This window comes from Nematostella vectensis, chromosome 4 (genome assembly GCF_932526225.1).
Source record: "Nematostella vectensis chromosome 4, jaNemVect1.1, whole genome shotgun sequence".
Classification (NCBI taxonomy): domain Eukaryota; kingdom Metazoa; phylum Cnidaria; class Anthozoa; order Actiniaria; family Edwardsiidae; genus Nematostella; species Nematostella vectensis.
The window spans coordinates 8,319,789-8,436,001 of NC_064037.1; the positions used below are offsets into that span (position 1 = coordinate 8,319,789).

At 44.9% G+C, this 116,213-nt stretch overlaps 6 protein-coding genes and 1 long non-coding RNA gene across 17 annotated transcripts; 4 read left to right on the top strand and 3 right to left on the bottom strand.

Annotated features, from left to right (window-relative positions):
• The first annotated feature begins 959 nt into the window (after positions 1–959).
• On the top strand, positions 960–36,962 carry LOC116611301 (sacsin-like). The gene is made up of 14 exons (XM_048726173.1): positions 960–1,082; positions 1,483–1,562; positions 3,563–3,663; positions 10,059–10,169; positions 10,722–10,869; positions 11,185–12,801; positions 13,259–15,523; positions 16,383–25,159; positions 25,646–25,920; positions 29,271–29,534; positions 29,674–31,254; positions 31,310–33,779; positions 34,272–34,553; positions 36,025–36,962. Exons 2-14 carry the CDS (start codon positions 1,559–1,561, stop codon positions 36,112–36,114), a joined length of 17,985 nt encoding a protein of 5,994 aa, XP_048582130.1. The 5' UTR covers positions 960–1,082; positions 1,483–1,558; the 3' UTR covers positions 36,115–36,962.
• Positions 36,963–38,628: 1,666 nt separating this feature from the next.
• On the top strand, positions 38,629–39,801 carry LOC116611750. Its single transcript, XM_032372267.2, has 2 exons — positions 38,629–39,291; positions 39,438–39,801. Exons 1-2 carry the CDS (start codon positions 38,986–38,988, stop codon positions 39,714–39,716), a joined length of 585 nt encoding a protein of 194 aa, XP_032228158.2. The 5' UTR covers positions 38,629–38,985; the 3' UTR covers positions 39,717–39,801.
• A 9,620-nt stretch (positions 39,802–49,421) lies between these two features.
• LOC125561989 lies at positions 49,422–51,728 on the bottom strand. Its single transcript, XR_007307694.1, has 2 exons — positions 50,691–51,728; positions 49,422–49,730 (listed from the first exon to the last, which is right to left on the bottom strand). It is a non-coding gene; the product is annotated as an uncharacterized LOC125561989 (long non-coding RNA).
• A 6-nt stretch (positions 51,729–51,734) lies between these two features.
• LOC5504014 lies at positions 51,735–55,783 on the bottom strand. 11 transcript variants are annotated; one of them, XM_048727173.1, is made up of 8 exons: positions 55,338–55,783; positions 54,935–55,053; positions 54,447–54,580; positions 54,282–54,405; positions 53,080–53,258; positions 52,702–52,925; positions 52,229–52,399; positions 51,735–51,850 (listed from the first exon to the last, which is right to left on the bottom strand). In XM_048727173.1, exons 4-8 carry the CDS (start codon positions 54,393–54,395, stop codon positions 51,834–51,836), a joined length of 705 nt encoding a protein of 234 aa, XP_048583130.1. In that variant the 5' UTR covers positions 54,396–54,405; positions 54,447–54,580; positions 54,935–55,053; positions 55,338–55,783; the 3' UTR covers positions 51,735–51,833. The 11 variants fall into 11 exon arrangements, 7 of the variants coding, with proteins under 7 accessions (XP_048583130.1, XP_048583132.1, XP_048583131.1 ...); XR_007307691.1 differs by lacking the exons at positions 51,735–51,850; positions 52,229–52,399 and adding exons at positions 53,491–53,580; positions 53,619–53,779 and having other exon boundaries at positions 52,839–52,925; positions 54,216–54,405; positions 54,935–54,982; XR_007307693.1 differs by lacking the exons at positions 51,735–51,850; positions 52,229–52,399 and adding an exon at positions 53,684–53,779 and having other exon boundaries at positions 52,839–52,925; positions 54,935–54,982.
• Positions 55,784–57,154: 1,371 nt separating this feature from the next.
• On the top strand, positions 57,155–61,198 carry LOC125561787 (uncharacterized protein K02A2.6-like). Its single transcript, XM_048726180.1, has one exon. It carries the CDS (start codon positions 57,155–57,157, stop codon positions 61,196–61,198), a length of 4,044 nt encoding a protein of 1,347 aa, XP_048582137.1.
• A 1,690-nt stretch (positions 61,199–62,888) lies between these two features.
• On the bottom strand, positions 62,889–65,876 carry LOC116603391 (retrovirus-related Pol polyprotein from transposon opus). The gene is made up of 2 exons (XM_048726949.1): positions 65,664–65,876; positions 62,889–64,696 (listed from the first exon to the last, which is right to left on the bottom strand). Exon 2 carries the CDS (start codon positions 64,236–64,238, stop codon positions 63,300–63,302), a length of 939 nt encoding a protein of 312 aa, XP_048582906.1. The 5' UTR covers positions 64,239–64,696; positions 65,664–65,876; the 3' UTR covers positions 62,889–63,299.
• Positions 65,877–66,022: 146 nt separating this feature from the next.
• Positions 66,023–109,154, top strand: LOC116603400 (sacsin). The gene is made up of 11 exons (XM_048726950.1): positions 66,023–66,317; positions 66,717–66,796; positions 69,432–69,532; positions 81,908–82,018; positions 82,570–82,717; positions 83,231–84,838; positions 85,297–87,561; positions 88,453–93,734; positions 102,380–105,856; positions 106,349–106,630; positions 108,207–109,154. The coding sequence occupies exons 2-11, from the start codon at positions 66,793–66,795 to the stop codon at positions 108,294–108,296; spliced, it is 13,368 nt and encodes a 4,455-aa protein (XP_048582907.1). The 5' UTR covers positions 66,023–66,317; positions 66,717–66,792; the 3' UTR covers positions 108,297–109,154.
• Positions 109,155–116,213: the final 7,059 nt, after the last annotated feature.

Consider the following 116,213-nt stretch of genomic DNA (forward strand, 5'->3'; position numbering starts at 1 on the left):
ATTACACTTATGGCAGGTGTCATTCTTTGCTGGGCAAAGCTGATGGTCATGCTTCTGTTTGCCACAGAACATGCACTTGGATTTTCCCTGGGCACTCCCCTGGGGACCCCCCTTGGGCTGGGATTTCTTAGGCTTAGGGGTTTTCGGATGAACTTTCTTGACAAAATCTACGTTCTGACTTCTTGTCTCCCCCCTAACCCCATCTCTATTTTCCTTCCTCATCTCCGTAAGCCTGCACATTTCAATAGCTTGTTAAGAGTCAAGTCAGATTTGATTTGGAGACGATCTGATAGGGTTTCATCTTCGACTCCGACAATTATTCGGTCTCTAATTAATTCTTCCCTTAGAGAACCATAACTACAATCGTCCGCTAGCCGGTAAAGGTCTTGTAAAAACTGGTCAAAGGACTCACCGGGCTTCTGCACGCGACGATTGAAGCGAGCTATATATATGAAGCGAGCTCTGTCAACGATGACGTTTTTTCGGGCACCAAAATAGGTATTCAGCGCTGTTGTCATCTCTTCGAAGGTTGCCTTCGCTCCGTCGATCTTTAGTGTTGCGAGAATGTCGTCAGCACACGATCCCATGGAGTAGAGCAGTATGCTCACTTGCTCGTTGTCGGGTTTTGATTTGAGGCCAGAGGCAATGCGGTACCTTTCGAAACGTCTCAGCCATTTTCGCCAGTTGTCAGCTTGCTGCAAGCCGTTCACTGCGGAGTTGAAACTTTCAGGGAGAGGAAAGTGTAGCTGAGCACGTTCGTCTTTATCTGTATCGCCCATAGTTCGGTTTAAGCCACTGCCACCATGTTATATTATGATCGATTGAGTTGAGAGAAGTACACTGATGAACAGTCAACAACAACGTTTTAATCCAAGATGGCGGACTCACCCCCAAGTCCCGGATGTACAAACATAACACAGGGTTCCCAAATATGCCTAAGCTATAGCATAATACTACAGTTCTCGCGCACCCTGGGCCCCCAAGGATGCTGGGGACGTGACGAGGATATGGAATCCTGTGCCTTATTTCTTGGAAGTGGCGTGGCTTGAGCATAGTCCATTTGAGCAGCTGAAGTCTGAGAGGTAAGTTGAGAGTTTGGTTATTCCCGTATTTTAGGGAAATTCTCTCTTTAAGAATTGCTAGAAAAGAATCGAAGCCTAATTCACTTACATATCAAATTGTATGCGTCCCTTACGGGCAAATTTCTGCTTAAATAAGGATCTCCATCGTGATGCACGCTTTTATTTCTTATTCATAGAGTGTTGTTGCGTGCGAAAACTCAAATTTTACTTTATGTCTGTTCTTTTGATGGCAGTTATATTGTGCATTTATAAGATAATCAGAGAGACAGTTTTGTTAATGGTTTGAATCATTTTATTTTAATTATGCTGGTATTTTACTTATATTTCTTTCTTACTTATCAATATGCACTAAGCTTTTTAATCGATGACCATAAGAAGAAAAAAAACATTATTTTTGCAGTGTTTGTGAAACATGAATTTCTAGAATCTCAAGACCACTGGAATGGACTAAACCTGGCTAAACAAACGTATTCGCGATGGGTGAGTTTGTAAATTGTATGCAAAGAATGCCGTCAGCAGTTTCTAAGAAATTTTTCAAGCGCGTCTAAACAGGTTTTTCCGGTTTTGAAAATGGCGATAGCGCACAAGTTCTTCATTTCATGGCGATATAAATAGAGTGCAAACAATATTACTGCGAAACATTAGCAAAAACTTGCACTGTGTTGATTTTAATAGTGTGATCGCTGCTGAACCGTAATTACGTGAATGCGTTTATTTGCGTATATTGTAGTTATCGTGCTTTGCGCCATGCACAGGTAGCCCCGGCTCACGGCGAGTGTAGGTTTATTATAGCCTGAGTATCAGGCGATTTTATTTTTCAAAAGTTGGAGAGGAAAAATAAAAGTACGCCTGGCACAAATACTTGACGCGACGCCTGCCGCCCCTTTTTAGGCCGCTGTCAAAATAGTCGGCTGTCCATTTTCCAATGACTCGCGTGGTGACACAATCAAATGCCCAAATCAATTTATAAACAGCATTTATGTAAAAATAAAACTACATTTGTTTTATATGCAAGGGTAATAATTTTAGTAACGACGAACCCCGGTGAAGGTAACTTTATGCTAAATGATTTGAAACGCAAGGATAATTCACGGCTCAGGAGACTTTACGATTTAAGTATATGACTGCAGATCCACACATTTCTACAGGATATTGACATCACCAATTTACTACAGGCTCTTTCTTCTAAATAGACAAACCTCTGCTTGAACACAAATGCCATTATTTGATAAGCTAACTCGGTCAATAACTCGCGGGAATTGTACCGCAAACAATCCCAAGCTTTTTTCGTGCTTTTTTTTATGCCTAGAATATTTGGCGCCTGGCCTGTCTAAAAATTTGATAGCTACTATGATGTCTGTAGTATCAAACAGCTTCTATGACATCAATATTTCCAGCGCCTTTGGTAAAACTAGTAGATCGATCTTCGCTTCGAAAAACGATACCAATGAGAAATAAACACACGCAATGACCTGCCTGGGCAAGACATTTGAACATCAGAGTATCAGGTGGAATTTTAATTTTTCCGAAGATAATGAGGGGAGTAGAATATATTTTTTAATGTTATAGAATACGATTATCTGATTCTGCTAACGCAAGGTCAAAAGCAGTTTTGGAGTCCGCCATTACTCAACGAGCAGTCGACGGGTTAGGGTACTATATAGCTGAACCAATCAGCGGGCCCCATTCAAGTGCCTTTGGTTTTTTTGACCAATCAGGAGCCATGCCGAAATTCGGCATAAGAACATACGATTTGAACAGTACTTGTATCAGGCCCTTGTCTTGTTTCTCGCCGGCGCGATAGAAACATAGGAGGGCCTGATACAAGTACTGTCGTGTTCAATAGGTTGTGGAGGATTTTCATAAAAATAAGGGCTGAAATACCCCCCCCCCCCCCTTCAGGAGGAACAATTTTCCGCTTCCCCCATATTTTCGGTACCACCAAAAAAAAAGAAAGAAGGGGGAAAGTATGAAGGCAACAACAAACATCAAAGAAACACAAGCAAAAAAAGTGGAAGGAAGGAATTGGTTGAAAACATTAATTCAGAAAAAGTGAAGTTATTCAATGTACATAATGTATGTATATATAGGGTACACCAAAAACTAGAAATTCGACTCTGCCAAATTTTCGAATTCCAGTTTTTGGTGTATTGTATTCATTCTTCTGGGATTTGAGTTTGGGAGTGGGATTTGACACTTGGTCATATTTTAAAGAAGAGAATTAACACTCAAAGAAATCAGTGCCCCCTCTTTCAAAATCAATAAAGTTCAAAATCAGGTTTGTGAAGCAACGAATCAACTAACAGTTTGGTAAAAGTCCATAAACACATTTTAAAAGCTGTCAACTCATCACTTGTATTATAAGTTTCAATGAAAGTGTGATGTTTCCTGCCACATAGGAGCTCCACTAATATTACTAGAATATGCAATTGTAATTAAAATACACAACTAAAGAGGACTATTGATAATTTCCTTATCAGATGAAGACTCAGATGAAGATTGTGATCTCATCCAGCCTAGCTTGATTCAACAGATCAAGAAAATTCTGGACCAGTACCCAGATGATGGGCAAATTCTCAAGGTGAGATGTTGGATACACCCTGTCCCCCCTTCTCTTCAAGAGATGCTGGATACACCCCTGTCCCCCCTTCCCTTTGTAGAGATGCTGGATACACCCTGTCCCCCCTTCTCTTCAAGAGATGCTGGATACACCCCTGTCCCCCTTCCCTTTCTAGAGATGCTGGATACACCCATGTCCCCCCTTCCCTTTGTAGAGATGCTAGATACACCCCTGCCCCCCTTTCCCTTTGTAGAGATGCTGGATACACCCATGTCCCCCCTTCCCTTTCTAGAGATGCTGGATACATCCCTGTCCCCCCTACCCTTTGTAGAGATGCTAGATACACCCCTGTCCCCCCCTTCCCTTTGTAGAGATGCTAGATACACCCCTTTTCCCCCTTCCCTTTGTAGAGATGCTGGATACACCCCTGTCCCCCCTTCCCTTTGTAGAGATGCTGGATACACCCCTGTCCCCCCCTTCCCTTTGTAGAGATGCTGGATACACCCCTGTCCCCCCCTTCCCTTTGTAGAGATGCTGGCTACACCCCTGTCCCCCCTTCCCTTTGTAGAGATGCTGGATACACCCCTGTCCCCCCCCTTCCCTTTGTAGAGATGCTGGATACACCCCTGTCCCCCCTTCCCTTTGTAGAGATGCTGGATACACCCATGTCCCCCCTTCCCTTTGTAGAGATGCTGGATACACCCATGTCTCCCCTTCCCTTTGTAGAGATGCTGGATACACCCCTGTCCCCCCTTCCCTTTGTAGAGATGCTGGATACACCCCTGTCCCCCCCCCTTCCCTTTGTAGAGATGCTAGATACACCCCTGCCCCCCTTTCCCTTTGTAGAGATGCTGGATACACCCATGTCCCCCCTTCCCTTTCTAGAGATGCTGGATACATCCCTGTCCCCCCTTCCCTTTGTAGAGATGCTGGCTACACCCCTGTCCCCCCCCTTCCCTTTGTAGAAATGCTAGATACACCCCTGTTCCCCCTTCCCTTTGTAGAGATGCTGGATACACCCCTGTCCCCCCTTCCCTTTGTAGAGATGCTGGATACACCCCTGTCCCCCCTTCCCTTTGTAGAGATGGTGGATACACCCCTGTCTCCCCTTCCCTTTGTAGAGATGCTGGATACACACCTGTCCCTCCTTCCCTTTGTAGAGATGCTGGATACACCCCTGTCCCCCCTTCCCTTTGTAGAGATGCTGGATACACCCCTGTCCCCCCTTCCCTTTGTAGAGATGCTGGATACACCCATGTCCCCCCTTCCCTTTGTAGAGATGCTGGATACACCCCTGTCCCCCCTTCCCTTCAAGAGATGTTGGATACACCCATGTCCCCCCTTCCCTTTGTAGAGATGCTGCATACACCCCTGTCCCCCCTTCCCTTTGTAGAGATGCTGGATACACCCCTGTCCCCCCTTCCCTTCAAGAGTTGCTGGATACACCCCTGTCCCACCTTCCCTTTGTAGAGATGCTGGATACACCCCTGTCCCCCCTTCCCTTTGTAGAGATGCTGGATACAACCCTGTCCCCCCTTCCCTTTGTAGAGATGCTGGATACACACCTGTCCCTCCTTCCCTTTGTAGAGATGCTAGATACACCCCTGTCCCTCCTTCCCTTTGTAGAGATGCTGGATACACCCCTGTCCCCCCTTCCCTTTGTAGAGATGCTGGATACACCCCTGTCCCCCCTTGCCTTTGTAGAGATGCTCGATACACCCCTGTCCCCCCTTCCCTTCAAGAGATGCTGGATCATCCCATGTGGAGGGGTTCTTCTCATGTCAACCTGATAGGGGTGCTCCTCATATTTTTAGGGGTCATATTCGGGCCTTATTTATTTTTTTAGGAGAATCTTAAGGAAAATTGGCTTTTCCTTTCATATTTTTAGGCGTTCTCAGAAAGAGCCACTACAACCTAACATTTTCTAGATGATTTGATACTTCGACTTCTTAACCAAGTGTGACAATTTGCATTCAAGACTGTTATAAAATGGGATACTATTTTCTAGGGTTAATTTTTATTTCTAGGATCTTTTTAAAATGCTGTGCAGGAGATTTTAAGGGGTATTTTTTCGAATTTTCAGATCCACTTCCCTATCATAAAATCACTTTTACCCTGAACAACCCCCCTGGGTAATTCACCCATGTGCCGCACCCCTTTCAAGAGTTGCTGGATACGCCCCTGTGCCCCCTCAAAGAAATGCTAAATACGCCCCTGTGCCCCCTCAAATAGATGCTGAATACGCCCCTGTGCCCCCTCAAAGAGATGCTAAATACGCCCCTGTGCCCCCTCAAAGAGATGCTAAATACGCCCCTGTGCCCCCTCAAAGAAATGCTAAATACGTCCCTGTGCCCCCTCAAAGAGATGTTGGATACGCCCCTCTGCCCCCTCAAAGAGGTGCTAAATACGCCCCTGTGACCCCTCAAAGATATGCTGAATACGCCCCTGTGCCCCCTCAAAGAGATGCTAAATATGCCCATGTGACCCATCAAAGAGATGTTAAATACGCCCCTGTGCCCCCTCAAAGAGATGCTAAATACGCCCCTGTGCCCCCTCAAAGAGATGCTGGATACGCCACTGTGCCCCCTCAAAGAGATGCTGGATACGTCCTTGTGCCCCCTCAAAGAGATGCTAAATACGCCCCTGTGCTCCCTCAAAGAGATGCTAAATATTCCCCTGTGCCCCCTCAAAGAGATGCTTAATACACCCCTGTGCCCCCTCAAAGAGATGCTAAATACGCCCCTGTGCCCCCTCAAAGAGATGCTAAATACGTCCCTGTGCCCCCTCAAAGAGATGCTAAATACTCCCCTGTGCCCCCCCAAAGAGATGCTAAATATGCCCCTGTGCCCCCTCAAAGAGATGCTAAATACGCCCCTGTGCCCCCTCAAAGAGATACTGGATACGCCCCTGTGCCCCCTCAAAGAGATGCTAGATACGCCCCTTTGTCCCTTTAAAGAGATGCTAAATACGCCCCTGTGCCCCCTCAAAGAGATGCTGGATACGCCCCTGTGCCCCCTAAAAAAGATGCTAAATACGCCCCTGTGCCCCCTCAAAGAGATGCTAAATACACCCCTGTGCCCCCTCAAGGAGATGCTAAATACGCCCCTGTGCCCCCTCAAAGAGATGCTAAATACGCCCCTGTGCCCCTCAAAGAAATGCTGGATACGCCCCTGTGCCCCCTCAAAGAGATGCTGGATACGTCCTTGTGCCCCCTCAAAGAGATGCTGAATACGCCCCTGTGCCTCCTCAAAGAGATGCTGGATACGCCCCTGTGCCCCCTCAAAGAGATTCTTAATACGCCCCTGTGCCCCCTCAAAGAGATGCTTGATACGCCCCTGTGCCCCCTCAAAGAGATGCTAAATACGCCCCTGTGCCCCCTCAAAGAAATGCTAAATGCACCCCTGTGCCTTCTCAAAGAGATGCTAAATACGCCCCTGTGCCCCTTCAAAGAAAAGCTTGATACGCCCGTGTGCCCCCTCAAAGAGATGCTAAATACGCCCCTGTGCCCCCTCAAAGAGATGCTGGATACGCCCCTGTGCCTCCTCAAAGAGATGCTGGATACGCCCCTGTGCCCCCTCAAAGAGATGCTAAATACGCCCCTGTGCCCCCTCAAAGAGATGCTAAATACGCCCTTGTCCCCCCTCAAAGAGATGTTGGATACGCCCCTGTGCCCCCTCAAAGAGATGCTAAATACACCCCTGTGCCCCCTCAAAGAGATTCTTAATACGCCCATGTGCCCCCTTAAAGAGATGCTGGATACGCCCCTGTGCCTCCTCAAAGAGATGCTGGATACGCCCCTGTGCCCCCTCAAAGAGATGCTAAATTCGCCCCTGTGCCCCCTCAAAGAGATGCTAAATGCACCCCTGTGCCCCCTCAAAGAGATGTTGGATACGCCCCTGTGCCCCCGCAAAGAGATGCTAAATACGGCGGTGCCCCCTCAAAGAGATGTTGGATACGCCCCTGTGCCCCCTCAAAGAGATGCTAAATATGCCCCTGTGCCCCATCAAAGAGATGTTAAATACGCCCCTGTGCCCCCTCAAAGAGATGATAAATACGTCACTGTGCCCCCTCAAAGAGATGCTAAATACGCCCCTGTGCCCCCTAAAAGAGATGCTAAATACTTCCCTGTGCCCCCTCAAAGAGATGCTAAATACACGCCTGTGCCCCCTCAAAGAGATGCCAAATACGCCCGTGTGCCCCCTCAAAGAGATTCTAAATATGCCCCTGTGCCCCCTCAAAGAGATGCTAAATACGCCCCTTTGCCCCCTCAAAGGGATGCTAAATACGTCCCTGTGCCCCCTTAAAGAGATGCTAAATACGCCCCTGTGCCCCCTCAAAGAGATGCTAAATACGCCCCTATGCCCCCTCAAAGAGATGCTAAATACGCCCCTGTGCCCCCTCAAAAAGATGCTGGATACGCCCCTGTGCCCCCTCAAAGAGATGCTAAATACGCCCCTGTGCCCCTTCAAAGAGAAGCTGGATACGCCCGTGTGCCCCCTCAAAGAGATGCTAAATACGCCCCTGTGCCCCCTCAAAGTGATGCTGGATACGCCCCTGTGCCTCCTCAAAGAGATGCTGGATACGCCCCTGTGCCCCCTCAAAGAGATGCTAAATACGCCCCTGTGCCCCTCAAAGAGATGCTAAATACGCCCCTGTCCCCCCTCAAAGAGATGTTGGATACGCCCCTGTGCCCCCTCAAAGAGATGCTGGATACGTCCCTGTGCCCCCTCAAAGAGATGCTAAATACGCCCCTGTGCCCCCTCAAAGAGATGCTAAATACGCCCCTGTGCCCCCTCAAAGAGATGCTGGATACGCCCCTGTGCCCCCTCAAAGTGATGCTAAATACGCCCCTGTGCCCCCTCAAAGTGATGCTGGATACGCCCCTGTGCCTCCTCAAAGAGATGCTGGATACGCCCCTGTGCCCCCTCAAAGAGATGCTAAATACGCCCCTCTGCCCCTTCAAAAAGATGCTAAATACGCCCCTGTGCCCCCTCAAAGAGATGCTGGATAAGCCCCTGTGCCCCCTCAAAGAGATGCTAAATACGCCCCTGTGTCCCCTAAAAGAGATGCTAAATACGCCCCTGTGCCCCCTCAAAGAGATGCTAAATACGCCCCTGTGCCCCCTCAAAGAGATGCTAAATACGCCCCTGTGCCCCCTCAAAGAGATGCTGGATACGCCCCTGTGATCCCTCAAAGAGATGCTGGATACGCCCCTGTGCCCCCTCAAAGAGATGCTAAATACGCCCCTGTGCCCCCTCAAAGAGATGCTAAATACACCCCTGTGCCCCTTCAAGGAGATGCTAAATACGCCCCTGTGCCCCCTCAAAGAGATGCTGGATACGCCCCTGTGCCCCTCAAAGAAATGCTGGATAAGCCCCTGTGCTTCCTCAAAGAGATGCTAAATACGCCCCTGTGCCCCCTCAAAGAGATGCTAAATACTTCCCTGTGCCCCCTCAAAGAGATGCTAAATACGCCCCTGTGCCCCCTCAAAGAGATGCTAAATACGCCCCTGTGCCTTCTCAAAGAGATGCTGAATACGCCCCTGTGCCCCCTCAAAGAGATGCTAAATACGCCCCTGTGCCCCCTCAAAGAGATGCTAGATACGCCCCTTTGTCCCTTTAAAGAGATGCTAAATACGCCCCTGTGCCCCCTCAAAGAGATGCTAAATACGCCCCTGTGTCTCCTCAAAGAGATGCTAAATACGCTCCTGTGCCCCCTCAAAGAGATGCTAAATACGCCCCTGTGCCTTCTCAAAGAGATGCTGAATACGCCCCTGTGCCCCCTCAAAGAGATGCTAAATACGCCCCTGTGCCCCCTCAAAGAGATGCTAGATACGGCCCTTTGTCCCTTTAAAGAGATGCTAAATACGCCCCTGTGCCCCCTCAAAGAGATGCTAAATACGCCTCTGTTCCGCCATCAAAGAGATGCTGAATACGCTCCTGTGCCCCCTCAAAGAGATGCTGGATACTCCCCTGTGCCCCCTCAAAGAGATGCTAAATACGCCACTGTGCCCCCTCAAAGAGATGCTGCATACGCCCCTGTGCCCCCTCAAAGAGATGCTGGATACTCCCCTGTGCCCCCTCAAAGAGATGCTAAATACGCCCCTGTGCCCCTCAAAGAGATGCTAAATACGACCCTGTGCCCCCTCAAAGAGATGCTGGATACGCCCCTGTGCCCCCTCGAAGAGATGCTGGATATGCCCCTTTGCCCCCTCAAAGAGATCCTGGATACGCCTCTGTGCCTCTTCTAAGAGATGCTAAATACGCCCCTGTGCACCTTCTATGAGATACATCCTTTGTCCCTCTCCTTCAAGAGATAATGAATGCACCATCGTGCCCCTGTGTCACACCCTGTCCCCCATCCCCAGTGTCTAAATGAGTAGACATGGTGTAAATACACAATGTCATTGTGTTCAGGAACTTATTCAGAATGCAGAAGATGCTGAAGCAAGAGAAGTGAAGGTCTTGTATGATGAACACTCCTATGGGACTCACAGTCTCTTTAAACCAGAGCTGGCAAAATTTCAGGTGAGGAATTAATCTTGATTCTAATCTCATCTCATCTCTACGCGCATGAGGGTACAAGGCTATCCAAGATTTTTTTCTTATTACGCAAATCTCCAAATATTAGACATATTTTACACCGTGTATCCCCTTTAGCGGGTCAGTACACAGCTTTTACAAGCTGCAATTTGATTTGGCAAATGAACAATATACGCACCTCGACACAAAGAACAAGAAGAATAGAGACAAAAGAACTCCTTTGTAGAACAAAGATAATAGGAGACAAAGCAGCTGCGTACTTACTCCCTTCAGCACATCTTTGCATGTATGCATGTCAAGTGCTATAGCCGGACCAAGCAGTTACATTGGTCCCGATTAAGCAACTTGCCTAAACTTGTTTCACTTAATAGACTTCAGAGACAAAAATGACAGTACTACCGACAAAAAAAAATTTAATTGAAAGCTTTTTTTAAATTATGGTTTATTATGGTAGGATTTTTACCCCCTGTACATTAAAATGTATTTCTTGTGATGTTAAATGCCTATGTAAATGCCATTCATGCCATTGTCTTTCAGGGCCCTGCCTTGTATGCATACAATAACGCCAGGTTTAAACGAGATGACTGGAATGGCCTCCGTATGCTATGCGATAGCATCAAAGTCAAGGACCCCATGAAAGTCGGCCGCTTTGGGTTGGGCTTTAAGTCCGTCTTTCACATAACAGGTAATACTTATGTCTATATGTATCATACGAGACACCAAAAACTGGAAATCGACTCTGCCAAATTTTCGTCTTTAATAAGACTTCTTCAGGGCAGACGAGGGTGGTTCAAATAAAAAAAAACTGAACCAGAGTTCTCCAAGCCCTCAGTTTTCTGCCTCGAGGGGCAGGCGTTGTTTTCTTTAAAAGGTTAAAAGGGTAATTGAACCCAAAGGACCTCATTCCTTGATCCGCCATTGGAATAAACTTATATGCAACACCCTTCATCAGAGTTTGGTGTCATTCCTAACGTAATGAAGTGCATTGCTTGTGACGTAGATCTGCCAAGTGTGATAAGCAACGATCGCCTTCGTATGATTGATCCACAAGAGACGTTCGTCAGCACCCCAGAGAGAAGGCGAACTGGAAGAGGGTGGCACCTGAAGAAGGACGCTGCGTCAATACGCAGAACTCCTGACCAGTTTGCTCCTTACAAGGGAATTTTCAACTGTTCCCAGGAAGCTTTCGCTAATGGAGAATACGACGGAACACTGTTTCGCTTCCCTTTAAGGCAAGAAGCATCAAGAGTGTCGGAGAACGTTTATTCTTGCAAGAAGATCCATGGTCTGTACGAGTGTTTCAAGGCCGAGGCGCACCTGACACTCCTGTTCATGAAGAGCCTGGAGAGCATCGAGCTGTATGAGCGAGGAGTTGACGACAAGGAGCCCAAGAAGTGTTTCCAGGTGAAGATATCAGACTCATGCCTCGAGCATGTGAGAGAAGGGAGGCTCAACTTCGCCGATCGTGTGCGCCAGATTAGGGCCTTAGGTGGAAACGAAAGCGCAGTGTCAGAAACCTATGTCATGACGGTAGAAGCAACTTCTTATCCCTTATCCGGCATACCTTCAACACAACAACACACTTTTGTTGTGACGCAATACTACAGCGGTAATGAGGCATCATCTGAGCTGAGGGAACTTATTAATGAAGAGTCCCTTAGTTACATGCCGTGGGTAGGGGTGGCTGCCCCCCTTGATCTAGCAAGCAGCAGTTCATGGCTGGCTGCCGTAGACGCCCAGCAGCCGAAAGGGCATATCTTCTGCTTCCTGCCGCTGCCTCTAGAGCAGAAGAGTCTGACAGGTCTACCAGTCCATGTGAACGGATTCTTCGCCCTGAGCCAGAACCGCCGCCACCTAAAGTGGCCAAGTGCCGACCAGCAACAGACGGACCAGCGCATCACAGACAAGAGCCTTCTGTGGAATCGTTGTCTGCTTAAAGAAGTACTTCCTGCAGCCTATGCCACGTTACTGCTAAAAATGCCACGGAAGAATGATGCCAGGCTACTTACCGCTGCTTACTGCGCATGGCCAGATGAACAGAAAGTAGATGTTAAGTGGAAGGTTATACTAGAGCCATTGTTTGAAAGGTTTCTTATCCATAAAGTCGCCTTCAGCGAAGTTAACGGTGGTAAGTGGTTGGGATTCGATAGCGTTATATTGGACAAGTTGGATGCCACTTACGCTCCCGTTATCACTGCCTTGCTGGATGCTGGACAGAACATCGCAAGACTTCCCCGTCGCGTTCACCAAGCACTAGACAGGTACTATACCTATTATACCTATTGCAAGGTCAAGGTGATCACGCCCAAATTCGTGCGGGACACTCTGCGCAGTTACCCCCAGTGCTACAAGGGATTGAAACGCAAGGACAGCATTGTACTACTACGTTACATACTTCAAGACTCCAACTTTGAAGATCTAGCAGGTCTGGCCTTGCTTCCCCTTGCTAACAACACGTTTGAAGTGTTCCAAAGAAATGGTTTTGGGTTTCAGAAGAAGGTTTACATGCCGTCCGATCAACATCCTGGTTCTCTGCTGCGAGGATTGAAGAGTATACTCCTAGACACGTCGATAGAAGTGTCTGTTGTTGCGAGGTTACATGAGGTCACACGGTCAGGTGAGTCACGGGGCTGCTCATTGACCTTCATCATTTAGTTCTGAGGTTATATAGAGCCCTGTGCAAACAGCGCCATTGCTATTTTAGTAAACCTAAGCTCTTCATAAACGGGAAAGGGACACTCATTACGCCAGAAGTTGTATCGATAACATGTATTATACGTTCATTGACATCACACGAAACATTATTAGCGCGAATCGTCTTTCCATAACAAATGAATTTGCGTGAACATTCATTAGCATCAACGAAATTGGGCATTCATTCGAATGGAATGAACATTCTTTGTACGCTTTTGGAATCCATTTACACGTTTTGACAATCAGTAGCGCCTATTGACAATCCGTTATCCAAAAGATAAAAATCATTATTGCTATTAATTAAACAACGACAATCAATGAACCTTTTAGACGTGAATAGTAAAACGTTGCTATACTGGTTTTCAATGTTTTTGTTTCAGGCAAAACTCAGCTGCGATCTTTGGACGCTGAGGCTGTCGCCACACACCTTAAGGATGCGCTGCCTTCTGATTGGTTCAACAACACTTCCGTGCTGTGGTATCCTGAACGCTTTGACCACCCTTCTGTTGAATGGTTCAAACAGCTTTGGCGATATTTTGTGGATCACTTCCCATTTCATCTTAATCGTTTCGGTGGTCTCCCCCTCATCCCTGTCACCCCTCTGACATCATCTCCAGTTAAGATGGCTCCCATGAACACAACGCCTGTAACGCTTGCCCTATCCTACAAGGGTGATTCATTGCCTACAAAAGTCAAAGAAGTTTTGACTGAGTGTGGAATAACAGTGGTTGAGGAACTTCCACAATGCATCGAAAGTCACCCGGGCGTCGTCCCTCAGTTTGTGAGACGCCCAGACTCCCAAGGTGTAGTAGAAGCACTAGTCCAGGTGTTGCGAAGCTTTCCGCAAGCATTCCCCCGCAATCTCAGTCTTGAGCATGTAAGACACTTAAAGGCTTTTCTTTCCGGCGCTAAACTTTCAGAGCCTCAAAAACAGGTGCTAAGAAAACTCCCTGTTTTCGAAACTGTTGGAGGTGTAAAAGGAATGGCGAAGCATGTATCAATAGAAAATGTTCCAGTAGGCTTGGAATCGAGTGATTTGCCCCCTGTACCCCTGGATAGGGAAGTCATCAACCTCCAAGACCTAATTAGCCGTAACCTAGGTCAGTTGCTTGGAGTCGTGGTACTTCAACCCATGGACCTCGTCCATGACCTGCTTTACAAGATCTCAAGAAGCGAGATGGAGGAGTCTCAAGTCGATGCCCTCATGGACTATGTCCTCAGCCGTCTGCAACAATACAACAAGAAGAATAATCTGAAAACCGTCCTGATGAACATAACATTCGTGCCTGTCAAAGGCTGTCGACGTGCCATGCCGAAAGACCTGTTTGACCCGAGCAAGCAGTCTCTCAAGCACATTTTTTACGGTGAAAAGGGCAGGTTTCCTCTCGAGGGGACTTACACTGAACGTTACCTTTATGAAATGCGGGAGCTTGGTCTGAAGGGAGAGGAGCAAATCACAGCCGACGATATCCTGCAGAGCGTCAAAGTGGTCTCCAGTATCAGCGAGGCACCGCAAGCCAATAAGAAAGCAAGTACTATCCTCGAATTCCTTTCCACTCGTGAGAACCTCCTGTGGCATCTTTGCTCGCCGGGTGGCACTCTGATGCAGCTCTTGATGAACATTTCCTGGGTACCTGTACTTAAGGACAAACCAGAAGCTTATCCAAGCTGTCTCCCGCTAAAGGCTTCGGGTCTCCTTGAAAAGCCCATGAATGTAAAGACACAGAAGTTTGCCTTCCTTATTGGATCGACTAAACCACTCATTGCATTTTCGAGATTAGATGCAAAATTGACAGATGCATTTGGCTGGAATACAAATCCCAAAGTTCAAGAAGTTCTGGAGCACTTGAAGAACGTCGTCGCATGCTACGACGTCGGGGAGAAGGCAGCAATTATTTCTGTTGTGAAGAAAATCTACGATTTTCTTTCAGGAACCAGTAATGTTGAGGTTGTTAATGGGTTGAAGCTGCTTGGGATGTCCAGCTGGGTGTGGAATGGAGAAGGATTCTGCGCACCTGAAGATATCGTGGCCGAGAAGCCATCACTTGACTTGTCACCTTATTTATGCACCTTACCCTCAGAGACACAAGGGCACAGGCAGCTGTTCCTTGGCCATGGAATGATAGTAAAATGTGGCGACGAAGTTCTTCTGAAGGTGCTTGCCAAGATCAGAGATAAGCACGAGGCACAGACGCACCCCCATGCCAACGACACAAGACGAGACCTGCAAATGTCCATTGACATTTTGAATGAGCTCAAGCCCAACGCAGGCTCACATCTGAGTGAAGAGTTCCGGCAACAGCTACTAATCCCATTAGATAACGATGATAGTAATGAGTTGCAGTTTGCGCCTGTGGATGACTGTACCTACTGTGACGTGGAGTGGCTGAAGCATGGCAACGAGGCATCCGATGTCGATGACGAGTTAAACATCAAGTTCATTCATCGAAATATCTCCCCTCAAACCGCGGAGGATCTGCAAGTGCCAACCCTGATGAGTCGAATGCTGGATGCGGAGGAGCTTGAATTTGGGGAGAGCTTTGGCCAGTACGAGCCTCTCACTCGCCGGCTGCAGAGACTGCTTGAGGAGTACACCGACGGCTTCTCCGTCCCAAAGGAACTTATTCAGAACGCCGATGACGCAGGTTTGTTCTTGTTTCATTTAGTCCCTTAGATTTATAAGATATATCTGATTTTTATAACAATGTTAGTGCATTATTGACACGCCTATTTGACAAGTACAGATGTACGTATTTTCTTCTAATCTGTATTATATTTTATACGCTAAGGAATGGACTGTTGACCAAAACTCCGAAACCACGCCATTTCCACACATTGCTAGAGAGGAGGTGTGCAAAATGGATTTTATTTCAAGATTTTACCGGATGGAAAAACTTTAATTCATGCGTTTTTGCAAGGAGAGGATCGCAGTCGCAAAGGCGCCATTTTCAAGATTTCACAAAAGCACAAAAATAATGTATTTCCCGCAGCAAAAATGACTAATGACCTTCAGACCTCCGTGTGTCTCAAGAAAAACACACTAAAAGTATACAGTAATAAGTCTCCAAAAATATCATGGTAGAGAAGAAATCTTATTCTAGACAATTCGGAAGATGTGTAAACAAACCTTCGAGGGGGCGGAAAATCAGATCTGAAAAAGAATATGAATACTTGCCGTAGCTTCATTGCATAGATAGATTAATTGTAGCTGAAAACACAACCGTCTTTTTATCGTTAATTAGAAAGGCATTATTCCTACCTCGTTTTATACAACCTTTGGTTAATATTTCACGGGTAACCACTAGTTTGATTTTTTTAAAATCTTTTTTTACTCTTAGCCTTCCAAACGATGTTGGTATTTTATTGGCACAACAAAACTGCATTAAAAAAAAACCTTTAGACTAAACACAGCTGACTTTCAACAACTGCTATTGACAATTACTCACGTCATACAAACTTTTTTCTTAAATAAAGTAAACAAGTATCAAACTCTGTGTGTTTTAGGTGCAACCGAAGTGAGGTTCCTGTACGATGAACGAGCGAACGAGGACGCTATGACTTGTCTTATTAGCGAAGGAATGAAGGAATGCCAGGGTCCTGCTCTCTGGGTTTACAACAATGCAGTCTTTACTGATGCAGATTTTCAGAATATCACCAAGTTGAACGGCGCCACCAAAGAAGAGGATTCTGGGAAGATTGGAAGATTCGGACTTGGTTTCAATGCTGTTTATAACATAACCGACGTACCAAGTCTGTTGAGCAGAAACAACCTGGTCATATTTGATCCACATACAACTCATCTCGGTAGAGCTATACGCGATAAGAGCCGACCAGGAATCAAGATAGACGTGACGAGGAGTCGACAGAAACGAAACAAGTTAGCTAACCAGCTGAAGCCGTACAATGACATCTTCGGGTGCAACCTTAGACCTGACTCCGATCATGTGTCTTTCAATGGGACTTTGTTTCGATTTCCGCTGCGTACCAAGGAGCAAGCTAGACGAAGTGAAATCAAGAATCTGCAGTATGACCACGGGGAAGTTGTTAAGCTGCTGCAGATGTTTGTCAGTGGAGCGGAGTCCTTGCTGCTTTTCACCCAGAATGTCTGCAAGGTCAGTGTCTACCATCTGCCTAAATGTAGCTATGATGCTTCTGAGCCTGTCGAATTGATGACAGTTCTCAAATCAGGAGTCAAGTTTATCCGGGAGCTAGACGCCAACGTCTCGTTATCAGAACCTGCAAAAGAATTACCAACCAAAGACCAGAAGCTCATCAAGCAGTGCAACATTCTAAAAGCTGCCACTGAAGCATTGAAGCACAGCGAAGATCGGCAGGTCCAGTCCTCGGTGCTTTTAAGGACAAGTTGCACTGTTTCAGAAAGTGGTCGCCAGCTGTTTGATAGTAACCCCTCTCACGTCACCCATTGGCTTGTTACATCTACTTTGGTAGGAGATACTGCGTGGCAGCTAGCGAAACGAAACGGGAAGCTTCTACCAGTTGCAGGTGCAGCAGCAAAGCTGAAGCAGATGCCTGATGGCGGATTTGTACCCGAACCATTCACGCCGCGTTCTATTCAGCCTGTGAGTGTTGGGCACGTGTATTGTTTCCTCCCGCTGCCCATCCAGAGCGGACTTCCGGTTCACATAAATGGCAGCTTTGCGACTGACTCAAGCAGACGGCATCTTCGAGAGATGACCGAGGATGACAAGCGAGATTTCGGATCTGAGTGGAACAACGTTCTCATGAAAGAGGCGGTTTGCCACGCGTACTTGACACTTCTCGAAGACGTGAAGACTGTTCTTCCCCAAGAGGAGTCTGCCTATCCGTTCCACTGCCTCTGGCCTTGTCCTGGGACTGCAGCCTCCTGCCTTATCATACAGCATCAGTTCTACAAGTCACTATGCTCTCCTAATGACCCTCCAACATTGTTCTCTGACAACGCCAGTTGGTGTGGCTTACCTGAAGTAGTCTTTCTTCACCCAGAGTTCCGCCACGATTGTAAAATTGGCGAAGATGCATTCCAAGTCTTCTCAATTCTTCAAAAAGGCAAGGGTGTTGTGGTGGATGTTCCCGGAGATGTCTTTAACTCATTTGTTGAAAGTGGATGCAAAAGAGAGATACTAAAAAGATGCTTCAACATGTACCGAGCCTACAAAGAGGTCTTTCTTCCTGCAATCGAGTCGCCTCATATCTCTGACGAGCTAAAAGATAAACTGATCCTGTATGCACTTACAAACAACGAGCACGGAAGCGAGGAGGTGAAATGTCTGATAAGATTCACCAAGTGCATCCCGACAACTCCAGACGGCAATACCAGAAAATGTCCCTCGGATCTTATCCATCCGGAGCGTGAGGCATCAAAGCTATTCGGCGAAGAAGATGGAAGATTTCCGACTAGGACATACAGAGAGCATTCAACTCTTCGAGCGTTGGTACAGCTGGGAATGCGCAGAGATGATCTCAGATGGGACGAGATTATTGACCGAGCACAAAGTGTGCAGACCCTGAACGAGAGGTGTACCCCGAAGGCTTATCCTGAAGCACTCTCCCGTGCCAAGGCTGTTCTTACGTTTATTGGCGACAAATTGGCAAACAACAACAATCTTCCCAGCGAAAGCGAGATTAAGGAATTACAGCAAGTTCAGTTTCTACCATACCTTCCAAAACCAGAAAACACGCCATTCAAGTGGAAAGCTGATGAAATCCGTCCACACACATTCCTGGCAGCTAGTTCTCTTTACTCAGGGCAAGATGAAAAACTGATATCTACGACTGCACCAATACTCGATGACACAAACGAGGGTTGTGGTCGCTTCACAAGTGCATTGGTCAAGCTATTAGGTATCAGAAAGAGTGTGACAATGGATCAGGTGAAAAGCCAGTTGCAAACGGTCATGAAGGTGAAGTTGAGCTGTCTGGACAATGACAGACTCGATGATGTGCGCAAGGTATGTGCTGCCATCTACGCGTACCTAGAGAGGAGCCTCGAGGGTGGCGAAACAGATTTGAAGCAGTATCTGCAATCTATGGAGTTCATTCTCCAGGACCAACGTTTTTTGAAGATAGACCAGGTGGCCTTTAGATGCCCTCCAGGGCTGGCACCGTACCTTCATAACCTTCAGAAGGAGTACGTCAAGAGGTTCTACTCGCTTTTCAAGGGGCTGGGGATACGGGATGAATTTGGGGTTGATGACTACATTCGCACTCTGAGCCTGATGAATACGAAGTTTGCCAATGCTGCGCTAGACCCAGATTCCCTTCGAGCAGCAGTTGAGATTGCCCAGCTACTAGGCAAACTTGATGGAATTGATAAACGCCAAGCGATTTACCTCCCTGATTCCAAGTCCGTACTTAGAGTCGCCAAAGAGCTGTCAGTCAAGGATTGTCCTTGGATGCCGAACGAGCCTGGGATAAACTATGCCAACGAGAAAATTCCTTTTTCGACCTGTTTTGAGCTCGGAGTCAATACACGGAGAGAAGATTTTCTTCGAAGACGCTCTCACGGGATTCCTTTTGGACAGAAAGAGAAGCTGACCACTCGGCTGAAGAGGATCTTAGAAGGTTATCCTTGTGATGGTGCGATTCTGAAAGAGCTGCTTCAAAACGCAGACGACGCTAAAGCTTCAAAAATCTGCTTTATCAAGGACCTTCGTCGCCATCCAAGCGAGAGAATTTTTGAACGTTCATGGAAACCCCTTCAGGGTCCAGCACTTTGCGTTTATAACGACAGCCCTTTCACAACACCAGACATCGAAGGTATCCAACGTCTCGGAGAAGGTAGCAAGGGCGATGATCCAAACAAGACCGGCCAGTATGGGGTAGGCTTCAACGCTGTCTACCACATGACAGACTGTCCGTCATTTGTCTCCAAGGGGCAAGAAGCAGGCGAGATCATGTGTGTGTTCGATCCGAACTTGACGTTCGTGCCTGGGGCCACTGATGAAGCCCCTGGAAGGCAGTACAAGGAGCTGGATCATCTTAGGAATGTCTTCAGTGATGTTTTCCCTTGTTATCTAGGCGAGCACTTTCCCGTAGAGAATGCCACAATGTTCCGATTCCCTTTGCGTGATGTTCACATGGCTTCCAGTTCTAAGATAAGCAACAAGCCATTTGATATCGAACAACTCAACAAACTGGTGCGAACGTTCAAGGCAGAAATGTTCCACTCCTTGCTATTCGTCAACAACGTTAGGGAAATCTCTCTTTGCGAAATAAGTGAAGTTTCTGGACAGCCATTCGACGAGTACAAAGTCACGGCGACCTTGTCACCTGAAGACGAAAAAAGTCTAGAAGAATTTGCAGGCTACGTTAAAGAAACTTCTAGAATTCTCCGCAAGGGAAGTGTTTCTTTGGAGGACGTTGAAAAGAGAGAAGTCTCCTACGTAGTAAGCCTTGAAGATAACCAAGGCAAGAAACAGAGATGGCTCGTTGTTCAGCGATGTGGATTTGAACGTGATGCCGAGGTGCCGTCTTGTGTTAACTCTGCTGTGAAGAAACAGGAACTCGGTCTGTTACCACGAGGAGGGGTCGCTACCTTGCTGGACTCCCCTTCGGCTGCTGACAAGAAAGCATTCTGCTTCCTTCCATTACCTTTCACAACTGGCCTTCCTGTCCACGTTAATGGCCATTTTGCCCTTGATCACGAGGCAAGACGCAACCTATGGCGCTCAGAAAGTGAAGGAGATCACCGGGGCGCGTGGAATACAATGCTTCTTAAGTCCGTGGTGGCGCCGTGTTATGTGACCCTCTTGAGTGAGATGAGGCAACACCTAGGAATCCAAGACACTGACGCTGTTATTGGAAGGAGAAAAGCGCTCCAACAAACAGGGCAGTACTTGCGTCTGTTCCCGAATCTACACAATAACGAACCATATTGGGACGAACTAGCGAAGGAAGTGTACCGCTACATTGGAAACAAGGAACTGCCCCTCCTGCCTGTCCATCGCCCAGTGGAAGATGAGTCTGCGAGTGAAAAGAAGGAACAGGATGAACAAGCTTCACGTGTGAAGATCGAGTGGTTTGCCCCAAAAGAAGAGGGTGGTCGTAAGCTGTTTTTCAATGATTTAAGTACCGTGACAGCCGAACAGTTCAAGAAAGATGATGCCTCCACAAAGCAACCTGCAAAAAGTGTTAGCTTTACCAGTCATCGTACCTCGTTGTATTCCGATCGGGAAGCTGTTCTTTTAACCGACACGCTTCTGCGCAGCGGCCTGAACCTAGCCGAGGCTCCACTTAACCTTTTCAACAACTTCAAAAAATCAGATGTAGATGTAGCATGCGTTAATCCAGAAGACGTCCTCTCCTTTTACCACACAGGCAGCAACATCGAGTGCCTTCCCCAATGTCTAGAAGACACTGGGATAAAGAACGTGGAAAACCTGTTACTTGTGTTGGCGTACTGCAAACATTCCAATAAGTTTCTTAAAAGTCTTCACGGGCTGCCCTTGTTGCTAACACAAGATGGAATGCTCAAAATGTTTGACCGGGAAAACCCGGTCTTTCTAACGACACACCACACCCTTACCCCAAGAAATGCCTCACTGTTTGTGCACCGTAACCTCTTCAACAGTGTCTTTTATGAGGCCCTGTCTAAATCAAATGTCTTCAAGCGGTTCGATATTGCCGCTTTTGCAAAGCTACTACCTAACAACCTCGAACGGAAGTACAATGTTAGCGATGATTTTATCGAATGGGATCCTATTTCAGACAAAGGGAATGACCTGCCCTCGAGGGGATGGCTGTTCGGCGTCTGGAAGCTCATAACAAGTGAGATGAAAGATGCGATAAAGAACTGTGTCAAGAAGAACCAAAAGGAGATAACATTGGAGCACACATTGAGACTGGTTCAAAACGTAGTAGCTCCTCTTCAAAATTGGTGCTTATTACCTGTCGAAGAGACCGAGTGCTCGTCGCTGGCTTCAAGTGGAACACGTCATCGGCAACTGTTGGCACCTTTTTCTATGTCAGAACTTGTTGTGTCGCTTCCATCTCAAGTTGTGCCTTTCCGTTTCGATTCTATTTGTGGCGTACTACGAAAGCTGGCACTTCCAGAGATCAACACGCGGGTTATAGTATCACCCAGCAACACAAGCAGCATATTTGAAAGCAATGCTGACTCCTTGGCTCGCCTGCTTGTCGCCAATGTTGGCAATCCAAGACTGATCCTCTCAGCGCTTTCCCACAAGCTAAATAAAGTCGAACTCCCTTCTACCATCACCTCGAAGGATTGCAAAGATGTGCTCACATACTTCAACGGCAACGTGACATCACTTTCGCCTGACGACTCTTACAGTTTGAAGACACTACCATTTCACGAAACAGTGAATGGCAAACACACCAGTATCGCTGAAATGAAAGGATATGTTCTACCATCTGAAATACCCAAGGCTGGATTAAACATCTGGGAAAGAAGTGGGCTAGTGTTTTTGAAAGGGGACCAAAGCCTTGAGGCTTTGTATCAATTCCTGGATTGCCTGTGCGAGAATTCCGTGGATATATATTGTGAAGTTATTTTGCCTCGTTTCCAAGATATGACACAGCAAGCTCACATTGACCATTTGGAATTTCTGAACGGAAAACTTGGTACACCTCAGCTGCAGCAGGGCGGCAAGCCAGACAGAAATAGACTCATTTCTTCATTGAGCAGCCTTAAGTTTCTCCCTGGCGTTGTACATGGCCAGCTGAAGCCCGCCTCTTCCTTCTACGATCCACGCAACGATGTTTTCAAAATTATGCTTGAAAGCAAGGCAGGGTCATTTCCTCCAACGCCGTTTAACTCTGACTATTGGCTATCATTCTTGTGTAAGATCGGGCTTATCCACATCGTTAGCAACCAGAAGTTCGTAGAATTTGCTAAAGAAGTGGCAAATGAAGCCAAATGTTCTAGAACCGATGCCACCTTCAAGAAGTCGCTGACTCTTATCGAGCATCTTTTCAACCGAGAAGACATAACAACTAGCCCCTTGTTAGCAGATATCAAGAACACAAAGTTCGTCCCTCCCCACAAGGTCAGCGAGGCTCTGTCTCGGCTTTGCCCTCCATTTGGAAGCAACGTGAATGGTGAGCTCTCGTACATCCCCTTCAATGGGTCAGTCCTACCCAAACACGAGACAATCTCATGGACGAGTGCGAATATTCTACCCCGGCAAGCATGTCCTTGTCCTTGGGACATTAAACAAATGCTTGGAATCTACAAAAAGCCACCTGTGGAAGTAGTCGTTGCACACTGTTTGACGATTTCCAAACGTTTTGCCAAGACGCTTAACGAGGACATGAAGAATCTGACGGAACCTTGCAAGATAAAGGATGTTATGGAAGCTCTTTATGATTTTCTATCGACTTGCGCTGACGATGTTTCAGTAGATCGCCTAAAAAACGCACAGTGCATTCTCGTCGCGAACGGAAGGCGCGTCGTTCTTCCACGCCAGATTGTTGTCCAATTCCCCATAGAGATCCCTCCGTATCTGTACAAGATCCCGCTCGAGCTCGGTAAGTTCCACGAACTGTTCAAGCGGCTCGGTGCCACTGGCACTGTAACAGTACAGCAGTATGTATCAGTCCTTGACATGATCCATAAAGAGTGTGGCAACAAATGCATGGATCCTAATGAGATGAAAAGCTCTCTAATGGCAACCAAAGGGATATTTGATCTGCTTTCACAGAGCAAACAAACCCCTGATGAAATGGAGCATCTGTTCTTACCAGGTGCGAGAAAAAGTGAAAAAGACCGGGTGTATTTAGTCCCCTCCCACCAGCTTATTTGTGATGATGCGCCGCACTTTCGCGATAGAATCGACGGATTTGAAGAGGTTTTGTTGATTAGGCTAAAAGACTGCGGGCTGGAAAACGCCAGTGATGACACGCTTGTCTGTAAGCTACCAGAGAAGGTCCGTCCTCAAATGATGACTCAGGTAGTGGAAGAGAGGCTACTTAATAATGATAGTAAAGCATGTGATGACGACGACCAATCAAATGTGGCAGCAAGACAACTCAGACAGGTTATCAATTCGGATGAATTCTGCCTAGGATTCGCCCGCCTCGTCAAGCACGAAGACTACGAGAACCAAAACGAAACAAGGCCAGATATTCTGAGCGACATCAAGAGTAAGCTTGCTAGTCTTCGAGTTGTCAGTGGTCCAGAACTGCGCACACAGCTTTTCTACAAAGAGCATGCAATTCCTGGTAGTGAGTCCAAAGTTGACTGCTTCGATGAACACAGCAATACCGATAACATCGTGACACTCTACGTCAACACAGACATTCAATCAATTCAGCCAAAGATTGCTGAGGTCGTCAATAGAATTGCTGGTAAGGTTCTTACAAATCTGGTGTACCTAGCACCACTTCTTAGCATGCCTCCTTGGGAAATAAGCTTGTACCTGGACAAGAATAAGATCCGTGAGGACAACAGTGTGGAGACGTCGTATCTGCCCGAGCCTGGTTCCTATGTTCACCTGGATCATCATTTTCTCCTGGATAACTCCTTTGATCACTTCCACGCAGGCGAGTATGTGGGCTACGAGATGGACGACCCAAGCCTGCGGGATGAGGATGGTCCTCCTACTTACATCTACGCGATCGTGGTGGAGGAAATCCCAGGAGAGGAGAGCACTGCGCTCTTTCTAACTCGGAAGTACAAGATCAACATCGGTGACGACCGGGAGGTAATCGCAGATGGAATTGATCTGTATAAGTTCAGACGACCACCAGACGCACAACGTGATGGCACTGGCATGGAACTTGTCAAACGTGCTAGTGAGAGTGAAGTACCTCCTCCCAAGCACACTGGGGTTCTTAAGGATGCCCTTGGCGAAGTGACAAGAGTTCTCGAAGAGGCATGGAAACTGCCCTTGGAAACACGCAGGAAGATCATCAAACGACTCTTCCTCAAGTGGCACCCAGACAAGAACCCGGACGATGTTGAGTTCTGCACTAAGGTGTTTCAGCACCTTCAGAATGAGATTCAAAGGCTGGAGAGCGGAAAAGCCAGTGTCTTTCACTCTTCTGGCTTCTCTGATTTCCATGGCTTTTCTCAGAGGTGGGGTAGACGAGCCCGCAGCTACGGACAAAGCTGGAGTAGCTATGGAACTAGTCGCGGGTATAGCGGGGGATGGTCTAGTTACCGTTCCTCTTATGTGCCGAGGAGCTCTGGGCGCAGGAACCCTCAGCCCACAGAATCGCGACGATGGTTTCGCCAAGCTGAGGCGGATCTCGCGGCGGTTGCGAATGATCTGGGTGTTCTGAACATGTACTACGAATGGGGATGCTTCAAGTCTCATCAGGTCAGTGACAAAGTAACAGTCGTGCCTTTATTTAGCGGCCCTTTCTAATGTCTCGAGACATCGATTATTCAAATCACTGCATACAGTGTTTTTATTTTGGTATGAGGGAAATTGCTCTATAGGGAGGGGATCTTATGATAATTCTAAGCGTACGACTCTTCTTGTCTCTTACAAACAAAGCTTCTATATGTGAAGTGATTTGACATATTCATCGGACAGAATGGCTGGACATTTCCGTATGCCATAAATTAAAAGACAGAAATCACTGGCGCGTTACCTCATTAACTAGCCGGCGGTAGATTCAAATACAGAGAAAACGGCGAAATGGCGAAATTTAGTGAGTCATAACTCACTAAATTTTTAGTTTTGAAATCAGTTTCACGGGAATTATGTTAAGCAAGGGTAGATCTTCAAATTAATACAGACTGAAAGTTGTTTGCTTGAAATAACCCTACGATGCTATAATGTGTTCTCCTTGACCTTAAGGCTGCTGAAAAGGCACTAAAGGCTGCCCAGTTCTCATTGGACGCGACCAACGTTCGCATACACGACCTACACATGATCGCCAGGTGTTTAGACGATTCCACACTCAGCAGCCTCGCCGTGCAGCTTGAAGGCCTGGTTGGTAACTCTATGCGCATGCGCTACCCAGACTGCATGGTTTCTCCCAGAATCCCTCACGATGTGTACACAAGACAGCAAAGTCAAGAGGCGTATTGTCTGGCCAAAGAGATCTTGAATCGAGTCAGGGAGAGATTTTTCTAGAGTAACAGGTAGGAGACTATTTAAGTAATGACTTGGAATCACACATAAAATTGTGTCAATGAGAGATACAGCAACAGGAAGGAGTCTATAAGTAATGACTGGGCATCGCACAAGTTAACTATAATGCTTGGTGCAAACTAGTGACATAACGACATGGGCGCGCGCACTCTTATGTTCGTATGTACATAAAGACATGAGCTAAACAGAGTGCGCGCCCATGTCGTTATGTCGTTATGTCACTAGTGTGCACCAGGCATTAAAATCACACAGCTCTAGCCCTAGTTTATGCTGGCAGTTTACTTGCTTGATCCATCACGGGGCTAACGCTCAAAACGTAAGCGAAATTACCATATTTTAATAGTGTAAGTCCTAAAATATATTTGGTACGCTGGCGCTACAATTGGTTTGATCAAAGGGGCTAACGCTCCTATTATCAGTGACCTTTTCCTGTTTCAAGATGTAAAACCCCAAAACTACCCATGGTGCACTGGTAGTATGCTTTCTTGATTCATGAAGAGTCGAACGCTCAAAACATCAGTGACATCTTTTAATTTTATGCAGGAGTAAAACCTTCCCAGGTAGATCACGTTGTATGTTGTCTCGCTAGCCATCCTAAAGTTATTTTTTATGGTTCACAGGGCGACATCCCTGTATGAAATGACTTGGAAAGTGTTGTACAGAAAGACGGGAAGCACTTGAGAGTCCGACCTTTCACTTCACTTTCAATGTAGTTTCACACATTTGTTATAGTTATATTGTTACTGTTTACGAAAGCAGTTTTCGCTATCGTTATAGTTTCCGTTTCCATTTCGTTATGTTTTTTTATTTTTTATTAGCAGATAATTTTAAGGCACGAACATTAGTTAGTCGCGTTAGATCTAGTTTAGAAACAGAGGATAAGCGTTGAATTTCATTGACTGACAATTGATTAAAGTAGGTTCCATTTAGTAAGCGTGAAGTAAATCCACAACGGGAGCCGGATTTTAGATTGCAAAGTAAATGTTTTTTTGAAAACCATCATATAGTACGTCTGAACACTTAAAAAAATAGTTGTAAGGTAAATCACCAATAAATCTTATTAAACGAGCTTTGTGTTGGAATTCAAGCGGTTGACGAAATACCACGAATTATTTTAATTTATTTTAGTTTATTTTAATTACATGGTGTACAGTCAAATTTTAAGTAACTGCTCATTGTTTCATGCTTGTCTCATAGTCTGCGAATCGACATTTTTGGTGGATGACTTTGCCACAACTCCATTCATGTGTCTCTGTAGCCAATAACGTGCGTCTTTGAGCTGTAACTGGGAAACAAGGCCATGCGTTTGGAGTTAGGTCTAGTAGTGAACGAGTAAGGATAATGGGATACTTGCACTGAGAAAGCACGCAGCGGCCGTCACGCCAGAGTGCGGAGGAAATCTAAATTATTTCAATAAAAATCAGCCCTTTCTGACAAAGAAACTTTCTGGCTGATTTGTAAGTGCTAGATAAATTATTTGTTGTTTTTATTTTGCCACAAAAAGTCTGAGCGCGCGCGTTTTGCCAAAACGTCGTGTGATTTCTTAAGCAAGTCGCCTATTAATGGTAGACCCCCGCATACCCCTCTTCTTGAGCTAGACGTCTAGCACGTACATGTAGAGATTAGTCCAGGGCGACCTCTAGCTCTCGCATCCCGCCTGGCCGCACCCCTACCAAGGTACTTCTACCCTTAGCCATACCTATTGAAAGGTTGCCCTTAGCCCCCAGCCTGGCCCTGGTGCCACGCCTTTTTACCGTACCTGCAGGGATGAATCGTGGTCGGTCTCGTCCACCTGGAACTCCCCCTCGCTGTTCACGTAGTTGATGAACGCCGTTTTGCTCCAGTCGTTAAAGTACCGGATAATCGGGTCGGCGTTCTTGCCATTTAATTGCTCTTTAAAGGTAATCCTTTTGTCAATCAACCCTTTTCCATGACTGCTCTGTAAAATCGAAGCGGGCTTTGTGACAATCCCACTCGCCAGGTTGCCTGTCTTGACACGTGGTCGTTTCATTGGTAGCCACGAGTAAAGTTTACCCCTGCAAGTCTTTGTGTAGTTCTTCTGCGCGTGCGTATTATCCGGGGTCTTGTTGAGCTGAAGGGTGGTTGCCTTCACGCTGTATTTTGTATAAATGTCATCTAGATAATGCTCGATTAGAGCCACTCGTTCGGTGTCCTGTAGCTCACGCTCCACCCTCTTTTGTTCACGATCAACTTCTTCCGCTAATTCTCGGTGCTTTTGACGCTTCAGTGACTCCTCTTGCTTTGTTGTGAGTTTTTCTTGCTTCTTACTCATTCCCCCAGAGCACCCAGTCCCTTCCTCAGAGCCCTTGGTCGCCTTGCCCTCGCTCTCTACATACTGATGAAAAACATAGTTTTCACGGTTCGATAAAAAAGATGCGACAGTTTTCATGGTGAGGTTACATCCAAAGTCAATGACCTAGCTGTCATGTGGAAGACAACAGTTTCACCTACTTGTCAGTTATCTTGCCCTTGTCTTCAGACCACTTGATCACCTCGCACAAGTCCTTCTCGCTTTTTCCGCCATTTCTCGTGACGTCACCAAGCTTGCGAGGTCTGTTATCTAAGCGAGCACTTTCCCGTAGAGAATGCCACAATGTTCCGATTCCCTTTGCGTGATGTTCACATGGCTTCCAGTTCTAAGATAAGCAACAAGCCATTTGATATCGAACAACTCAACAAACTGGTGCGAACGTTCAAGGCAGAAATGTTCCACTCCTTGCTATTCGTCAACAACGTTAGGGAAATCTCTCTCTGCGAAATAAGTGAAGTTTCTGGACAGCCATTCGACGAGTACAAAGTCACGGCGACCTTGTCACCTGAAGACGAAAAAAATCTAGAATAATTTGCTGGCTACGTTAACGAAACAACGAAACTTCGAGAAGTCTCCGCAAGGGAGTGTTTCTTTGGAGGACGTTGAAAAGAGAGAAGTCTCCTACGTGGTAAGCCTTGAAGATAACCAAGGCAAGAAACAGAGATTTCTCGTTGTTCAGCGATGTGGATTTGAACGTGATGCCGAGGTGCCGTTTTGTGTTAACTCTGCTGTGAAGAAACAGGAACTCGGTCTGCTACCACGAGGAGGGGTTGCTACCTTTCTGGACTCCCCTTCGACTATTGTCAAGAACGCATTCTGCTTCCTTCCATTACCTTTCACAACTGGCCTTCCTGTCCACGTTAATGGCCATTTTGCCCTTGATCACGAGGCAAGACGCAACCTATGGCGCTAAGAAAGTACAGGAGATCACCGGCGCGCGTGGAATACAATGCTTCTCAAGTCCGTGGTGGCGCCTTGTTATGTGACCCTCTTAAGTGAGATGAGGCAACACCTAAGAATCCAAGACACTGACGCTGTTATTGGAAGGAATGAAGCGCTCCAGCAAACGGAACAGTACTTGCAATTGTTCCCGAATCTACACAATAGGAAACAATATTGGGACGAACTAGCGAAGGAAGTGTACCGCTACATTGGAGACAAGGAAGTCCCCCTTCTGCCTGTCCATCGCCCAGTGGAAGATGAGTCTGCGAGTGAAAAGAAGGAAAAGGATGAACAAGCGTCACGTGTGAAGATCGAGTGGTTTGCCTCAAAAGAAGAGGGTGGTCGTGAGCTGTTTTTCAATGATTTAAGTACCGTGACAGCCGAACAGTTCAAGAAAGATGATGCCTGCAAATAGTGTTAGCTTTACCAGTTATCGTACCTCGTTGTATTCCGATAGGGAAGCTGTTCTTTTAACCGACACGCTTCTGCGCAGCGGCCTGAACCTAGCCGAGGCTCCACTTAACCTTTTCAACAACTTCAAAAAATCAGATGTAGATGTAGCATGCGTTAATCCAGAAGACGTCCTCTCCTTTTACCACACAGGCAGCAACATCGAGTGCCTTCCCCAATGTCTAAAAGACACTGGGATAAAGAACGTGGAAAACCTGTTACTTGTGTTGGCGTACTGCAAACATTCCGATAAGTTTCTTAAAAGTCTTCACGGGCTGCCCTTGTTGCTAACACAAGATGGAATGCTGAGAATGTTTGACGAGGAAAACCCGGTCTTTCTAACGACACACCACACCCTTACCCCAAGAAATGCCTCACTCTTTGTGCACCGTAACCTCTTCAACATTGTCTTTTATGAGGCCCTGTCTAAATCAAATGTCTTCAAGCGGTTCGATATTGCCGCTTTTGCAAAGCTACTACCTAACAACCTCGAACGGAAGTACAATGTTAGCGATGAATTTATCGAATGGGATCCTATTTCAGACAACAAGAATGACCTGCCCTCGGGGGGATGGCTGTTCGACGTCTGGAAGCTCATGAAAAGTGAGATAAAAGATGCGATAAAGAACTGTGTCAAGCAGAACCATAATGAGGTAACATTGGAGTACAAATCGAGAATAGCTCAAAATGTAGTAGCTCCTCTTCAAAATTGGTGTCTATTACCTGTCGAAGAGACCGAGTGCTCGTCGCTGGCTTCAAGTGGAACACGTCATCGGCAACTGTTGGCACCTTTTTCTATGTCAAAACTTGTTGTGTCGCTTCCATCTCAAGTTGTGCCTTTCCGTTTCGATTCTATTTGTGGCGTACTACGAAAGCTGGCACTTCCAGAGATCAACACGCGGGTTATAGTATCACCCAGCAACACAAGCAGCATATTTGAAAGCAATGCTGACTCCTTGGCTCGCCTGCTTGTCGCCAATGTTGGCAATCCAAGACTGATCCTCTCAGCGCTTTCCCACAAGCTAAATAAAGTCGAACTCCCTTCTACCATCACCTCGAAGGATTGCAAAGATGTGCTCACATACTTCAACGGCAACGTGACATCACTTTGGCCTGACGACTCTTACAGTTTGAAGACACTACCATTTCACGAAACAGTGAATGGCGAACACACCAGTATCGCTGAAAAGAAAGTCTATGTTCTACCATCTGAAATACCCAAGGCTGGATTAAACATCTGGGAAAGAAGTGGGCTAGTGTTTTTGAAAGGGGACCAAAGCCTTGAGGCTTTGTATCAATTCCTGGATTTCCCGTGCAAGAATTCCGTGGATATATATTGTGAAGTTATTTTGCCTCGTTTCCAAGATATGACACAGCAAGCTCACATTGACCATTTGCAATTTCTGGACGGAAAACGTTTTACACTTCAGCTGCAGCAGGGCGGCACGCTAGACAGAAATAGACTCATTTCTTCATTGAGCAGCCTTAAGTTTCTCCCTGGCGTTGTACATGGCCAGCTGAAGCCCGCCTCTTCCTTCTACGATCCACGCAACGATGTTTTCAAAATTATGCTTGAAAGCAAGGCAGGGTCATTTCCTCCAACGCCGTTTAACTCTGACTATTGGCTATCATTCTTGTGTAAGATCGTTTTGCCACATCGTTAGCAACCAGAAGTTCGTAGAATTTGCTGAAGAGGTGGCGGATGAAGCAATATATTCTAGAACTGATGCCATCTTCAAAAAGTCGCTGACTCTTATCAAACAACTTTTCAAGCGAAAAGACATAACAACTAGCTCCATCTTAGTAGATATCAAGAACACGAAGTTCGTCCCTCCCCACAAGGTCAGCGAGGCTCTGTCTCGGCTCTGCCCTCCATTTGGAAGCAACGTGAATAGTGAGCTCTCGTACATCCCCTTCAATGGGTCAGTCCTACCCAACCACGAGACAATCTCATGGACGAGTGCGAATATTCTACCCCGGCAAGCATGTCCGCCTTGGCCCTTAAGGGGCATTGAACAAATGCTTGGAATCTACGAAAAGCCACCTGTGGAAGTAGTCGTTGCACACTGTTTGACGATTTCCAAACGTTTTGCCAAGACGATCAACGGGGACACGAAGAATCTGACGGAACCTTGCAAGATAAAGGATGTTATGGAAGATCTTTATGATTTTCTATCGACTTGCGCTGACGATGTTTCAGTAGATCGCCTAAAAAACGCACAGTGCATTTTCGTCGCGGACGGAAGGCGCGTCGTTCTTCCACGCCAGATTGTTGTCCAATTCCCCATAGAGATCCCTCCGTATCTGTACAAGATCCCGCTCGAGCTCGGTAAGTTCCACGAACTGTTCAAGCGGCTCGGTGCCACTGGCACTGTAACAGTACAGCAGTATGTATCAGTCCTTGACATGATCCATAAAGAGTGTGGCAACAAATGCATGGATCCTAATGAGATGAAAAGCTCTCTAATGGCAACCAAAGGGATATTTGATCTGCTTTCACAGAGCAAACAAACCCCTGATGAAATGGAGCATCTGTTCTTACCAGGTGCGAGAAAAAGTGAAAAAGACCGGGTGTATTTAGTCCCCTCCCACCAGCTTATTTGTGATGATGCGCCGCACTTTCGCGATAGAATCGACGGATTTAAAGAGGTTTTGTTGATTAGGCTAAAAGACTGCGGGCTGGAAAACGCCAGTGATGACACGCTTGTCTGTAAGCTACCAGAGAAGGTCCGTCCTCAAATGATGACTCAGATAGTGGAAGAGAGGCTACTTAATAATGATAGTAAAGCATGTGATGACGACGACCAATCAAATGTGGCAGCAAGACAACTCAGACAGGTTATCAATTCGGATGAATTCTGCCTAGGATTCGCCCGCCTCGTCAAGCACGAAGACTACGAAAACCAAAACGAAACAAGGCCAGATATTCTGAGCGACATCAAGAGTAAGCTTGCTAGTCTTCGAGTTGTCAGTGGTCCAGAACTGCGCACACAGCTTTTCTACAAAGAGCATGCAATTCCTGGTAGTGAGTCCAAAGTTGACTGCTTCGATGAACACAGCAATACCGATAACATCGTGACACTCTACGTCAACACAGACATTCAATCATATCAGCCAAAGATTGCTGAGGTCGTCAATAGAATTGCTGGTAAGGTTCTTACAAATCTGTTGTACCTAGCACCACTTCTTAGCATGCCTCCTTGGGGAATTAGCTTGTACCTGGACAAGAATAATATCCGTGAGGACAACAGTGTGGAGACGTCGTATCTGCCCGAGCCTGGTTCCTATGTTCACCTGGATCATCATTTTCTCCTGGATAACTCCTTTGATCACTTCCACGCAGGCGAGTATGTGGGCTACGAGATGGACGACCCAAGCGTGCGGGATGAGGATGGTCCTCCTACTTACATCTACGCGATCGTGGTGGAGGAAATCACAGGAGAGGAGAGCACTGCGCTCCTTCTAACTCGCAAGTACAAGATCAACATCGGTGACTACCGGGAGGTAATTGCAGATGGAATTGATCTGTATAAGTTCAGACGACCACCAGACGCACAACGTGATGGCACTGGCATGGAACTTGTCAAACGCGCTAGTGAGAGTGAAGTACCTCCTCCCAAGCACACTGGGGTTCTTAAGGATGCCCTTGACGAAGTGACAAGAGTTCTCGAAGAGGCATGGAAACTGATCTTGGAAACACGCAGGAAGATCATCAAACGACTCTTCCTCAAGTGGCACCCAGACAAGAACCCGGACGATGTTGAGTTCTGCACTAAGGTGTTTCAGCACCTTCAGAATGAGATTCAAAGGCTGGAGAGCGGAAAAGCCAGTGTCTTTCACTCTTCTGGCTTCTCTGATTTCCATGGCTTTTCTCAGAGGTGGGGTAGACGAGCCCGCAGTTACGGACAAAGCTGGAGTAGCTATGGAACTAGTCGCGGGTATAGCGGGGGATGGTCTAGTTACCGTTCCTCTTATGTGCCGAGGAGCTCTGGGCGCAGGAACCCTCAGCCCACAGAATCGCGACGATGGTTTCGCCAAGCTGAGGCGGATCTCGCGGCGGTTGCGAATGATCTGAACATGTACTACGAATGGGGATGCTTCAAGTCTCATCAGGTCAGTGACAAAGTAACAGTCGTGCATTTATTTAGCGGCCCTTTCTAATGTCTCGAGACATCGATTATTCAAATCACTGTATACAGTGTTTTATTTTGGTATGAGGGAAATTGCTCATTAGGGAGGGGATCTTATAATTCTAAGCGTACGACTCTTCTTGTCTCTTACAAACAAAGCTTCTATATGTGAAGTGATTTGACATATTCATCGGACATAATGGCTGGACATTTCCGTATGCCATAAATTAAAAGACAGAAATCACTGGCGCGTTACCTCTTAACTAGCCGGCGGTAGATTCAAATACAGAGAAAACGGCGAAATGGCCGTCATTGCGCGCGACTAAAACTGTCATAACTCACTAAATTTTTAGTTTTGAAATCAGTTTCACGGGAATTATGTTAAGCAAGGGTGGATCTTCAAATTAATACAGACTGAAAGTCGTTTGCTTGAAATAACCCTACGATGCTATAATGTGTTCTCCTCGACCTTAAGGCTGCTGAAAAGGCACTAAAGGCTGCCCAGTTCTCATTGGACGCGACCAACGTTCGCATACACGACCTACACAGGATCGCCAGCTGTTTAGACGATTCCACACTCAGCAGCCTCGCCGTGCAGCTTGAAGGCCTGGTTGGTAACTCTATGCGCATGCGCTACCCAGACTGCATGTCTTCTCCCAGAATCCCTCACGATTTTTACACGAGACATCAAAGTCGAGAGGCGTATCGTCTGGCCGAGGCGATCTTGAATCGAGTCAAGGAGAGATTTGTCGATCAGGTAGGACGCTATCTAGTATGGGCATTTATACAATCACATAGAACCGAGTCAAGGAGAGATGCAGCAGCAGCAGCTAGGAAGCTATGTAAGTTATGACTTGGTATCACACATGTGGTCTCAAAAAGTTTTCTAGATCAAAGGTAGGAAGTTATGTGAGTTATTGCTTGTTATGACACATCTGAGGAGAGAGATTTAGAGTATCAATAGGTTGGAAGCATTGTAAGTAATGACTGGGTATCACATATGTGGTGAGAGAGATTTGATTAGTGAAACAGGTAGGAAACTTCTGTAAGTTATGACCGGGAAACATACATATCCATATTACAAAGCACCATTAAGCCACCATAATCATACGCTAGCCCTAGTTTATGCTGGCAGTTCACTTGCCTGTTCCAACAACGGGGCTAACGCTCAAAACGTCAGCGACATATACTCTGTTTCAATGTGTAAGGCCTAAAAGTACATTTGGTACGCTGGCGGTATGCTTGCTTCTTCCATAAAGAAGTGATCACTCAAAGCATTTGTGAGATTTTATTTCATCTAGGGGTAAAAGCTACCTAGTTAGACTTCACTGTCTGTAGACTAGCTGTACCTCTTGAAATTACTTTTTTATGAACCACAGGGCGACACCCCTGCACGTAACACCAACACAAAAATACAGGAGCACACGAGAAACCAACCTTTCACTTTACTTTCCATGTAGTTTCACACTATTTGATAGAGTGATTTTGTTGTTATTTGCGAAAGCAATTTTAGCTTAACATTTTTGACTGGAAACCAAAAAAAAAAAAAAGACAGACGGACGGACGGACAGGCAGACAGGTTTATTTGGCATCGAGTACACACAAATGTACATTGCGGGTTTCATACCGTGAGTGACTTAGGCGAATCCTAAACAAAAATTCATAATTTGGTATTAATCGGGTCAATAGTTATCAAGAAACAGCAATCCCATTTTACAAGGATTTGTTTAAAAAAAGTATTCTACGAAAATCCGGACTCTTGGCGTCAAGTCTTACAAAATTCTGGCATCTTTGAATGACTGTATCTAGAAAAAAATATAGGAAATATTTATTATCTTCAATGGCGTCCCTTAACGAACCTTCTTTTTACATGCAGATAAAGTTTTTCCCTGGAACTTCTTTGATTTATACGTATGATTTTTAGAAAAGCTAAAGCACTGTGGTTAGAATATCGTTAGTGTTTGTTTTTACAAATTCAAAAAATTATTTTGTTTTATTTCCGTATGCTGGGCACACACGTTTTTGCATATTTGGCATGTCGGCCGGTTTCGATGTAAAGGGGATGCGTAGCTGTGGAATAGCTGTATACACAATAGCAAAGTTTAAACAAAAGAAATAATATACGTACAAAAATGTAGCGCTATAACGGCTTTTCGAGAGCGTTTTTCGTTTCGAAGGCTAAAAATAAAGTGACTTATTGTTTTAATAACTGTCTTTTCACTTTCTAGGGCCAAATGGAATTACGAAAAGGTCGAAAAAGAGAAGCGGCAAAGGCAACAAAGGAAAAAAGAGTAAAAAAAAGGAAAATGAAAGATTAAGAAAGAAAGAGTAGAAAAGTTCTAATTTTGCTCGACTGTAAGTAGTAATGGCAACGCTTACGACAGTTTATTAGTGAAATAGCCAATAATCGTTTTCATCATATAGCGGATTTCAGATGAGTGTAGAAAGTAAGTCTTGCGACTTGAATTTTGTCAAACTTTCTATAGGTAGAGGGCAAAGTCTTTTGTGAAATTGAAAACTAAATCAAAACGCGCCAATACCCACGTCATGACTACAAAGGCCTGACTCCATTTCCTGATTGGTTTGTTGTTGAATGGCTTCGACCTCTGATCTGCATCTGCGTTTAGTTTTCGACACTCATCTGAAATCCGCTCTATCCATCTTTAAACTTTTAGAAGTTCCGTTTCCATCAAAATTGTTACATTCGCATTTACGTTCTTTTTATACTTTAGAACTAAGTAGTTTCACGAAGTAGTTTCACTCAGAAGAAAACATCAGAAATAAACTTGAATCTGTATTCGTTTGTCAAACGCATTTTAAAGCCACGCCCCGTGTTGAGGACCATTGTGGGGGTACCCACAGAACAGCGTGGAAACGGAACAAAAAGAAAACGGTAGAAAACAACTTAATTGATTTCAAAATGCAACATTGATCAAGGAAAATTTTCAAATATATCCGTCAAGAAGGGATGTGTTGGTGAATATGTCAGGGGGAACATTTAGTGAATACATTTCCCTTGTAATAAACTTTGATTATACTATATTACCTGGATTTATATTTGAAAATTACAATAATAATTGGTGACAGTGAGTGAGTTTTTTTTTTTGTTATTTACCAGATGTAACTATTACTCTTGTTTTCGTGCAAATAAATATATTATTTTGTAGTCTGTTTATGGTGTTGCTAGAAGAAGAAGGGCATCGGGTATTGCAGAAATATTAATCCGGCGTATTAACGTAAACGTTGCGCGCTTTGGGCCATAGACTTAAAACTTTGTTGGCCAATTTGTCATTGTCAGTTAATTTCAAGATGATTGAAACAAGTGAAGCGTTGGTGGTATAGTGGTAAGCATAGCTGCCTTCCAAGCAGTTGACCCGGGTTCTATTCTTGTCCAACGCAATTTCATTTTTACTTGTCAATGAATCATGGTTGTCATTGTCAATTAAATGCAGGAGTATGATAAGAAGTGAAGCGTTGGTCGTACAGTGGTTTGCATAGCTGCCTTCCAAGCAGTTGACCCTGGTTCGATTCCCGACCAACAAAATTTAATTTTTACTTGTTAATGATTCATGCTTTCCTTGTCAATTAATTTGTCATTTAATGTTGTGTCACGTTCGCTGCCCTACAGCATGGACACTAGCCCTGTCGGGCAAGGCAGGTGACAGGGGCGCTGCGTACTCCCCTTGCGTGCAGGCCCCCAGCAGCGTTGTAATTACCGTACGCAAAAAAGACGAGCATGATTGCTTTAAATAAAATCTCCCATCCTGAGACATGAATTTAGTCATTTATTGATTTGATTGTAACATGTTTCTAAAATACATTTTCCCTCGTGGAGTCAAGAACTTACAAAGCTTATCTAAATCATGGTGCTTTTTGTCAGAGAGCGGCAACTGACCCTCGTGAAATCTCGGTACATTGTTTATGTTCATATCTTGATGTAGTCCTCTTTTTGTAAAGGATACCTCTTCAAACGGGTCTAGCGTTTTTCTCATCCAAACAACTCCTGGGTGTCTGAAAGTTTTGATAATATTGTCTCTAGCAGGATCTGCGCGCTCACCTATTCCATAATTCAAATGCATTATATCACTAAAAAGGTACGAAGCTCGGTAGTTATCTTTCCGGCTATCCACATATCTCTCCCTTAGCCACACAGAGTAATTCTTGAAGTTCGACTGATCTAACTCGATCCAGTGTGTTTTGGGGTGAAGAGAGCTTTCGTTTATCAGTTCGACGTAATCAGCTGGGCATTCAAGGACCTCTTCTCTGCGTATAAGCTTTTCGCACCTGCCGGCGTCACGATCGACCGCGCCATATGAGTGTCCGGCAACAAAAAAATTATAGTCAATTCGTCGTCTGAAGCCACTTTCCACTAGATGCTCTAGGAATAGCGCGACAGTATAGTTCTTGTTTTGCGAACGAGCGTTGTCCGCCCAGAAAATGTTCCATCCCATATTGTCTTGTTCTACTCGTGTTAAGTGATAATATATACAACTCAGAAGACTATCAGGAATCTTTGGAGCGACGCTTTCTGGCCAAATGTAAGTAGTTGTTAGTCCAGTGGCTCCGCTGTGAATTCCAAAAGCGTAAGTAGCCAGTTTGCTTGCGTAGTAGCTATCTTGAGTTGTAATCTTAGGGCACATGATGTTTTTGTGGAAATCAAAATGGAAGCCTGAAACGCCATCTCTTGGTGCCTCGACCAACATGACACGGAAAAATGTCTCAAATAAGTGCATACACGCAGGTTTTTTCCGTCATATCGCCTCAACCATGTGCGCACCTTTTCACCAGTAGAAGCAATATATAAAAACAACAACAACAAACAGACAGACAATGAGCGCGCAAATTCGAAATTCGAAAGCAAACACATCAAGACCTATCTAGGAAGCGCGCGCGCCATTTCCATCAACTGTTTGCTGTCGAGTGCGCGCGTTGTTTTGCCTTCGTGATTTTGAATATACGGATATAAGAGTTTAGTAGGGCGTTTCTCCAATCATTTTAGTATGGATAGCAATATTGGTTTTGGGTACAATGTTGACAAGATTGCCGACACACGCCGCCCAGCAATTCAATACGAAGCGAGAAATGACGCGGGCAGCCAATTGCCTAGAAGTAGGGTCAAAACGATCAAGAGCGTCCGTTCGAAAAAACTGAAGCCAAGAAAGAATCGACCCTTCAAGGACGTTTAATTTATGAGCTTAGAATGCTGCCCTCGAAACAATTGCCTGCTAGCCCACGATAAGGGACAACTACGACAGAATGGCATACATGTCTCTTGTGACGGAAAGAGGAATATTATAAGCTACCATATGAAGGACAACACGGGGCTAAAAAAAGTAAAAAAATGGAAAGTGGCCTTCATGAGAGTCTTCGGCATAGGAAAGAAGAAGATATCGGTGCTCTTGAAAAAGGTCCAGCCATTTTCTGGGTATGTTCTCGAAGACCAGAGGCGTTTCACACAAAACCAGAGAAAAATCCCACTTCGAATCAAAGCAGAGGTATCGTTTCACGAAACTTGAATTGACTGAATGACTGACTGTTTGATTGATTGATTTACTGACTCACTGTTTGAATGATTGATTGATTGACTCATTGATTAAGTGACTGATTATTGTGCGTGTTTCTTTTTTCTTCACTTTTCCAGGTCGTTGAGCATTTCAGAAGCTATGACCGTTCACAGTCCCATTACGCGCGCGCATTTACAAAGGAGAAGCAATACTTGTCATCTAATCTGAGTCTTTCACAATTATGGCGGGATTTCTTAGCCAAGAAAGGCATTGGAAGGGTCGACATCGCTCCCTTGAGTTTTACTTCTTTTAGGAGAATATTCAAAACGTTTAGCCTCTCGTTTCGTAAGCCTCACGTGGACACCTGCCCTAATTGCGACAGTTTCCAGATTATTATCAGGCATGGCAACGCCTAAAAAAAGCAGATATACATTATGACAGACAGACAGACAGACAGACAGACAGACAGACAGACAGACAGACAGACAGACAGACAGACAGGCAGGCAGGCAGGCAGGCAGGCAGGCAGGCAGGCAGGCAGGCAGGCAGGCAGGCAGGCAGGCAGGCAGGCAGGCAGGCAGGCAGGCAGGCAGGCAGGCAGGCAGGCAGGCAGGCAGGCAGGCAGGCAGGCAGGCAGGCAGGCAGGCAGGCAGGCAGGCAGGCAGGCAGGCAGGCAGGCAGGCAGGCAGGCAGGCAGGCAGGCAGGCAGGCAGGCAGGCAGGCAGGCAGGCAGGCAGGCAGGCAGGCAGGCAGGCAGGCAGGCAGGCAGGCAGGCAGGCAGGCAGGCAGGCAGGCAGGCAGGCAGGCAGGCAGGCAGGCAGGCAGGCAGGCAGGCAGGCAGGCAGGCAGGCAGGCAGACAGACAGACATAGAAAGCATTAGATGGCAGGTTATAACTGCCAGTATTCTGCTGTGGTCTTGGTATAATGTTCTTGAGGGAAGGAAGGAGACGGGCCCGCACAATTAATTTCTTGCATGCAGCGTCTCTCCTATCACTAAGGGACTTGAGACCAGGCATGTCCAACCCTCCCTTCCCCCCCTCTCCCCGAACCCCAACCCTAACTTCAACCCACCCCTCCCTCCTGGCCGCAAAAAAGTTGGTCATTTCTTATTGAAAGACTAGATAGACAGTTGGTACAGAATAGAAGCTATTATATTAGCATGGTCTCATGTGAAAATATCCGCACTGAGCAAGGTACAGTACAGTAAAGTACAGACTTTCAGATTTAACAATAATATAACAATAATAATGATAAGGTTGCAACGAAAAAAAAATGCCTTTGTAAAGCTCCATGTAAGAGCTACACAACTAAAAGGACTGCCTAATGGCATGTAAACTAGAAATTCGGTTGGCCAAGACTCAAAATCATAGCCTAACTGTTCTTGAATATTTTTGTTTTAGGGTTTATGAGTTTGTGTAACATGGCTTATTAGATATATGTGACGTGGGGTATATAAAATCAAAGTCTGCGAGTATTGACTACCTATATCAAGGCATTGTGTAATAATACTTGTCAAGAAGCCAGCTTACAACAGCAGATCACATCTTCAAGAGCTCTGACAAAATTGATTCATCAAGTCTGCTTGATGTTATTGATGCTAAGAGTTGCTCAAAAATGTCTCTCCTAAACACTATTTATGTGCACACATCAGTTACAAGCTTCCCCCTGTTGCCAGTGTCCGATCTCTCGGATTCCACAATCCGTTCAGCAGCTGACTTCTTAGGCGATGTCCAGGACATTCCCCCTTCTGTTAGTAAGGCTTACAACAACTGTTGTCACCCATCGTAACTGATGCAACACAAATCAATCCAGAACATTTGTCACCAGCAGTCCAGAGCCATATGATGATTCCAAATGATGGTAACATTTTGAAGGATGATCCAGACAAACTGCACAATGAAACATTCCACTGTCCTTTTGTAATCGATGCTCCAGAACTTTACGCAGTCCACTTCAAGTGGACCAATCCTGTATTGAAATAAGGAAAAACAAGATAAACGTTCAACCCACTGCAAAAACACATCCTTGATTGGCCCCTCTCCAATACTGTACGTTTCCCTTCTCGAGATAAAAATGAGCCCCTATACTCATGCACACTAACTCTCTTCCCAATAGGGACTCACCCTATTTCCAAGAGTACACCAGATTCTGGTTTGGCTTCTAAACAACATTTAAAAACGCTCCAAGAGCTCGACTCAGTCACAAACAACCCCAGTCCCACAAAAGGATGCAAGGCAAAAATATAAACAGCGACATCAAAACTTTGCTAAACTATTGTATTTTCTTGTACAATAATCGATTTTCAAGTTTATTCCAGAAAAGACAAGCCATTACAGTGCTCATTGCAGACCGGTTTAGCTTTACCGAAAAGTTGAAGGTGGGTATTTTGCTAAAGCCCCTTTTGTAAAAAAATCAGTCGTATACTTACTTACACTGATTGATGCTGACCTCTCATCGATCCGCTGCTCTGTGATCTATACTAGGATCCTTAGTATTAGAATTAATGGCCTATTCCTGTATCAACTAAAAATTAAATGATAAATCACGGGTAGAGATGTTACAGAGTGAAGCACGGCCCTACATTTTGAAATGACAGTTCAATAGTAGTTTTGGAAATTCAGATTATCAATAGTAGTTCAAAAGCTTTTAACAACCCGGTTTGCTCCATCGATGAAAATCAATATCGAAAAGCCAATCGATTTATCGAAATAAATCAATACTTGCATGATCCTTCTCATAATAAATGAATACTTGCACTGTCTGCTGGTCACATTAAAAATATCATTTGTCTTTTCTGGTCGCTGCCTGTTTCCGGAATATGTGCTGCATGCAACTTTTTTTAGTTTTCTCTGTAAAGCTTCTAGAGATCCATCTTCAACAAGAGTTTGCAAAAGATAGACTTCTTAATGTGCATTCATGATTTTATACATACAGTGAAAACATTGCCTGCTAGTCACAAAGTGATTACTGCTAGTAGTAAGTAAATCGTACAGGTATTTTCACCTATCTCATGGTGTTTGTAGTCTTATCTAAAAATGCTTAATTCTTTTGCTGTCAAGATTACTAATCTAAGATGTGATTAAGGTTGCTACTCATAGGTTGTTTGTTCCAATGTCACGACAGGCAATTGAATTTTTTTAGCTATTAAGAGACTGCCAGCTGTTTCACCAGGTTCAGACAATCAGAAAAGCTCTTTCAGCCTTTCCATTGTTCACTATTTTCAGACAATTTTCTAAGGCAGGGAGTCAATAAGCTAGAGACAGTGTTGTTTGATTCACCTATTTCTGAAGGATAATAAGTCTTTCATTGCCATAATGCCCTGAGATGCCTGTAAAATATAGGCCCAACTCCAAAACGTCAGAAATGCAAACTAAACATCACCAGACCCGGATACTAATAGATCCCTCCAAGGCGTAGACGAACTTTAAAAGCGCATCTAAGCAATGTTATAGAATAGACTCTTTTGTCACAATATCAACCTTGATTTCTGAACAATTCATAAACAAATGCTTAAACTCAGAAACATTTCTAACCAAAAAAGACACAAAATTCCGAACTACAAATAGAGACAAGCAAACACAGATCAAGTCACAAATATATACATTTATTGCGCACCGTCAGGTCCCATTTTACATTAATCAGACACAATAATCAATGCTAGAACCTCCATTAGAAGCGAGTCACCATGTTTAGCCTATTCTGCATGCCTGCACTGCATCATGGGAGTCTTGGAAACACCTTGACAGACAGGCGGGCAATCTCCCCCCCCCCCCCCAGAATCATAACAGTTTTTTAAGTCTCTTTGCCCCGAAGCCAAACAAAACATATCCAGGTCCAAGGATCCCAGAATAAGCCTGAAAACAATTTTTGAATAAGGTTGGGTAGCAAAGATGGTCCACATTGGAGAGTATGAGGCCATTCACTAGAAAATTCCTTTCTCACTTGGTGAAGCCCAGACAAGGAATTATCCCATTGAATCAACCTCCATAAGCACAGCATTAATTATGCCCAAAAAGACTTCATGATGTCCTAAGGCACTCTCCAGATGTGAAAAAGCTGTAATTTTTAAGCAAATTACAAGCAAAACTGTTGTAAGCAACAGGCTGTAGCAGTGCCGTCGCTAGAAAGAAAAGGCACCGCAGTGCATTGTTGGAAACTTTAAGGCAAACTTTCTCGGGTCAGCGGTAGCTTTGCTTAACTGGTAGTGTTGGACTTGAAATAGGGGGGGGAAGTTTCTGTTTTCAGTCTGTTATTCTTACAATTTTGCTTAAAAGTACCCAGGAGTGAAAGGGATAAATACAAAAATTAATAAATTGAAGTAGCTGATCACTCTCATCGCAGCTAGAAGCCGAATTATGAGAGTTCAGATTCAGACATGGTTGAGTTGAAGGCATGGGATTTCACCCCAGGTGGCGGCCATACAACTCATGTCTGACCACGGATCACAGCTGAGATAGAAGATGTTGGTTTTGTGGAGGGAGTAAAACCACAGAAAAACTCTCTGAGAAAGGCGAGGCCAACTAACTCAACTCATGTCGGAACTGGGAATCAAACCCAGTGGTGAGAGGCACTACAGAGCAACACTCTGCCAAATTGCGCCACCTAGGCTCCCCCTTAAAAAACCTAGCTTAATATTTATGCTAAATTAGTACAGGGATGTGTTGTCAAAGAAGCTGAGATTTGCAAAAAAATATCTCATTAGTTAGTTGAAGATCTTTTGAAATTACAATATCTTATAATTCTAGTATCCTTTGTTGTTGGCACGAACATATAAAGTTAATTTTCAAGTGGTAAATGTTAGCAGATAAGTGTTTTAGTTTGGCACATTATTATGGCAAACTCCCTTTGTGTTGTTTTTTTTAGTTGTAAATTACCCATAACAGACTCTCTGTTTATTTTCAAAATGTTGTTACTTTATAATGCACAATTGTTCTACTTCTTCTCTTTCTATGTGTGAGAGGATAGCTGATTGCAACTGTTCTGTTTATTTTTTTTAACAATTGATTTTAGCTGTTTGGTTTTTTTTCTTGAGGATGTCTTTAACCCCACTGAACACTTTGTTATTTAGAGAGACCAAAGGTATCAATGTTTATCAAGAGATAGTGGTCTGCGCTTTGTAAAATATCTTGTTTTAGGAAATGCGATTTGTTTTGTTCACAATGCCAAGAACAAACTTTGACTGCGAGAACCAGTTATTTGTTCAGGGGAATTGCATGAACCCGGGGGGGACTTTGATAAAAACAGACGGGGGTGATCTATTATTGGATAACATAATCAAAAAAAAAAAAAAAAATAGAAACACCCCCCCTTAGGGTAAGAAATTTTATACCCTAAGAGAAAGCAAAATCGGAAAATCCCCCCTTATGGATGGCAGTTGGTCAAAATTTGATACCCTAAAAGATGCGATGATTACCCTTTTACTTTTCTGGAGAGTTCCCCCCTCCCCTGAGCATGAATCTGTCGGTTTTACTGTTCACTTTGGAGAAATTTGTATACACAATGCACCCTTTGCTGTTACTTTTTTTCAGCAGTAGCCTTTAATTTGAAAATGACTATTGCATTTTTCTCATTCTGAATTAATTATTATTATAATTTATTATTTTTTAACTCACAGAAAGACCTAGAAGATTTGGTTAATCCTAGAAAAAGGATAAGTAAGAAAAATAAGCTTAATATCCTATGTGTTTTGAATAGTACTTAGAATATATATTACAAAATCAACTTGAATTTATGGCTGCAACATCGTCTTAAGGTACACTGAATAAAATCTGAAATCATGCCTTATTATTAATAATAATACTATTTTTTTTTCATGACATGAATAAATGTGCCCCTTGTTCCACATTTATTATTATTTTTTTTTATTTTCAGCACACCAACAAAATGTGATGGACCTGTTCAATCTAAGTTTCCATTTATAACAATATGCAATATCATCTTTCAGCGGAAATTAACAGAAGAAGAAAGAGAAAACAAGGATGCTGATTATTGGAATGACATCAATGCGAAAAAGATGACAAATGTCACCAAACAGAAGAAAGCCCTTATTTACAGGGTATGGACGTTATTTCTGTGCATATAATAACCTGTTGTCAACAAGCAGATTTAAATCCAACAGGTAATCTAAACTTGTGAGGCATATAGGACCCTATAACGTACCATGATATACAGCAATGAACAGCGATAAATTTAAAACCAAAACACAAAGAAGCAAAACAGAAGGACCTAAGAACTAAACCAACAACCAACCCCAACCATACAAAGTAAAAAAATAAACCATTGATTTAATCAGGACAAAATATTAAAGTGTTATTGTTTGTTTATATTTCAGGCTGATATAATGTTTGCCCAACATGACTATGATATTATAGTCTTATTCCACTCCAACAAAAACAAAGCAAGGCATATATTTGACATGTATGCAACTCCAGGATTAGCGTTGGATTTCCTAAACAAGAATGCAGGGAATGGTTCAACCCATAAGGTCATTATAGAGGGTGTTTGGAAGAAGTTTTTTAAAGGTTTGTTTACAGTTAGTGAATCTCTCTATGCTGATAGCCATATAAGAGAGTTAAAAGGCGAGCTTTATTAAGAAACTTCATCATAAAAAAAACATTGTCTTCCAGTCTTTTAACATCTCCTCATGTTTATTAGAGGAGTACACTACATGATTGAACAGGCGCATACCCAGGGTTGGCAGGGGGAGGGGGTGGTGTGCAGGCATAGGTATCATATGGAAAAAGTATTTGAAGATTCCTTAATAAGAAATGACCAACTTTTTTGCTGCCAAGGGGGTGTGTGCACGCATCCTGCACACACCCTGTGTATGCGCCTGATGAAAAATAGTATTAAGTGGAATAATATTTAACATTTAAGATTAATTTTCAAGTTTTTTTGTTTGGTAAATACATTTTTTTATGCATTATCCCAGTGAGTGAGTAAAATGATATTTTCTTTAGCAAGATCAGTACAACTGTTAAACATAAAGCATCCTTTTTAATAGGGGATAAAGATCAAGTAAATTAATGATGAACATACAAAGGTCATTTTTACTTTCACGTCTATAGTGTTAAAATACCATTTATAACTTTGTACCTTCATATCATTTAAAACTACCTTAAAAATTGAATTTAACAGACAACTCAACATCTGCATCACCCGTAACAGCAACAGCAGCACCACCTCTATCAGCATCACCCATCCCGGCATCGACAGGACAACCTCTATCAGCATCACCCATCCCGGCAACGACAAAACGTGCTCTATCAGCATCACCCATCCCGGCAACGACAGAACCACCTCTATCAGCATCACCCATCCCGGCAACGACAGGACGACCTCTATCAGCATCACCCATCCCAGCAACGGCAGGACGACCTCTATCAGCATCACCCATCCTGGGAACGACAGGACGACCTCTATCAGCACTTTCCATCCCGGCAACGACAGGACGACCTCTGTCAGCATCACCCATCCCAGCAACGACTGCACCACCTCTATAAGCATCACCCATCCCGGCAACGACAGGACGACCTCTATCAGCATCACCCATCCCGGCAACAACAGGACGACCTCTATCAGCATCACCCATCCCAGCAACGACAGGACGACCTCTATCAGCATCACCCATCCCGGCAACAACAGGACGACCTCTATCAGCATCACCCATCCCAGCAACGATAGGACGACCTCTATCAGCATCACCCATCCCAGCAACGATAGGACGACCTCTATCAGCATCACCCATCCCAGCAACGATAGGACCACCTCTATCAGCATCACCCATCCCAGCAACGATAGGACCACCTCTATCAGCATCACCCATCCCAGCAACGACTGCACCACCTCTATAAGCATCACCAATCCCAGCAACGACAGGACGAACAGTCCTTTCTGGAGTTTTAAAGGACGGCAAAATATGTTTTTTAGAAAAGAAATTGTAATAAACTTAAAGCATGAAACAATATTTCCGTAGTGTTATTTGATAAAGAAAGACATACCTTTTATCAGTAATAGAATTAGCTTGAAACGACTTTACCGGTTTCGACAGGCGAATTGTTCTTGCGCTACGTTGCTAAAACAAATCGCGCGTACAAATTAGCAAGTTTACAAGTTACAAGTTTACAAGTTTATTTTTATGATCCAGACCTAAACAGCTAAAACAAACAAAAACAAAATAAGATGTCGCTGGCCTTAAAATTGTTACTCGCACGTGGATAGTGACTTATTTCTGGATCGGGTGACCCTCCCCTGACCAACCCTGTAAAAATAAGGTTAATCAGTTCGAACCCAGAGAGTTTCTGGCTAGTTCGACAAGAAATTGATTGAAATCAAAAAGCAGTGCGCTCGTTCGAAACGACGCTATTCTATAGCGCGCGCATGGAAATAACGATTTTTTTTTATATGATCATGCCATTCAGCACCTGCAAATACCACTCTGACCCTCTTTGGATGACACTCCATATACCTATGACAAGTTTCCAACATGCGCCTTTTTCAAGAGCAGATCACCATAACAAGAAAAAAAAATAGGATCAAGTGCCTGAAACATCAACAGTGCAAAAATAACTAAATTTTCTATCTTCTCTGAATACAAGACAGATGAGGTGCTGACTCGGATGGGGATGGTAATTATAGTAGAATGTGCGAACATAACATAGGCGAGTCCTTCCCGAACTTAGCGAGGCAATTTTGCCGTTTAATGCACGACTTTAGTGTGCTGGCCATCCAAAGCTTATCATTAGCATGAACGCCTGATGCTTTAAGCGGGAGGAACAGATCAACCGCGTTTGAAAAAGTGTAAGACAACATTCATATTTCTCGATGAGATTGTCATATTTCAGAGCGCATGAAAGTCAACTTAGCTAGGCGAGTGCCTTTCTACCTGGAAAACACCTCTCCATATAAACGGGCCTTAAAGTGCATCTATTTACAACCATAAACGTAACACACGGCGGATTGTTTCTTTTTCTGCCTGAAGTAACCAACTGTTTCTTTTTTTTTTAATCAAAAAGTGTCAGGGTGATGAACCAATTCCATCAGAAAATCCATCGGGTCCTTCAAGCTCCTCGGCGTGTATATCTCGTGACATGGCGTGGGAAAACCCATTGCAACTACTTGCTGAAGATGTGTCTATGGTCTGAGGAAACTAAGAGCATGCCGCGTGCCTCCCAGACCTTATCAATGTGTATTACTTTCGTCAGCTGTGCCGCTTTTTCAAATCCCCTGAAGTACCTCAGAAGCAGGCTATAGTCATAGTGTACCATTTTATATCGGCTGGCTCTTACTATGGAAAAATATCAGGAAATCCACGGAAGAACTATGAATCCGGCACCACCTTTCTTAATATCCTTGCTTCGGCCCCCCCCCCTTTTTGGAACTCCTGGATCCGCCCCCGTCTGAAATCACGTAGAACTAGATATCGAATATATACAGACCGATTCTTCCACTAACATGGAAGTATCAATATTATTTTAATTGTATCTGTTGCTTTAACAATGCATCGCTTACTGACTCTTGAAATTCAGTCCATTGGTTGCAATACGTACTGGTTGTAGCAAGGTGATGGCTGCAGTGAATCATATTTAGTAAAATGAGACATTTTCGTAACAGGATTTATTGTCGTGTATCGTTAGGGGGTGTTAGGCCCTTCCAGGGGCGGATCTAGGGGTGGCTGAGCGGGCCCCTCCTATTTTCAGATATTTGGCTTAAAAATAAAACAAGAAATTATAAGGAAATCCATGGAAGACCAATGAATCCGCCCCCTTCTTTGAAACCTTGCTTCGACCCCTTTTCTGGAACTCCTGGATCCGCATGGGAGGGGAGGGGGAGGGGGGGCTGTGTCGATTTTTCCAAAACCTGCCCTATCAGATACCAAAAATCCTTTTATACACTCTACGCGAGACCTACAAATGAAATTACATCTACGACCAGCAGAACGGTCCAATAAGTCAAAATTATGTCCATCATGGAAAGGTATGTTTAGGCACCCGCAGAACCCTATACAGGTCGGTACATACCCGTTAATGGGCACGCCCTCCCCCCTAAAAGCCCCCAAATGGCAGGACGAGCATTTCTCTTATATGTACGTTTTTTAACTGAGGAGAGGCAAACAACCACCTATGAGAGAATTTAAATTTAATTCAAAAGGCTTTTATCAAAAAGGGAAAACAACCGACAATATTTTGTTGTGCGCAGAACAGTGTTCTCTAGAGGAATTCTCAATATATGACTAGCGATACCTTTGGTCACGCCAAACTTCCATCGTAAAAACTAAAGCCGCCTTTCATGCGAGGACAGCTATATTTTTCTACCGATAAAATGTCAGAAGTTCACAACTAGGAGTGCCATTCTCGGTACTGAGGTTTAAAAATATTGTGTCCTTGCTGTGAAGGATGGACCATATTTTGGACCAAGTGAGCGGGGTGGGCTGGAAGTGAAAAAAAAAAGAAAAACAAATGTAAGATCGTTGAATCAATAACGTTGGCCTCGCTTCGATGCAAAGGCAAGCAAAATGTTGAGTGCACACGTCCAGCCTGAGATATCTTCAATTTTCTTTTAACCTGAGAACATATGCCGTGGCTCAGATAGCAGCAAAATATTGTTTTGTTACTCTGATGCGTGCTAGAATTGTGTTATTATTGCTATTGAGCATCTTAGGAAGAACATTCTCTTTCTAAGGGAGTGATCATTAAATACACCGAGGTGGGGTGTGGGGGGGTTAGGGAAGATATTGAGGGGGGGCTCAGAAAATTTTAGACCAACAAAAGGGGGACTCCGAAAAAAATGTCCTCTAAGAGGGCCCAAGAATGGTCTTTTGCGAGCACCCCGTTTTTTTTATGCGAGACCGAGCATTTTTAGGCGGAAAAGTTTGCGTGAGCATGCAAGCACGGCGAAATAAATGCGCGAGCATTAGCCGAAAACGGCGAGCACATCGAAATTTCGGGTGACCATTCGGGAGCCCTTCTAAGAGAAAGAGAAAGAACATTTTGGGGTTATATAAGGGGGCTTTAAAATTTTAAGGTGTCTTGAGTAAAAATCTTCCTTCCCCCGCTGAAGACTCCTTAATAATTCGTTGGGTATTATTTTTTACACACACTAAAATTTATGATCATCGTTCACATGGGAGGCGGAAGCCCAAAAATATTGGGGGGGGGGGGCTTACCCAAATTTTCAAATTGTTTGATCTCCAGCCCCCCCCCCACATCCTTCCCCTATATATTTTGTCCACCCCCCCAATCCTCCCCTATATATTTTGTCCACCCCCCACATCCTTCCCCTATATATTTTGTCTACCTAGAGTGATAAATAACATATTCTTTATCTTTAAATTTTTCAAAATGAATTTTCTAGGTTTCTACATAGCATCAGGTAACGCTGCCTGCGATACCTTTCCGAGCAGCGGTAGTTTGACGTGTACGCCTGCGCGTAGGCCAGTGCCCAGGTTGCTAGGACACGTGAGGATGTAACCGAGGTGCTCATTCCACATGTACTCATGATTTTTCTTCGTTATCGAAGCCACCACCTGAACATGTAATGACAAGTGTTAGAATTCCCCTTTTAGCTTGCCGTTATATAGCTGATATCGTCAAAGCAGAACACTTGCACAACTATTTCAACCTGTCACCGTTTCACTTTACTAACTTCGAGCTACGATAGTATCGCAGGGGTATGGATGGGAACGAAATTACCATAATTTTGGTTATGAAAATTCTGAGTTTCCCATACTGAACGACAAAAGTTTTCCAAACTATCGCGGTGACCTTTGAGGACAATAACGCCATGATCAGTTCCATGAGCATGAGTGTCAATAAACATAATGTCATGATGGCGGACAACGAAGAGAGACGTATTCCCATTTATGATTAGGGCTGCTAACTTTGTCACGCCGGGCGTAACGAGTTGTTCAATCTGCCATGCTATGGTCGAGGGCCGATGTGAGTCTTGGAGTCGAACAGGCAATGGCCTCTCTGATTTAATAGTATAACACCGAGAAAAGATATCGCAAGCTTCCTCCACAGATAGATAACTCGACTTTAGAGAATCTTCGAACCTATCATACACGTTATTCCCCTACACCATGGACTGATGCAATAACGTTATCCATAGTGGAGAAATAGAACTGTCGTTGGCCGGAAAGGACAGGTCTTCTCTTATCAAATTATATCCTATCACAAGAGCTATCACGGTGCACGCGTTACTACCATTTCATCCGTCGATGCTGCCCTGACTAAACTGTTTAGGATATTTCCAGATGTAAGTCCCATTTAAGTCCGACATAGATTGCGGGGAGCATTCGTTAATGACGGGGGCTACATCCACATCATTGGTCTCATCGTCGCTATCTTCGCCTTCAAACCACAAGTCATCATCACTTCCGTCATCATCTACGTTATCGTCATCGTCGCTGGAGGCGTTAACGTAAATGAACTTCTTGAATGCAGCAGTACCACAAGCCAATTGACAAAGAGCGAAGTCGATCCCCATCTGTGTGACAGACCATTTTCCTCTGATGACAATGTCTTTCTCGGAATCAGTAGCATATCTTTCCTACAATGTCAACGTAACAGTGTATTAATTAAAATTAATTGCTATCATCGGATAAGCAAAGGATGTTACTTGGCCTATCTTAATTACCAAGCAACATATACTTTTCCAATTATTATAAAAGCCACAATTGATTCATTAAGTTAGGATCGCGTGCACAGCCACACAGAGAGCTACATGTTGTAAATGTTATTTTCAAGTACTACGACGTAACCATTCTTAGTGTTTTTTTATAGATCTTTATAACAAAATTACTCTTTCGTTAGTTTCTCCTGACGTAGTAGCGTCATCTGGTTTGCTGGACTGTATTCATGCGATTCACTGTTGCCCAAATTGGTTATCAAAAGGTGAATATCTCTACTTCTATTGCTGATTGTGTACCTGATCTGTTGGTTATTTCATATTCGAAAAGAAAAGGAAATAGCCCGGCTTTGACGTCTTCTATCGAGATATGGTTTTCCACCAGCAGATTATACGAACTAACTAGCTCCTTCAGTCCCCGTTTCTCTTGGGAAATCTTTTTTCTCAGGCGAGATCGTTGTTTAGAAGAATCTATAAAGATTGACAATCATGTTATGATAAATATACCACTTTATTTTAAAAGCAACCCATCAACTTCTAAAACTATTTTTGCAGCATATCCCGTTGGGTTTAAAAGCTTAGTTAACAACCTGGGACCAGCTCCAAAAAGACAGGATGGGGCTATTAGTTTTTTTTATCTAAAAAATAATGCTAAACGGGTAGTTTTGGACATTTGACTGGATAAGACTCTTATTTAACCTTGGGAAAGTTTTCCGAAAACTGGGCCAAGACGTTACCAACCTATTCCACTACTCTTTTTAGCCAATACTTACCAGCTAATTTTGCAATGTTCAAAGACAGCTGTGCGATACTATAATAAGCGTTTTGCATGGCTGCCTTCAAATGTCTAATGACATTTACAGTAAGTGTTGCTTCTGCAGGAATTATTAATTCTGTTTGTATCTCTTTGTTTGTTGGATTAGACTTTAGCCTGGCAAATTCCCTCCGGTATAGTGCCGAAGCATGACGCATCATATAATAGCTCTCACGCTGTTGACTATAAATATGGCGACAATCAGTAAAAAAGAAATGGTATTTTATAAATACCTTTGAATTACTTTAATCATCATTAAAACAGAGATGTAAGACTTCAAAAACAACCTTTTTTTATCATATACAATGTATTATCCAAATAACCAGCTGATGATTACCTTCCTGCTGCACTGAAGCAGTACAACTTCATGTTGCCATCAACATGTGCAGAGTGTTGTCCCTGCGAGCAGGGAGGGCACTCCATCCAATTTCTCTCAGCAAGCTGGTCGATTTCATAGCAACAGAACTTCCACTCCTTGAAGCTCCTGCTGAATGTTGAGAAATTGATTGTTCCAATCTAAAAAAAAAATAGCAAAACAATACACAGTTAATAAACCTTTATTTGAAAAAGAAGAGTTTTTTTTACATTAAATTGTTACACAAGGAAAGTAATCGTGTATGGTTATGAGCTGTGTGTTACGTAGGTATCTAAACTAATATTTGGCAGTTCATTAATTTATTATATTATTAAAAGCCAGCTTAGCTTCTTGTCTTAGTAGGAGTTCTACTGTGGTTTTAACACCTCTAACCTGTATGCAAAATTGCTTAATTCTATCTGGAAGTTATTTCTTATCCTCCCTTTCTCCTTAGAGTAGTCTTCAAGACTTGACATCAAAGCCCTTTCAGATACGCCTGGCATTCGTTCCTGTAGCTGGTCCCAAAATAGAAATAGATCCTGGGAAAAAATGTGGCATATATTTGTGGGCGTTCCTGGCCAATAACCATTTCTGATGACATCAACTGCTGTGATGCTGCAATCCACCTCTGTACTACAAACACTGCATGCATAATGACTAACTATGCTGGAGTCAAATCTCCCTGCAAGAAATTAAAACAAAAGTTGAAGTCAATTTCTACAGAAAAACTATTTTGCGTTTTGAAATACAGGAATTTGGCATTGTGGCTATTGTGTGATCCAATTATTTTCTAGCCTTCAACAGACTTGTGTTTGTTGGGGGAAATTCTTGAGCAGATACAAATCACTTGACCTGCAGTCTTGTGATCCACTGATCTGCTAAAGTATTTCACCTTTCGAAGTAACTATAATATGTTGTCCAGTAGAGTACTTGGCTTCCATTTTATTGCCACATGAACATTGCTGTGGATGCAGTGGCAGATGACAATCTAGGAAATAGGGTACTGTAGTAAACATTGCTGGTAACTGCCATAGAGTAGTTCAATTTTTTCAAGGATCTGGCATAAATATAACACACAGCAAATAGATCTGACTACTGTAATTTTATACTATACTTATTTTTATTGGCTAAAGCCCCGGTCACATCTATATATTCTGTTGGCAAAATGGAGCGGTAGTACCCACCCAAGATGGCTTCTCTATCATGCAGGGGTGAAGTTGTGTGTACAAAATCATCACAGGACTGGCACAAAAAATTGTGAACACAATCTTGACAACGTATGATGGAGTTCTTCCCATGACATACTGAGCACTTTGTGCAATGGTGGCCTTGGACGAGAGAACAGCTTCAAACAGTAGTTTTCTGGATGTCTCCCAGCTAATGTTCACTGCCTGCATTCGTTTACTCCAAGCCTTTTTAAGCCTCTCTTGCTTCCAGCTCTCCAAAATCTCTTCAGTGTCTTTGATAATACTGTCAAGAGTATCTGTGTTTACAAGATTAAAGGGCTGGGGTAAGATCATGCATTAAACAGAGCTTAAAACAACAAAAACTGAAAAAGGAAATGGATCTTGTGGCTTTACAGAGATTAGATCATTTGGTGAAAGAGAAGATATGTAAGTGGATTGGAGAATATATTTGCCCTTGTATGACATTCTTTCTTTCTAAAACCACGCTCTTATATATATATTCAGGATAACATTTAGATCTGTTACAATAAGCTAAAACAAGATTCTTGAATAAAAAATAGAAGGAATGAAAACCATTGGAGGTAAAGGAACATAGACCAAAGGAGTAGATTCTTTTGAGCTAGCCACCACTATAATATAATGTTACTAACCTGTAGCTTCCATGCTTTCGGCTTCATCTTCCATATAAGTGAATTCTTCTAAACAACACAACGGTAACAACCACAGGAAATTCTGTATCATGCCATCATTACAGGTAACAAACCTAGGTCTTGATTTCATCAGAGACACGCAGTAATTAGCTTATTTATAATCAACAAGTTATAGTTCTAAACATATAGTAAACGACACTTAGATTGCTGGCTTTGAATTGTCATGGTAGAAAACTCGAAAAAGAAGCACATGTTATAGGTCAAACATTCGCAATGACTGAGCAATAGTAGATTTCTAAATGGTTATTATTTGAAGTTCAAGATCTGGATTCCACATTTTAATGCCAACATGGATCATCAAGCATAGTTTTAAGCCTTAGGCAGTAAGTTTAACGATGCTAACCTGCAGAGATGCTCGCGTCGGTACGATTGGTTCTGGGTACAGAACGGTAAGGGGTTTTGAAAGTTCTCCTCCCACTTACTGGATCTCTCTGAAATTTCATGAAATAGGGCTTAGAAGCTTTTTTTCTCTTCTTTGTCTTTAAAGTACTTCCTAACTCAAGGAAAAGCTCTGCTTCAGTCAGTTTTTTCTTCTTCGGTGCTCGCTTGCCTTCCGCCATATTGAAAATGAAGTGCAACAATATGCTTTGTAGCCGAGCCTTATTTGCCATTTTGCCTTTGGATTAGCAATAATTGGTAATTGAAGCGTGAATGTCACTTACCTAATATATAGATTTAGGCACTGCCTAAAAGCGGAGCCAGCATTGAACACCTTCTGTGTTGACTGATTGAGGTATTTTTGGGGGATCTAGGACCCTGCTCTTTACTGAGATTTATTTATTGTACCAACCAAATGGATCCAGTCCTTATTCAATAATTTAAATTATGTAGTACATCAAAGTTAACAAACACAATTCCTGGTGTGAATATGGCTGTCAAAGTTGTCAAGAGTCTAATGAAAAATTCTTATGTCCCATTATAGAAGTTCCATTATAAATTTTTTTTTTTAATCAAAACAATACTCCGACAAGCTTTGCCCTTGTGCAGAATAGGTCATGGATGTAACAGCATTCTAAAGATTTGAAATAATATATTTAGACTGTTTAGATGCCATACTGTAATTTTTATGTATTGATTTAGTGGCGATTCTCTCCTTCATTGGACCGAATATTCAGAAAAATGTCTGGAAATTAAAACACAAAAATATATCTCCTTTCGTGCATTACATATTGGTGCACCACTAATGTACATTTGTAAAGCTACATTCTGACAAGCTTTGTCCTTGCGAAGAACAAGTAATGGATGAAACAGGATTTCAAAGATAGAATATAGTCAGACACAATTTTAGATAAGATGCAATGCTGAAGTTTTAATGTACCATTTTAAGTGGTGATTTTCCATCCCCATGGGAATCCATATCTACAAATATACATCCAGTAATGCATTATATTTTGGTGTTTTTAGAAACCCTGGATCCAACCATTCCAATGAAATAAATCTAAACCTTTAAAATAAATGTAATGGAAAAGAGACCTGGAAAGGAAATCCTAAAAAGAAGATATTAGTGAAAGTACTAAATGAAAATTTCTAATTTAAAAATCAAATCTGTTTATTAATTTATTTTTGGTGTAAAGGGGAAATAGCAAAGAGCATCAATTGCATAAAAATCATCAACAGGGAGAAGGAAAGGAAGAAACATGACTCAGTTCTTTAAATGTTTGAAAAGAAAATATAATAACAATAATGTGATAATTATATTCAGTACTTTCCTAAAATATCCCCTTTCTCATTATCTTTAGGTTAATAGAAAACTGTTTTTGTTACAGATTTATTATTTAAAAAGCAAAATTTTGTTTTTAGTTTTATATAATATAAGTATCTTGTTCTAAAAAAAACCTATTGAGTGTGTACTGCTGAATCACATAGTAATGCCCTAGTCATTTGAGCCCCCTCCCTTATGGTCCTGGGGAATGTTATAATATTATTTGTTTTGGGCCCCCTGTGGCCCCTTATTTATCTTATGGGCCCCCCCGAGGACAGGGGCTCCTCGTTGTCTTATGTTGTAGTTTTTCACTCGGTAGATTTGATTTTTGTAGAGCGTTATTGTACAAAAAAAACAACCGAATTTTGAAGTAAACACCTTTTATTACATGGTGTCAGAAGTGGTTAACCACTGGAGAATATTAATTGTTAAAGAAAAGTCGACAAAACAAGGAAACGATGGCCGAAAGTGGGGAAATGTATCATCGAGCTCCGGGACCTTTGGTGTTGGATGCGAATGCATCAGAAAATTGGAGAAAGTTCCTAATGCAGTTCGAAATTTACTTGGTTGCAAAAGGAAAGGACGACAAGGGAGATAAGTTAAAAGTTAATTTGTTACTTAACTGTGCTGGACCGAGTGCAATTGAAGAGTATAGCCACTTTATGTATACTGCAGGCGAGAGTAATGAATCTTATGGTGATGTGTGCCGAAAGTTCCATGAACTTTGTCGAGGAGCTAAGAATGTCATTTATGAGCGACTGCTCTTCAATCTTAGAAACCAAAAGGAGGGTGAACGAATTGACAACTTTGTTAGTGAGCTAAAACGGCTTTCATTAAACTGTGACTTTGGAGCACTTAGAGATTCATTGATACGAGACCGTATTGTGGGGGGAGTAACCAGCGATGAATTGCGAGGGGAGTTGTTGAAAAAGCCAGACCTTACCCTACAAACCGCGCATGATTACTGCAGAACTTATGAGGCGACTGAGCTGCAGAAGTATAAGTTTGTTCCACAGACAGTAGTCCCAAGTAAAACAGTGTCTGTGCAACCAGTCCAAGTTAAGAAAGAACAGCCGTCTTGTAAGTTCTGTGGATATCGCCATTCATTTGCACACCCAACACGATGCCCAGCTTTTAAAAGGAATTGCAAGATTTGTAGCAAAACAGGCCATTTTGCAAAGATGTGTAAAAACAAACAGAAAAAAGATCCAGAAGTGCATGTGGTGGAACAGGAGTATGACTCAAGTGACAGCAACGAAACCCACACATACTTTGGATCCATTGAAGTCGGAAGCGTGTTACAGAACCAGCAACCCAAAAAGAGCCTGATAAAAGTCATGATAGCAGGAAAAGAGGTCAAACTGAAAGCAGACACGGGTGCGGAGGCTACTGTCATCCCCTACAACTTGTACAAGAGCATCACCAACAAGCCGTTGAAACGTTTACACCAGCCTTTGAAGGGCTGGCTTGCGACTAAGCCCATCTACCCTAAAGGATGTGTCCGCCTTCCAACACAGTACAAAGATCGAAAGATAGATCTGTTATATCTTGTAGTTGATGGAGAGTTCACCCCACTACTAAGTTGTGAGGCTTGCCTTGATCTTGAAGTCCTACAGTTCATGGATCTCACATTGCTAGATTCACCATCAGCACAAACATCAAACATCGACTTGTCCAGAGAACAAGGCAAAAGTACCACAACCCTCACAAGTGACCCTGTTCTGAAAGATTACCTTGATTGCTTCAGTAACAAACCAGGAATGTTACCCAACAAAGTACACCTAGAGGTAGACTCTGCAGTAACTCCAGTTATACACGCACCCAGAAAGATCCCAGTATCCATGTTAGACCCAACTCAACAGAAGCTGAGAGAGATGGAAGAAGATGGGATCATTGTTAAAGAAGAAGAACATACCCCTTGGGTCTCTTCGATGTTAGTAATCGATAAACGAAAAGGCAAAGAAAAGAAAAGCCCACCAACCAAAGACAACATCAGAATATGTATAGACCCACGTGACCTCAATAGAGCCCTCAAGAGACCCCATTATCCGATGGCCACAGTGGAACAGGTTGCCAACAAACTCACCGGTGCTGAAATATTCTCAACGTTGGATGCATGCAGCGGTTTTTGGCAACTACCAGTAGACGAAGAAAGCTCGAAGCTCCTGACTTTCAATACCCCCTGGGGTCGATACAGATTCCTGCGGCTCCCATTCGGCATAAGTTCCGCGCCCGAGATTTACCAACGAGAGATGGACCGACTCTTCGCAGGAGTACCAGTAGAAATAATCGTTGACGACTTTTTGATACATGGTGGAAATCAATGTGAGCTAGATGACAAGATGATTGCAGTATTGAAGAGGAGCCGTGAGATAGGTCTAAAGTTCAATCCACGTAAAGCCAAACTTCGAGTTCCTGAAGTCAGCTACGTTGGACACCTATTTACTGCAGACGGTTTAAAGCCTGATCCTGAAAAGGTAAGAGCTATCAACGAGATGCCTGCCCCGACCGATAAAGATGGCATACTACGTTTCCTAGGAACTGTAAACTATCTGGATAAATTTATCGAACATAAAGCTGATCTCCAGGGCCCTATCTCGCAGCTAACAAGGAATGATACCGCATTCGTATGGGAGACACCTCAACAGCATGCATTTGACAAGCTCAAAGCAGTCATTACCTCAGCGCCAGTTTTAGCCTATTTTGACAACACCAAAGAGACAGTGCTTAATGTTGATGCAAGTGGCACGGGATTAGGTGCTGTGATTCTGCAGGACGAAAGACCTGTAGCATTTGGCTCAAAAACACTATCACCTGCTGAGACAAGGTATGCCAACATCGAGCGAGAGCTTCTGGCAATTGTCTGGGGAACTGAAAAGTTCCATACTTATGTTTATGGACGTCGTGTTGTAGTTGAAACCGACCACAAACCACTAGAAGCCATCTTCAAAAAGCCCTTGAATGAAGCACCACCGAGATTGCAGAGGATGTTGTTAAAGCTGACAAAGTATGACCTTGATGTTCGTTATGTGCCAGGAAAGAAACAATTCATCTCAGATTGCTTAAGCAGAGCTCCAGTTAGTGACACTAAACCAGTTAGTGAACCAGAAGAGATGATTGGAATCAACTTAATTGACAGTCTTGGTGTAGATTCAAGCACTTTGCAAAAATTCAAGGAAGCATCAAACTGCGATGTTACCTCTCAAGTGGTCATGGAATATGTCGTTAAAGGTTGGCCAGCAGAAAAACATCAACTTGATGAGCTAGCGAGAGAATACTGGAGTTTTAGAGAGGAACTTAGCGTAGAAGATGGTTTGTTATTCAAAGCAGACAGAATCATTGTCCCGAGATCGTTGAGGGCAGAGGTGCTAGAAGAAATTCATGGCGCACACATGGGTGAGAACAAAAGTCTCAGTTTTGCAAGAGAATATGTTTTCTGGCCCTCAATGACTGCACAGATCAAAGACAAGATTAGTTCCTGCTCCATATGTAATGCATTCCGAAACCAACAGCCAAGAGAGACCCTACTACCACGTGAGGTTCCTGGATTGCCTTGGCAAGTGATCAGTACTGACATCTTTGAATATGCCGGACATTCCTATTTGCTTGTTACCGATTTGTATTCAAAGTACTTTGAGATTGAGTTGTTACGCCAAACCACTGCTAATTGTGTTATCAATAACTTAAAGAAGATTTTTGCAAGGTTTGGGATCCCGGTGGAAGTTCTGAGCGACAATGGCTCCCAGTACAGTAACACTAGAAACCTTTTTAATAGTTCACATGAGTTCAAAAAGTTTGCAGATGAGTGGGGTTTCCGTCACACCACAAGCTCTCCAGAGTATCCACAATCAAATGGAGCTGCCGAGAAAGCAGTTCAGACCGCAAAACGGATTTTAAAGAAAGCGGCTGCTGACAACAAAGATCCTTTTGAACGATTACTCAAATACAGGAATACACCCTTTGATGACTTAGGTGTGTCTCCAGCTCAGCTGCTAATGAGTAGGAGAACACGTACCCAACTACCGACTCATCGACGTTTGCTACTGCCTCAGCCTGTTGACCCAAATCAAGTTGTGAAGACATTGAAACATCGTCAGAGTGTTTCAAAAAAGTATTATGATAGTCATAGTCATGATCTCCCTCCTTTACAAGTTGGAGATAAGGTGCGTATCCGTCCAAACCGGGAGGCTGAGTGGAGGAAAGCAGAAGTATTGCCCCGATCGTACTTATTAGGAGATGAGCGTGGGCGTGTCTTCAGGAGAAATCGACGACAAATCATTTCAACACCTAATGATCAATCGATGAGCACAAGTCCTTTTGTTATACCAGCCATTCCTCAACTACCACCAGAAAGTACCAACAACCCCACACAGTTAAGCAATAATGTGACAGCATCGCCTACACCACCAAAGTCTTCTGAGAGGCAACACGAGACGACACCGATGAGCACAGCATCTGGCAGGGTTATCAAAAAACCACAAAGACTTATTGAACATTGTTAAGAACATTTATTGAACACTTAACCTAACACTTTGTTGAGAAGGGAGATGTTATAATATTATTTGTTTTGGGCCCCCTGTGGCCCCTTATTTATCTTATGGGCCCCCCCGAGGACAGGGGCTCCTCGTTGTCTTATGTTGTAGTTTTTCACTCGGTAGATTTGATTTTTGTAGAGCGTTATTGTACAAAAAAAACAACCGAATTTTGAAGTAAACACCTTTTATTACAGGGAAGTCAGGGGTTAATGTGGGGTTTTAGATTACTTTTTAACCAGAATATATCAAGAGGGGTGGTGGTATTGACTGTTTTTGACTCTTAACTTGGAAACAGGCTTTTATTAAAGTCTAATCCCCCACCCTTTCCTGGGACCATGTGTGTGGGGGTATCAAATGACTAGTGAATAAGAACTCCCTACTGTCTTTCAGACAGGTCTTTCAAGACATGGTTTTCAATTCTCATGTCTTCAGTCTTTAGCATTCATTTTGGCCCTCAGGTAGTCCCTGGTTCATAAAAGAGTGACATTTCTTTCAAAACAATCTTTTTATCAAGACATTTATAATCTGACTAATTTCCACAAATATTTGAAAAAAAAAACATGAGATGTAAGATGCAGACAATAACAATACATATTGGCAATAGGGGTTGAATTTTGTTTTGTTTTTATCCTCGGTAAGGAAAATTTCTCTTGTAAGTTGAAAAAGTTGCTGTATCTTCTAAGGATATGTTATCTTCTTAGGACTACGAGCACAGGATATAAAGACAAGAACGGTCTTCTTTACCAGTATATGACAAATGCAACACGATATTGGTTAGCCTTTATGAAATATTTCAACAGAATCAAGAATAAAGATAGAACAAAGAATGTCAAAACAAAAGGTGTTATGCTCATTCAAAAGCAAACAAAAAGCAAACAAAAAGGACAACAAAAAGCCCAATAACTGTCAATAGAAATCGTCGTCTGAAACTCACCTTGCATTTTGTCGCTTTCTTGTGGTTGTGAGATATTTTACATGCCATCCGCTCTCAATTATCAATCACATCCTCGAAGAAACTTGCAATATACACACTGCTTTCAATATTTTGAAATATTTTTCGCGTTTTCCGTTAAAAATCATCCGAGATCGTAACGTAATCGACCGGAAGTAAACTGGTGACAATGCGGCTTTAAATTTACTAGCAAAAACCAGACATATCCTTACATAAATCTTGGCGTGAATAAATGTTAGTAGATCTCCTCTAGTTGACTTTATCCTTAAGTCACAAAATTTGAGGCAAAAAGAAATAATCAACGCATGACAAGAACTTTTCCCTTGCTCCGTGCTTGTATTTAGCCGCCATTACGGGGCCGAGTGAGGCCTGGGAGTTGCGCGGCTGACTGACTGGCCGGCGAGTGACACCACAGGGTACCCGCGCAATGACCACAAAACCAAGTCGCATAGTTATACCATATTTCTATACCTATGGAGCTCCGCGCGCGGCCTGCGGCCGCGCTGGCTCCGCTATTATGGGTAATTGGTGATAGAGGATATGCTGTTCTTGTTAAACCATTGGCTCTTGGGTAGAGTGGGGAGCTTGTTACATGAGTAAACCCATAGTCCTTTGCGAACTGTTCATATAAATTACTTGCAAACTGGGGACCATTGTCGGATACGACAAGATCGGGGATGCCATGAGTTGAGAATATCTCTTTTAGGACACTGATTGCGGTTTCCGAGGACTCACTTGTGAGTTTCCTGACTTCTACCCACCTTGAGTAGTAGTCCACTATGACCATGTGGGACTTCCCTTTCAGGTCAAAGAGATCTACTGCCACTCTTTTGCCAGGGACGGGTCGGGAAAGAAGAGGGAATCAGAGGCTCTTTCGGCTCTGGTCGATGCTTGGCGCATGTGAAACACTTGGTTACCAGATCTGTAATAGCCGAGGTGTACCTGGCCACCATACAGACATCCGTGCTCGGGCTTGACACTTGGTAATCCCCAGGTGTCCTTGATGGATCGAGTTGAGGATCTCCAATCTCATCTCTCGTGGGATGACTATTCTCTCGTCATACAGTAGTAGTCCGTCCACGACAGCAAGATGACCTTTGTTCTCCCAGTACGGTCTCAGTACTTCTTAATCTTGGAGCATTCTTCGTTAGCATCTTGTGCTTCTCTGATTTCTTGAAGTCGCTTAGGAGTTGCTGGTAAACCGGTGATAATCTGACTGGTGAAGCTTTCAACTTCTTCTACCAATGTGTCATCTTCTGGGAGTGGTTTGCTTGCTGGAGCTTGTGACAATGTATCAGCTATGACTTGGTTCTTCCCCGGTACGTAAACTACATGGGGATTGTACTTCAGGAGACGCATGTGGAATCTCAGAATTCTAGGCGGCATTCTTGACAGGTCAGTGTAGCTCAGGAGAGGGACCAGCGGCTTGTGATCGGTCTCAACTGTAAACTGCATGCCAAGAACATAGTTGGTAAACTTCTCACATGCCCAGGTAACTGCCAGTGCTTCCTTCTCTATCACTGCGTATCTCTTCTCTGTCTCTGAGAGTGATCTGGATGCATATGAGACTGTTCTCCTAGTTCCGTCGTCTTGTAGCTGAAGTAAGACTGCCCCTATACCCAGGTTGGATGCATCACTGGATACAATGGTTGGGCGGTTAGGGTCATAGTGCGCAAGACTTCTTGATGACGTCAGCTCTTCCTTGATCCTTGTGAAGGATTGTTGCTGAGACTCGCCCCAGGCCCACTCATTCTCTTTCTTCAGGAGTTGTCTTAGAGGTTCGTTGAGGTTAGCTAAGCTTGGGAGGAACTTTCCCATCTGGTTGACCATACCCATGAATCGCTGCAGGTCATTGACTGCCTGAGGAGTTGGGAAACTCTTGATTGCTTCGGTCTTAGCGGGGTCTGGGCGCACACCACTTTGGTCAATAATGTGTCCGAGGAACTTGACAGAGGGTTTGGAGAACTCACATTTCTCGTTGAGGGTCACACCTGCCTCTTGTAGGCGTCTAAGGACTTCACGAAGCCTTGTGTCATGTTGCTCCTGGGTCTCCATGAACCAGCGTGTCGTCGATATGACATATCACTCCATCTAGCCCTTGTAGGATGCTGGACATGGTACACTGATAGACCTCTGGTGCTGAGCAGATTCCAAATGGAACACGATTAAAACAAAATCTGCCATAGGGGGTGATGAAGGTAGTCAGTAGACGTGACTCCTTGTCAAGTGGGAGTTGCCAGAATCCACTGTTGGCATCCAGTTTAGAGAAGACTCTGCTTTTGCTGAGCTTGGCCAGACTTTCATCGACTGAAAACGTCGGGTGGACTTCCCTCTGGACATTTCTATTGAGTGCGACGAGGTCTACACAAATACGGACAGATCCATTAGGCTTGAGGACTGGGACCATACCAGAACACCATTGGGTTGGCTCTGTGACTGGAGAGATGACTCCCTGCTGAATCATCTTGTCCAACTCCAGCTTCACTTTGGGAAGTAAAGGGTGAGGTACTTTCCTTGGTGTAAACAGACAAACAGGGTTAGTATCAGGTTTCAAAGTAATGTGGTACTCGGTTTTATCTTGCCGAGTCCCTTAAACAACTTAGGAAACTCTGCTCTGTAATCAGGGATGGGAATAACTTCCTCTACATTGGTGTCTGCCCTCACTACCAGGCCTAACTTCACACAGGCATTCCTGCTAAGCAGTGAATGGGGTTGATTCTTGACTACGTACACCGTCTCTCTCATTTCTTTCCCCTGTGCCTTCAAGCATACATCAGGGGTTCCTAAAACTGAGAGACTTGAACCCCCTGGGCCCCTCAGAACCTCCTTTGGCTTGACTAGTTCATAGGAGTTGAGCAATGGCTCCTGGTCGCTGATCACCGACACAGCGGCACCAGTGTCTAATTTAAAAGTTATGGGTTGCCCATCGACTTCTATTTCTGCCTTCCAGTACTCCACGCTGGATTTGCTCACCTCCCCTAGGAATGGAGATTCAACTTCAAGCTCATTGACATTTCCCTTGGCTTGTTTTGACTGGCATACGCCTTGCCAATGTCCCCTCTTATTACACTTATGGCAGGTGTCATTCTTTGCTGGGCAAAGCTGACGGTCATGCTTCTGTTTGCCACAGAACATGCACTTGGATTTCCCCTGGGCACTCCCCTGGGGACCCCCCTTGGGCTGGGATTTCTTAGGCTTAGGGGTTTTCGGATGAACTTTCTTGACAAAATCTACGTTCTGACTTCTTGTCTCCCCCCTAACCACATCTCTATTTTCCTTCCTCATCTCCGTAAGCCTGCCTGCACATTTCAATAGCTTGTGTAAGAGTCAAGTCAGATTTGATTTGGAGACGATCTGATAGGGTTTCATCTTCGACTCCGACAATTATTCGGTCTCTAATTAATTCTTCCCTTAGAGAACCATAACTACAATCGTCCGCTAGCCGGTAAAGGTCTTGTAAAAACTGGTCAAAGGACTCACCGGGCTTCTGCACGCGACGATTGAAGCGAGCTCTGTCAACGATGACGTTTTTTCGGACACCAAAATAGGTATTCAGCGCTGTTGTCATCTCTTCGAAGGTTGCCTTCGCTCCGTCGATCTTTAGTGTTGCGAGAATGTCGTCAGCACACGATCCCATGGAGTAGAGCAGTATGCTCACTTGCTCGTTGTCGGGTTGTGATTTGAGGCCAGAGGCAATGCGGTACCTTTCGAAACGTCTCAGCCATTTTCGGCAGTTGTCAGCTTGCTGCAAGCCGTTCACTGCGGAGTTGAAACTTTAAGGGAGAGGAAAGTGTAGCTGAGCACGTTCGTCTTTATCTGTATCGCCCATAGTTCGGTTTAAGCCACTGCCACCATGTTATATTATGATCGATTGAGTTGAGAGAAGTACACTGATGAACAGTCAACAACAACGTTTTAATCCAAGATGGCGGACTCACCCCCAAGTCCCGGATGTACAAACACATAACACAGGGCTCCCAAATATGCCTAAGCTATAGCATAATACTACAGTTCTCGCGCGCCCTGGGCCCCCAAGGATGCTGGGGACGTGACGAGGATATGGAATCCTGTGCCTTATTTCTTGGAAGTGGCGTGGCTTGAGCATAGTCCATTTGAGCAGCTGAAGTCTGAGAGGTAAGTTAAGAGTTTGGTTATTCCCGTATTTTAGGGAAATTCTCTCTTTAAGAATTGCTAGAAAAGAATCGAAGCCTAATTCACTTACATATCAAATTGTATGCGTCCCTTACGGGCAAATTTCTGCTTAAATAAGGATCTCCATCGTGATGCACGCTTTTATTTCTTATTCATAGAGTGTTGTCGCGTGCGAAAACTCAAATTTTACTTTATGTCTGTTCTTTTGATGGCAGTTATATTGTGCATTTATAAGATAATCAGAGAGACAGTTTTGTTAATGGTTTGAATCATTTTATTTTAATTATGCTGGTATTTTACTTATATTTCTTTCTTACTTATCAATATGCACTAAGCTTTTTAATCGATGACCATAAGAAAAAAACAACATTATTTTTGCAGTGTTTGTGAAACATGAATTTCTAGAATCTCAAGACCACTGGAATGGACTAAACCTGGCTAAACAAACGTATTCGCGATGGGTGAGTTTGTAAATTGTATGCAAAGAATGCCGTCAGCAGTTTCTCAGAAATTTTTCAAGCGCGTCTAAACAGGTTTTTCCGGTTTTGAAAATGGCGATAGCGCACAAGTTCTTCATTTCATGGCGATATAAATAGAGTGCAAACAATATTACTGTGAAACATTAGCAAAAACTTGCACTGTGTTGATTTTAATAGTGTGATCGCTGCTGAACCGTAATTACGTGAATGCGTTTATTTGCGTACATTGTAGTTATCGTGCTTTGCGCCATGCACAGGTAGCCCCGGCTCACGGCGAGTGTAGGTTTATTATAGCCTGAGTATCAGGCGATTTTATTTTTCAAAAGTTGGAGAGGAAAAATAAAAGTACGCCTGACACAAATACTTGACGCGACGCCTGCCGCTCCTTTTTAGGCCGCTGTCAAAACAGTCGGCTGTCCATTTTCCAATGACTCGCGTGGTGACACAATCAAATGCCCAAATCAATTTATAAACAGCATTTATGTAAAAATAAAACTACATTTGTTTTATATGCAAGGGTAATAATTTTAGTAACGACGAACCCCGGTGAAGGTAACTTTATGCTAAATGATTTGAAACGCAAGGATAGTTCACGGCTCAGGAGACTTTACGATTTAAGTATATGACTGCAGATCCACACATTTCTACAGGATATTGACATCACCAATTTACTACAGGCTCTTTCTTCTAAATAGACAAACCTCTGCTTGAACACAAATGCCATTATTTGATAAGCTAACTCGATCAACAACTCGCGGGAAGTACCGCAAACAATCCCAAGCTTTTTTCGTGCTTTTTTTTATGCCTAAAATATTTGGCGCCTGGCCTGTCTAAAAATTTGATAGCTACTATGATGTCTGTAGTATCAAACAGCTTCTATGACATCAATATTTCCAGCGCCTTTGGTATAACTAGTAGATCGATCTTCGCTTCGAAAAACGATACCAATGAGAAATAAACACACGCAATGACCTGCCTGGGCAAGACATTTGAACATCAGAGTATCAGGTGGAATTTTAATTTTTCCGAAGATAATGAGGGGAGTAAAATATATTTTTTAATGTTATAGAATACGATTATCTGATTTTGCTAACGCAAGGTTAAAAGCAGTTTTGGAGTCCGCCATTACTCAACGAGCAGTCGAGGGGTTAGGGTACTATATAGCTGAACCAATCAGCGGGCCCCATTCAAGTGCCCTTGGTTTTTTTTACCAATCAGGAGCCATGCCGAAATTCGGCATAAGAACATGCGATTTGAACAGTACTTGTATCAGGCCCTTGTCTTGTTTCTCGCCGGCGCGATAGAAACATAGGAGGGCCTGATACTCAGGTTAGGTTTATTACTCAAACGGCAAAACGGGGACGAATAGACGATTAAAAGGTATGGTTGGAAAGATAACTATATGTGCTGTGATTCTGCGAGGTTCAATTTGCCGTGCGATTCTGATTTTCAATTCAGAATATTTATTTCAACGAATTTTTTGCTCATACAAACTCTGTAATAAACCTACACTCGCCGTGAGCCTGGGCTACCTGTGGGCCATGCAGCGCGAATTAGATCTTTGAAATATTATTATATAAAAACTAAAAAGTATTTCACGGGTTTGTGACTTTACGGCATCTTAAATTCACGGAACCTGCGGAAACATCTATAAGACGCTAAATTAAAAAATTCCTTAAGTAACTTTAATACTCTAATACTCTACTGCACAATTTAATTGCTATTTGTATTGACAGAAATGCCTTGTGTAACTTGGCTTTAACATTGATTCAGATGTCGTGTTCAATAGGTTGTGGAGGATTTTGATAAAAATAAGGGCTGAAATACCCCCCCCCCCCCCCCTTCAGGAGGAACAATTTTCCGCTTCCCCCATATTTTCGGTACCACCAAAAAAAAAAGAAAGAAGGAGGAAAGTATGAAGGCAACAACAAACATCAAAGAAACACAAGCAAAAAAAGTGGAAGGAAGGAATTGGTTGAAAACATTAATTTAGAAAAAGTGAAGTTATTCAATGTTCATAATGTATGTATATATAGGGTACACCAAAAACTAGAAATTCGACTCTGCCAAATTTTCGTCTTTAGAAGATTTCTAAAGGGCAGACGAAAATTTGGCAGAGGCGAATTCCAGTTTTTGGTGTATTGTATTCATTCTTCTGGTTCACGAACATGACTATTTGGGCTTTTTGTATTTATGGGTATATATAGGGAATATACAGGTTTGCATTGCATAAATTATACATTGCTCAATACCTATCCTGAACTCCTGGATTGTGCATGCCAAATAACTGGCCCAAAACCAAGACTCGTTGATCCAAGGAGTGGGATTTGACACTTGGTCATATTTTAAAGAAGAGAATTAACACTCAAAGAAATCAGTGCCCCCTCTTTCAAAATCAATAAAGTTCAAAATCAGGTTTGTGAAGCAACGAATCAACTAACAGTTTGGTAAAAGTCCATAAACACATTTTAAAAGCTGTCAACTCATCACTTGTATTATAAGTTTTAATGAAAGTGTGATGTTTCCTGCCACATAGGAGCTCCACTAATATTACTAGAATATGCAATTGTTTTTAAAATACACAACTAAAGAGGACTATTGATAATTTCCTTATCAGATGAAGACTCAGATGAAGATTGTGATCTCATCCAGCCTAGCTTGATTCAACAGATCAAGAAAATTCTGGACCAGTACCCAGATGATGGGCAAATTCTCAAGGTGAGATGTTGGATACACCCTGTCCCCCCTTCCCTTTGTAGAGATGCTAGATACACCCTGTCCCCCCTTCCCTTTGTAGAGATGCTGGATACACCCCTGTCCCCCCTTCCCTTTGTAGAGATGCTGGATACACCCTGTCCCCCATTCCCTTTGTAGAGATGCTGGATACACCCCTGTCCCCCCTTCCCTTTGTAGAGATGCTGGATACACACCTGTCCCCCCTTCCCTTCAAGAGATGCTGGATACACCCATGTCCCCCCTTCCCTTTGTAGAGATGCTGGATACACCCCTGTCCCCCCTTCCCTTTGTAGAGATGCTGGATACACCCATGTCCCCCCTTCCCTTTGTAGAGATGCTGGATACACCCCTGTCCCCCCTTCCCTTTGTAGAGATGCTAGATACACCCCTGTCCCCCCTTCCCTTTGTAGAGATGCTGGATACACCCCTGTCCCCCCTTCCCTTTGTAGAGATGCTGGATACACCCCTGTCCCCCCTTCCCTTTGTAGAGATGCTGGATACACTCCTGTCCCCCCTTCCCTTTGTAGAGATGCTGGATACACTCCTGTCCCCCCTTCCCTTTGTAGAGATGCTGGATACACCCCTGTCTCCCCTTCTCTTCAAGAGATGCTGGATACACCCCTGTCCCCCCTACCCTTTGTAGAGATGCTGGATACACCCAGTTCCCCCATTCCCTTTGTAGAGATGCTGGATACACCCCTGTCCCCCCTTTCCTTTGTAGAGATGCTGGATACACCCCTGTCCCCCCTTCCCTTTGTAGAGATGCTGGATACACCCTGTCCTCCTTCCCTTCAACAGATGCTGGATACACCCTGTCCCTCTTCCCTTTGTAGAGATGCTGGATACACCCCTGTCCCCCCTTCCCTTTGTAGAGATGCTGAATACACCCTGTCCCCCCTTCCCTTTGTAGAGATGCTGGATACACCCCTGTCCCCCCTTCCCTTTTTAGAGATGCTGGATACACCCTGTCCCCCCTTCCCTTTGTAGAGATGCTGGATACACCCCTGTCCCCCCTTCCCTTTGTAGAGATGCTGGATACACCCCTGTCTCCCCTTCCCTTCAATAGATGCTAGATACACCCCTGTCCCCCCTTCCCTTTGTAGAGATGCTGGATACACCCCTGTCTCCCCTTCCCTTCAAGAGATGCTAGATACACCCCTGTCCCCCCTTCCCTTTGTAGAGATGCTGGATACACCCCTGTCCCCCCTTCCCTTTGTAGAGATGCTGGATACACCCCTGTCTCCCCTTCCCTTCAAGAGATGCTGGATACACCCCTGTCCCCTCTTCCCTTTGTAGAGATGCTGGATACACCCCTGTCTCCCCTTCCCTTCAAGAGATGCTGGATACACCCCTTTCCCCCCTTCCCTTTGTAGAGATGCTGGATACACCCCTGTCCCCCCTTCCCTTTGTAGAGATGCTGGATACACCCTGCCCCCCTTCCCTTCAACAGATGCTGGATACACCCCTGTCCCCCCTTCCCTTTCTAGAGATGCTGGATACACCCCTGTCCCCCCTTCCCTTTGTAGAGATGCTGGATACACCCAGTTCCCCCATTCCCTTTGTAGAGATGCTGGATACACCCCTGTCCCCCCTTCCCTTTGTAGAGATGCTGGATACACCCATGTCCTTCCTTCCCTTCAAGAGATGCTGGATACACCCTGTCCCTCTTCCCTTTGTAGAGATGCTGGATACACCCAGTTCCCCCATTCCCTTTGTAGAGATGCTGGATACACCCCTGTCCCCCCTTCCCTTTGTAGAGATGCTGGATACACCCTGTCCTCCTTCCCTTCAAGAGATGCTGGATACACCCCTGTCTCCTCTTTCCTTTGTAGAGATGCTGGATACACCCCTGTCCCCCCTTCCCTTCAAGAGATGCTGGATACACCCCTGTCCCCCCTTTCCTTTGTAGAGATGCTGGATACACCCCTGTCCCCCCTTCCCTTTGTAGAGATGCTGGATACACCCCTGTCCCTCCTTCCCTTTGTAGAGATGCTGGATACACCCTTGCCCCCCTTCCCTTTGTAGAGATGCTGGATACACACATGTCCCCCTTCCCTTCAATAGATGCTGGATACACCCCTGTCCCCCCTTCCCTTTGTAGAGATGTTGGATACACCCCTGTCCCCCCTTCCCTTTGTAGAGATGCTGGATACACCCCTGTCCCTCCTTCCCTTTTTAGAGATGCTGGATACACCCCTGTCACCCGTTCCCTTCAAGAGATGCTGGATACACCCCTGTCCCCCCTTTCCTTTGTAGAGATGCTGGATACACCCCTGTCACCCCTTCCCTTTGTAGAGATGCTGGATACACCCCTGTCCCACCTTGCATTTGTAGAGATGTTGGATACACCCTGTCCTCCTTCCATTTGTAGAGATGCTGGATAAACCCCTGTCCCTCCTTCCCTTTGTAGAGATGCTAGATACACCCCTGTCCCCCCTTTCCTTTGTAGAGATGCTGGATACACCCCTGTCTCCCCTTCCCTTCAAGAGATGCTGGATACACCCCTGTCCCCCCTTCCCTTTGTAGAGATGCTGGATACACCCCTGTCCCCCCTTCCCTTTGTAGAGATGCTGGATACACCCTGCCCCCCTTCCCTTCAACAGATGCTGGATACACCCCTGTCCCCCCTTCCCTTTGTAGAGATGCTAGATACACCCCTGTCCCCCCATTCCTTTGTAGAGATGCTAGATACACCCTGTCCCCCCTTCCCTTTGTAGAGATGCTGGATACACCCCTGTCCCTCCTTCCCTTTTTAGAGATGCTGGATACACTCCTGTCACCCGTTCCCTTCAAGAGATGCTGGATACACCCCTGCCCCCCTTGCCTTTGTAGAGATGCTGGATACACCCCTGTCCCCCCTACCCTTTGTAGAGATGCTGGATACACCCCTGTCTCCCCTTCCCTTTGTAGAGATGCTGGATACACCCCTGTCCCCCCTTCCCTTTGTAGAGATGTTGGATACACCCCTGTCCCCCCTTCCCTTTGTAGAGATGCTGGATACACCCCTGTCCCCCCTACCCTTTGTAGAGATGTTGGATACACCCCTGTCCCCCCTTCCCTTCAAGAGATGCTGCATACGCCCCTGTGCAACCTCAAAGAGATGCTAAATACGCCCCTGTGCCCCCTCAAAGAGATCCTAAATACGCCCCTGTGCCCCCTCAAAGATATTCTAAATACGCCCCTGTGCCCCCTCAAAGAGATGCTAAATACGCCCCTGTGCCCCCTCAAAGAGATGCTAAATACGCCTCTGTGCCCCCTCAAAGAGATGCTAAATACGCCCCTGTGCCCCCTCAAAGAGATGCTGGATACGCCCCTGTGCCCCCTCAAAGAGATGCTAAATACGCCCCTGTGTCCCCTCAAAGAGATGCTGGATACGCCCCTGTGCCCTCTCAAAGAGATGCTGGATACGCCCCTGTGCCCACTCAAAGAGATGCTGGATACGCCCCTGTGCCCCCTCAAAGAGATGCTGGATACGCCCCTGTGCCCCCTCAAAGAGATGCTTAATACGCCCCTGTGCCCCCTTAAAGAGATGCTGGATACGCCCCTGTGCCCCCTCAAAGAGATGCTGGATACGCCCCTGTGCCCCCTCAAAGAGATGCTGGATACGCCCCTGTGCCCCCTCAAAGAGATGCTGGATACGCCCCTGTGCCCCCCCAAAGAGATGCTGGTTACGCCCCTGTGCCCCCTCAAAGAGATGCTGGATACACCCCTGTCCCCCCTACCCTTTGTAGAGATGCTGGATACACCCAGTTCCCCCATTCCCTTTGTAGAGATGCTGGATACACCCCTGTCCCCCCTTTCCTTTGTAGAGATGCTGGATACACCCCTGTCCCCCCTTCCCTTTGTAGAGATGCTGGATACACCCTGTCCTCCTTCCCTTCAAGAGATGCTGGATACACCCTGTCCCTCTTCCCTTTGTAGAGATGCTGGATACACCCCTGTCCCCCCTTCCCTTTGTAGAGATGCTGGATACACCCTGTCCCCCCTTCCCTTTGTAGAGATGCTGGATACACCCCTGTCCCCCCTTCCTTTTGTAGAGATGCTGGATACACCCTGTCCCCCCTTCCCTTTGTAGAGATGCTGGATACACCCCTGTCCCCCCTTCCCTTTGTAGAGATGCTGGATACACCCCTGTCTCCCCTTCCCTTCAAGAGATTCTAGATACACCCCTGTCCCCCCTTCCCTTTGTAGAGATGCTGGATACACCCCTGTCCCCCCTTCCCTTTGTAGAGATGCTGGATACACCCCTGTCTCCCCTTCCCTTCAAGAGATGCTGGATACACCCCTGTCCCCTCTTCCCTTTGTAGAGATGCTGGATACACCCCTGTCTCCCCTTCCCTTCAAGAGATGCTGGATACACCCCTTTCCCCCCTTCCCTTTGTAGAGATGCTGGATACACCCCTGTCCCCCCTTCCCTTTGTAGAGATGCTGGATACACCCTGCCCCCCTTCCCTTCAACAGATGCTGGATACACCCCTGTCCCCCCTTCCCTTTCTAGAGATGCTGGATACACCCCTGTCCCCCCTTCCCTTTGTAGAGATGCTGGATACACCCAGTTCCCCCATTCCCTTTGTAGAGATGCTGGATACACCCCTGTCCCCCCTTCCCTTTTTAGAGATGCTGGATACACCCATGTCCCCCCTTCCCTTCAAGAGATGCTGGATACACCCTGTCCCTCTTCCCTTTGTAGAGATGCTGGATACACCCAGTTCCCCCATTCCCTTTGTAGAGATGCTGGATACACCCCTGTCCCCCCTTCCCTTTGTAGAGATGCTGGATACACCCTGTCCTCCTTCCCTTCAAGAGATGCTGGATACACCCCTGTCTCCTCTTTCCTTTGTAGAGATGCTGGATACACCCCTGTCCCCCCTTCCCTTTGTAGAGATGCTGGATACACCACTGTCCCCCCTTCCCTTCAAGAGATGCTAGATACACCCTTGTCCCCCCTTCCCTTTGTAGAGATGCTGGATACACCCATGTCCCCCCTTCCCTTCAAGAGATGCTGGATACACCCCTGTCCCCCCTTCCCTTTGTAGAGATGCTGGATACACCCCTGTCACCCCTTTCCTTTGTAGAGATGCTGGATACACCCCTGTCCCCCCTTCCCTTTGTAGAGATGCTGGATACACCCCTGTCCCCACTTCCCTTTGTAGAGATGCTAGATACACCCCTGTTCCCCCTTCCCTTCAAGAGATGCTGGATACACCCCTGTCCCCCCTTTCCTTTGTAGAGATGCTGGATACACCCCTGTCCCCCCTTCCCTTTGTAGAGATGCTGGATACACCCCTGTCCCTCCTTCCCTTTGTAGAGATGCTGGATACACCCTTGCCCCCCTTCCCTTTGTTGAGATGCTGGATACACACATGTCCCCCTTCCCTTCAATAGATGCTGGATACACCCCTGTCCCCCCTTCCCTTTGTAGAGATGTTGGATACACCCCTGTCCCCCCTTCCCTTTGTAGAGATGCTGGATACACCCCTGTCCCTCCTTCCCTTTTTAGAGATGCTGGATACACCCCTGTCACCCGTTCCCTTCAAGAGATGCTGGATACACCCCTGTCCCCCCTTTCCTTTGTAGAGATGCTGGATACACCCCTGTCACCCCTTCCCTTTGTAGAGATGCTGGATACACCCCTGTCCCACCTTGCATTTGTAGAGATGTTGGATACACCCTGTCCTCCTTCCATTTGTAGAGATGCTGGATAAACCCCTGTCCCCCCTTCCCTTTGTAGAGATGCTAGATACACCCCTGTCCCCCCTTTCCTTTGTAGAGATGCTGGATACACCCCTGTCTCCCCTTCCCTTCAAGAGATGCTGGATACACCCCTGTCCCCCCTTCCCTTTGTAGAGATGCTGGATACACCCCTGTCCCCCCTTCCCTTTGTAGAGATGCTGGATACACCCTGCCCCCCTTCCCTTCAACAGATGCTGGATACACCCCTGTCCCCCCTTCCCTTTGTAGAGATGCTAGATACACCCCTGTCCCCCCTTTCCTTTGTAGAGATGCTAGATACACCCTGTCCCCCCTTCCCTTTGTAGAGATGCTGGATACACCCCTGTCCCTCCTTCCCTTTTTAGAGATGCTGGATACACTCCTGTCACCCGTTCCCTTCAAGAGATGCTGGATACACCCCTGCCCCCCTTGCCTTTGTAGAGATGCTGGATACACCCCTGTCCCCCCTACCCTTTGTAGAGATGCTGGATACACCCCTGTCTCCCCTTCCCTTTGTAGAGATGCTGGATACACCCCTGTCCCCCCTTCCCTTTGTAGAGATGTTGGATACACCCCTGTCCCCCCTTCCCTTTGTAGAGATGCTGGATACACCCCTGTCCCCCCTACCCTTTGTAGAGATGTTGGATACACCCCTGTCCCCCCTTCCCTTCAAGAGATGCTGCATACGCCCCTGTGCAACCTCAAAGAGATGCTAAATACGCCCCTGTGCCCCCTCAAAGAGATCCTAAATACGCCCCTGTGCCCCCTCAAAGATATTCTAAATACGCCCCTGTGCCCCCTCAAAGAGATGCTAAATACGCCCCTGTGCCCCCTCAAAGAGATGCTAAATACGCCTCTGTGCCCCCTCAAAGAGATGCTAAATACGCCCCTGTGCCCCCTCAAAGAGATGCTGGATACGCCCCTGTGCCCCCTCAAAGAGATGCTAAATACGCCCCTGTGTCCCCTCAAAGAGATGCTGGATACGCCCCTGTGCCCTCTCAAAGAGATGCTGGATACGCCCCTGTGCCCACTCAAAGAGATGCTGGATACGCCCCTGTGCCCCCTCAAAGAGATGCTGGATACGCCCCTGTGCCCCCTCAAAGAGATGCTTAATACGCCCCTGTGCCCCCTTAAAGAGATGCTGGATACGCCCCTGTGCCCCCTCAAAGAGATGCTGGATACGCCCCTGTGCCCCCTCAAAGAGATGCTGGATACGCCCCTGTGCCCCCTCAAAGAGATGCTGGATACGCCCCTGTGCCCCCCCAAAGAGATGCTGGATACGCCCCTGTGCCCCCTCAAAGAGATGCTGGATACACCCCTGTCCCCCCTACCCTTTGTAGAGATGCTGGATACACCCAGTTCCCCCATTCCCTTTGTAGAGATGCTGGATACACCCCTGTCCCCCCTTTCCTTTGTAGAGATGCTGGATACACCCCTGTCCCCCCTTCCCTTTGTAGAGATGCTGGATACACCCTGTCCTCCTTCCCTTCAAGAGATGCTGGATACACCCTGTCCCTCTTCCCTTTGTAGAGATGCTGGATACACCCCTGTCCCCCCTTCCCTTTGTAGAGATGCTGGATACACCCTGTCCCCCCTTCCCTTTGTAGAGATGCTGGATACACCCCTGTCCCCCCTTCCTTTTGTAGAGATGCTGGATACACCCTGTCCCCCCTTCCCTTTGTAGAGATGCTGGATACACCCCTGTCCCCCCTTCCCTTTGTAGAGATGCTGGATACACCCCTGTCTCCCCTTCCCTTCAAGAGATGCTAGATACACCCCTGTCCCCCCTTCCCTTTGTAGAGATGCTGGATACACCCCTGTCCCCCCTTCCCTTTGTAGAGATGCTGGATACACCCCTGTCTCCCCTTCCCTTCAAGAGATGCTGGATACACCCCTGTCCCCTCTTCCCTTTGTAGAGATGCTGGATACACCCCTGTCTCCCCTTCCCTTCAAGAGATGCTGGATACACCCCTTTCCCCCCTTCCCTTTGTAGAGATGCTGGATACACCCCTGTCCCCCCTTCCCTTTGTAGAGATGCTGGATACACCCTGCCCCCCTTCCCTTCAACAGATGCTGGATACACCCCTGTCCCCCCTTCCCTTTCTAGAGATGCTGGATACACCCCTGTCCCCCCTTCCCTTTGTAGAGATGCTGGATACACCCTGCCCCCCTTCCCTTCAACAGATGCTGGATACACCCCTGTCCCCCCTTCCCTTTCTAGAGATGCTGGATACACCCCTGTCCCCCCTTCCCTTTGTAGAGATGCTGGATACACCCAGTTCCCCCATTCCCTTTGTAGAGATGCTGGATACACCCCTGTCCCCCCTTCCCTTTGTAGAGATGCTGGATACACCCATGTCCCCCCTTCCCTTCAAGAGATGCTGGATACACCCTGTCCCTCTTCCCTTTGTAGAGATGCTGGATACACCCAGTTCCCCCATTCCCTTTGTAGAGATGCTGGATACACCCCTGTCCCCCCTTCCCTTTGTAGAGATGCTGGATACACCCTGTCCTCCTTCCCTTTAAGAGATGCTGGATACACCCCTGTCTCCTCTTTCCTTTGTAGAGATGCTGGATACACCCCTGTCCCCCCTTCCCTTTGTAGAGATGCTGGATACACCACTGTCCCCCCTTCCCTTCAAGAGATGCTAGATACACCCTTGTCCCCCCTTCCCTTTGTAGAGATGCTGGATACACCCATGTCCCCCCTTCCCTTCAAGAGATGCTGGATACACCCCTGTCCCCCCTTCCCTTTGTAGAGATGCTGGATACACCCCTGTCACCCCTTTCCTTTGTAGAGATGCTGGATACACCCCTGTCCCCCCTTCCCTTTGTAGAGATGCTGGATACACCCCTGTCCCCACTTCCCTTTGTAGAGATGCTAGATACACCCCTGTTCCCCCTTCCCTTCAAGAGATGCTGGATACACCCCTGTCCCCCCTTTCCTTTGTAGAGATGCTGGATACACCCCTGTCCCCCCTTCCCTTTGTAGAGATGCTGGATACACCCCTGTCCCTCCTTCCCTTTGTAGAGATGCTGGATACACCCTTGCCCCCCTTCCCTTTGTTGAGATGCTGGATACACACATGTCCCCCTTCCCTTCAATAGATGCTGGATACACCCCTGTCCCCCCTTCCCTTTGTAGAGATGTTGGATACACCCCTGTCCCCCCTTCCCTTTGTAGAGATGCTGGATACACCCCTGTCCCTCCTTCCCTTTTTAGAGATGCTGGATACACCCCTGTCTTCCGTTCCCTTCAAGAGATGCTGGATACACCCCTGTCCCCCCTTTCCTTTGTAGAGATGCTAGATACACCCTGTCCCCCCTTCCCTTTGTAGAGATGCTGGATACACCCCTGTCCCTCCTTCCCTTTTTAGAGATGCTGGATACACCCCTGTCACCCGTTCCCTTCAAGAGATGCTGGATACACCCCTGTCCCCCCTTTCCTTTGTAGAGATGCTGGATACACCCCTGTCACCCCTTCCCTTTGTAGAGATGCTGGATACACCCCTGTCCCACCTTGCCTTTGTAGAGATGTTGGATACACCCTGTCCTCCTTCCCTTTGTAGGGATGCTGGATAAACCCCTGTCCCCCCTTCCCTTTGTAGAGATGCTAGATACACCCCTGTCCCCCCTTTCCTTTGTAGAGATGCTAGATACACCCTGTCCCCCCTTCCCTTTGTAGAGATGCTGGATACACCCCTGTCCCTCCTTCCCTTTTTAGAGATGCTGGATACACTCCTGTCACCCGTTCCCTTCAAGAGATGCTGGATACACCCCTGCCCCCCTTGCCTTTGTAGAGATGCTGGATACACCCCTGTCCCCCCTACCCTTTGTAGAGATGCTGGATACACCCCTGTCTCCCCTTCCCTTTGTAGAGATGCTGGATACACCCCTGTCCCCCCTTCCCTTTGTAGAGATGTTGGATACATCCCTGTCCCCCCTTTCCTTTGTAGAGATGCTGGATACACCCCTGTCCCCCCTACCCTTTGTAGAGATGTTGGATACACCCCTGTCCCCCCTTCCCTTCAAGAGATGCTGCATACGCCCCTGTGCAACCTCAAAGAGATGCTAAATACGCCCCTGTGCCCCCTCAAAGAGATCCTAAATACGCCCCTGTGCCCCCTCAAAGATATTCTAAATACGCCCCTGTGCCCCCTCAAAGAGATGCTAAATACGCCCCTGTGCCCCCTCAAAGAGATGCTAAATACGCCTTTGTGCCCCCTCAAAGAGATGCTAAATACGCCCCTGTGCCCCCTCAAAGAGATGCTGGATACGCCCCTGTGCCCCCTCAAAGAGATGCTAAATACGCCCCTGTGTCCCCTCAAAGAGATGCTGGATACGCCCCTGTGCCCTCTCAAAGAGATGCTTAATACGCCCCTGTGCCCCCTCAAAGAGATGCTGGATACGCCCCTGTGCCCCCTCAAAGAGATGCTGGATACGCCCCTGTGCCCCCTCAAAGAGATGCTGAATACGCCCCTGTGCCCCCTCAAAGAGATGCTGGATACGCCCCTGTGCCCCCCCCAAAGAGATGCTGGATACGCCCCTGTGCCCCCTCAAAAAGATGCTGGATACACCCCTGTCCCCCCTACCCTTTGTAGAGATGCTGGATACACCCAGTTCCCCCATTCCCTTTGTAGAGATGCTGGATACACCCCTGTCCCCCCTTTCCTTTGTAGAGATGCTGGATACACCCCTGTCCCCCCTTCCCTTTGTAGAGATGCTGGATACACCCCTGTCTCCCCTTCCCTTCAAGAGATGCTAGATACACCCCTGTCCCCCCTTCCCTTTGTAGAGATGCTGGATACACCCCTGTCCCCCCTTCCCTTTGCAGAGATGCTGGATACACCCCTGTCTCCCCTTCCCTTCAAGAGATGCTGGATACACCCCTGTCCCCTCTTCCCTTTGTAGAGATGCTGGATACACCCCTGTCTCCCCTTCCCTTCAAGAGATGCTGGATACACCCCTGTCCCCCCTTCCCTTTGTAGAGATGCTGGATACACCCCTGTCCCCCCTTCCCTTTGTAGAGATGCTGGATACACCCTGCCCCCCTTCCCTTCAACAGATGCTGGATACACCCCTGTCCCCCCTTCCCTTTCTAGAGATGCTGGATATACCCCTGTCCCCCCTTCCCTTTGTAGAGATGCTGGTTACACCCAGTTCCCCCAGTCCCTTTTGTAGAGATGCTGGATACACCCTGTCCCCCCTTCCCTTTGTAGAGATGCTGGATACACCCCTGTCCCCCCTTCCCTTTGTAGAGATGCTGGATACACCCCTGTCTCCCCTTCCCTTCAATAGATGCTAGATACACCCCTGTCCCTCCTTCCCTTTGTAGAGATGCTGGATACACCCTTGCCCCCCTTCCCTTTGTTGAGATGCTGGATACACACATGTCCCCCTTCCCTTCAATAGATGCTGGATACACCCCTGTCCCCCCTTCCCTTTGTAGAGATGTTGGATACACCCCTGTCCCCCCTTCCCTTTGTAGAGATGCTGGATACACCCCTGTCCCTCCTTCCCTTTTTAGAGATGCTGGATACACCCCTGTCACCCATTCCCTTCAAGAGATGCTGGATACACCCCTGTCCCCCCTTTCCTTTGTAGAGATGCTGGATACACCCCTGTCACCCCTTCCCTTTGTAGAGATGCTGGATACACCCCTGTCCCACCTTGCCTTTGTAGAGATGTTGGATACACCCTGTCCTCCTTCCCTTTGTAGAGATGCTGGATAAACCCCTGTCCCCCCTTCCCTTTGTAGAGATGCTAGATACACCCCTGTCCCCCCTTTCCTTTGTAGAGATGCTAGATACACCCTGTCCCCCCTTCCCTTTGTAGAGATGCTGGATACACCCCTGTCCCTCCTTCCCTTTTTAGAGATGCTGGATACACTCCTGTCACCCGTTCCCTTCAAGAGATGCTGGATACACCCCTGCCCCCCTTGCCTTTGTAGAGATGCTGGATACACCCCTGTCTCCCCTACCCTTTGTAGAGATGCTGGATACACCCCTGTCTCCCCTTCCCTTTGTAGAGATGCTGGATACACCCCTGTCCCCCCTTCCCTTTGTAGAGATGTTGGATACACCCCTGTCCCCCCTTCCTTTTGTAGAGATGCTGGATACACCCCTGTCCCCCCTACCCTTTGTAGAGATGTTGGATACACCCCTGTCCCCCCTTCCCTTCAAGAGATGCTGCATACGCCCCTGTGCAACCTCAAAGAGATGCTAAATACGCCCCTGTGCCCCCTCAAAGAGATCCTAAATACGCCCCTGTACCCCCTCAAAGAGATGATGGATACGCCCTTGTGCCCCCTCAAAGAGATGCTAAATACGCCTCTGTGTCCCCTCAAAGAGATGCTGGATACGCCCCTGTGCCCCCTCAAAGAGATGCTAAATATGCCCCTGTGCCCCCTCAAAGAGATGCTGGATACGCCCCTGTGCCCCCTCAAAGAGATGCTGAATACGCCTCTGTGCCCCCTCAAAGAGATGCTGGATACGCCTCTGTGCCCCCTTAAAGAGATACATTTTTTGTCCCTCTCCTTCAAGAGATAATGAATGCACCATTGTGCCCCTGTGTTACACCCTGTCCCCCATCCCCAGCGTCTAAATGAGTACACATGGTGTAAATACACAATGTCATTGTGTTCAGGAACTTATTCAGAATGCAGAAGATGCTGAAGCAAGAGAAGTGAAGGTCTTGTATGATGAACACTCCTATGGGACTCACAGTCTCTTTAAACCAGAGCTGGCAAAATTTCAGGTGAGGAATTAGTCTTGATTCTAATGTCATCTCATCTCTACGCGCATGAGTGTACAAGGCTATCCAAGATTTTTTCTTATTACTCAAATCTCCAAGTATTAGACATATTTTACACCGTGTATCCCCTTTAGCGGATCAGTACGCAGCTCTTACAAGCTGCAATTTGATTGGGCAAATGAACAATATACACACCTCGACACAAAGAACAAGAAGAATAGAGACAAAAGAACTCCTTTGTAGAACAAAGATAATAGGAGACAAAGCAGCTGCGTACTTACTCCCTTCAGCACATCTTTGCATGTATGCATGTAAAGTGCTATAGCCAGACCAAGCAGTTACATTGGTCCCGATTAAGCAACTTGCCTAAACTTGTTTCACTCAATAGACTTCAGAGACAAAGATGACAGTACTACCGACAAAAAAGTTTAATTGAAAGCTTTTTTTTAAAATTATGGTTTATTATGGTAGGATTTTTACCCCCTGTACATTATAATGTATTTCTTGTGGTATTAAATGCCTATGTAAATGCCATTCATGCCATTGTCTTTTAGGGCCCTGCCTTGTATGCATACAATAACGCCATGTTTAAACGAGATGACTGGAATGGCCTCCGTATGCTATGCGATAGCATCAAAGTCAAGGACCCCATGAAAGTCGGCCGCTTTGGGTTGGGCTTTAAGTCCGTCTTTCACATGACAGGTAATACTTATGTCTATATGTATCATACGAGACACCAAAAACTGGAAATCGACTCTGCCAAATTTTCGTCTTTAATAAGACTTCTTCAGGGCAGACTGAAGAAGGTGAATCGTAACAAGCTTATTTACATCAGAATTTCATCAGAGTTTCTGATGTAAATAAGCTTGTTACGATTCACCTTCTTCAGTCTGCCCTGAAGAAGTCTTATTAAAGACGAAAATTTGGCAGAGTCGTGTATTGTATTCATTGTTCTGGTACGAGATCGCGACAGTTTGGGCTTTTTGATTCTATTTGTATCATACAATGGTGGTTCAAATAAAAAAAACTGAACCAGACTCCTCAGTTTTCTGCCTCGAGGGGCAGGCGTTGTTTTTCTTTAAAAGGTTAAAAGGGTAATTGAACCCAAGGAACCTCATCCCTTGATCCCCCATTGGAATAAACTTATATGCAACACCCTTCATCAGAGTTTGGTGTCATTCCTAACGTATTTGAAGTGCATTGCTTTTGACGTAGATCTGCCAAGTGTGATAAGCAACGATCGCCTTCGTATGATTGATCCACAAGAGACGTTCGTCAGCACCCCAGAGAGAAGGCGAACTGGAAGAGGGTGGCACCTGAAGAAGGACGCTGCGTCAATACGCAGAACTCCTGACCAGTTTGCTCCTTACAAGGGAATTTTCAACTGTTCCCAGGAAGCTTTCGCTAATGGAGAATACGACGGAACACTGTTTCGCTTCCCTTTAAGGCAAGAAGCATCAAAAGTGTCGGAGAACGTTTATTCTTGCAAGAAGATCCAGGGTCTGTACGAGTGTTTCAAGGCCGAGGCGCACCTGACACTCCTGTTCATGAAGAGCCTGGAGAGCATCGAGCTGTATGAGCGAGGAGTTGACGACAAGGAGCCCAAGAAGTGTTTCCAGGTGAAGATATCAGACTCATGCCTCGAGCATGTGAGAGAAGGGAGGCTCAACTTCGCCGATCGTGTGCGCCAGATTAGGGCCTTAGGCGGGAACGAAAGCGCAGTGTCAGAAACCTATGTCATGACGGTAGAAGCAACTTCTTATCCCTTATCCGGCATACCTTCAACACAACAACACACTTTCGTTGTGACGCAATACTACAGCGGTAATGAGGCATCATCTGAGCTGAGGGAACTTATTAATGAAGAGTCCCTTAGTTACATGCCGTGGGTAGGGGTTGCTGCCCCCCTTGATCTAGCAAGCAGCAGTTCATGGCTGGCTGCCGTAGACGCCCAGCAGCCGAAAGGGCATATATTCTGCTTCCTGCCGCTGCCTCTAGAGCAGAAGAGTCTGACAGGTTTACCAGTCCATGTGAACGGATTCTTCGCCCTGAGCCAGAACCGCCGCCACCTAAAGTGGCCAAGTGCCGACCAGCAACAGACGGACCAGCGCATCACAGACAAGAGCCTACTGTGGAATCGTTGTCTGCTTAAAGAAGTACTTCCTGCAGCCTATGCCACGTTACTGCTAAAAATGCCACGGAAGAATGATGCCAGGCTACTTACCGCTGCTTACTGCGCATGGCCAGATGAACAGAAAGTAGATGTTAAGTGGAAGGTTATACTAGAGCCATTGTTTGAAAGGTTTCTTATCCATAAAGTCGCCTTCAGTGAAGTTAACGGTGGTAAGTGGTTGAGATTCGATAGCGTTATATTGGACAAGTTGGATGCCACTTACGCTCCCGTTATCACTGCCTTGCTGGATGCTGGACAGAACATCGCAAGACTTCCCCGTCGCGTTCACCAAGCACTAGACAGGTACTATACCTATTGCAAGGTCAAGGTGATCACGCCCAAATTCGTGCGGGACACTCTGCGCAGTTACCCCAAGTGCTACAAGGGATTGAAACGCAAGGGCAGCATTGTACTACTACGTTACATACTTCAAGACTCCAACTTTGAAGATCTAGCAGGTCTGGCCTTGCTTCCCCTTGCTAACAACACGTTTGAAGTGTTCCAAAGAAATGGTTTTGGGTTCCAGAAGAAGGTTTACATGCCGTCCGATCAACATCCTGGTTCTCTGCTGCGAGGATTGAAGAGTATACTCCTAGACACGTCGATAGAAGCGTCTATTGTTGCGAGGTTACATGAGGTCACACGGTCAGGTGAGTCACGGGGCTGCTCATTGACCTTCATCGTTTAGTTCTGAGGTTATATAGAGCCCCGTGCAAACAGCGCCATTGCTATCTTAGTAAACCTAAGCTCTTCATAAACGGGAAAGGGACACTCATTACGCCAGAAGTTGTATCGATAACATGTATTATACGTTCATTGACATCACACGAAACATTATTAGCGCGAATCGTCTTTCAATAACAAATGAATTTGCGTGAACATTCATTAGCATCAACGAAATTAGGCATTCATTCGAATGGAATGAACATTCTTTTGCACGCTTTTGGAATCCATTTACACGTTTTGACAATCAGTAGCGCCTATTGACATTCAGTTATCCAAAAGATAAAAATCATTATTGCTATCAATTAAACAACGACAATCAATGAACCTTTTAGACGTGAATAGTAAAATGTTGCTATACTGGTTTTCAATGTTTTTGTTTCAGGCAAAACTCAGCTGCGATCTTTAGACGCTGAGGCTGTCGCCACACACCTTAAGGATGCGCTGCCTTCTGATTGGTTCAACAACACTTCCGTGCTGTGGTATCCTGAACGCTTTGACCACCCTTCTGTTGAATGGTTCAAACAGCTTTGGCGATATTTTGTGGATCACTTCCCATTTCATCTTAATCGTTTTGGTGGTCTCCCCCTCATCCCTGTCACCCCTCTGACATCATCTCCAGTTAAGATGGCTCCCATGAACACAACGCCTGTAACGCTTGCCCTATCCTACAAGGGTGATTCATTGCCTACAAAAGTCAAAGAAGTTTTGACTGAGTGTGGAATAACAGTGGTTGAGAAACTTCCACAATGCATCGAAAGTCACCCGGGCGTCGTCCCTAAGTTTGTGAGACGCCCAGACTCCCAAGGTGTAGTAGAAGCACTAGTCCAGGTGTTGAGAAGCTTTCCGCAAGCATTCCCCCGCAATCTCAGCCGTGAGCATATAAGACACTTAAAGGCTTTTCTTTCCGGCGCTAAAGTTTCAGAGCCTCAAAAACAGGTGCTAAGAAAACTCCCTGTTTTCGAAACTGTTGGAGGTGTGAAAGGAATGGCGAAGCATGTATCAATAGAAAATGTTCCAGTGGGCTTGGAATCGAGTGATTTGCCCCCTGTACCCCTGGATAGGGAAGTCATCAACCTCCAAGACCTAGATAGCCGTAACCTAGGTCAGTTGCTTGGAGTCGTGGTACTTCAACCCATGGACCTCGTCCAAGACCTGCTTTACAAGATCTCAAGAAGCGAGATGGAGGAGTCTCAAGTCGATGCCCTCATGGACTATGTCCTCAGCCGTCTGCAACAATACAACAAGAAGAAGAATCTGAAAACCGTCCTGATGAACATAACATTCGTGCCTGTCAAAGGCTGTCGACGTGCCATGCCGAAAGACCTGTTTGACCCGAGCAAGAAGTCTCTCAAGCACATTTTTTACGGTGAAAAGGGCAAGTTTCCTCTCAAGGGGACTTACACTGAACGTTACCTTTATGAAATGCGGGGGCTTGGTCTGAAGGGAGAGGGGCAAATCACAGCCGACGATATCCTGCAGAGCGTCAAAGTGGTCTCCAGTATCAGCAAGGCACCGCAAGCCAATAAAAAAGCAAGTACTATCCTCGAATTCCTTTCCACTCGTGAGAACCTCCTGTGTCATCTTTGCTCGCCGGGTGTCACTCTGATGCAGCTCTTGATGAACATTTCCTGGGTACCTGTACTTAAGGACAAACCAGAAGCTTATCCAAGCTGTCTCCCGCTAAAGGCTTCGGGTCTCCTTGAAAAGCCCATGAATGTAAAGACACAGAAGTTTGCCTTCCTTATTGGATCGACTAAACCACTCATTGCATTTTCAAGATTAGATGCAAAATTGACAGATGCATTTGGCTGGAATACAAATCCCAAAGTTCAAGAAGTTCTGGAGCACTTGAAGAACGTCGTCGCATGCTACGACGTCGGGGAGAAGGCAGCAATTATTTCTGTTGTGAAGAAAATCTACGATTTTCTTTCAGGAACCAGTAATGTTGAGGTTGTTAATGGGTTGAAGCTGCTTGGGATGTCCAGCTGGGTGTGGAATGGAGAAGGATTCTGCGCACCTGAAGATATCGTGGCCGAGAAGCCATCACTTGACTTGTCACCTTATTTGTGCACCTTACCCTCAGAGACACAATGGCACAGGCAGCTGTTCCTTGGCCATGGAATGATAGTAAAATGTGGCGACAAAGTTCTTCAGAAGGTGCTTGCCAAGATCAGAGATAAGCACGAGGCACAGACGCACCCCCATGCCAACGACACAAGACGAGACCTGCAAATGTCCATTGACATTTTGAATGAGCTCAAGTTCAACGCAGGCTCGCATCTGAATGAAGATTTCCGGGAACAGCTACTAATCCCATTAGATAACGATGATAGTAATAAGTTGCAGTTTGCGCCTGTGGATGACTGTACCTACTGTGACGTGGAGTGGCTGAAGCATGGCAACGAGGCATCCGATGTCGATGACGAGTTAAACATCAAGTTCATTCATCGAAATATCTCCCCTCAAACCGCGGAGGATCTGCAAGTGCCAACCCTGATGAGTCGAATGCTGGATGCGGAGGAGCTTGAATTTGGGGAGAGCTTTGGCCAGTACGAGCCTCTCACTCGCCGGCTGCAGAGACTGCTTGAGGAGTACACCGACGGCTTCTCCGTCCCAAAGGAACTTATTCAGAACGCCGATGACGCAGGTTTGTTCTTATTTCATTTAGTCCCTTAGATTTATAAGATATATCTGATTTTCATAACAATGTTAGTGCATTATTGACGCGCCTATTTGACAAGTACAGATGTACGTATTTCCTTCTAATCTGTACTATATATAATACGCTAAGGAATGGACTGTTGACCACCTTTCACGAAAATAACGGCTGAGCTAGAAAACTCCGAAACCACGCCATTTCCACACATTGCTAGAGAGGAGGTGTGCAAAATGGATTTTATTTCAAGATTTTACCGGATGGAAAAGCTTTAATTCATGCGTTTTTGCAAGGAGAGGATCGCACTCGCAAAGGCGCCATTTTCAAGATTTCACAAAAGCACAAAAATAATATATTCCCCGCAGCAAAAATGACTAATGACCTTCAGACCTCCGTGTGTCTCAAGAAAAACACACTAAAAGTATACAGTAATAAGTCTCCAAAAATATCATGGTAGATAAGAAATCTTATTCTAGACAATTTCGGAAGATGTGTAAACAAACCTTCGAGGGGGCGGAAAATCAGATCTGAAAAAGAATATGAATACTTGCCGTAGCTTCATTGCATAGATAGATTAATTGTAGCTGAAAACACAACCGTCTTTGTATCGTTAATTGGAAAGGCATTATTCCTACCTCGTTTTATACAACCAAGAACCTTTGGTTAATATTTCACGGGTAACCACTAGTTTGATTTCTAATCTTTTTTTACTCTTAACCTTCCACCGATGTTGGTATTTTATTGGCACAACAAAACTGCATTAAAAAAAACCCTTTAGACTAAACACAGCTGACTTTCAACAACTGCTATTGACAATTACTCACGTCATACAAACTTTTTTCTTAAATGAAGTAAACAAGTATCAAACTCTGTGTGTTTTAGGTGCAACCGAAGTGAGGTTCCTGTACGATGAACGAGCGAACGAGGACGCTATGACTTGTCTTATTAGCGAAGGAATGAAGGAATGCCAGGGTCCTGCTCTCTGGGTTTACAACAATGCAGTCTTTACTGATGCAGATTTTCAGAATATCACCAAGTTGAACGGCGCCACCAAAGAAGAGGATTCTGGGAAGATTGGAAGATTCGGACTTGGTTTCAATGCTGTTTATAACATAACCGACGTACCAAGTCTGTTGAGCAGAAACAACCTGGTCATATTTGATCCACATACAACTCATCTCGGTAGAGCTATACGCGATAAGAGCCGACCAGGAATCAAGATAGACGTGACGAGGAGTCGACAGAAACGAAACAAGCTAGCTAACCAGCTGAAGCCGTACAATGACATCTTCGGGTGCAACCTTAGACCTGACTCCGATCATGTGTCTTTCAATGGGACTTTGTTTCGATTTCCGCTGCGTACCAAGGAGCAAGCTAGACGAAGTGAAATCAAGAATCTGCAGTATGACCACGGGGAAGTTGTTAAGCTGCTGCAGATGTTTGTCAGTGGAGCGGAGTCCTTGCTGCTTTTCACCCAGAATGTCTGCAAGGTCAGTGTCTACCATCTGCCTAAATGTAGCTATGATGCTTCTGAGCCTGTCGAATTGATGACAGTTCTCAAATCAGGAGTCAAGTTTATCCGGGAGCTAGACGCCAACGTCTCGTTATCAGAACCTGCAAAAGAATTACCAACCAAAGACCAGAAGCTCATCAAGCAGTGCAACATTCTAAAAGCTGCCACTGAAGCATTGAAGCACAGCGAAGATCGGCAGGTCCAGTCCTCGGTGCTTTTAAGGACAAGTTGCACTGTTTCAGAAAGTGGTCGCCAGCTGTTTGATAGTAACCCCTCTCACGTCACCCATTGGCTTGTTACATCTACTTTGGTAGGAGATACTGCGTGGCAGCTAGCGAAACGAAACGGGAAGCTTCTACCAGTTGCAGGTGCAGCAGCAAAGCTGAAGCAGATGCCTGATGGCGGATTTGTACCCGAACCATTCACGCCGCGTTCTATTCAGCCTGTGAGTGTTGGACACGTGTATTGTTTCCTCCCGCTGCCCATCCAGAGCGGACTTCCGGTTCACATAAATGGCAGCTTTGCGACTGACTCAAGCAGACGGCATCTTCGAGAGATGACCGAGGATGACAAGCGAGATTTCGGATCTGAGTGGAACAACGTTCTCATGAAAGAGGCGGTTTGCCACGCGTACTTGACACTTCTCGAAGACGTGAAGACTGTCCTTCCCCAAGAGGAGTCTGCCTATCCGTTCCACTGCCTCTGGCCTTGTCCTGGGACTGCAGCCTCCTGCCTTATCATACAGCATCAGTTCTACAAGTCACTATGCTCTCCTAATGACCCTCCAACATTGTTCTCTGACAACGCCAGTTGGTGTGGCTTACCTGAAGTAGTCTTTCTTCACCCAGAGTTCCGCCACGATTGTAAAATTGGCGAAGATGCATTCCAAGTCTTCTCAATCCTTCAAAAAGGCAAGGGTGTTGTGGTGGATGTTCCCGGAGATGTCTTTAACTCTTTTGTTGAAAGTGGATGCAAAAGAGAAATACTAGAAAGATGCTTCGACATGTACCGAGCCTACAAAGAGGTCTTTCTTCCTGCAATCGAGTCGCCTCATATCTCTGACGAGCTAAAAGATAAACTGATCCTGTATGCACTTACAAACAACGAGCACGGAAGCAAGAAGGTGAAACGGCTAATAAGATTCACCAAGTGCATCCCGACAACTCCAGACGGCAATACCAGAAAATGTCCCTCGGATCTTATCCATCCGGAGCGTGAGGCATCAAAGCTATTCGGCGAAGAAGATGGAAGATTTCCGACTAGGACATACAGAGAGCATTCAACTCTTCAAGCGTTGGTACAGCTGGGAATGCGCAGAGATGATCTCAGATGGGACGAGATTATTGACCGAGCACAAAGTGTGCACGCCCTGAACGAGAGGTGTACCCCGAAGGCTTATCCTGAAGCACTCTCCCGTGCCAAGGCTGTTCTTAAGTTTATTGGCGACAAATTGGCAAACAACAACAATCTTCCCAGCGAAAGCGAGATTAAGGAATTACAGCAAGTTCAGTTTCTACCATACCTTCCAAAACCAGAAAACACGCCATTCAAGTGGAAAGCTGATGAAATCCGTCCACACACATTCCTGGCAGCTAGTTCTCTTTACTCAGGGCAAGATGAAAAACTGATATCTACGACTGCACCAATACTCGATGACACAAACGAGGGTTGTGGTCGCTTCACAAGTGCATTGGTCGAGCTATTAGGTATCAGAAAGAGTGTGACAATGGATCAGGTGAAAAGCCAGTTGCAAACGGTCATGAAGGTGAAGTTGAGCTGTCTGGACAATGACAGACTCGATGATGTGCGCAAGGTATGTGCTGCCATCTACGCGTACCTAGAGAGGAGCCTCGAGGGTGGCGAAACAGATTTGAAGCAGTATCTGCAGTCTATGGAGTTCATTCTCCAGGAGCAACGTTTTTTGAAGATAGACCAGGTGGCCTTTAGATGCCCTTCAGGGCTGGCACCGTACCTTCATAACCTTCAGAAGGAGTACGTCAACAGGTTCTACTCGCTTTTCAAGGGGCTGGGGATACGGGATGAATTTGGGGTTGATGACTACATTCGCACTCTGAGCCTGATGAATACGAAGTTTGCCAATGCTGCGCTAGACCCAGATTCCCTTCGAGCAGCAGTTGAGATTGCCCAGCTACTAGGCAAACTTGATGGAATTGATAAACGCCAACCGATTTACCTCCCTGATTCCAAGTCCGTACTTAGAGTCGCCAAAGAGCTATCAGTCAAGGATTGTCCTTGGATGCCGGACGAGCCTGGGATAAACTATGCCAACGAGAAAATTCCTGTTTCGACCTGTTTTGAGCTCGGAGTCAATACACGGAGAGAAGATTTTCTTCGAAGACGCTCTCACGGGATTCCTTTTGGACAGAAAGAGAAGCTGACCACTCGGCTAAAGAGGATCTTAGAAGGTTATCCTTGTGATGGTGCGATTCTGAAAGAGCTGCTTCAAAACGCAGACGACGCTAAAGCTTCAAAAATCTGCTTTATCAAGGACCTTCGTCGCCATCCAAGCGAGAGAATTTTTGAACATTCATGGGAACCCCTTCAGGGTCCAGCACTTTGCGTTTATAACGACAGCCCTTTCACAACACAAGACATCGAAGGTATCCAACGTCTCGGAGAAGGTAGCAAGGGCGATGATCCAAACAAGACCGGCCAGTATGGGGTAGGCTTCAACGCTGTCTACCACATGACAGACTGTCCGTCATTTGTCTCCAAGGGGCAAGAAGCAGGCGAGATCATGTGTGTGTTCGATCCGAACTTGACGTTCGTGCCTGGGGCCACTGATGAAGCCCCTGGAATGCAGTACAAGGAGCTGGATCATCTTAGGGATGTCTTCAGTGATATTTTCCCTTGTTATCTAGGCGAGCACTTTCCCGTAGAGAATGCCACAATGTTCCGATTCCCTTTGCGTGATGTTCACATGGCTTCCAATTCTAAGATAAGCAACAAGCCATTTGATATCGATCAACTCAACAAACTGGTGCAGACGTTCAAGGCAGAAATGTTCCACTCCTTGCTATTCGTCAACAACGTTAGGGAAATCTCTCTTTGCGAAATAAGTGAAGTTTCTGGACAGCCATTCGACGAGTACAAAGTCACGGCGACCTTGTCACCTGAAGACGAAAAAAGTCTAGAAGAATTTGCGGGCTACGTTAAAGAAACTTCGAGAATTCTCCGCAAGGGAAGTGTTTCTTTGGAGGACGTTGAAAAGAGAGAAGTCTCCTACGTAGTAAGCCTTGAAGATAACCAAGGCAAGAAAGAGAGATGGCTCGTTGTTCAGCGATGTGGATTTGAACGTGATGCCGAGGTGCCGTCTTGTGTTAACTCTGCTGTGAAGAAACTGGAACTCGGTCTGTTACCACGAGGAGGGGTTGCTACCTTGCTGGACTCCCCTTCGGCTGCTGACAAGAAAGCATTCTGCTTCCTTCCATTACCTTTCACAACTGGCCTTCCTGTCCACGTTAATGGCCATTTTGCCCTTGAACACGAGGCAAGACGCAACCTATGGCGCTCCGAAAGTGAAAGAGATCACCGGGGCGCGTGGAATACAATGCTTCTCAAGTCCGTGGTGGCGCCGTGTTATGTGACCCTCTTAAGTGAGATGAGGCAACACCTAAGAATCCAAGACACTGACGCTGTTATTGGAAGGAATGAAGCGCTCCAGCAAACGGAACAGTACTTGCAATTGTTCCCGAATCTACACAATAGGAAACAATATTGGGACGAACTAGCGAAGGAAGTGTACCGCTACATTGGAAACAAGGAAGTCCCCCTCCTGCCTGTCCATCGCCCAGTGGAAGATGAGTCTGCGAGTGAAAAGAAAGAAAAGGATGAACAAGCTTCACGTGTGAAGATCGAGTGGTTTGCCCCAAAAGAAGAGGGTGGTCGTAAGCTGTTTTTCAATGATTTAAGTACCGTGACAGCCGAACAGTTCAAGAAAGATGATGCCTCCACAAAGAAACCTGCAAATAGTGTTAGCTTTACCAGTCATCGTACCTCGTTGTATTCCGATCGGAAAGCTGTTCTTTTAACCGACACGCTTCTGCGCAGCGGCCTGAACCTAGCCGAGGCTCCACTTAACCTTTTCAACAACTTCAAAAAATCAGATGTAGATGTAGCATGCGTTAATCCAGAAGACGTCCTCTCCTTTTACCACACAGGCAGCAACATCGAGTGCCTTCCCCAATGTCTAGAAGACACTGGGATAAAGAACGTGGAAAACCTGTTACTTGTGTTGGGGTACTGCAAACATTCCGATAAGTTTCTTAAAAGTCTTCACGGGCTGCCCTTGTTGCTAACACAAGATGGAATTCTGAGAATGTTTGACGAGAAAAACCCGGTCTTTCTAACGACACACCACACCCTTACCCCAAGAAATGCTTCACTCTTTGTGCACCGTAACCTCTTCAACAGTGTCTTTTATGAGGCCCTGTCTAAATCAAATGTCTTCAAGCGGTTCGATGTTGCCGCTTTTGCAAAGCTACTACCAAACAACCTCGAACGGAAGTACAATGTTAGCGATGATTTTATCGAATGGGATCCTATTTCAGACAAAAGGAATGACCTGCCCTCGAGGGGATGGCTGTTCGGCGTCTGGAAGCTCATAACAAGTGAGATAAAAGATGCGATAAAGAACTGTGTCGAGCAGAACCAAAAGGAGATAACATTGGAGCACAAATTGAGACTGGCTAAAAACGTTGTAGCTCCTCTTCAAAATTGGTGCTTATTACCTGTCGAAGAGACCGAGTGCTCGTCGCTGGCTTCAAGTGGAACACGTCGTCGGCAACTGTTGGCACCTTTTTCTATGTCAGAACTTATTGTGTCGCTTCCATCTCAAGTTGTGCCTTTCCGTTTCGATTCTATTTGTGGCGTACTACGAAAGCTGGCACTTCCAAAAATCAACACGCGGGTTATAGTATCACCCAGCAACACAAGCACCACATTTGATCACAATGCTGACTCCCTGGCTCGCCTGCTTGTCGCCAATGTTGACAATCCAAGACTGATCCTCTCAGCGCTTTCCCACAAGCTAAATAAAGTTGAACTCCCTTCTACCATCACCTCGAAGGATTGCAAAGATGTGCTCACATACTTCAACGGCAACGTGAAATCACTTTGGCCTGACGACTCTTATTGTTTGAAGACACTACCATTTCACGAAACAGTGAATGGCGAACACACCAGTATCGCTGAAATGAAAGGATATGTTCTACCATCTGAAATACCCAAGGCTGGATTAAACATCTGGGAAAGAAGTGGGCTAGTGTTTTTGAAAGAGGACCAAAGCCTTGAGGCTTTGTATCAATTCCTGGATTGCGTGTGCAAGAATTCCGTGGATATATATTGTGAAGTTATTTTGCCTCGTTTCCAAGATATGACACAGCAAGCTCACATTGATCATTTGCAATTTCTGAACGGAAAACTTAGTACACTTCAGCTGCAGCAGGACGGCACGCCAGACAGAAATAGACTCATTTCTTCATTGAGCAGCCTTAAGTTTCTCCCTGGCGTTGTACATGGCCAGTTGAAGCCCGCCTCTTCCTTCTACGATCCACGCATCCATGTTTTCAAAATTATGCTTGAAAGCAAGGCAGGGTCATTTCCTCCAACGCCGTTTAACTCTGACTATTGGCTATCATTCTTGTGTAAGATCGGGCTTATCCACATCGTTAGCAACCAGAAGTTCGTAGAATTTGCTGAAGAAGTGGCAAATGAAGCCAAATGTTCTAGAACCGATGCCACCTTCAAGAAGTCGCTGACTCTTATCAAACATCTTTTCAACCGAGAAGACATAACAACTAGCCCCTTGTTAGCAGATATCAAGAACACAAAGTTCGTCCCTCCCCACAAGGTCAGCGAGGCTCTGTCTCGGCTGTGCCCTCCATTTGGAAGCAACGTGAATGGTGAGCTCTCGTACATCCCCTTCAATGGGTCAGTCCTACCCAACCACGAGACAATCTCATGGACGAGTGCGAATATTCTACCCCGGCAAGCATGTCCGCCTTGGCCCTTAAGGGGCATTGAACAAATGCTTGGAATCTACGAAAAGCCACCTGTGGAAGTAGTCGTTGCACACTGTTTGACGATTTCCAAACGTTTTGCCAAGACGCTCAACGGGGACACGAAGAATCTGACGGAACCTTGCAAGATAAAGGATGTTATGGAAGATCTTTATGATTTTCTATCGACTTGCGCTGACGATGTTTCAGTAGATCGCCTAAAAAACGCACAGTGCATTCTCGTCGCGAACGGAAGGCGCGTCGTTCTTCCACGCCAGATTGTTGTCAAATCCTCCATAGAGATCCCTCCGTATCTGTACAAGATCCCGCTCGAGCTCGGTAAGTTCCACGAACTGTTCAAGCGGCTCGGTGCCACTGGCACTGTAACAGTACAGCAGTATGTATCAGTGCTTGACATGATCCATAAAGAGTGTGGCAACAAATGCATGGATCCTAATGAGATGACAAGCTCTCTAATGGCAACCAAAGGGATATTTGATCTGCTTTCACAGAGCAAACAAACCCCTGATGAAATGGAGCATCTGTTCTTACCAGGTGCGAGAAAAAGTGAAAAAGACCGGGTGTATTTAGTCCCCTCCCACCAGCTTATTTGTGATGATGCGCCGCACTTTCGCGATAGAATCGACGGATTTGAAGAGGTTTTGTTGATTAGGCTAAAAGACTGCTGGCTGGAAAACGCCAGTGATGACACGCTTGTCTGTAAGCTACCAGAGAAGGTCCGTCCTCAAATGATGACTCAGGTAGTGGAAGAGAGGCTACTTAATAATGATAGTAAAGCATGTGATGACGACGACCAATCAAATGTGGCAGCAAGACAACTCAGACAGGTTATCAATTCGGATGAATTCTGCCTAGGATTCGCCCGCCTCGTCAAGCACGAAGACAACGAGAACAAAAACGAAACAAGGCCAGATAGTCTGAGCGACATCAAGAGTAAGCTTGCTAGTCTTCGAGTTGTCAGTGGTCCAGAACTGCGCACACAGCTTTTCTACAAAGAGCATGCAATTCCTGGTAGTGAGTCCAAAGTTGACTGCTTCGATGAACACAGCAATACCGATAACATCGTGACACTCTACGTCAACACAGACATTCAATCAATTCAGCCAAAGATTGCTGAGGTCGTCAATAGAATTGCTGGTAAGGTTCTTACAAATCTGGTGTACCTAGCACCACTTCTTAGCATGCCTCCTTGGGAAATAAGCTTGTACCTGGACAAGAATAAGATCCGTGAGGACAACAGTGTGGAGACGTCGTATCTGCCCGAGCCTGGTTCCTATGTTCACCTGGATCATCATTTTCTCCTGGATAACTCCTTTGATCTCTTCCATGCAGGCGAGTATGTGGGCTACGAGATGGACGACCCAAGCCTGCGGGATGAGGATGGTCCTCCTACTTACATCTACGCGATCGTGGTGGAGGAAATCCCAGGAGAGGAGAGCACTGCGCTCTTTCTAACTCGGAAGTACAAGATCAACATCGGTGACGACCGGGAGGTAATCGCAGATGGAATTGATCTGTATAAGTTCAGACGACCACCAGACGCACAACGTGATGGCACTGGCATGGAACTTGTCAAACGTGCTAGTGAGAGTGAAGTACCTCCTCCCAAGCACACTGGGGTTCTTAAGGATGCCCTTGGCGAAGTGACAAGAGTTCTCGAAGAGGCATGGAAACTGCCCTTGGAAACACGCAGGAAGATCATCAAACGACTCTTCCTCAAGTGGCACCCAGACAAGAACCCGGACGATGTTGAGTTCTGCACTAAGGTGTTTCAGCACCTTCAGAATGAGATTCAAAGGCTGGAGAGCGGAAAAGCCAGTGTCTTTCACTCTTCTGGCTTCTCTGATTTCCATGGCTTTTCTCAGAGGTGGGGTAGACGAGCCCGCAGCTACGGACAAAGCTGGAGTAGCTATGGAACTAGTCGCGGGTATAGCGGGGGATGGTCTAGTTACCGTTCCTCTTATGTGCCGAGGAGCTCTGGGCGCAGGAACCCTCAGCCCACAGAATCGCGACGATGGTTTCGCCAAGCTGAGGCGGATCTCGCGGCGGTTGCGAATGATCTGGGTGTTCTGAACATGTACTACGAATGGGGATGCTTCAAGTCTCATCAGGTCAGTGACAAAGTAACAGTCGTGCCTTTATTTAGCGGCCCTTTCTAATGTCTCGAGACATCGATTATTCAAATCACTGCATACAGTGTTTTTATTTTGGTATGAGGGAAATTGCTCTATAGGGAGGGGATCTTATGATAATTCTAAGCGTACGACTCTTCTTGTCTCTTACAAACAAAGCTTCTATATGTGAAGTGATTTGACATATTCATCGGACAGAATGGCTGGACATTTCCGTATGCCATAAATTAAAAGACAGAAATCACTGGCGCGTTACCTCATTAACTAGCCGGCGGTAGATTCAAATACAGAGAAAACGGCGAAATGGCGAAATTTAGTGAGTCATAACTCACTAAATTTTTAGTTTTGAAATCAGTTTCACGGGAATTATGTTAAGCAAGGGTAGATCTTCAAATTAATACAGACTGAAAGTTGTTTGCTTGAAATAACCCTACGATGCTATAATGTGTTCTCCTTGACCTTAAGGCTGCTGAAAAGGCACTAAAGGCTGCCCAGTTCTCATTGGACGCGACCAACGTTCGCATACACGACCTACACATGATCGCCAGGTGTTTAGACGATTCCACACTCAGCAGCCTCGCCGTGCAGCTTGAAGGCCTGGTTGGTAACTCTATGCGCATGCGCTACCCAGACTGCATGGTTTCTCCCAGAATCCCTCACGATGTGTACACAAGACAGCAAAGTCAAGAGGCGTATTGTCTGGCCAAAGAGATCTTGAATCGAGTCAGGGAGAGATTTTTCTAGAGTAACAGGTAGGAGACTATTTAAGTAATGACTTGGAATCACACATAAAATTGTGTCAATGAGAGATACAGCAACAGGAAGGAGTCTATAAGTAATGACTGGGCATCGCACAAGTTAACTATAATGCTTGGTGCAAACTAGTGACATAACGACATGGGCGCGCGCACTCTTATGTTCGTATGTACATAAAGACATGAGCTAAACAGAGTGCGCGCCCATGTCGTTATGTCGTTATGTTACTAGTGTGCACCAGGCATTAAAATCACATAGCTCTAGCCCTTGTTTATGCTGGCAGTTTACTTGCTTGATCCATCACGGGGCTAACGCTCAAAACGTAAGCGAAATTACCATATTTTAATAGTGTAAGTCCTAAAATATATTTGGTACGCTGGCGCTACAATTGGTTTGATCAAAGGGGCTAACGCTCCTATTATCAGTGACCTTTTCCTGTTTCAAGATGTAAAACCCCAAAACTACCCATGGTGCACTGGTAGTATGCTTTCTTGATTCATGAAGAGTCGAACGCTCAAAACATCAGTGACATCTTTTAATTTTATGCAGGAGTAAAACCTTCCCAGGTAGATCACGTTGTATGTTGTCTCGCTAGCCATCCTAAAGTTATTTTTTATGGTTCACAGGGCGACATCCCTGTATGAAATGACTTGGAAAGTGTTGTACAGAAAGACGGGAAGCACTTGAGAGTCCGACCTTTCACTTCACTTTCAATGTAGTTTCACACATTTGTTATAGTTATATTGTTACTGTTTACGAAAGCAGTTTTCGCTATCGTTATAGTTTCCGTTTCCATTTCGTTATGTTTTTTTATTTTTTATTAGCAGATAATTTTAAGGCACGAACATTAGTTAGTCGCGTTAGATCTAGTTTAGAAACAGAGGATAAGCGTTGAATTTCATTGACTGACAATTGATTAAAGTAGGTTCCATTTAGTAAGCGTGAAGTAAATCCACAACGGGAGCCGGATTTTAGATTGCAAAGTAAATGTTTTTTTGAAAACCATCATATAGTACGTCTGAACACTTAAAAAAATAGTTGTAAGGTAAATCACCAATAAATCTTATTAAACGAGCTTTGTGTTGGAATTCAAGCGGTTGACGAAATACCACGAATTATTTTAATTTATTTTAGTTTATTTTAATTACATGGTGTACAGTCAAATTTTAAGTAACTGCTCATTGTTTCATGCTTGTCTCATAGTCTGCGAATCGACATTTTTGGTGGATGACTTTGCCACAACTCCATTCATGTGTCTCTGTAGCCAATAACGTGCGTCTTTGAGCTGTAACTGGGAAACAAGGCCATGCGTTTGGAGTTAGGTCTAGTAGTGAACGAGTAAGGATAATGGGATACTTGCACTGAGAAAGCACGCAGCGGCCGTCACGCCAGAGTGCGGAGGAAATCTAAATTATTTCAATAAAAATCAGCCCTTTCTGACAAAGAAACTTTCTGGCTGATTTTAAGTGCTAGATAAATTATTTGTTGTTTTTATTTTGCCACAAAAAGTCTGAGCGCGCGCGTTTTGCCAAAACGTCGTGTGATTTCTTAAGCAAGTCGCCTATTAATGGTAGACCCCCGCATACCCCTCTTCTTGAGCTAGACGTCTAGCACGTACATGTAGAGATTAGTCCAGGGCGACCTCTAGCTCTCGCATCCCGCCTGGCCGCACCCCTACCAAGGTACTTCTACCCTTAGCCATACCTATTGAAAGGTTGCCCTTAGCCCCCAGCCTGGCCCTGGTGCCACGCCTTTTTACCGTACCTGCAGGGATGAATCGTGGTCGGTCTCGTCCACCTGGAACTCCCCCTCGCTGTTCACGTAGTTGATGAACGCCGTTTTGCTCCAGTCGTTAAAGTACCGGATAATCGGGTTGGCGTTCTTGCCATTTAATTGCTCTTTAAAGGTAATCATTTTGTCAATCAACCCTTTTCCATGACTGCTCTGTAAAATCGAAGCGGGCTTTGTGACAATCCCACTCGCCAGGTTGCCTGTCTTGACACGTGGTCGTTTCATTGGTAGCCACGAGTAAAGTTTACCCCTGCAAGTCTTTGTGTAGTTCTTCTGCGCGTGCGTATTATCCGGGGTCTTGTTGAGCTGAAGGGTGGTTGCCTTCACGCTGTATTTTGTATAAATGTCATCTAGATAATGCTCGATTAGAGCCACTCGTTCGGTGTCCTGTAGCTCACGCTCCACCCTCTTTTGTTCACGATCAACTTCTTCCGCTAATTCTCGGTGCTTTTGACGCTTCAGTGACTCCTCTTGCTTTGTTGTGAGTTTTTCTTGCTTCTTACTCATTCCCCCAGAGCACCCAGTCCCTTCCTCAGAGCCCTTGGTCGCCTTGCCCTCGCTCTCTACATACTGATGAAAAACATAGTTTTCACGGTTCGATAAAAAAGATGCGACAGTTTTCATGGTGAGGTTACATCCAAAGTCAATGACCTAGCTGTCATGTGGAAGACAACAGTTTCACCTACTTGTCAGTTATCTTGCCCTTGTCTTCAGACCACTTGATCACCTCGCACAAGTCCTTCTCGCTTTTTCCGCCATTTCTCGTGACGTCACCAAGCTTGCGAGGTCTGTTATCTAAGCGAGCACTTTCCCGTAGAGAATGCAACAATGTTCCGATTCCCTTTGCGTGATGTTCACATGGCTTCCAATTCTAAGATAAGCAACAAGCCATTTGATATCGAACAACTCAACAAACTGGTGCAGACGTTCAAGGCAGAAATGTTCCACTCCTTGCTATTTGTCAACAACGTTAGGGAAATCTCTCTCTGCGAAATAAGTGAAGTTTCTGGACAGCCATTCGACGAGTACAAAGTCACGGCGACCTTGTCACCTGAAGACGAAAAAAATCTAGAATAATTTGCTGGCTACGTTAACGAAACAACGAAACTTCGAGAAGTCTCCGCAAGGGAGTGTTTCTTTGGAGGACGTTGAAAAGAGAGAAGTCTCCTACGTGGTAAGCCTTGAAGATAACCAAGGCAAGAAACAGAGATTTCTCGTTGTTCAGCGATGTGGATTTGAACGTGATGCCGAGGTGCCGTTTTGTGTTAACTCTGCTGTGAAGAAACTGGAACTCGGTCTGCTACCACGAGGAGGGGTTGCTACCTTTCTGGACTCCCCTTCGACTATTGTCAAGAACGCATTCTGCTTCCTTCCATTACCTTTCACAACTGGCCTTCCTGTCCACGTTAATGGCCATTTTGCCCTTGATCACGAGGCAAGACGCAACCTATGGCGCTAAGAATGTACAGGAGATCACCGGCGCGCGTGGAATACAATGCTTCTCAAGTCCGTGGTGGCGCCTTGTTATGTGACCCTCTTAAGTGAGATGAGGCAACACCTAAGAATCCAAGACACTGACGCTGTTATTGGAAGGAATGAAGCGCTCCAGCAAACGGAACAGTACTTGCAATTGTTCCCGAATCTACACAATAGGAAACAATATTGGGACGAACTAGCGAAGGAAGTGTACCGCTACATTGGAGACAAGGAAGTCCCCCTTCTGCCTGTCCATCGCCCAGTTGAAGATGAGTCTGCGAGTGAAAAGAAGGAAAAGGATGAACAAGCTTCACGTGTGAAGATCGAGTGGTTTGCCTCAAAAGAAGAGGGTGGTCGTGAGCTGTTTTTCAATGATTTAAGTACCGTGACAGCCGAACAGTTCAAGAAAGATGATGCCTGCAAATAGTGTTAGCTTTACCAGTTATCGTACCTCGTTGTATTCCGATAGGGAAGCTGTTCTTTTAACCGACACGCTTCTGCGCAGCGGCCTGAACCTAGCCGAGGCTCCACTTAACCTTTTCAACAACTTCAAAAAATCAGATGTAGATGTAGCATGCGTTAATCCAGAAGACGTCCTCTCCTTTTACCACACAGGCAGCAACATCGAGTGCCTTCCCCAATGTCTAAAAGACACTGGGATAAAGAACGTGGAAAACCTGTTACTTGTGTTGGCGTACTGCAAACATTCCGATAAGTTTCTTAAAAGTCTTCACGGGCTGCCCTTGTTGCTAACACAAGATGGAATGCTGAGAATGTTTGACGAGGAAAACCCGGTCTTTCTAACGACACACCACACCCTTACCCCAAGAAATGCCTCACTCTTTGTGCACCGTAACCTCTTCAACATTGTCTTTTATGAGGCCCTGTCTAAATCAAATGTCTTCAAGCGGTTCGATATTGCCGCTTTTGCAAAGCTACTACCTAACAACCTCGAACGGAAGTACAATGTTAGCGATGAATTTATCGAATGGGATCCTATTTCAGACAACAAGAATGACCTGCCCTCGAGGGGATGGCTGTTCGACGTCTGGAAGCTCATGAAAAGTGAGATAAAAGATGCGATAAAGAACTGTGTCAAGCAGAACCATAATGAGGTAACATTGGAGTACAAATCGAGAATAGCTCAAAATGTAGTAGCTCCTCTTCAAAATTGGTGTCTATTACCTGTCGAACAGACCGAGTGCTCGTCGCTGGCTTCAAGTGGAACACGTCATCGGCAACTGTTGGCACCTTTTTCTATGTCAAAACTTGTTGTGTCGCTTCCATCTCAAGTTGTGCATTTCCGTTCCGATTCTATTTGTGGCGTACTACGAAAGCTGGCACTTCCAGAGATCAACACGCGGGTTATAGTATCACCCTGCAACACAAGCATCATATCTGAAAGCAATGCTGACTCCTTGGCTCGCCTGCTTGTCGCCAATGTTGACAATCCAAGACTGATCCTCTCAGCGCTTTCCCACAAGCTAAATAAAGTCGAACTCCCTTCTACCATCACCTCGAAGGATTGCAAAGAGGTGCTCACATACTTCAACGGCAACGTGACATCACTTTGTCCTGACGACTCTTATTGTTTGGAGACACTACCATTTCACGAAACAGTGAATGGCGAACACACCAGTATCGCTGAAAAGAAAGTATATGTTCTACCATCTGAAATACCCAAGGCTGGATTAAACATCTGGGAAAGAAGTGGGCTAGTGTTTTTGAAAGAGGACCAAAGGCTTGAGGCTTTGTATCAATTCCTGGATTGCCTGTGCAAGAATTCCGTGGATATATATTGTGAAGTTATTTTGCCTCGTTTCCAAGATATGACACAGCAAGCTCACATTGACCATTTGCAATTTCTGGACGGAAAACTTGGTACACTTCAGGTGCAGCAGGACGGCACGCCAGACAAAAATAGACTCATTTCTTCATTGAGCAGCCTTAAGTTTCTCCCTGGCGTTGTACATGGCCAGCTGAAGCCCGCCTCTTCCTTCTACGATCCACGCATCCATGTTTTCAAAATTATGCTTGAAAGCAAGGCAGGGTCATTTCCTCCAACGCCGTTTAACTCTGACTATTGGCTATCATTCTTGTGTAAGATCGGGCTTATCCACATCGTTAGCAACCAGAAGTTCGTAGAATTTGCTGAAGAAGTGGCAAATGAAGCCAAATGTTCTAGAACCGATGCCACCTTCAAGAAGTCGCTGACTCTTATCAAACATCTTTTCAACCGAGAAGACATAACAACTAGCCCCTTGTTAGCAGATATCAAGAACACAAAGTTCGTCCCTCCCCACAAGGTCAGCGAGGCTCTGTCTCGGCTCTGCCCTACATTTGGAAGCAACGTGAATGGTGAGCTCTCGTACATCCCCTTCAATGGGTCAGTCCTACCCAACCACGAGACAATCTCATGGACGAGTGCGAATATTCTACACCGGCAAGCATGTCCGCCTTGGCCCTTAAGGGGCATTGAACAAATGCTTGGAATCTACGAAAAGCCACCTGTGGAAGTAGTCGTTGCACACTGTTTGACGATTTCCAAACGTTTTGCCAAGACGCTCAACGAGGACACGAAGAATCTGACGGAACCTTGCAAGATAAAGGATGTTATGGAAGATCTTTATGATTTTCTATCGACTTGCGCTGACGATGTTTCAGTAGATCGCCTAAAAAACGCACAGTGCATTCTCGTCGCGAACGGAAAACGCGTCGTTCTTCCACGCCAGATTGTTGTCAAATCCTCCATAGAGATCCCTCCGTATCTGTACAAGATCCCGCTCGAGCTCGGGAAGTTCCACGAACTGTTCAAGCGGCTCGGTGCCACTGGCACTGTAACAGTACAGCAGTATGTATCAGTCCTTGACATGATCCATAAAGAGTGTGGCAACAAATGCATGGATCCTAATGAGATGAAAAGCTCTCTAATGGCAACCAAAGGAATATTTGATCTGCTTTCACAGAGCAAACAAACCCCTGATGAAATGGAGCATCTGTTCTTACCAGGTGCGAGAAAAAGTGAAAAAGACCGGGTGTATTTAGTCCCCTCCCACCAGCTTATTTGTGATGATGCGCCGCACTTTCGCGATAGAATCGACGGATTTGAAGAGGTTTTGTTGATTAGGCTAAAAGACTGCTGGCTGGAAAACGCCAGTGATGACACGCTTGTCTGTAAGCTACCAGAGAAGGTCCGTCCTCAAATGATGACTCAGGTAGTGGAAGAGAGGCTACTTAATAATGATAATAAAGCATGTGATGACGACGACCAATCAAATGTGGCAGCAAGACAACTCAGACAGGTTATCAATTCGGATGAATTCTGCCTAGGATTCGCCCGCCTCGTCAAGCACGAAGACTACGAGAACCAAAACGAAACAAGGCCAGATATTCTGAGCGACATCAAGAGTAAGCTTGCTAGTCTTCGAGTTGTCAGTGGTCCAGAACTGCGCACACAGCTTTTCTACAAAGAGCATGCAATTCCTGGTAGTGATTCCAAAGTTGACTGCTTCGATGAACACAGCAATACCGATAACATCGTGACACTCTACGTCAACACAGACATTCAATCAATTCAGCCAAAGATTGCTGAGGTCGTCAATAGAATTGCTGGTAAGGTTCTTACAAATCTGGTGTACCTAGCACCACTTCTTAGCATGCCTCCTTGGGAAATTAGCTTGTACCTGGACAAGAATAAGATCCGTGAGGACAACAGTGTGGAGACGTCGTATCTGCCCGAGCCTGGTTCCTATGTTCACCTGGATCATCATTTTCTCCTGGATAACTCCTTTGATCACTTCCACGCAGGCGAGTATGTGGGCTACGAGATGGACGACCCAAGCCTGCGGAATGAGGATGGTCCTCCTACTTACATCTACGCGATCGTGGTGGAGGAAATCCCAGGAGAGGAGAGCACTGCGCTCCTTCTAACTCGGAAGTACAAGATCAACATCGGTGACGACCGGGAGGTAATCGCAGATGGAATTGATCTGTATAAGTTCAGACGACCACCAGACGCACAACGTGATGGCACTGGCATGGAACTTGTCAAACGTGCTAGTGAGAGTGAAGTACCTCCTCCCAAGCACACTGGGGTTCTTAAGGATGCCCTTGGCGAAGTGACAAGAGTTCTCGAAGAGGCATGGAAACTGCCCTTGGAAACACGCAGGAAGATCATCAAACGACTCTTCTTCAAGTGGCACCCAGACAAGAACCCGGACGATGTTGAGTTCTGCACTAAGGTGTTTCAGCACCTTCAGAATGAGATTCAAAGGCTGGAGATCGGAAAAGCCAGTGTCTTTCACTCCTCTGGCTTCTCTGATTTCCATGGCTTTTCTCAGAGGTGGGGTAGACGAGCCCGCAGTTACGGACAAAGCTGGAGTAGCTATGGAACTAGTCGCGGGTATAGCGGGGGATGGTCTAGTTACCGTTCCTCTTATGTGCCGAGGAGCTCTGGGCGCAGGAACCCTCAGCCCACAGAATCGCGACGATGGTTTCGCCAAGCTGAGGCGGATCTCGCGGCGGTTGCGAATGATCTGAACATGTACTACGAATGGGGATGCTTCAAGTCTCATCAGGTCAGTGACAAAGTAACAGTCGTGCCTTTATTTAGCGGCCCTTTCTAATGTCTCGAGACATCGATTATTCAAATCACTGTATACAGTGTTTTATTTTGGTATGAGGGAAATTGCTCATTAGGGAGGGGATCTTATAATTCTAAGCGTACGACTCTTCTTGTCTCTTACAAACAAAGCTTCTATATGTGAAGTGATTTGACATATTCATCGGACATAATGGCTGGACATTTCCGTATGCCATAAATTAAAAGACAGAAATCACTGGCGCGTTACCTCTTAACTAGCCGGCGGTAGATTCAAATACAGAGAAAACGGCGAAATGGCCGTCATTGCGCGCGACTAAAACTGTCATAACTCACTAAATTTTTAGTTTTGAAATCAGTTTCACGGGAATTATGTTAAGCAAGGGTGGATCTTCAAATTAATACAGACTGAAAGTCGTTTGCTTGAAATAACCCTACGATGCTATAATGCGTTCTCCTCGACCTTAAGGCTGCTGAAAAGGCACTAAAGGCTGCCCAGTTCTCATTGGACGCGACCAACGTTCGCATACACGACCTACACAGGATCGCCAGCTGTTTAGACGATTCCACACTCAGCAGCCTCGCCGTGCAGCTTGAAGGCCTGGTTGGTAACTCTATGCGCATGCGCTACCCAGACTGCATGTCTTCTCCCAGAATCCCTCACGATTTTTACACGAGACATCAAAGTCGAGAGGCGTATCGTCTGGCCAAGGCGATCTTGAATCGAGTCAAGGAGAGATTTGTCGATCAGGTAGGACGCTATCTAGTATGGGCTTTTATACAATCACATAGAACCGAGTCAAGGAGAGATGCAGCAGCAGCAGCTAGGAAGCTATGTAAGTTATGACTTGGTATCACACATGTGGTCTCAAAAAGTTTTCTAGATCAAAGGTAGGAAGTTATGTGAGTTATTGCTTGTTATGACACATCTGAGGGGAGAGATTTAGAGTATCAATAGGTTGGAAGCAATGTAAGTAATGACTGGGTATCACATATGTGGTGAGAGAGATTTGATTAGTGAAACAGGTAGGAAACTTCTGTAAGTTATGACCGGGAAACATACATATCCATATTACAAAGCACCATTAAGCCACCATAATCATACGCTAGCCCTAGTTTATGCTGGCAGTTCACTTGCCTGTTCCAACAACGGGGCTAACGCTCAAAACGTCAGCGACATATACTCTGTTTCAATGTGTAAGGCCTAAAAGTACATTTGGTACGCTGGCGGTATGCTTGCTTCTTCCATAAAGAAGTGATCACTCAAAACATTTGTGAGATTTTATTTCATCTAGGGGTAAAAGCTACCTAGTTAGACTTCACTGTCTGTAGACTAGCTGTACCTCTTGAAATTACTTTTTTATGAACCACAGGGCGACACCCCTGCACGTAACACCAACACAAAAATACAGGAGCACACGAGAAACCAACCTTTCACTTTACTTTCCATGTAGTTTCACACTATTTGATAGAGTGATTTTGTTGTTATTTGCGAAAGCAATTTTAGCTTAACATTTTTGACTGGAAACCAAAAAAAAAAAAACCACAGACAGACGGACGGACAGGCAGACAGGTTTATTTGGCATCGAGTACACACAAATGTACATTGCGGGTTTCATACCGTGAGTGACTTAGGCGAATCCTAAACAAAAATTCATAATTTGGTATTAATCGGGTCAATAGTTATCAAGAAACAGCAATCCCATTTTACAAGGATTTGTTTAAAAAAAGTATTCTACGAAAATCCGGACTCTTGGCGTCAAGTCTTACAAAATTCTGGCATCTTTGAATGACTGTATCTGGTATCTCGATCGTTATTTGCCGAATCAACTCCAAACTTTGGAATTTTGGTCGTTCTCGTTATGCGGTATGAAATCCGGCACATCCAAATAAATAAATGAAATTAGAAAAAAATATAGGAAATATTTATTATCTTCAATGGCGTCCCTTAACGAACCTTCTTTTTACATGCAGATAAAGTTTTTCCCTGGAACTTCTTTGATTTATACGTATGATTTTTAGAAAAGCTAAAAGCACTGTGGTTAGAATATCGTCATTGTTTGTTTTTACAAATTCAAAAAATTATTTTGTTTTATTTTCGTATGCTGGGCACACACGTTTTTGCATATTTGGCATGTCGGCCGGTTTCGATGTAAAGGGGATGCGTAGCTGTGGAATAGCTGTATACACAATAGCAAAGTTTAAACAAAAGAAATAATATACGTACAAAAATGTAGCGCTATAACGGCTTTTCGAGAGCGTTTTTCGTTTCGAAGGCTAAAAATAAAGTGACTTATTGTTTTAATAACTGCCTTTTCACTTTCTAGGGCCAAATGGAATTACGAAAAGGTCGAAAAAGAGAAGCGGCAAAGGCAACAAAGGAAAAAAGAGTAAAAAAAAGGAAAATGAAAGATTAAGAAAGAAAGAGTAGAAAAGTTCTAATTTTGCTCGACTGTAAGTAGTAATGGCAACGCTTACGACAGTTTATCAGTGAAATAGCCAATAATCGTTTTCATCATAAAGCGGATTTCAGATGAGTGTAGAAAGTAAGTCTTGCGACTTGAATTTTGTCAAACTTTCTATAGGTAGAGGGCAAAGTCTTTTGTGAAATTGAAAACTAAATCAAAACGCGCCAATACCCACGTCATGACTACAAAGGCCTGACTCCATTTCCTGATTGGTTTGTTGTTGAATGGCTTCGACCTCTGATTGGCAAGTGGTTTTGCATCTGCGTTTAGTTTTCGACACTCATCTGAAATCCGCTCTATCCATCTTTAAACTTTTAGAAGTTCCGTTTCCATCAAAATTGTTACATTCGCATTCACGTTCTTTTTATACTTTAGAACGAAGTAGTTTCACGAAGTAGTTTCACTCAGAAGAAAACATCAGAAATAAACTTGAATCTGTATTCGTTTGTCAAACGCATTTTAAAGCCACGCCCCGTGTTGAGGACCATTGTGGGGGTACCCACAGAACAGCGTGGAAACGGAACAAAAAGAAAACGGTAGAAACCAACTTAATTGATTTCAAAATGCAACATTGATCAAGGAAAATTTTCAAATATATCCGTCAAGAACGGATGTGTTAGTGAATATGTCAGGGGGAACATTTAGTGAATACATTTCCCTTGTAATGAACTTTGATTATACTATATTACCTGGATTTATATTTGAAAATTACAATAATAATTGGTGACAGTGAGTGAGTTTTTTTTTGTTATTTACCAGATGTAACTATTACTCTTGTTTTCGTGCAAATAAATATATTATTTTGTAGTCTGTTTATGGTGTTGCTAGAAGAAGAAGGGCATCGGGTATTGCAGAAATATTAATCCGGCGTATTAACGTAAACGTTGCGCGCTTTGGGCCATAGACTTAAAACATTGTTGGCCAATTTGTCATTGTCAATTAATTTCAAGATGATTGAAACAAGTGAAGCGTTGGTGGTATAGTGGTAAGCATAGCTGCCTTCCAAGCAGTTGACCCGGGTTCTATTCTTGTCCAACGCAATTTCATTTTTACTTGTCAATGAATCATGGTTGTCATTGTCAATTAAATGCAGGAGTGTGATAAGAAGTGAAGCGTTGGTCGTACAGTGGTTTGCATAGCTGCCTTCCAAGCAGTTGACCCTGGTTCGATTCCCGACCAACAAAATTTAATTTTTACTTGTTAATGATTCATGCTTTCCTTGTCAATTAATTTGTCATTTAATGTTGTGTCACGTTCGCTGCCCTACAGCATGGACACTAGCCCTGTCGGGCAAGGCAGGTGACAGGGGCGCTGCGTACTCCCCTTGCGTGCAGGCCCCCAGCAGCGTTGTAATGACCGTACGCAAAAAAGACGAGCATGATTGCTTTAAATAAAATCTCCCATCCTGAGACATGAATTTAGTCATTTATTGATTTGATTGTAACATGTTTCTAAAATACATTTTCCCTCGTGGAGTCAAGAACTTACAAAGCTTATCTAAATCATGGTGCTTTTTGTCAGAGAGCGGCAACTGACCCTCGTGAAATCTCGGTACATTGTTTATGTTCATATCTTGATGTAGTCCTCTTTTTGTAAAGGATACCTCTTCAAACGGGTCTAGCGTTTTTCTCATCCAAACAACTCCTGGGTGTCTGTAAGTTTTGATAATATTGTCTCTAGCAGGATCTGCGCGCTCACCTATTCCATAATTCAAATGCATTATATCACTAAAAAGGTACGAAGCTCGGTAGTTATCTTTCCGGCTATCCACATATCTCTCCCTTAGCCACACAGAGTAATTCTTGAAGTTCGACTGATCTAACTCGATCCAGTGTGTTTTGGGGTGAAGAGAGCTTTCGTTTATCAGTTCGACGTAATCAGCTGGGCATTCAAGGACCTCTTCTCTGCGTATAAGCTTTTCGCACCTGCCGGCGTCACGATCGACCGCGCCATATGAGTGTCCGGCAACAAAAAAATTATAGTCAATTCGTCGTCTGAAGCCACTTTCCACTAGATGCTCTAGGAATAGCGCGACAGTATAGTTCTTGTTTTGCGAACGAGCGTTGTCCGCCCAGAAAATGTTCCATCCCATATTGTCTTGTTCTACTCGTGTTAAGTGATAATATATACAACTCAGAAGACTATCAGGAATCTTTGGAGCGACGCTTTCTGGCCAAATGTAAGTAGTTGTTAGTCCAGTGGCTCCGCTGTGAATTCCAAAAGCGTAAGTAGCCAGTTTGCTTGCGTAGTAGCTATCTTGAGTTTTAATCTTAGGACACATGATGTTTTTGTGGAAATCAAAATGGAAGCCTGAAACGCCATCTCTTGGTGCCTCGACCAACATGACACGGAAAAATGTCTCAAATAAGTGCATACACGCAGGTTTTTTTCCGTCATATCGCCTCAACCATGTGCGCACCTTTTCACCAGTAGAAGCGATATATAAAAACAACAACAACAAACAGACAGACAATGAGCGTGCAAATTCGAAATTCGAAAGCAAACACATCAAGACCTATCTAGGAAGCGCGCGCGCCATTTCCATCAACTGTTTGCTGTCGAGTGCGCGCGTTGTTTTGCCTTCGTGATTTTGAATATACGGATATAAGAGTTTAGTAGGGCGTTTCTCCAATCATTTTAGTATGGATAGCAATATTGGTTTTGGGTACAATGTTGACAAGATTGCCGACACACGCCGCCCAGCAATTCAATACGAAGCGAGAAATGACGCGGGCAGCCAATTGCCTAGAAGTAGGGTCAAAACGATCAAGAGCGTCCGTTCAAAAAAACTGAAGCCAAGAAAGAATCGACCCTTCAAGGACGTTGAATTTATGAGCTTAGAATGCTGCCATCGAAACAATTGCCTGCTAGCCCACGGAAGGGACGTTATCAAATCGATAAGGGACAACTACGACAGAATGGCATACAGGGATCAGAATATGCACCTTTGTGCACTGATCGATGTCTCTTGTGACGGAAAGAGGAATATTATAAGCTACCATATGAAGGACAACACGGGGCTAAAAAAAGTAAAAAAATGGAAAGTGGCCTTCATGAGAGTCTTCGGCATAGGAAAGAAGAAGATATCGGTACTCTTGAAAAAGGTCCAGCCATTTTCTGGGTATGTTCTCGAAGACCAGAGGCGTTTCACACAAAACCAGAAAAAAAATCCCACTTCGAATCAAAGCAGAGGTATCGTTTCACTAAACTTGAATTGACTGAATGACTGACTGTTTGATTGATTGATTTACTGACTCACTGTTTGAATGATTGATTGATTGAATCATTGATTAAGTGACTGATTATTGTGCGTGTTTCTTTTTTCTTCACTTTTCCAGGTCGTTGAGCATTTCAGAAGCTATGACCGTTCACAGTCCCATTACGCGCGCGCATTTACAAAGGAGAAGCAATACTTGTCATCTAATCTGAGTCTTTCACAATTATGGCGGGATTTCTTAGCCAAGAAAGGCATTGGTAGGGTCGACATCGCTCCCTTGAGTTTTACTTCTTTTAGGAGAATATTCAAAACGTTTATTAGCCTCTCGTTTCGTAAGCCTCACGTGGACACCTGCCCTAATTGCGACAATTTCCAGATTATTATCAGGCATGGCAACGCCTAAGAAAAGCAGATATACATTATGACAGACAGACAGACAGACAGACAGACAGACAGACAGACAGACAGACAGACAGACAGACAGACAGACAGACAGACAGACAGACAGACAGACAGACAGACAGACAGACAGACAGACAGACAGACAGACAGACAGACAGACAGACAGACAGACAGACAGACAGACAGACAGACAGACAGACAGACAGACAGACAGACAGACAGACAGACAGACAGACAGACAGACAGACAGACAGACAGACAGACAGACAGACAGACAGACAGACAGACAGACAGACATAGAAAGCATTAGATGGCAGGTTATAACTGCCAGTATTCTGCTGTGGTCTTGGTATAATGTTCTTGAGGGAAGGAAGGAGACGGGCCCGCACAATTAATTTCTTGCATGCAGCGTCTCTCCTATCACTAAGGGACTTGAGACCAGGCATGTCCAACCCTCCCCTCCCCCCCCCCCCTCCCCAAACCCCAACCCTAACTTCAACCCACCCCTCCCTCCTGGCCGCAAAAAAGTTGGTCATTTCTTATTGAAAGACTAGATAGACAGTTGGTACAGAATAGAAGCTATTCTATTAGCATGGTCTCATGTGAAAATATCCGCACTGAGCAAGGTACAGTACAGTAAAGTACAGACTTTGTCATTTTAGATATAACAATAATAATGATAAGGTTGCAACGAAAAATAAATGCCTTTGTAAAGCTCCATGTAAGAGCTACACAACTAAAAGGACTGCCTAATGGCATGTAAACTAGAAATTCGGTTGGCCAAGGCTCAAAATCATAGCCTAACTGTTCTTGAATATTTTTGTTTTAGGGTTTATGAGTTTGTGTAACATGGCTTATTAGATATATGTGACGTGGGGTATATAAAATCAAAGTCTGCGAGTATTGACTACCTATATCAAGGCATTGTGTAATAATACTTGTCAAGAAGCCAGCTTACAACAGCAGATCACATCTTCAAGAGCTCTGACAAAATTGATTCATCAAGTCTGCTTGATGTTATTGATGCTAAGAGTTGCTCAAAAATGTCTCTCCTAAACACTATTTATGTGCACACATCAGTTACAAGCTTCCCCCTGTTGCCAGTGTCCCATCTCTCGGATTCCACAATCCGTTCAGCAGCTGACTTCTTAGGCGATGTCCAGGACATTCCCCCTTCTGTTTGTAAGGCTTACAACAACTGTTGTCACCCATCGTAACTGATGCAACACAAATCAATCCAGAACATTTGTCACCAGCAGTCCAGAGCCATATGATGATTCCAAATGATGGTAACATTTTGAAGGATGATCCAGACAAACTGCACAATGAAACATTCCACTGTCCTTTTGTAATCGATGCTCCAGAACTTTACGCAGTCCACTTCAAGTGGACCAATCCTGTATTGAAATAAGGAAAAACAAGATAAACGTTCAACCCACTGCAAAAACACATCCTTGATTGGCCCCTCTCCAATACTGTACGTTTCCCTTCTCGAGATAAAAATGAGCCCCTATACTCATGCACACTAACTCTCTTCCCAATAGGGACTCACCCTATTTCCAAGAGTACACCAGATTCTGGTTTGGCTTCTAAACAACATTTAAAAACGCTCAAAGAGCTCGACTCAGTCACAAACAACCCCAGTCCCACAAAAGGATGCAAGGCAAAAATATAAACAGCGACATCAAAACTTTGCTAAACTATTGTATTTTCTTTTACAATAATCGATTTTCAAGTTTATTCCAGAAAAGACAAGCCATTACAGTGCTCATTGCAGACCGGTTTAGCTTTACCGAAAAGTTGAAGGTGGGTATTTTGCTAAAGCCCCTTTTGTAAAAAAATCAGTCGTATACTTACTTACACTGATTGATGCTGACCTCTCATCGATCCGCTGCTCTGTGATCTATACTAGGATCCTTAGTATTAGAATTAATGGCCTATTCCTGTATCAACTAAAAATTAAATGATAAATCACGGGTAGAGATGTTACAGAGTGAAGCACGGCCCTACATTTTGAAATGACAGTTCAATAGTAGTTTTGGAAATTCAGATTATCAATAGTAGTTCAAAAGCTTTTAACAACCCGGTTTGTTCCATCGATGAAAATCAATATCGAAAAGCCAATCGATTTATCGAAATAAATCAATACTTGCATGATCCTTCTCATAATAAATGAATACTTGCACTGTCTGCTGGTCACATTAAAAATATCATTTGTCTTTTCTGGTCGCTGCCTGTTTCCGGAATATGTGCTGCATGCAACTTTTTTTAGTTTTCTCTGTAAAGCTTCTAAAAATCCACCTTCAACAAGAGTTTGCAAAAGATAGACTTCTTAATGTGCATTCATGATTTTATAAGCATACAGTGAAAACATTGCCTGCTAGTCACAAAGTGATTACTGCTAGTAGTAAGTAAATCGTACAGGTATTTTCACCTATCTCATGGTGTTTGTAGTCTTATCTAAAAATGCTTAATTCTTTTGCTGTTAATATTACTACTCTAAGATGTGATTAAGGTTGCTACTCAGGTTGTTTGTTCCAATGTCACGACAGGCAATTGAATTTTTTTAGCTATTAAGAGACTGCCAGCTGTTTCACCAGGTTCAGACAATCAGAAAAGCTCTTTAAGCCTTTCCATTGTTCACTATTTTCAGACAATTTTCTAAGGCAGGGAGTCAATAAGCTAGAGACAGTGTTGTTTGATTCACCTATTTCTGAAGGATAATAAGTCTTTCATTGCCATAATGCCCTGAGATGCCTGTAAAATATAGGCCCAACTCCAAAACGTCAGAAATGCAAACTAAACATCACCAGACCCGGATACTAATATATCCCTCCAAGGCGTAGACGAACTTTAAAAGCGCATCTAAGCAATGTTATAGAATAGACTCTTTTGTCACAATATCAACCTTGATTTCTGAACAATTTATAAACAAATGCTTAAACTCAGAAACATTTCTAACCAAAAAAGACACAAAATTCCGAACTACAAATAGAGACAAGCAAACACAGATCAAGTCACAAATATATACATTTATTGCGCACCGCATCATGGGAGTCTTGGAAACACCTTGACAGACAGGCGGGCAATCTCCCCCACCCCCCTGGAATCATAACAGTTTTTTTTAAGTCTCTTTGCCCCGAAGCCAAACAAAACATTTCCAGGTCCAAGGATCCCAGAATAAGCCTGAAAACAATTTTTGAATACGGTTGGGTAGCAAAGATGGTCCACATTGGAGAGTATGAGGCCATTCACTAGAAAATTCCTTTCTCACTTGGTGAAGCCCAGACAAGGAATTATCCCATTGAATCAACCACCTCAGCGTGCAAACATCCATAAGCAGAGCATTTATTATGCCCAAAACGACTTTATGATGTCCTAGGGCACTCTCCAGATGTGAAAAAGCTGTAATTTTTAAGCAAATTACAAGCATAACTGTTGTAAGCAACAGGCTGTAGCAGTGCTGTCGCTAGAAAGAAAAGGCACCGCAGTGCATTGTTGGAAACTTTAAGGCAAACTTTCTCGGGTCAGCGGTAGCTTTGCTTAACTGGAAGTGTTGGACTTGAAATAGGGGGGAAAGTTTCTGTTTTCAGTCTGTTATTCTTACAATTTTCCTTAAAAGTACCCAGGAGTGAAAGGGATAAATACAAAAATTAATAAATTGAAGTAGCTGATCACTCTCATCGCAGCTAGAAGCCGAATTATGAGAGTTCAGATTCAGACATGGTTGAGTTGAAGGCATGGGATTTCACCCCAGGTGGCGGCCATACAACTCATGTCTGACCACGGATCACAGCTAAGATAGAAGATGTTGGTTTTGTGGAGGGAGTAAAACCACAGAAAAACTCTCTGAGAAAGGCGAGGCCAACTAACTCATGTCGGAACTGGGAATCGAACCCAGTGGTGAGAGGCACTACAGAGCAACACTCTGCCAAATTGCGCCACCTAGGCTCCCCCTTAAAAAACCTAGCTTATTATTTATGCTAAATTAGTACAGGGATGTGTTGTCAAAGAAGCTGAGATTTGCCAAAAAATATCTCATTAGTTAGTTGAAGATCTTTTGAAATTATAATATCTTATAATTCTAGTATCCTTTGTTGTTGGCACGAACATATAAAGTTAATTTTCAAGTGGTAAATGTTAGCAGATAAGTGTTTTAGTTTGGCACATTATTATGGCAAACTCCCTTTGTGTTGTTTTTTTTAGTTGTAAATTACCCATAACAGACTCTCTGTTTATTTTCAAAA

Excerpts from the sequence above, each read along its gene's own strand:
- LOC116611301 (XM_048726173.1), top strand. Across the intron at positions 15,524-16,382 it reads TCAGAACGCCGATGACGCAG|GTGCAACCGAAGTGAGGTTC; the intron begins GTTTGTTCTTGT and ends TGTGTGTTTTAG. Across the intron at positions 34,554-36,024 it reads AGGAGAGATTTGTCGATCAG|GGCCAAATGGAATTACGAAA; the intron begins GTAGGACGCTAT and ends TTCACTTTCTAG.
- LOC116603400 (XM_048726950.1), top strand. Across the intron at positions 69,533-81,907 it reads ATGATGGGCAAATTCTCAAG|GAACTTATTCAGAATGCAGA; the intron begins GTGAGATGTTGG and ends CATTGTGTTCAG. Across the intron at positions 106,631-108,206 it reads AGGAGAGATTTGTCGATCAG|GGCCAAATGGAATTACGAAA; the intron begins GTAGGACGCTAT and ends TTCACTTTCTAG.
- LOC116603391 (XM_048726949.1), bottom strand. The coding sequence starts at position 64,238 with ATGGAGACCCAGGAGCAACATGACACAAGGCTTCGTGAAGTCCTTAGA.
- LOC125561787 (XM_048726180.1), top strand. The coding sequence starts at position 57,155 with ATGGCCGAAAGTGGGGAAATGTATCATCGAGCTCCGGGACCTTTGGTG.
- LOC5504014 (XM_048727170.1), bottom strand. The coding sequence starts at position 55,605 with ATGGCAAATAAGGCTCGGCTACAAAGCATATTGTTGCACTTCATTTTC. Across the intron at positions 54,406-54,446 it reads CATCCAGAAAACTACTGTTT|TCAGTATGTCATGGGAAGAA; the intron begins GAAGCTGTTCTC and ends TGCACAAAGTGC. Across the intron at positions 53,259-53,490 it reads TTAAGCAATTTTGCATACAG|ATTGGAACAATCAATTTCTC; the intron begins GTTAGAGGTGTT and ends TTTTTTTTTTAG.
- LOC116611750 (XM_032372267.2), top strand. The coding sequence starts at position 38,986 with ATGAGCTTAGAATGCTGCCCTCGAAACAATTGCCTGCTAGCCCACGAT. Across the intron at positions 39,292-39,437 it reads CACTTCGAATCAAAGCAGAG|GTCGTTGAGCATTTCAGAAG; the intron begins GTATCGTTTCAC and ends TCACTTTTCCAG.